This window comes from Zootoca vivipara, chromosome Z1, assembly GCF_965207765.1.
Source record: "Zootoca vivipara chromosome Z1, rZooViv2.hap1.1, whole genome shotgun sequence".
In the NCBI taxonomy this organism is placed as follows: Eukaryota; Metazoa; Chordata; class Lepidosauria; order Squamata; family Lacertidae; genus Zootoca; species Zootoca vivipara.
Genome location: NC_142583.1, coordinates 37,243,744 through 37,387,922, shown reverse-complemented (window position 1 = coordinate 37,387,922; position 144,179 = coordinate 37,243,744). Strand labels below are relative to the sequence as shown.

The 144,179-nt window shown below is 41.4% G+C and overlaps 1 protein-coding gene and 1 long non-coding RNA gene across 3 annotated transcripts in view; both read right to left on the bottom strand.

The window, feature by feature from the left end:
* The window catches only part of LOC148687341 (uncharacterized), a 10,833-nt gene extending 6,859 nt beyond the window's left edge, over nucleotides 1-3,974 (bottom strand). The window contains exon 1 of the long non-coding RNA XR_015947721.1: nucleotides 532-3,974. This is a non-coding gene — a long non-coding RNA (uncharacterized LOC148687341). The remainder of the gene's footprint in view (nucleotides 1-531) is intronic.
* Nucleotides 3,975-29,115: 25,141 nt separating this feature from the next.
* Nucleotides 29,116-143,191, bottom strand: IQCM (IQ motif containing M). Of its 2 annotated transcripts, XM_060278649.2 has the most exons (13): nucleotides 143,060-143,191; nucleotides 116,532-116,718; nucleotides 112,507-112,609; nucleotides 108,960-109,247; nucleotides 106,279-106,369; nucleotides 101,395-101,465; nucleotides 89,699-89,823; nucleotides 86,566-86,633; nucleotides 77,350-77,542; nucleotides 74,566-74,710; nucleotides 69,439-69,573; nucleotides 46,825-46,983; nucleotides 29,116-29,635 (listed from the first exon to the last, which is right to left on the bottom strand). In XM_060278649.2, the coding sequence occupies exons 4-13, from the start codon at nucleotides 109,240-109,242 to the stop codon at nucleotides 29,502-29,504; spliced, it is 1,404 nt and encodes a 467-aa protein (XP_060134632.1). In that variant the 5' UTR covers nucleotides 109,243-109,247; nucleotides 112,507-112,609; nucleotides 116,532-116,718; nucleotides 143,060-143,191; the 3' UTR covers nucleotides 29,116-29,501. The 2 variants fall into 2 exon arrangements, with proteins under 2 accessions (XP_060134632.1, XP_088517223.1); XM_088661097.1 differs by lacking the exon at nucleotides 116,532-116,718 and having other exon boundaries at nucleotides 143,060-143,175.
* Between the last annotated feature and the right edge of the window lie 988 nt (nucleotides 143,192-144,179).

The window sequence follows — 144,179 nt, the reverse complement described above, 5'->3', positions numbered from 1 at the left end:
ATCTAATAATATATCCTAATCCACATCCCTAACATTCTCACACTGGCAAGAATTTGCAGCACAAATTAAAAGCAGAATCTCCAGCACTTACCGTGTGCTCTTATGAATTTGGCAGCACAAGTACGTACAGTGCTTTCTTTCTTTTCCTGGGGCAACGCAGGGGTACGCATACCCCTAAACATTTTGTGAATCTAAGTTTGACCTCATTGAGGGGCAGCATTTCAATACATGTAGGAAAATGAGAGTACCCCTAGACATTTTTTTAGAAGAAAAGCATGGAGTACTTATATGTGTGGCATCGAAATTTTGAATGGCAACACTTGTGTACCAACACTTCACAGTTATCCCTATAGCTTACTAGCAGATGTTGATGGTATTGCTAAGAGAGAATGGAGGAAGGGTTGTGTTAGGGCTTCATAGTGCAGTTCCCACACTATGACACAGAGGAGTGACTACTGTGCCCAACATGGCTGGATCATTGAGCTACAGGTTCTGTTGCATCTGCAGCATGGAGCTCCAATCTGCCCCTACCTCCTCCACTGGTGGCCAGGAGCATCCACAGGAACTTCACCCATCCCCTTTTCACTCTTCAGTGCCAGCAGCCATGTTGTACATTCTTCTGCCTTCCTCACATGTACCACCAGAGGAGGGATGTCAGAGGAGGGTCAGCACTAGGACAAGTCAATGTGAATGATGCTGAAACAGAGGTGCTTATTCTTTTTCGTTTCAACACAATGCAATTCGTTTAAACCAGGTACATTGCTGAAAGCTTGCCCACTTTACTAAGATGAATGGCTGAACTGAAAAGGGCTTCTGGGGGAACAAAATGTTGCTGTTGTCAAAGCTGTTTAAATGATTGTTCCATTTTTGCTATAAAAAAAATTCAGTTAAACTTTCAACAAGTTTTCGTGTTATGATGTCGCTCCAGAAACAAACATTTCCCCCACCTAATTTCCTAACTGGCCAGCCAGCTGCTCCCAAAGGTGCTTCCAAAATGTGGTTGCAATGCACAGTGCAATTGGAACATGGTGTTAGAGGTGCCTATTTGACTGTGTGATTAAACGGCTAATGTAAGGGGGAAAGATTGCTACATTTGTTTTAGCTGAATTTGACATTGACATTAAGCAGTGGTACATTGAGTTAAGTGCATAGCACACAGTCAGAGTAATGATTATATTAATAGACAGCACAGACAAAAATCGGTTTCATCTGTAAACAAAGGTTTTCATCTCAACCTGTCCAACCTAAATATCATTTGGCAGTGGAGTGTAGGAGTGTATTTTTGTCATAGTTCTGGTTTTTCTGTACTCTTCACTTCCTGTGGTAATGTCTAGGGGTTCAACTAGCTAGCTGGGGTTGATGGGAGTTTTTACTAATCCATCAACATCTGAGGACCCAAGGCTGAAGAACATTGTACCAATGCAATGATGTTGTCCTCTCCCTTTACTACAAGCATAGCACCAGTAAGACTGCCTATTTGAGAGGCCAGGCCAGAGATCCAAACTGAAGGTTGGCCTGATTGTTCTTGTCCCATTGTATGAACCTGAATGAAGTCCACTTGAAACTCAAGTTATTACTATTCACACTGCAAAATAAGGAACATTAAAAGAACAAGCAGAAACTCCACTTGTAAAGAACCTACAAGAGTCTTTGGGGGGAAAGGGGTAATAAAAAATCTGAACTTAAAACACAAATATTAAATAGTGCATAGAACCTAAGGATCATTTGCTTTTTGTTTTTTTTAAACCCTTTGGAAATAAAAACAAAAGGTATTGAAGGAAGTATAAAAGTGTGAGCAAAGCATGCTGTTGCCTTGTGCTCCTTAATATGCATAGGCCTATTAATTGAAGCCCTACATAGCATAGTCAACACCATGTTCCCCCTAGCAGCGGCAGTTCTTCCCCACAGTGAACTCAATGAGTTCTACAGGGACTTACATATTGTTTTTGTGTTGAGAAAGCACACAGTTGATTCAGGAACCCAGTGGTTTTACTTCAAGGGTGTGCTGTTCTTATAGAGAAATTACACTTTCCCAAAAACCAAACACAATATTTTGTTCTGATTCTGCCCCCGCCCCCACCAATTAAGGGACCTATTTGATAGCTTGTGCACCATCTTTAAATACAAGTGCCAAGGACAACTGTTGCATACAGTACATGACATCATGTGATATAATTCCTCTTATTCCTCATTTCGTGGTTTTTGTGACTATATATGAACATGTACATGACATCATGTGATATAATTCCTCTTATTCCTCATTTCGTGGTTTTTGTGACTATATATGAACATGAAACACATAATACAAATAAATTGCCTTATCCAGTCTTAGGTAAGTCCTGTCTACCATTGTAAATCCCCCTTCTGCTGTAAAATTGCTCTAAAACACCTTAACGGAGAAATGTAGTGCATGTATAGATCACCTAATTTCAACTACCTATGTTTCAGACTACCCCAGCAAATCCCATTTCTATCAGCCCAAGGCTTTTTAGTTTCCGTGAGTCAAATATTTTGTTCTAGCTGTGCATTGCTTGCTCTATACTAGACAGGGATGGAGCGATCTTTTGTAAGGGAGATCTCAGAAAGCTGTTTCCCATTTCAAGTTGGTCCAGAGACCCATGAAAAACTGGATCAGGTCTTAAAGGGGGGGGGGGGCTTCCTTTCCATCCCGCATAATGGATGCAAGCATCAACAGGTACCAAGAAAAAGCACTCCAGTTTACAACTGATAAAAGATAGTACACTCAGTCCATACAACGTGCTGCTCTCAAACCTTATGATGTGTTGCAATTGCAGTGCAAATGTCTCTTTCAGTTTCCCTCTAAATATCTACTACAGTTCTGGTTGATGTTAGAAACTGCAACAAAGGTGAGCCCTGCTGGAGAGGACAAAACACCCATCAAGTCCAGCATCCTGTTCTCACAGTGATCAACCAGATGATTCTTGGAAGCCTAAGTGGAAGAGCGCTCTCCCCACTTGTGTTCACCAGCAACTGGTGTACAGAGGCTTACCGCCTCCAGTTAGTAGCCATTGACAATCTTACTCTTCACAAATTTGTCTAATCTTTTAAAGCTATCCAAGTTGGAGCCATTCACATTCCCACATTTTGTGGTAGAGAATTTCACAGTGTCATTCAGACAGATGTCCTCCCCAGTCCTGCCTGTGATGCTAAGGGCTGAACCTGATATATTTTCCATACAAAGCATTTTAAAAAAAAATGTTGTTGTCATTGCTGTTGTTATATTACTTTAAAAAGAATATGAACTCAAAGTGACTTACAAACACATATCCTGCCCTTAATCATAGGAGATCTCAGGGCATGTAAGAAAATTTAAGATACAATGAATCAGAAAATAAGATCCTATTAAAACAAATATAGTATAACTCTCCTCTGTTGTCATGCTGGCCATATGCTCTACCGCTGGGGGGGGGGAGTGTTTGAAGGTTGACCTAAACAAACCTATCAGACACATTTTTACTATACTGCTCCAATATAGAATATAACATTAAGTGGTTTAACTGAAATATAGACATTTCTGAGAGTGGTTAAGTTTGTTGTCTCTGGCTACAAACCCAGATTATAGAAACCTCAGTGGGCTTGTCACACATCCAGGGAATGAAAATCTTAAACTCCATTTGCTATTAAATCCAGATGTTAGTTAGCTGAAAGTGCATAAACTGATTATTCCTCTTTTCCTTGTGGTGCATAATATATTAAATCCTCAACATTGTTTTTTTTAATAAATGGGCATAGCTGCAATACAACAGCAAATGAAATACCATGAAAATAAAATGCTTTTGAAACATACATGCAATCATGCAAAACGGAATGACAAACCTGATCATGGTTGGATATAACAGTAAGAAATTCCTTAAATAACCCAGTGCTACATCTTTAGCTTGTCAAAAGAGATTGCCACATAGCAGAGGAAAGAAAGGTACTTATCTGTTCCAAAGGCCTGGTGGGAAAATGAGGCCGCTAGCCTCCAGCTAAGGATGCTGCAGTTATCTGTGAAAAGAGATAGGTAAAGGTAAAGGGCCCCCTGACCATCAGGTCCAGTTGTGTCCAACTCTGGGGTTGCGGCGCTCATCTCGCTCTATAGGCCGAGGGAGCCAGCATGACAAAGCTGCCTCTGGCAAACCAGAGCAGCGCACGGAAACGCCGTTTACCTTCCCGCTGGAGCGGTCCCTATTTATCTACTTGCACTTTTGATGTGCTTTCGAACTGCTAGGTGGGCAGGAGCTGGGACCGAGCAACGGGAGCTCACCCCATTGCAGGGATTCGATCAGCAAGCCCTAGACTCTGTGGTTTAACCCACAGCGCCACCTGGGTCCCTTGAAAAGAGATATTCATGGTAAAATAGGAGGTTTTGCTGGGTCAGGTTTCTTCTCTAGATCTTTCACCCACAACGTAGGATATGGGCTTTGGGATGAAGAAGCAACACATGGGACAAGCAGATGCAATATGGAATGTGTCTCTTGAAGGTGCATTTGTTTTGTGCTGTTTTTAGCTGCTGGGTGAGGGAATTTTTGCCCCAGTCCTCATTAAAATTTTCCCCTCCAAAGCTGCTGCTTGTCTCAGTAAGGAAGCGCCCATTGGTGGCAATGGAAGATGGCTCTCCTAGGGCTAATAGCAACTTTGGAAAGGTCATGGGCTTCATCAGGACCCTAGCAGGGAAGCAAAGGCTCATTCCCCTGTTCCCCACATGCTGTTGTCCTGATACAAGTCCCACCTCCTGCAGTGACTACTAACGGTGCCACACAAATGCAACTTCAAGTGACACATTTAGCATTATGTATGGTTTAGCACACATGTAATGTTCTCGTGAAGTCTAACTATAACTGAATTTGCTCCCATCCTTCCCTTGCTATCTTTGTTCTTCCCCTCTTTATGTCCTCTTGTTTTTCCCATCCCTCTCCTCCCTATGTTACTCCACTCTTCTGGCAAAATTTAGACCAGAAGTTCCTTGGGGGAAAGACATTGTTGTTCATGAAAAGACATTATACAGTATATAAGTAAGTAAACTGTTTGATATGTCTCAGCTATTAGGGGTGTTATCCGCTGTAATCCTGAGAGAAGACCCATCGATATGAATGGTATACTCTAATTTAGTTGAGTATCACCCTAGATGTCCTGGAAGATACAGCATGCTATGCATCTACTCAGACCAATACAAATATTTGATCTATGTATCCCCAGTCATATTAGCAATTACAATGCAATAAACATTATGGAACTGCCAGCACTTTCAAGTTCTTGCCAATCCTTACAGCTCTCTGAGATTCATTCAGTAGATTAGTTAAAACATTACAAAGAAGTTGGAGACGAGGGCAAAAGCTGATGACAACAACATTTGTCTCGCCCTCTTGAAATTATTTGAAAAACTGGAGGTCGTGTATGGTCTTGAAGCAAAAGTTTTCTTGCTTCTTAAGGAAACATTCACATCTCTAGTAGCAACCCAATTGTGTGTCACTAACTCAACTGACTGAGTCAGATTTGTGCATTGATTCTGTCCTCATCTGCAGACCCAGAGCAGATGATAGTTTGCGATCAGTGTTTTACATGAGAAAAAGGTAGGGCAGGTGGTGAGCCGGGAGCCAATGCAATTGAATACATGTCTATGTGCATTCAGGAAAGAGCTTTCAGGATGTCACAACTGCTGAAACTCTTTGGCTATGCAGTAGCGTTCTGGAACAGCTGGTTGCAACTTCCAGTAAAACCCTTGCCAAAAATAGGGAGGGTGCTGTGTACTCCTTTACAGATCAGCACTGGGGGGGGGGGGATACTTCTGTTTTCTTTCTGAGCCTAGCAGACTAGATTCTTATGCTGAGAACTTTCTTTTGAATTTGATACTGTTGTGATTTTCTGTGGTTATATATGCTTTTGAAATGTTTTCACCTTTGTTCATTAGGTATTGGTTTTGCCTTGGTTTTGTCAACCGCACTGGATCTCTTTAATGAGAGAAATGTGGGATACAAGTGTTTTATTAAACTAACAAAAACAACAAGCTTTTTCATCACTACCAGTTGCCTGGGAACTTGGGCATTCCTCAAAGGATGGTGGTGATTCACAAGGTAATCTGCCCTGCGTGCTATAGTCATAGCACAAAGCACTTGCCACAGAGAGTCTGTGATAAGTATAATGTGCACAAAGGCCTTTAGATTTCAGAATTTATTTATTTTTAGTGCTACTGCTAGTGAAATAAAAGGTCAAACAGCTTCTTCTGAATGATAATTTGCATTATTAACACAGATTCAAATGCAGTTGAAAGGCAAGGCACTTGGGGCAAATAAAAAGAAATCCATATGATCTACCGTAGCATTTCCTTTAAAGGCCTCTTAAGCCATTCAGACACATCAGGGTGGTTTCCATCAAGCCATAGTTCACTGGTGGTGAATGATGCACAAGCAGAGGTCAGTGCATGGGTTAACCGGTTAAGAACTCACCAAATATAATGCTGGACTGCATGGAAGTTATCTATGTGCACATAGTGTTTTATTTAAACTGGCTCTATTGCTCCTTGTTTTACTGTTTTCATGGTCTTTCCACTGAAAGTGGTAAACCAGCTGTGAGTAGAGCGAACACCAAATTTACTGGGGAAAGTGTATTTAAATTCTCAGCTGTCTGAATAAATAATATGAATAAAATCCAAATTGTAAGAACACTGCACTTTTAAAGCCAATTTTCAGAATATTAGATGAATGTTTTTGACAGAGATTTGGGCTTACGGTGGGTATAAGTGTTCAAATCAGTGCTCAGCTTTTGGTGACATAGCTTAAGAAAAAAATGGGTTGGAACTCAAATGTATTATTTACTTTGCAAAAATGGGAATTCTGAATTTTAAAAATGTGAGATGTAATATTTACTTACTTACTTACTTATCCATGAGATTTATATATCTGCCCTTTACTAGATGGTCCCAGGGTGTACATAGATTGTTAAAACGACATAGCATGATTGCTACAGCTTTTGGGTTGCCAAACATTGGAATATGTCTTCTCAATGTCTTCATATATAATAAAAATATAAGACTGAAACCATAATGAAGTTTGTTTGGACATCAATAGGCTGCTATGCCAACTCTAGGTGATGAATGCCAGATGGGCAGGTGAGTAAACAAGCAGCATGTCAGAAAACTGCTAAGGTTGGGTTGGGGTGAGCTGTGAGGGATTGATGAGAGGTAGATTAGGTGTAAAGAGCAGAATTATGTTTTATATACTACTAGTCTCATTCAGCCCGTTAAGAAAACGGGCGCTAGAGGTGCGCCGGGGCCGCGGCCTTCCCTCCCTTCCTGCGCTCGGCCACGGGGCGCGCCGGGAACGCAATTAAACAAAGCGCTCTCCCGTCTTGTCCCGTGGCCGAGCGCAGAGAGGGAGGGAAGGCCACAACCCCACCGCTCCTCCCATGGGCCAGGTAGGGTTGTCAGGAGGAGGAGGAGGTGGACCAAGATGGCGGCATTGGGCTCCGGGGCCTTTGGCTGTGGCGGTGGCAGGAGCCAGACCGGGCTCCCACCGCCGCGGCCCCGGAGCCCAATGCTGCCATCTTGGTCTGCCGCCGCAGGGGAGCAGGAGGCAGAGGGTTGAGGGGGGGAGAGAGCGCACGTTTGTGTACTCTTCGCCTCTTTGTCCAGCCCCTGTGTCCGTGGGGCACATGCGCATTAGCGCGGACACAGGGACTGGACGCAGAGACACAGGGACTTATATAGGATTCTCAGATGGAGATTCTTTGAATGTTTGAAAGTGTATAAATCCTGAAATGAATAAAAAATACCTCCTTTCTCAACTAACTTGAAGTCCCGTTGTTCATGAAGTCAAATTCCCTAGTCAGTCAATGAGTCCCTCAGATATAGCACACTTTCTTGTTTTGTATCACAGATGATCAATTTCATGCATGAAATGTATGCAAATGTATGTGTGTGATCGAATTAAGGCAAAATTTTGTTGAAAAAAATACAAGGTCGGCTAGATCAGTCCAATGGCCCATTTTAGCACCTTGTTCTCACAGTGGCCAACCAGATGCCTTAAGAAAGACCCAAAGCAGGACCTGATAGCAACACCACTCTCCCTACTTGTGACTCCCAGTAATAGACATTCAGAGGCATATTGCCTAGTAGCCATTGAGAGTCATATCCTCCATGAATTTGTTAAATCATCTTTTGAAGCCATCCCAGTTGGTGGCCTTCACTACCTCCTATGGGAGCAAATGGCATATTTTAACTACGTGAAAAAGTCCAATTATTGCCCAATGAATAAGATGAAACAGCAGATGCTCTAGTTTGTGCAATTCTTTTATGCTTAACTAGTTAGTTCAAACACAAAGCATAGGAACATAGGAAGCTGCCTTATACTACTGATCCATCTAGCTCAATGTTGTCCACACTGACTGGCCAAGGATTTTAGGCAGGGTTCTCTTCCAGCCCTATGTGGAGCTGCTGGGGATTGAACCATGGACCTTCTACATGCAAAGTAGATGTTCTACCACTAAACCACAGCCTTTTCCCAACTAAACTGCATCTGTTCCCCCAGGAGTCTGCAAGGACCACCACTGCCCTTTGTAATTTTATTCAGGGTATAGAAACCTCACTCATGAGATCATTTCTCCTATTAAATTAAGCATATAATTTTATGCTGATCACTTTGACTTTCAGTCATATGGCATCTGGATTGGATTTCTACAGTATCCCAGATAGTAAATCAACGACAGTGTTAGTAACAAGAGAAGACATCTGAGCCAGATTTGGAATCCAAGGTGCCCCCAGTGGCTTCCTTAACTCCTGCAAAATGAAAGGCATTTGCTGAACTCCTTTTGAAACAATGACATTTTCCTCCCAAACGTTTTACACGACAGGTGTGCATTTTGGGGTGTAAAGACTTGCAGAACAAGAGTTATTTTGCAGCATTGTAAATGGGTGGAAAATAGCTTGCTTTCCTTATGATGGGTATGTTCAGTGCTTTTTTTCTGGGGGGTAGGAAAATGAGAGTACCCCTAAACATTTTTTTTAGAAATGAGAATACCCCTAAACATTTGTTTTAGAAAAAAGCACTGGCTATGTTACATAGAAGCCTCCAGGGAACTATGATGACCAGAGAACTGTTTCCACCCAACTTCATGTCATGAGTTGGAGCCAAGAGAGATAATAAAATTCTTGGCTAGCTTCCTCACTGGTAACAGGCTTGGATTAAATGAGACAGCAGTCACATCACAGGACAGCAACACATTTAAATCAGAGTACAGGTGCTTCCTGTGAGACAATTCTCTTTTACGCTGAGAGTCCTAGAGAAAGTGAGAATCTAGATGCAGAAAATCCATATTTCAGTCTCGCCTTACTGTCTCACGGGAACCCCAAATCCCAGTTCTGCAACATCTCTATTTAAAATTGAAACTCAGATGCTGGTGAGGTAAAACCACCAACTTTGGACACTCTGCTGTAAAGTGACAATAGTTTCTTATTAGCTGTACAGGAAACCATGCCAGGCTCTCTCTGAAAATAGTGTAGTGAAATATGAACAGGAAATAATGCATTAATATGAACTACAAACATAAAAACATTTAGTGAAGATCAGCAAAGAATCTGCTTGCTCAAACATGGAATGGCTGTTCTATCAAACGAAGGACTTACAAGTATCACACTATGAAAACTATCAGAGCTAAGAGATGTCTTAAAGGAACTGCAAACTGCAATCTGTTCACAAAAGCCTTATGATGCTTCTTACAAGGCATAACATAATAACAGCTGCACAATATTTATCTAAGGTTTTTAATAATAAGGTACCATGTGTTTTCTACAAGCAAGATTTACTTAAATAAACTTGTTACAAACCCTGCAGGAACACTTAGACAACAAGTGGAACATCAAACAGAAGGGAAGGTGTTCTCTGATGGACATTCAAAAGATCAGAACCACAGAACTATGAAATTTCAGAGGTGTCTGAAATGTTAATTTTCTGCTTCATTTTCTGATTTCTCTATTACTAGAGTTTATGTAGCATCACTATCCATTTAAACACACCTTTAAATATGTAGGAATGTGTGAATATGCCTCTGAAAAACTGATTTTTTTAATTGGAAATTAAAGAGAGGAAGAAAATAAGAAAATGGGGTTAAGAGCTAAGAAAGAAAAACTAACACAGCAGCAGCATGTTCAATTTAATTCCCAGTTTGAACATGGAGACTATTTCACTTATTTTCATTTTCATTTTATTTTTTGTTTTGGGGTGTTTGGTATTTTGCCTTCATAGTAAGGTTACCAGACGTCCCCCATTCCCTAGGGACAGTCCCCGGATTTACAAATCAGTCCCCATACAAAATCCATTGAAGTTGAAAAGTGTCCCCGGATTCATTGAAAATAAAATCTGGTAATCTTACTTCATAGGGTACCCACACATTGGTTCCAAAATGTTTTATTCCTTGTTCTAGCATTGACAATATCCATTTGCCCACAGCCAGATGAGAGAGAAAATGATCCATCATATTAGAATCATTAGTCTAGATTACATGACAAGCATGGAGATCAATGTAGTTGATCTACTTGAAGTGGCTAGCAAACAATAACCCAACCAAGACTTAAATGTGCTTATCCCATTGAAGCCAATAGGTTTAACAGCCAATCTTATGAATGCCTACACAGAAGTAAACCCCATGACATTTAATGGGGCTTAGTCCAAGTATGTATAGGAGAGGAGCCTTAAGTGCAATTTGGGGTTTTTTACTGGGACTCTGCCCAATGTTCTCCTGTTTCAATTTTCATGTGAAACTCAAGTGCTTTAGGGAGGCAGAAATGTTCTTTCTAAAACTTCTTTAATTGTGGGGCATGTTCACATTTTTTAAATGAAAATCCTGATAACTGCCATTATTTTGTGTCTCTGTTTTTGCTTTGGCACAATTCCTCTTGTGTAATTATTTCATAGACTTCTTGTAGAGCAGGCATCCCCAAACTGCGGCCCAGTGTTGCTAGGTGCTCCGTCACCCGGGGCGGCAAACGCGGAGGCACCCCAGGGGCAGGGCACCGCTCCGCGGCGTTGTGACGTCACCACATATATGTCATGACATCATGGCGTGCGGGCACGACACCACCTCGCTGGCCCGCCCCTCAACTCCACCCAGGGAGAGCAGCGCTGCAGCAGGGAGAGCGCCAGTCGGCCAAGGGAGCAAGTGGCTTGCTCCCTCGGGCCAACGTGTGCTCTCCTTGGACAGAGTCAAGGGGTGGGCCAGCAAGGTGACACTTGACGCCCCTGGCTGGCCCGCCCCTCAACTCCGTCCAGGGAGAGCGTGCGTCGGCCGAGGGAGGGAGCAAGCTGAGCCCGGCCCGCCGCCCAGCCAAAACCTTGCTTGGTGTGCGGCAGCGGCTGGCTTGTGCTTGCTCTCTCGCTCTGCCACTGCCGGCTCGCGCTTTTCTTTTTTTCTTTTCTTTTTTCCGGCTGGGGTGGGGCCCTGGGCAGAGCCACGTGCGGAGGCGAGGGGCATGCCAGCGAGGTGTCACGCTTGAGGCTGGTGTGACGCCCCTCCTCGCTGGCCCGCCCCTCGCCTCCGAGTGCGGCTCCGGCCCCAGGGCCCGCCCAGTGGGGGAAAAAAGGAAAGCGCTAGCCGGCAGCAGCAGAGCGAGAGAGCAAGCACAAGCCAGACGCCGCAGCACGCCAAGCAAGGTTTTGGGATCGGCTGAGTCACCAATCGCGGTGAGGAGCCCCAGCGAGTATCTGTCACCCCCTCTAGGGCAGTGCCCGGGGCGGTCCACCCCCGCCCCCCTGTAGCGATGCCCCTGCCTCCAGATGTTTTGGCCTACAACTCCCATGATCCCTAGCTAACAGGACCAGTGGTCGGGGCAGATGGGAATTGTACAGTGGTACCTCTGGTTAAGAACTTAATTCGTTCCAGAGGTCCGTTCTTAACCTGAAACTGTTCCTAACCTGAAGCAACACTTTAGCTAATGGGGCCTCCTGCTGCCGCCGCGCCGCCAAAGCACGATTTCTGTTCTCATCCTGAAGCAAAGTTCTTAACCTGAAGTACTATTTCTGGGTTAGCGGAGTTTGTAACCGGAAGCATTTGTAACCTGAAGCATTTGTAACCCAAGGTACCACTGTAGTCCAAAACATCTGGAGAGCCGAAGTTTGGGGATGCCTGTTCTAGAGCAAGGACTTGCCCACACTTCAGGTTTTCCTGTGCCTCAAAACGCAGGTCCAAGCGGTTTCCCACTTGACCCACGTTTTCTAGACACAGATCCAAGCAGATTTGACACAAAACAGTGAATTGTTTTTTGCTCTGATTGATGGAAGCAGCAAGAGGATGCAGCAAGACAAGAGGAAGTGTGGATAAACCCTTAGTGATAGAGGTAATCCCAAATATTATGAGATGGTGTTTTTGGTATTCAGTAGTTTGGCACAATTAATGGGGCAGCTCTAGGCGAGTTCACACATGCAGGCACATCACACAAGGGCAGCAACATCAGGCAGTGACTGGCTGTGTACATACCTCCAAACAAAATGTGATACAGTAGACCGGGAGCCTTTAGACCAGAAATTTGTATATTAAAAACATTTAGCCTCGTCTCAGTTTGCAATAAACTTGCATACAAGTTCTCCTAAAAAATGCCAACTTTGATTTGCTAACAGAACGATCTCGTTCTCATTTGCTTGTCCTTAAGAGTCTCTGATGCAACTGAATACAAACATTAAGCTTTTGTAAAGAATACAGTGTGTGAATGGCGAAAATGTAGAATAGGTGGTTTTGCATATACAGTACTTCCATTGACAAACCAATCTGGAAACTGATCAGATATGAATGGACGGCTCAGAGCAAATCAGGTTTTCATGTCCTCAATTGAGTCTGGATTGGCTCCAGGAGCTAATCTGATGTCAATGAAAGGACTATACTGTATTCATTTGGAGATACTATTGCTGTAAAAGCTGCTTGTCTGGATTTTAATTAGGGAACTAAAAACAACTTGGGTGGATTATATTTTAATGCATCTATTGAAGCTTTATTAAAAGATTGTGTGGCTTTTTCCCCTAACGATCAAAGGTCAGAGGTTAAGCAGGATACTATTAAGAATATTTTGGTTTTTATTTATTTTTAAAGAAAAATTCACTTGTTTTCGTTTTGATTTTGGCATTTGCTTGTCTTTAAGATACCTTTCTATCAAACACGATTCAGCATTTATAAGGTTTTAAGTCACACTCAAAACTCAAAGAGATTTCCCATGGAAAAAGAAACATACCAAGATAAGCTATAAATCAGTACTTTGTACCCATAGTGCAGCAAAGGAGAGAATAAGAAAAATTACTGACTAGATGGAAGAAAAATAGGCCACAAATTTATTGTAACTTTCAACACATTGCGGGTTGGCAGTACAGCAGGGGCCTTGGACCACCTATTGGTGGCACCTAGGTGAAAGAGTAGTATATATTGAATGCCCATAGTTAGTAGGCACAGTTAGTGGGCACAATGGCATTTGGAATTACAGCCAGCTTCCCTCTCCTGCATTTGGTGAGCACATGAGAAGGGTGATTTGAACACCTCTTTACTCTCCTGCTGTTGCTTTAGCCTTCTTCACACCTTATAAGCCTGACTAGTGAAACTGGGTGGGAATCATGAGGCCAGTCAGGATTGCCCTACTCACCTGCCTACAACACAGCGAAAGGTATTCCAGTAGGCAAAGTTCCTGGTTGCATGAGGTGTATATTCATGTTCAAATGAAGACATATACAAGCTTCCTTCAGTATTTACTACTGAATGTGCTATGTGGGAGAGGAGGGGACTACGGCCCCACAAACTGGAAACCAAAGAGATGTGACCTTATTAGCACAGTGTTGGCATAACTTCTCTAACTCCTCCCCCCCCCCTAAGCCACAGAGGCCAGCCTTTTAACCATTGCTTATAATTTCTCAGTTCTTGTTAGTCTTATCTGCAGTCTTTTAAAAAATGGAACCCTGCACCAATAAATCTAGCTGCCATTATTTGGATTGCAAAAATGTAGCATACTGCAAAGGGATGCCTTTCATTGTACTGTACAATAATGCTACTTGCGAGTAGATGAATGATAAAGAGAACATTAACGTCTTTCTTTCAAAGACCCTTGTGCTCATGGATCTAGCAAGGGAAACCCACCCAGTCTAGAAGGGGATTGCTGAAGCCTTTTCACCATGGATTCCCCTTTCTGGATCAAGTTGCTCATACTGTAAATATCACCATTTCCAAGGAAGGAAATAATATTGTCATATGTCAAAGTGCAAGTAGATAAATAGGTACCGCTCCAAGCGGGAAGGTAAACGGCGTTTCCATGTGCTGCTCTGGTTCACCAGAAGCGGCTTTGTCATGCTGGCCACATAACCTGGAAGCTGTACGCCGGCTCCCTCGGCCAATAACGCGAGATGAGTGCCGCAACCCCAGAGTCGGTCAGGACTGGACCTAATGGTCAGGGGTCCTTTATGTACAGAGTAGTATTCCACTAGGTTTAACTCAGATTAGACCAATTAAAATAAAGAGGCCTAACTTAGTCATGTTTATTAATTTCTGTGGGTCTAATATGAGTAAAACTTACTTGATTACCACCCATAAAATTAAATTTTGTAAACTCTTATTGCATCAAGAAAATGTGCATTTAATTGACTCATTTTTAGCAATTTCCTTCTTCTGAATTTACATTTAACATGTTTATGTCCTTCAAAACTTTCAAAATAATCATAACTTTAAATAGCTTCTCTGGCTTGTGGACATATCCATGCTTCATTGTTATTGGAAACATATCATTAAATTAATCATGCTAGCATTATGGAAGCAAACACCATGTTGAGATTTCAATAATCTGGCATAGGGTAACCAACTGTGCAGAAAAAGTAAGCCAGAACTGCTGCTCTCATGTGGCAGCTTGGTACGCTTAAAATGCAGGAATTAGCAGGAGCAAACACATTTTGGGAACTTTGCAGAGAAAGAAATCACTTTGGAGTGGCAATATGAAAGAGGGAAATAGCAGGTGGGGAAGGGGCCAAGCAGCTTGACCCTACATCACTTCTCTGATCTGAATTTTCCACTGCTGGAGTTGCTTTTCATTAAAGACAGCCTTAGCCAGCTCAGATACCCATGCCCATGCATTTAGACCTAAAGCCTAAACTGAGTGTGTTTGCTGGCATTTATCGCTATGTTTGCCTGCTTTTTGGCTCCTTTTCATTTGCTATCACCCCCACTCTCCAATTTGAGACTCTTTGCTCCTTGGAGCAATAATTTGCCTTTCTTTGTTCATGCGCTCAGTAAAATTTAAAACTCTTATGTTGCTGGTGCTAAATGAGTAATAATTATTTGCCTGGTTTAATGTTGTCAGTATTTTTCCTTACAGTAAACAAGTTTCTCTGAAAGCAGAGCATTAAAAAGAAAGAAAGAAAACCTACCCTGGCCAACACATGTATCTATTTCAGCACTTAAATCTAAGCATAATTCTTTACAAGCACCTTTGTTACGCAGGGCTGGATTTTTATGGGAGCAGAAGAGAGTGAGGCCCTCTGGTGTTTGTGATCTGTGAATATTTATACTCCTGAAACTTTTTACCACCATCACCATGCCGTCTGTTTTCTAGTTTCAATCAATAACTGAGGGCTGCAATATAATACTTAATGGAAGTGTACTGGACATTTTTTTCATTAAAAAAAATCCTGTGCATATACATGCTGGAAATTTTCAGTATAGAACAATATCTGGCACTGTGTTTTTCTTAGTGTATGACCAAATCCCATATGGCCTGATTCCGAAACTTGCTGCACCAGTATATATACATATATAACCTGTCCCAATAGCTTGAACATTATGTAATATATACTTAATTTATTTGAAGAATCAAACTCCTTAAACTAGTGGTTATGAAACATTTTAATCGTGTAGCTTCCCCCTTAGCAAATGGTCTGATACGCATTGTGACAACACATGGACACAATAGATTAGGTCACTGGGCCACATTTATTTAAATATTTAAACCCCAAACAGATCTCTATTGTGGGTACAAGGTGTGGGATCTATATCTAACAACCAAACTTTGGGCGAGGCCGCCCTCCCTTAAGCCCCCCTCTTTCAGCTGAGTAGGCAGGCCTTCCTGCTACACCTCCTCTTTCTGGGGCCCCATAATTCTAAGCAGGTGTTTACTCCCTAACCATGTCACACAGCCCAACAGCCCTGGAAGCAGGTCTTGGGACTACATCCTTCCTCTTTAAAGGTGCTGGGAGGAGCACAGAGAAAAGAAATGCTATGGTGCATCTGCTTCACCACAAGTGGACGTCTTCATGTGCCCCAGCTGCAACAAAACATGTCTCTCCCTTATTAGTCTCAACAGTCACATCAGGCGCTGTAACCTTCTTGAATGTTGACTTTACCTCATAACTTCCCACACCTGTCTGCCACAGAAGCTTGGTCACCTTCTACATACACAGAAATAATAATTTCAAGGAGTCATATCATGCCTCTCTCCCTTCCTTCAAAAGGGCCCACAATCCAGTAAAGGTAAAGGGACCCCTGACCATTAGGTCCAGTCGTGGACGACTCTGGGTTGCAGTGCTCATCTCGCTTTATTGGCCAAGGGAGTCAACATACAGCTTCCAGGTCATGTGGGCAGCATGACTAAGCCGCTTCTGGAGAACCAGAGCAGCGCACGGAAACGCCGTTTACCTTCTCGCCCGAGCGGTACCTATTTATCTGCTAGGTTGGCAGGAGCTGGGACCGAGCAATGGGAGCTCACCCCGTCGCGGGGATTCGAACCGCCGACCTTCTGATCAGCAAGCCCTAGGCTCTGTGGTTTAAGCCACAGCGCCACCCGCGTCCAGCAGAAGGCAGGCATAAATACTACTCTCTGGTGGGGCAATTTCCAATTTCCCACCCATTGCTGCTGTCAGCACTAGCCTTCTGGCCATCACCACATTAGATGAGGGAAGAGCTGAAGTCTGTCCAAGGAGATGAAGGAGGAGAAGGAGGTTGAGCAGAATGGTGACCAGTCCATTTAAAGGGCCTGCCACTCTGCCACTCCACCACCATGCTGAGCCCCAACAAGATCCTATGGGAGTATCGTCCCCCTCCAACATGGCAGCCAACACTCACTTCAATCTACTTGTTAGGCCGTAAGTCACAAGCTATGTGAATAAACCATTGGAAAGGTATGTTGTAGACAATTCACCACTTTCACAAAACATAAAGCTCAGTAAAGTGAGGTGAATGTGGGGCAACTTTTCTAGGGACACCAGTGAGTGAGATTTCAGTCAGTAGTTCTTTTATGTCTAAGGAAAAAGTGGCTTCATACTTTGTCCTATTACTCACCTACAATCAGTACCATATATGTAGCCCACAACAATAGTTTCATAGATAACATGATGTTTTAGTTTTATAAGTCACACAGAACTCATAAATGCTCTTATGCTATTAACAACAGCAGAGTGTTGTACTTTATCTCTATGAAATAGATACACAGAAATATGTATTATTTAATAAACAGGTAGGTATTTTTAGTGGTGTACAATAGTACATCAACCCCCATTGTTAATAATTTTAATACCTTTCCTTAAAATCAAAGAAAAACAAGCCGTTTATGAAGAAGAGCCGGCTTGCATTTTATTAGGATGGTTACCTTTTCTTTGCTAATGATCTTAGGAGGACTTTTTTGGGAGGCTGTTGTGAGAGAAAGAGATGGGAAGAGATACATCCAGACATCAGCCCTCACAAACACACTTGAAACAATGTGCTTTCACAGTTGCTTAAAAGTCATGGAGCAGCTGCACTGAAACTGTAAAATCTGCAGTTTTGGTATGCCAACGATTTTCAGTTGGCCTTAATCAGAAAATAACACAATTTTCATTGAAGTTCTCTGCAAGCTAGAAAAACACATTAGCACTGATGAAAATCCAGCCCAGAAAAGCAACCATCCTGCTGAAACTTATCAAAGATCTATAAGTGATACATTTTTTAAAAAATGGCAGGGTGATGGTGCTCCAGGTTCAAAATTCCAGGCAGCTGCTTACATTCCCCCTCCCTCTTGGTTTTCTCTCTACTCCCCACATTTAGAGAGCATTCATTGGGTTATTTTTTTGGGTTCTCTTCCCTTAGGGTTCTCCCCCTCCTAAATCTTGGGAGGGGGGGATACATTGCCTATTCCTGATTTACACAATGACTTATTTTCAAGTTATCTCAGCACAATGTTTCCTTAAGTTAATAAATTTTATCCATAGATAGAAAAATAGCTGGCAGTGAAATTATTATAAATTCTTATTTTACTATATAATATATGCTGATGAAAACCCTTAGTGACTGGTATATAAGATTGCCACCAAAAGCAGAATTTTTGATCTAAAGTCTGCTTCTCTCTCTCTCTCTCTCTCTCTCTCTCTCACACACACACACACACACACACACACAATTGCTGCCACATGGAAGACACTTGAAATTGCAACCATGTGATGTAGCAATTGCCCACAAAGTGACACCATTTTATGACATCATAAAATATTCTTTGTTGGGTGGTCTGTGGGCAGCAGCATGAAGAAAACCATATGGTAATTAGCCCTCTTTTTGAAGTTAAGTGTAAATTGTGGCAAAATTTTAACATACATGCATGCAAAATCCTAAGGGAATGCTGATATTATTTAGTTGTGTGAGGGAACTGTATGACATTGGCTTTGGAACTGGCGCTATCACCCCTTCCATTCCAAATATAATGCTTCAGTGACAAAGCCAAGAGTAGTGGCTGTAAAGTTAATTGACTATTGAACTCACTTTGGCTGCAATCCTATGAATATTTTTTTGAGGGAGTAAGTTCTATTGAATTTTGTGGGGTTTACACCTGAGCAAATGCACAGGATTGGGTTGAATCCTCAGCTTGGGTCCAAACTTTTGTCAACTACAAATGAGCACTACAGGAGAATATTCTCCGAACTAATCCTAAATTCAGGTGATGAAAGTTGCAATGGCTAACCCTGTCGCTGACCTCCAGATGTTCAAGGGGCTTGCTTACATGGAGGCTGCACCTAAATGCATTGACTTCTCTATGCACAATCCCTGAAAAATGGAAGGCCTTAGATCATACATAGCACTCATGTACAAGAACCTATGCATACTTGAGTGTATGCAAAAACACTCAGTGCAAACAAGATCTTTGAATGCATGTAAGTTTTTGATGTGAATGACAAATCAGGTAGCAGGATTTTGTAGGAACCTGAGACTTGTGGCAACAAGAAGTAAGTACTTACTATACTATACTGACTGTTGCACTAGTCTTATGTTGCAAATGGTGGGTGAGATCCATTGGATCTTCACTGGAGGAAGGTGGGGGTTTTGCCAATTCCCCTTGCAGCCTGCAAAAAAATTATATAGTCTGTTGGAGGGATCCACTGAATTTAAAAAAAAAAAAAACAGAAAACTTTTATAGATGACACTAGAGTAGGGAGAGAGAATTAGCAAAAAAAGTTACCTCTTCTTTTATTCCTCTAAGATGAGCTTCTACTAGATTCTTTGCACGCATAACAAGGAGACCTTCCTTTCATGCAATTGGCAAGTCAGGATCCTTCCCTTTGACATTATGGGCATATTCATACAGGCAGGAGAAGTTGGTTTTGCATTATGAACAACATACCAGTTCCTGACACTGCTCATTCTATTCTAGTAAAGAAGAGACTGGGATATTCTGGGGCAAGTAGAGATGCATGGCAGTGGTTTGCCTGCTGACATACATGAAATGTCTCTCTGTGTGCTAGAAGTACATTTTCCTATTTGATGTATTACATTAATGTGAAGAACTAAAACACACAGAGACACAACAGTGGTTTCATGCAACAGCAGTTTCCAGCAATCTGTGCAGATGACGCAGCTCACCATGCGTGTTACAGAGGAGACCGTGGTAAAGTCAGCTGGACAAAATCAGCGCAGAAAGAAAAAACTAATAAATACACCGCAAATGGCTATGTACAAACAGAGCACAAGGTGCATCCATCAAAATACATTTTCATTTCAACAAATACAATACTGTATGGTAATTACTGTAGTTGCTGGCAAGCTGAGACAGTGTACAAGCTAATCACTTGTAAATACTGACTTTAGATTTTTTTAAGAAAATGAAAAAGTCTAATTAAACTTTGAAGATTTTTGTTGTTGTTTCTGTAGCGTGTACATAAAGGACACGATAAGGTTTAGTGTACTGTGTGCTTTGAGCAGAGTACTAGATGTTCTAAATATAGTACCTACTTGAAGACAAGATAGATGCTTGGAGGCACAGTGTCAAGGAATCAGTGGGAAAATCTCTTGATGCAATTTTTCTGACAACAGATTAGAACGTTAAGGGTACTGAGATAGGATTGTAAATAGAAACGTGTACCATTATTCATGCAGGTTCACCTTTTGTCTTAAAGAACCGAAACGATACAAATCTGCTCATTTTAAAATGAAGACTGCCCTGTGTATGTTTTCTATAAGAAGACACAGAGTTTACTATAGCATTTGCTATTGTTATCAAGATTGCTGCTGGTAAAAAGCTTGTATGCATGAAGAGTATAAAATGCGTCACTGGCACTATAACTAATATGCAATGATCTGCATAAAAGCACACTTTCCATTAGATGATATCCCTGTTCAGAGAATAGTGCACTGCAACATGGTATACTTGATTACTAACTTTTTGTAGTAAGTCTTCAGGTTTCAGAGGCAGCATGGAATTGATTTTTTATATATTAGTGGATCCATTACATTATATATTAATGTAACATTTTTACAGGTAACTCTGTGTTTTGTACTATTTTGTTTAAGTTGTCTGTTGCTACTTCAGTTTTATGTACACCGCTTAATATATATAAACTGTATATAATCTAATCTAATCTAATCTCAGTATCAACTGCTGGGAGCAACAATGAAAGAGAGAGATTGCCTTCCTGTTTTGATCTGAGCAGCAGTGGGGAACCTTCAGCCCACAGGTCTAACCAGACTTTGCATGGGCCTCAAGTGTGGAGAAGGTAAGAACAACTCTGAAGGTGAGCTTTCAGTTTTTCTTTTGCAAGTGAGGCTTTCTGACAACACCAATCAGCTGATTGGCACTAACAGGGAGAGCCACGGCAATCAGCTGCACTAGGGCATTCCCCGTTGAGAACTCTGAAGTGCAGCTGAGGGGACTCTCTTTTCAAGTGGTTTGCCGTGAAACCGCTAGCTGAAAGTTTCAATTTAGCAAGTGCCTTCAATGCAAACTGCTTCTTGTTAATGGCTGTTCCTCACAAACCACATCTACCTGCCCATGTGTCATATGCAAGCACCTTTGAAGGCAGGGTCCCAGCACTGATCAGTCGATTGGCAGTGGGAGTGCACCGACAGAGGGACTTGCTCCATTAGTGTGAAGTGGTTTGCATGGAAACGAAAGGCAAACACTTTCATGTATCCAATCTAGTTTCACCAACTATTCTTCAATCTTACCTGGATTAAGCTTCAGTTAATAGGCTCTCATCCATTACTGAGAGAATACATCAATATAGCACATCCATTGCTAGATGTAGAGCTGTGTGTCATCAGTGTACCGCTGGCAGGATCCTCCAAATCTCTGGGTGATCCCACTCAGTGGTTACATGTTAAACAACACTGGGGAAATCCATGTTGCATGAGAAATGGGGAGAGGGGGTAGGCCCAACGGTCAGTGGTCCAGGAGGTACTGTAAGTTAAGGAAACAGGTTCAGAGTTTTGTTAATAACTGTACCAAAGTCATAAAAAAGAAATGTAACTTTATATAATTTGCATAAACCACCAGTTTCAGTTCATGCAATAAATTCATTTTGTGAAGTCTTTTGCCTTACTCATAGTATGGATATTTATACCACTTGCAACATCCAATATTATGATACAGTTCTATTTCTCTCAGCTGCAGGGGCAAGTCTTGAACAGCTCCACTATAAAAACAAACCCAGGAGTTCTTCTGTTGGTATAGTTCATGGAATCTTAAGCTAAAAATAGCTTAAAGGGGTTCTTGTTTTGTTTTTAAGACTGTTTGAGTCCTTCACAGCAGAAAAATAACAGCTTTGCTGAGAAACTAAACAATGGGCAAGTGAAGAGAATATTGGGAGATGATATCTTGGGGAAAAAATAGAATTACATCTGCACAGAAAAGCAAACAGCTCAAGGAATATCTCAAAATAATGATACCATCTGCACATGGGAGTATAAATAGCTCAAGGGATATCTCAAAACAAGAACAGAATTCTGCAAGAGGCAGCATGGAAGAAAATATGTTTTATAGGTATTTTATAAAAAGGATATACTGCTGTGGAACATGAGTGTGTACAACTCGGTGAAATCACTGAAAGATTAAACTGGGTTTCTGCCCCACAGGCTGAAATAAACTAACAGCACTTGGTAAATTTATGTAACGAGGGTCTTATGGTGGTTTTTCATAAGCTGAGCTGCAATATTGTTGGAAACACAAACCAGAGGAAAATGTACAATACATGAAACATAATCTCTTCCAAAACTGTAATTCATGCTGAATCAGTAGCAAAAAGAACTAAAGAGTCTATGAAGAGATTGCAGCTGATTTCTCATGGACAAAGAGGTTTTCACATTGTGAATGTATCAAGGGGGACTGTTTTTCATAGTATATTTATTATTATTATTATTATTATTATTATTATTATTATCATTACAATTTATTACAATTTATTACTGGTGCACAACAATATTGTTTTTCCTAGCACAGCAATATTTTTATTATTATTACTATTACCATTATTATTGATTAAGTAATTAATTTGGATTCCACTTAATCCCCAAATAGGCGTCTAACCCCTTTATGAAGTATAAAAACCAATTCCACAAGCATTGAAATATAAACATCCTTAATTAAATCACAATATAATAATCCTATTATTGAGATTTGCAAGTATCCGTGCCAATAGAATGGAGCACAACCACCAGTCCAAGCTTTGTGCTTCATACATTCCTTGCAAATTGGGGGCCATTTTCAGCAATTCTATGGCAGAGCTTTGAAAGTACATGAAGTCCGGCCATTGCGCTGTGGGTAGAGGGAAGTGAATGCATTCCTGTGTTGACTAGGAAACTAGGGTGTGCTTCCTTCCTTCCTTTTAGAAGAGACAAAGAGTCACCCAACTGCTTATGGTGATATTAGGTGTGACGTAGGTACAATATATGACTGGGCCAATCTGATCAGAGTACCTGCAAAGCCCTGAGCATGGCACCCTGAGCGAGAGAGCTGTGAGCAGTGCCAGGAAGCCTTGATGGTCAGCTGATTGTCTGAGCTTCAAAGTGCCACAAACAAGGCTAAAATGGATCACCTGATATTATTGTGGTGTCCCAGCCACCTGCTGAACTTGGCCTGCAGGGGATGGGGGAGATAAGGACAAAGTCCATCAGACAACTCTGGTTCCTCACACCTGGTTTCTGCAACGTGAGGGACACTTCCGTTTCTTCCTGCATCTGTCTTGGGAGCCACCATATTGCAGCACAGCAAGATAGGAAGAGTCACCTGGTTGCCGAGGCGCTTGGGCAACTCACCCTCCCTTGTAGCCCTGGGCTACAGCCTATGGGCCACCGCAGCATCCCGTAATAGAGGAAGAGTTCTCTGGCTGTCTAAGCCATTGGAATATTCTCAGTTATGCCACGACTCACTTCTTCTGTGGCTGTAATGTTTGTAAACAGCACAGAAACAAATTAAAGGCACAGCTGGAGGTTTCAGGAGAAATGTGCCTCCCTGCTTTCCTCTGAAATATCACCTTAGCAAAAGCTCAGCTCCGTATTACGTGGCAGTGCATTAGGAGCGGAGCGAATCAAGTCTTTCAACAGCCAAGCAATACTTCTGAAGACAGATAACCATGGTTGTAATATTATTTCCTGGTTTTACTATTCCAATCCTGTTAACATGTTCTGTTACAATAGAATGAAGCTTTTCTTTGCTCTTTTTTATTATGTAGGTACTCATATTTCTGTCCTTGGTGTGTTAAAAGACAATTCATACTGATAACAGCATTGATGGCATTGGTTTCCAAATTCAACATATAATGTTTTCAATATATTTGCCTGGCTTTTGTGGTGGCGGTTAGTGGATTGTTATTTTTAAAATATAGCTTTGAAAACAAACTTCTGTCTTTGAAAAAAATGTGTCGCTTGCACACCTGTTCCTGCTCCTGTTTTTATTTATTTTTTAAATGTTAGCAGCACATACACACAAATCTCACATGTGGGGGGGGGGGGGGAAGAGAGAACAGTGGAGTGGATCCAGACTTTACCTTATACAGATGGAAAGTCTTTTTCTTTGCATGGATGGCTTTGGATACAGTGGGAAGATTCCCACCACAATGTGTGTGGGGGGTGGGGGTGTGATATTTGAAATTCTCCTTCCTTCCACAGCTACCAGCACCACCAGCCACACTGCTTTGGAGTGTCCACTTATGGGAAATCCACTCAGAGCATGATCCAGCTGGTGGAAGTGAACTTTGGATCCAACTCAATGAAGACAATAGTTACTAAAGGCAGCATCCAATTAAACAGACCTGCTAGTGCAAGGACTCTTGGCTGCACAAAGGAACTTCTCCTTCCTCTCTTTGGGTAGGCTACCCTATGCCTACCTAAATATGGTCTGGGGGTTCCTCGAGTCCTCTAGAATAGATTTTGGGGAAATGCAGGGAGTTCCATTGCATAAGTGGAAAATAATGAGTTAAGTTTAATTCCACCCTGTATCTGCTTAGCTGAGAGTAAGTTTCACTGAATTCAGTGCCACATTTTGGAGTAGACATGTACACTATTGTACTATAAATATACAAATAAAAAACTAGATGAATGGCACACATAGACACACTGCTTAATTCTGCCTCACATAACACACACAAACCTAACTTCAGAGATACTATAGCAGGGGTCCCCAAACTAAGGCCCAGGGCCCGGATGTGGCCCAATCACCTTCTAAATCCAGCCCGCGGACAGTCCGGGAATCAGCATGTTTTTACATGAGTAGAATGTGTCCTTTTATTTAATATGCATCTCTGGGTTATTTGTGGGGCATAGGAATTCGTTCATATATATTTTTTCAAAATATAGTCCGGCCCACTACAAGGTCTGAGCTGAAAAAGTTTGCTGACCCCTGTACTACAGACTTAAGCTTCTTGTTTTTGTTTTTTGTTTTAAAAAAAAAACTCCACACACTGGGGGGGTGGGGGGAGAAGAAACATTAAAGCACCTTATGAAAACTGAACGTATTTAACATCACATTTAACTTTTTTTAAAAGGAAATCATGCAAATATTCAAATAATAATAATTTATTATTTATACCCCGCCCATCTGGCTGGGCTTCCCCAGCCACTCTGGGCGGCTTCCAACAGAAAAATGAAATAAAATAATCTATTAAACATTAAAAGCCTCCCTAAACAGGGCTGCCTTCAGATGTCTTCTAAAAATCTGGTAGCTGTTTTTTTCTTTGACATCTGATAGGAGGGCATTCCACAGGGCGGGCGCCACCACCGAGAAGGCCCTCTTTAAATAATTATATAAAGTCACTTGGAATTATGAAATCTGAAAAGCAGGAAGAAAATAACAGAGAAGACATATTCTACCTAAAACAGGAAGAAGTAAAAGTATCTTGAACACCCCACACTCACCCTTTGGCCACTTTAACAGGTGGATAGTACATCCCACCTATGATGCCCGATATTTTATTATTTTAATTATTAAACTTATATACCACCCTTCATTTGAGGATCACAGGGTGGTTTACTATATAAAAACACAAAAATATGTAGCATAGTAACAAACAAAACAATTATACTCCCTACCCAGTTTAAAAGGGCTTGGATTGTTTAATTAGTCAAAGGCCTAAAGAGGCAACTAAGTATACATATGACCATGCAACAAAATTAACATTACAGATAAGACCAAAAGAATCAAACCGATACCATAAACCATAATTTTGATGTCAGTTTTCTTACTCAGTCCTCAGACCTCAGAAGGTCATTTTGTTATTGTTTGTTATTATGTCATGTATTTCTGTGTTTTTATATTGTAAACCACCCTATGATCTTTGGATGATGGACGGCATAGCAATTTAAATAATAATAATAATAATAAATGATGAAGCAACCATGCAGAAGAAAACCAAACTGTGCCTCTCTTCACACAACAGTTCAGTTTAAAAGGTAGCACAATTCTAATCATCTTCACTACAGTATGTTCTACTGTTTCCAAAAATACTCTGCAGCAGAATTCAATCACGAACTGTGGAGAGAATCTCTGTGGGCAGTCAGTATATCCCAGGAGTGTGTGCAGCAGGAGGGCAGCCTGGTGGGTGAAGGATGTGTGGAGAGGGGACTATAGCTCAGAAGTAAAGAAGATGCTTTGCACATAAATGTTCCGGGGTGGATTCTTCACACCTCCAGTCATGAGGATCTCAGCAGGGCTCTATTAGACCTCTGCAGAATCCCTGAAGAGTCAAAGCAAATAGTTCTGGGCTGAATGAACGAATAGTCTCTGATGCAGCTCCTGATCCAATTCCAGTTATTTTGGGGGGGTGGGGTGGCTTTTTTAAATGATTAGGTCAAATAATCCATTTAAAAATGCATGGGTTGACCCTGATAAGATTACTTTAAATGGACAGTAATTTAACTCTAGAATATGGATGGGGTTGAAATTTGATTCTGTTCACATCTGAAAGCAAGCTTATCAAATTTGCATTTTCCAAAACCATGTTGTTGTTGTTTAGTCGTTTAGTCGTGTCCGACTCTTTGTGACCCCATGGACCATAGCACGCCAGGCACTCCTGTCTTGCACTGCCTCCCGTAGTTTGGTCAAACTCATGTTCGTAGCTTCGAGAACACTGTCCAACCATCTTGTCCTCTGTCGTCCCCTTCTCCTAGTGCCCTCAATCTTTCCCAACATCAGGGTCTTTTCCAAGGATTCTTCTCTTCTCATGAGGTGGCCAAAGTATTGGAGCCTCAGCTTCACGATCTGTCCTTCCAGGGAGCACTCAGGGCTGATTTCCTTAAGAATGGATAGGTTTGATCTTCTAGCAGTCCATGGGACTCTCAAGAGTCTCCTCCAGCACCATAATTCAAAAGCATCAATTCTTCGGCGATCAGCCTTCTTTATAGTCCAGCTCTCACTTCCATACATCACTACTGGGAAAACCATAGCTTTAACTATACGGACCTTTGTCGGCAAGGTGATGTCTCTGCTTTTTAAGATGCTGTCTAGGTTTGTCATTGCTTTTCTCCCAAGAAGCAGGCGTCTTTTAATTTCGTGACTGCTGTCACCATCTGCAGTGATCAAGGAGCCCAAGAAAGTAAAATCTCTCACTGCCTCCATTTCTTCCCCTTCTATTTGCCAGGAGGTGATGGGACCAGTAGGTGATGGGACCAAAACCATACTGGAGCCAAAACACAGCCTTCCTTCAAAATCTGCACTTTGAGATGCAGTTCTTCAGCAAGTAATATATACAAAAATATGTATACTGGGATTGTTGTTGTTTAGTCGTTTAGTCGTGTCTGACTCTTCGTGACCCCATGGACCATAGCACGCCAGGCACTCCTGTCTTCCACTGCTTCCCGCAGTTTGGTCAAACTCATGTTCGTAGCTTCAAGAACACTGTCCAACCATCTCATCCTCTGTCGTCCCCTTCTCCTTGTGCCCTCAATCTTTCCCAACATCAGGGTCTTTTCCAGGGAATCTTCTCTTCTCATGTGCAAATAAATGTGTATATTAGTGAAGATTCAAAAATGCATTACGTTGGGGGAATTGCTTTGCAAGGCAACATAAAATAAAAATGTGTATAGTAGAAACACACAGCAAAAGATTGGTAAATTTTCATGAGGGCTTTTTAAAAAAATTAAGAAACAATGGAGAAATATGGAGAACAGAACTTAAGATTGGAAAAATGAGCAACTGGGAGAAATAAAATTGATATATTCACCCATCCCTGCTTTAGAATACATAGCTGGCTCTTCCCCCCCCCCCATTGAAGAGCATTCCATTCACATTTCTATGTTAATGGAATTTGATTCAGTATGATTTCATCCCCCCACCCAGTCAGAAGTATTTGTAGAAAAGTCAACTTGGAATTTTGAAAGGAGAAGCTCTTAAACTGGAAAATTATTTAAGTTGCCTACTATCCATGGCCTTTTTATGTTGATACAACCTCACATATATATATATATTTAGTATTGATCAGGAAAAATATTGGTGAACTGCAACTTTGGGTGCTTCCAGGCTGTTGCTATCTTTGGGCAGGATCCAATCACATACCATCAAATTCAGGTAGCACAGTTACAATTGATTGGGAGGTCTGGCACAACGAACTCGCTTCCCCCAGAGACCTGCTTTTTTGCGATAAGGAACGCAATGGGAACATGTGCTGGAAAGTGTGGGAGAACACTTGCTTGACATAACAGCATCTAACCTTCTCGCAAACAAGTCAGGACAAGTGCTCACTAAACAGCCAACATTGTCTAAACTCCCTGCAAACAAATCAAATGAATGCTCAATAAACATTGCCCTTTGAAACCTTGGACACAATGCTTTGTTTTGTTTTTTGTTTGGAGGGGCTGGTTCGTGATCTTACTATGCTTTAGGCTTTAAGGGAAAAGATCAGCGGGGAGCAATGTTTTTGAACTCAGTTGGGTCACTGGAACTTTCTCTGCACTCCATTCTAATTTGCAGTTTTGCTATAATAAAAGCCCCAGATATATTGCTACTGTCTAGACATTTTATCTGAAACAAGTGTCCTTCGTAATCCCAGAGGACTTTTCTATTTTATTTCCAGTAAATCAAAGTCTGTGAAGAGCTTTGGTTCTTATTAAGACATACCCTTCACAGTCCAGTGATTGCCAACAGTGGCAAACCATTGACAGTTCATTTACATATAAGTGATCACTTCCATCAGGTAGTTGGCTCAAAAAACTACAATGGACACTCAGAGAGCATATCCAATATTTCTTGCTCTTTGATGAGGATCAAGTGCCAATTTATTTATAGAAAAGTGACTATTGAAAGGTAAAGGCTTTCCTTTACTGACCTTACACCATCTTTTTGCAGATTTAGGGAATATATTGTTAAAGTGCTTGATGCAAGTTAGTTTGTTTTGAAAAACACACAGAACAGCTTTGAGATCAAAAAGCACCAGAAAGGCTGTAAAATTTCTTGGGCAAAAAACACTGACACATTTATTTGATGTTAGACCCTGCCATACAGAATGCAGAAATACAAAAACAAAAGAACAGTGCCTATTATAATCCAAACAAACAAGCAAGGGATTTTTTTAAATTCTATTTTTTTTACACATTAGGTTTCTAAATCCTACTGAAATTGTTTCTAACCGTATAGGAATCCAGTGTATAGTATGGGCTCAAGAGTGATGTTTCTGTTATCTTCTGTCAACATCTGATGATTTAAAAATGAAATGCTTTCCATTGTATACTGGGAATTTTCATCAGAGGAAACTGAAGTTTGTTTATAATCCAGTATCTTTATAATCAAATTGATGGTGCTATTTATTACAACTGGGCATGAATTGCATCCTATGTTAGACACTCTTCTCTGTTGCAGCAGCAGCTTGGTTTGCTTCCTGTTCCTTCATCTTCCTTTCTCGCATTGATGCAGCTACTAAAGCTCCAGCAACTCGAATATCAGCTGCCTTTAATACTGGATGTCCACCCACTGTAACACAAAATCAATAGATTTATTGGTAAATTAAGAGCATACATCCATCTCAATTGAGGACAATGCGGACAAAGGTTAGTACTGTGGTGTGTTGTTATGAGTTTGTGGGTGCCAAACTCGCATTTGATCCCTGGATCCAGCAAGCGTTAAAAGCTAGTCAAACCAGCCTAGCTTCCTGAAGCCCTGGGTCCGGTAAATGTTAAAATATAAGCAAAACTGGCTTCCTCTTGAGGTGATGGGCCATTGGGAGTACAAAGGGGTTTACAGATGTAGATACATTCTGTATAAACTGTATAAACTCATTCCAAATGTTGTCATATTTATCCAGTCTATGTCTGTAAGAAGTCCATTCAAAAGTTGTGAGTGTTGCCATATTGTTGATCCATTGATTATCTTTATTCTTCCAATTCATCAGTATCAGTCTCTTGGCCACTTTACCCTCTTGACAATCCTGTGAAGATAGGTTTACTCTCCCAACGTAATCCAGTGAGCTTGATGGCTGGGCAGGGATTAAAACCCTGGTCCTGAGCTGACCCTCAACCCACTATGCCACCACTGGCCCTGTGTGTTTGTGTGTGTGTGTGTGTGTGTGTGTGTGTGTGTGTGTGTGTGAGAGAGAGAGAGAGAGAGAGAGAGAGAGAGAGAGAGAATATATATAAACTTTAGTCCCCCTAGTCCAGGCATCCCCAAACTTCAGACCTCCAGATGTTTTGGACTACAATTCCCATCTTCCCCGACCACTGGTCCTGGGATCATGGGAGTTGTAGGCCAAAACATCTGGAGGGCCACAGTTTAGGGATGCCTGCCATAAGATGCATCTTAAAGCAACTTGTTATCCTTGATTTTTCCATGCGCTATTTTAAATATAACTTTTTAGGAAACTTGAGAAAGCAACTCAAAAAACACCACCACCAAAAGTATAAATATTACTGCAAAATTAACAGAGAACACCCTAATAATGCAATGACTATCATCAAACTATTTGATACAGAAAAAGAAAAAAAGAAATGAGGCAGCAGAAAAGCAGACAACTAAAGGGCAGGAGAGATTCTCCAGACATGGCAAACTAGTGAGCCCATGTTGTGACAGCAAACTCTAATTAAAATTGACCTGAGTCAAGCAGAGCAAAAACCATGCACAAGCACAGCTGGAGCAAAATGAGAGTTTGGTTGTCCTCTCTTCAAATGCTTCAGGAATACTTCTCCCATGCAGAGGTGAAGCAGGAGAGGAAGTCATAGAACCTTTCTACAACCATTTAAATGTGGTTATTCACCAGAAAAGGAAATATTCCAGCTAACTGCTAAAAGGCCAGACATCCTTTATCTTGGTGACGAAGTAATCATCTCAGCAGAAATGAAGATGTGGCAACATAAAATTGCAGCTTTCAGAAACTGAGTGTCCAAATATTGTGAGTGACTATGAATGCTCCCCCTGTACATTCTTGCTGACAATAAAGCAAATTTGAACTGTAGATATGTAAGTCTGCAGCCAATTTGTTCTTCACAAAAAAAAAATTGTGAAGTAAAATTGCAGATATGTCCAGTTGGTTGTGATTTACCAGTACAGTTGAACTGTCAATTTAAGGCCATCCCAGGAATGTGCACTGTGTTAAGGCACTGAACTGAAACTAATGTGGCTTGTGGGCCAGAGCAATCAGATTGGTCCTGCAGCAGTACAGAAGAACAAGCCTTGCTTAGGAAGACCTTCTTTGGAGGTCTTTAAGCAGAGGCTTGACAGCCATATGTCAAGAATGCTTTGATGGTGTTTCCTGCTTGGCAGGGGGTTGGACTGGATGGCCCTTGTGGTCTCTTCCAACTCTATGATTCTATGATTCTGTAAAGGTGGCTGTTTCCTCACTGTTTTAGAATTCTTCGATGTGTTATTAAGCATTTAGATTGGGCTAAGGAGATGACATTTGTATTCAAAGAAGCAGAAGTTTCCCCAATTATAATAAGTGGGATTGGTGCCATTTTACTTTATAAGGAAAGAAACTAGGAGGATGCACCATTTTAAAATATTTTTGATAAGAACGGCATGGGAAACGGAATAAGGAATATTCAGTGTTCAGTACTTCAAAACACTCTTCTCCTTCTTCTTTGGTGATCATTTGTAGCCTAGTAAGATTGTCTTCCATAAACACAGTTTTAACAATGAGTCTGTAAGTGACTGTGGAGGCCAATTCTGGAACCACACATCCTTCAAAACACTGCACCACAACCATCCAATGAGACTGATTAAACATACAAAATAGAAGCATTTCTTCATGCAATACATTAAGAATATGTGGTTGACACACACACACACACCAATTTGCTGTGATAGCCAGTAGGTTAGATGGGTTTAAAAAGGAATGACACATTTATGCAGGAGGGGTCTAATCAGTGCAGATTCATCACAATATCTAAAAAATGGAACCTTCACATTCTGGAGCAATCCACCCCTGTTTAGCAGATGCTGTTATTATATCTGATTTGCTAATTTCCAGGGACATTTGTTTGAAGAGTGTCATTGGGTAAAGTGCTGGACTATATGGGATCTTGGACCAAGCTAGCAGTTTTATTACACAAAAAAAGTATCTGTAAAAAGCACCCTAAGCCAAAGGGGGAAGCTAGAAACCAGAATGATGAAAGAATAAAGGAAAGGAAACAGATGGAAGACATAACTGGAAGAAGCCACAGACTGAAAAACCTCTTTTGGCAGTATGCGTGGAAAACCTAACAGAACTGCATAAAAGATTCTAGTTACAATTATGAAGTTATAATCTGTTACCACCTTCTATTCTCTCTTTTTTAGAGAGAGAGAGAGAGAGACTTGAGATATGTAAGAAGTAAAATTTACTTTGTGAAGAAATTAGTTAAAATTCTTACCAGGTATTTAGGGTTCAATTGAATAAATTGTTCATCAGCTTTTGATGCAAGAATACCAAAACGTTTCAATTTCTAAGTGGGATTCACATACTAAGCTGTTTTTCCAATGAAGTGGAAAACAGCTTGCTGTAAGTCCTGAATAGGATCTAAAGATCAATTTTCAACAACAACAAAAAGGGGGTCCAATCTTTTCCCCAAACTCTTCCCCTTAATATCAAGACAGAAAATGTGCTAGCAGCAGTAGGAGAAAGAGAGGATTTTCTCCCTTACACCAATATTCCTCCTACACCAGGGCAATCCAGTATGCATGCTGCCCTTCAGGCCCTTCCTGGTGGCCCTCAACAATATTTGATGCTCTTCCCAAAAATATTTGATGCCTTCTCAAAGCCGGGTAAGCAAAGCACTGGTCTTTGGGAAGGAGGCGTGAGGACTCTGGCAGGATCCTAAAGTCCACCCACCTCCTTCTCAAAGCCTAGGTAATGGGTGAGTGCTGGGTGAGGTGTCAAATTTTGGCCTTGCTTCCCACACACCATGCACAGAAGGCAGTGTGTGGCCCGCGGGTTCTCTGTCGAAGACTCCATTAACCAATTCCCCACTTTGTACTCTTGGATGCCGTTGGCGTATACATAGGCCCACTGCTTATAACAACCTCTACTCACAGAAGCTACAAAACTATTTCTGTACAGCTTTGGACCAAGATATCCGAAAGATTGTCTCTTCCCCTTATATACACAACAGGTCACTGTTCTCTGCGGGAACAATTTTCTAGCAGATATCATCTTATCACAATGTAGGATTCAGGCCTTCAGTGTTGTGGCACCTCCCCTTCGGAATTCCTTCCCTTTTAATATGAAACAGGAGCCATCTCTGTGGTCTTTTTGATGCCTACAGAAGACCTTCCTCTTTCCAGAAGCCTGTCAGGTGGAGACATTTCCAAATATGCATCTGGATTGCAACTGATTTTTAATTGTTTTATCAATTGTTATGTGTGACCCTGGGCTTCTTGGGGAAGAAAGACGGGATATAAAATAAATATATAAATATCCCTTTCCCAGATCCCAAGAAAGCCATCTACAGCAGCTATTTCCTCATCCCTGGTCTCCAGTGCAGAGGGCATCCATTGGCTGCTCCTCTCTCCCCAGCTCTCCTAGGCGAGCCTTACTTCCACAATGCACCATGGCAATTCCGCCTACATCATTTGTGGGTGTGTGGGGTGTACATTTATCTATAGTGTTATTATATGGTTTCGTCACTAGATGTCACTGGACTTAGTTTTATCTTGCTAGAGTCAGAAGTTACCTGTTGCTATTCTGTTCTTGCTTAAGAGAGGTGGACAGGAAATGTATATATTTCACCTGAAGATCAGAGGGTGGTTTACAACATAAAACATGCAGTTAATGTATATTCTTAGCCTTCTGTGACATGGAGTATGTAAGCCAACGAGATGGTTGAGATGCTTTTGGAACTTCTGCTGGGATTTACACACTCAGTTTTCAATGCCAGCCAATATCTGTCTTCTGGTTGGTTGGTTAGTTGGTTGGCTTGCTTACTTGCTTGCTTTATATACCACCCTTCATCAACAGATGTCAGGGTGGTTCACAGGATAAAACCACAAATAAAGAGAAACAACAAAGCAATAACCTACCCACCCACCTCTGGTACACAATGCCGGCACTACCAAACGCTTAGGGTTACTTGCATATGGCAGGTGTGATCAAACTTCCTTCTCATGTGTTAACAGTCACTTAAAAAACAAAGAAAGAGTCCAGACACAAGTCTCTATTATTGTCTCCTCCACTGTGGTGAGATATATTGCAGTATTATTTAAACCACATCCACTTTTGTGACAATCCATAACTAGCCACCCCATTTAGGAAGAGTGAGTTGATCCTTAAGCTAAAAAAGTAGCTGTTTTATATAGCTGAAAAGGTAATCCTTTTGTAAATGTAAAGTACTACACTTGGGGAGGTAAAAATGAAAGGCACAAATACAGGGTGGGTGACACCTGGCTTGAGAGCAGTACATGTGAAAAGGATCTAGGAGTCTTGGTAGACCACAAACCTGACATGAGTCAACAGTGTGATGCAGCAGCTAAAAAAGCCAATGCAATTCTGGGCTGCATCAACAGGAGTATAGCATCTAGATCAAGGGAAGTAATAGTACCACTGTATTCTGCTCTGGTCAGACCTCACCTGGAGTACTGTGTCCAGTTCTGGGCACCACAGTTCAAGAAGGATACTGACAAGCTGGAACGTGTCCAGAGGAGGGCAACCAAAATGGTCAAAGGCCTGGAAACAATGCCTTATGAGGAACAGCTTAGGGAGCTGGGTATGTTTAGCCTGGAGAAGAGAAGGTTAAGGGGTGATATGATAGTCATGTTCAGTGTCGTATAGAGGAAGGAGAAAGGTTGTTTTCTGCTGCTCCAGAGAAGCGGACACGGAGCAATGGATTCAAGCTACAAGAAAGAAGATTCCACCTAAACATTAGGAAGAACTTCCTGACAGTAAGAGCTGTTCGACAGTGGAATTTGCTACCAAGGAGTGTGGTGGAATTTCCTTCTTTGGAGGTCTTTGGTGTATCCTGCTTGGCAGGGGGTTGGACTGGATGGCCCTTGTGGTCTCTACCAACTCTATGATTCTAATCCACTTGAAAATGTATTAATGAAAAGTGCTAAAATTCTATTAATATTAATAGGATATCTACAAGAAAATTCAATGCTTAGTAGGGACACAACACAGCATTTAGAATGTACAGTGGTACCTCGTGTTAAGAACTTAATTTGTTCTGGGGGTCCGTTCTTAACCTGAAACTGTTCTTAACCTGAGGTACCACTTTAGCTAATGGGGCCTCTTGCTGCCGCCGCGCCGCCAGAGCACAATTTCTGTTCTCATCCTGAAGCAAAGTTCTTAACCCGAGGTACTATTTCTGGGTTAGCGGAGTCTGTAACCTGAAGCGTCTGTAACCTGAAGTGTCTGTAACCTGATGTACCACTGTATTAGCAAGAGGAGAAAAAAGTAAAGACTTGTTATTCTTTAAGCAACTCAAATGCAAGATAAGATCTCTATTTATCAAGAAATAAGGTGATAGGTTGTGTAGCACTAATTAGCAAATAATTTGGAACAGAATAGCAAGGTACCTACTGTACCAGAAGAACTTTGACTCCAGTGCAGTTCTTATGCCTAAGTACTTTGTATATACCGTGTTTCTCATATTATAAGACATGTCTTATATTTATTTTTTCCTCAAAAAAACACACTGTGGCTTATTTTCAAGGGATGTCTTATTTTTTTCCTCCTCCTGCCGCGGCCGGCATTGCTGCTGCGCCTATCACTATGTCTTATTTTCGGGGTATGGCTTATATTCCTTGAATGCTTAAAAATCCTGCTATGGCTTATTTTATGGGTATGTCTTAAAATATGAGAAACAGGGTGTTATTACTTGTTCTAGTACAAAGTGAACAAAAAATTCAGGCCGGCTCAGGCATGCATATGTACATACAGTAAATACACTAATTTTTGTATGCCTCTTCTTTCTATATTTTCCCATTGAGAAACTTTGCCATTGAGTAGATCCTTCCAGCAGCACCTTAAAGACCAACTAAGTTTTTATTTTGGTATGAGCTTTCGTGTGCATGCACACTTCTTCAGATACACACGGACGCTCATACCCCCCCCCCAAAAAACCCTTAGTTGGTCTTTAAGGTGCTGCTGGAAGGAATTATTTTATTTTGTTTCAACTACGTCAGACCAACACAGCTACCTACCTGTAACCATATGTTGGGTGTTGCATCTCCCATTTTCCTCTGTTTCCCCAATGATAAACTTTAGCACTGAGTAGATCATAAATTCTATGTCAGCCTTTTTTTAAAAAAATGCAAATGATATTTCTGGATCGATCTCTGAATATGAGTTTGAAGCTGTGATGTTGGTGGTCAGTCTTTAACCACCTTCACATTCTGAGATTTTCAAACTTATTACTATATAGTTTTGGGTGCTAAAATTCTGATGCAATCCAATAGGAAGTACAGCAAATTAAAGAACATGGCTAATCTCTACGGACAAGTTACAGGTAGGTAGCCGCGTTGGTCTGAGTCAAAACAAAATAAAAAAATTCCTTCAGTAGCACCTTAAAGACCAACTAAGTTTTTATTTTGGTATGAGTTTTCGTGTGCATGCACACCTTGTCAGATACACTGAAACAGAATCCACCAGACCCTTATGTATATTCAGAGGGTGGGGGTGATGGGAATGGGTTATGGGCTGATAGGTGATGGGCTCTACGGACAAGTTTGCACATAATTCTGAAGTACTGAGGCCTTCTGTCCATCCTGCAAAGCTGTCCTAGTTCCAGTAGTTTGTACTGCCTTGACATCTGCCAAGCAGCTAACCAATAATTTCTTTCCAGCCCTATTCTCCTGGCCATTCTGTGGCTCAGGCTGATCCCAAGCTGGTACCCAGGAACAAAGGAGATTCAGAAGGGTGGTGAGCATCATAACCTACTGTACCAGAAGAACATGCAAAGACTACTTGCCGACCCAAACCATTTATTAACAGGCGTTATCCAAGCCTATATAAAGCATGTTTCAAAGACAACTTTCAATTGCCAAAAAAGAGAGCATGCAATTAGTATTTGAAATAATTGTGATTACATTTTGTGCTAATATTAGCATTGGGGGGGAAAGAACAACAATCTCAAATGGCATTATTATCAAGGCGCTCAGCTGGTGACACAAAGCAGGGGAGGGCTGATCTTGATTGTTTCTTACATTATGATGCTCTGCACAAACAGACACCCTTATATAAATGTAAAGTGCATCAGAATTAGTATTTATATGGTGGCATTGATAAGAATTTCATGCTTCCTTTGGGGTGTCTTGTCGTAACAGAAACAAACTACTGCAATATTTGCAGTGAGCATCCATTAACACAAACTTTCTAATGAGTCTCTCTGGTTGTATGCACTGACAAAAGGGAGATTACTTTCTCCTTTCAGTGATTATAAATCTTCCGGTAAAGTTTTAGACTGCAATGTTCTTAATGAAGAAAATGTGTCTATTTTGATCCAAGGAATTCAAAATGACAATCAGCCCATTCACAATGTTGTCATTTAGACTTTGTCAACACTGGAATTAAAGTCTCCAAAGCCTTTTGTGTGAATTTGTGGCCTTGGTATGATAAAAGTGTTACGACTGAAAGTTATGGCTTTTAAAATTTCAGTTATAGCATGTTTATCATACCAAGTGCATGAATCCACATATAAAGCACTAGAAGCCTTGTACACGGAGTTGCTTGGGAATTCCAAGAAACAACAACAACAAAAATCAGTGCAATTTTGAACTCAGTGGTTAAAATCAGTGCTTTGAAAGGGTCAGCTTGTAATCTTGTTTCAAAATGTAGATGGAGACTTTAATTCCCTGAGCTCCCCACAGCTTCTGTATGCAAATCACACAACCCACAGATTGATTCATACCTGGAATCTGGGGTCACATCCTAGAAAATTGTTTAACAGAAATAAGTCAAACTATTTGCCCCCACAACCACCCTCCGGATGTTTTGAACTGCTATCATCCCCAACCATTGATCACACTGTTTGCAGCTAATTGGAGTTCTGGTCCAAAACATCTGGAGAAGGCTGAGCTAATACTATCTACTCTGACTGGCAGCATCTCTCTAAGGCTCAGGCAGACATCTCTCCTAGGAATACTGTACAAGTGACTGAATCTAAGACCTTTTGCACAAACCATGTGCTGTACTAATGAACTACAGGTGCTTCCATATACAGTACTAGGACCCCATCTCTCCCCAAGAAAGCTTGGCGGGGAAACTCACCCATCATTAATACTTACTGGATATATTCTTTCCTAAGCCTCCTAGTAATTTGGTAGTGCTGTTAGGGCTGAATGGGAGCTAACAAATGTCTGCTGTAACACTGGAATCTGATACATTTTTTAAAGGGGAAAAATGAAACAAAACAAGCTGTTTCCTGTGCAAAATCTGTGGCACCAGCAAGAGAATCAACAGTGTTAATTACCTATATAAAAATTAAATTTCCTTAGGCAAACACAATTGCTAAGGAACAGTGGCAACAGCAAGATCATGGGACTATTTTTATAAGATGGCTATATGATTAACAGGCCATTTCCCAGCCCAAGGAACTGGAAATTTAGCAAGAGGCTGCTTTGTTCGGACACAGCATTGTTCAAGCTTTAAAACAGAGCTGGAAGCAGCTCCCCTTCTTTTGGACTAAACTCCACCATTTTTAAGAGACCAAGGATCAACTTGCCTTAGTCCAGTTGGGGAATGAAAATAAAAATGATAAAGTCATTCATGAGCTTGCAATACAGCTCCTCTGAGCTATCCTCTTTTTCACTCTGAAAAACTTTCTTGTAAATGTAATTCATTCTATTTGCTTAGCAACAGCTGCAGTTTTTATTACTGTAACAGAAAAATATCAGATGTAGCCTTGAAAAGCAGTGACAGGGACTCTGGCATATATTCTGCCACACATACATATTAATGTAAATGGTCTGCCATAGCTATGGTATTTTTTTGTAACTCACCTTTTAAAACACTGTATAGTTCAGCTTGTAATGACAGAACATTTCCCATTCAACCCATGCAGGAACAAATACCACACCGTACCACACCACAGATTTTATCATTAGGAATTTCAACATTTAAAAAGAAGTTAGTGCAAATTTATTTAGTAAGGCCTCCATTACTGATTAGAAGCCCTGTTTTGTTGTTTAGTCATTTAGTCGTGCCCGATTCTTCGTGACCCCATGGACCAGAGCACGCCAGGCACTCCTGTCTTCCACTGCCTCCCGCAATAATTGGGATGTGGGTGGCGCTGTGGGTTAAACCACAGAGCCTAGGGCTTGCCGATCAGAAGGTTGGCAGTTCGAATCCCTGCGACAGGGTGAGCTCCCGTTGCTTGGTCCCAGCTCCTGCCAACCTAGCAGTTTGAAAGCACATCAAAGTGCAAGTAGATAAATAGGTACCGCTCCGGTGGGAAGGTAAACTGCGTTTCCGTGTGCTGCTCTGGTTCGCCAGAAGTGGCTTTGTCATGCTGGCCACATGACCTGGAAGCTGTACGCTGGCTCCCTCGGCCAATAAAGCGAGATGAGCGCCGCAACCCAAGAGTGGACCTAATGGTCAGGGGTCCCTTTACCTTTACCAAGGCAAAATTCTCTCTTGGATGGTAAACCTGTCCCTGAGTCATATTAATTCAGGCGGCAGGTAAAGTGTCACGTGACAGATGTTCCTTCTAGTGCTCAACAGAAGTATTCTGCAAAGAAGTTTTGATGGGGCTGCAAATCACCACCCCAACCCCAAGATTTGATTAACCTCCAGCAGTTCAGCAAATTCTCAAAATTTGGAGGAAATGGTCCTGCTTCTAAAGACGAGGAGGCCAAGGGCTTTTTCTTTTCCTTATTTAATGCAAAAGAGAGAGGGGAAGGAAAACCCCTCAACCACTTCATTTTTAAAGGTAAGACCACCCTCCTGCAGGATGACCCTCTCACTTTTCATGGAGGGTGAATGATTCTGAAAGTAAGTGGGGGACGTTGTAGTTCAGCTGTAGCTCCTCCATATGACACAATCCTTCGAGAAATAACAGTGGTGGACTGAGCCTTTCAAAACTCCTAATTTGAACAGCTGACTTTGAATCTGAGGCTGCTAGTAACCAGTATGTTCAACAGAGAGGGGGAATCTGCGACATAATTTTTGTTGCTCCTCTCTTAAATGGGAGGAATGTGGCTGAAATATTATGAATTCTCTGAAATAATATAGCCAGAAAGTTGGTCAGTATGATCAAGTGTAGTGCTAGGTTTGACCAAAAAAACTGATTCAGAACATCAGCTCTTTACCTGAAGGCAACTTGTAATTTTTCAGTGTCCAATCGTCTTCTCTTTCAAAAAAGTCTTAATATTAGCAATCTACCTTATTATTTCTTAATAAGAAAGTATGACATTTAATAGTGCTGTGTTTAAAACTGCTGCATTTATGCTTAACAAAGCCAACAGTGGAGCAAAGTCAAAATACAGCATTCTAATCTTGGAATCACACAAGTGCTCCAATATCCTTTTTCTAAGATACCAAACAGCAAAATGCAAAAGCCACAAACTTCACATATACACTAATAAGGACTGAACTGGCCATTTTACAAATATATGGGGCAACTGTGCTTGAAATATACTGTGTATAGAAAGCTCTAGTCACTGAATTCCCCCCCCCCCCAAAAAAAAACCTACTACTGAGGACTACCTGTTTCCTCATTGTATGAACCTTCAAAATCTGCAGGACAGGTAAGGTGATCTTTATTGTTTATTACTCCTACCTTTGGAATGTATCTATCTATACACAATTCAAGATAGGTAAATGCACAGTAGACAAACTTGCATGTTATTGATTTAAAAAACAAACAAAATGGAATGCACTAATACACTGAAAAGTATATGATTTTGTGATCATGATAATGTTGAAATTAATCTCTGGCAAAGCTGTAAGATCCTTAGGAAAGAACAAGGCAGAGATAACAACTGAAAATGTGAGGCATTGGTATTCTCCATGGTACCACAAATGTAACATTCATTTCACTTTGAGGAATATACAAGGTTATTTGCATGCTTCTGTCTCAGAAAGAGTGAAGAGGCAAGGATGTCATAGTATTATATTTATAGATGTGTTTATCAGGTGCAAGGAACCCAGCAACTTTTTCTCTTCAGATATATAGGCTATCATTATATAGCCCTGCAGTAAATACTAAATATATTTCCAAGCTCAAATTAAATGGCAGTTCCGTCAAATGAATAGCAGAGTGGTGGAAATCAATCTTATCAGTTGTTTTTCTGTTCCAAAGACTACAAGAATGAATCACAGATTTGACATTCCTAAATTTTATTGAATTGACTGCAATTTTGATGCTGTTCTTCTGTCTGATTAGTCATGAAACAGTTGTCTCAGAAGGGGGAGAGGCATACTACCCTTATTTCACCAGAATCATAATGGCATACTTTCTTAAATGAATATGTTTTTCTCAGTGCTTGAAAAAAATTAGAAAATACTAAAAAAAAAGTCTCAGGATTGCTGGTAGTTCTGAAATTTGATTTAGTGGTTGTTCAGCTGAGGGGAGGCAGTGCCGCCATTTTGCCACCCCCGTCAAGGTAACACCCAGGCTGGGCCGCAACCCCCCCAGACCCCCCCTTTCTACACCCCTGGTGTTCAGGGTAGGTGGCTCTGGGTGGGGTATTATCAACGTTTTCAACCTTGCCCAGGAGCCCACTCAAATCACATCTGGTTCAGAACCAATCTGAAACAAGCAGCTTCCCATTCTAGGCAGCACACACCACATTAGCTCCTCAAAGAACAACGGCACTTCTAGCATGCCTGTTTTAGGCATCTCCAGAAAAAAGCCTCTCAGGGCTCTGTCTCTGCCCAAATTCAAACTGCAAAACTGCCTTCTTCTTTTTGCTGATTAGTAATTCTAATATTAAGGGTATTTCCCCTATCTTGTTGTTGTTGTTTAGTCGTTTAGTCGTGTACGACTCTTCGTGACCCCATGGACCATAGCACACCAGGCACTCCTGTCTTCCACTGCCTCCTGCAGTTTGGTCAAACTCATGTTCGTAGCTTCGAGAACACTGTCCAACCATCTCGTCCTCTGTCATCCCCTTCTCCTAGTGCCCTCAATCTTTCCCAACATCAGGGTCTTTTCCAAGGATTCTTCTCTTCTCATGAGGTGGCCAAAGTATTGGAGCCTCAGCTTCACGATCTGTCCTTCCAGGGAGCACTCAGGGCTGATTTCCTTCACAATGGATAGGTTTGATCTTCTTGCAGTCCATGGGACTCTCAAGAGTCTCCTCCAGCACCATAATTCAAAAGCATCAATTCTTCGGCGATCAGCCTTCTTTATGGTCCAGCTCTCACTTCCATACATCACTACTGGGAAAACCATAGCTTTAACTATACGGACCTTTGTCGGCAAGGTGATGTCTCTGCTTTTTAAGATGCTGTCTAGGTTTGTCATTGCTTTTCTCCCAAGAAGCAGGCGTCTTTTAATTTCATGACTGCTGTCACCATCTGCAGTGATCAAGGAGCCCAAGAAAGTAAAATCTCTCACTGCCTCCATTTCTTCCCCTTCTATTTGCCAGGAGGTGATGGGACCGGTGGCCATGATCTTGGTTTTTTTGATGTTGAGCTTCAGACCATATTTTGCGCTCTCCTCTTTCACCCTCATTAAAAGGTTCTTTAATTCCTCCACACTTTCTGTCATCAAGGTTGTGTCATCTGCATATCTGAGGTTGTTGATATTTCTACCGGCAATCTTAATTCCGGCTTGGGATTCATCTAGTCCAGCCTTTCGCATGATGAATTCTGCATATAAGTTAAATAAGCAGGGAGGCAATATACAACCTTGTCTAGATCACCTATATCTTGAGGGAAGGTGGGTTTAGGCTGTTAGCGCCTAGCACCCATTTTTAGTATTCATAAAAGTGACCTCTAACACATTCTTAGCAACTGCCTTCCCTCCTTTCCAGCAATCCACTGGAAATAGGATAACAAAGGAAAGTAATGAATTATTCTGTTTAGGTAATCCCCTTCTTAAAGTTGTATTAATTTTAATAAAAGTATAATGTTGAATCTGGGATGTCGAACATCGTTGCATTTGCTAAGATGTTATAAAAGCTAAATTTGATTTAGAGGAAAGCTCTACAATGCTTAGTTTATGATGTTTAATTCATTTCTAGAAAAATAGCTCAATTATTTTTCTAATCTTATTATAACTTTACTTCTCTCTCCCAGCAAGATAATCAATATTTGTCTTCACAAGTCATTCTCAACAAAGAAAGCCAGGAACTAAAGGAATTTATATTCTTCCCAGAAAACTACCTCTGAGATTGGCATTGCAGGATTCCACTTTGAGTTTGCCTCAAAGACTGATTACCAGAGCAAATCTGATAAATGTATGGCTGCAACATGGTTTTTATGGTTTATAGCAAAAATCATTAACAGCCAAATGCCATGTGTAATTGACAAGGAAATCCACATACAGTATTACAAATAAATAAATTTAGACAGAAGTGCCACCGTATACAGCAGAGTAAATATAAAAGCAGTATCTTCACACGATAGAAACAAGACATAATTCTGAGTGTATGCAACTGGCAAACACACTGAAATCAGAATTGGGCTTTATAAGCAGCAGCTCCAAGTTTGCTCCTCATCCTTCCCCTCATAATCCCTGTCAAATTGCTCCTCCACTCTCCCCACAAGTGGCAATCAATGGATAGTAACCAGGCAAAAATCTCACACGGTTATATTCAGAGTTTCTGTAAGAGAAACTCCACTCAGGGGATACTGCTGACAGAAGAAGAGTAGGAGGCCTTTTTTTTTTTACTGAGGCCATTTTCCCCTCACCCTCCAGGTGCCTGAGCCTTCCCAAAGTCTGATCTGGAGAGTGGTGGAACCTTGCAGAACAGTGTGGTAGGTACAGTGGTACCTCGGTTTATGAACACAATTGGTTCTGGAAGTTTGTTCATAAACTGAAGCGTTCATAAACTGAAGCGAAGTTTCCCATTGAAAGTAATGGAAAGTGGATTAATCCGTTCCAGACGGGTCCGCGGTGTACTCAACCTGAAGCGTACTTAACCCGAAGCATGGGTGTAATTGGTTCCGGAAGTCTGTTCATAAACTGAAGCGTTCATAAACTGAAGCGAACTTTCCCATTGAAAGTAATGGAAAGTGAATTAATCTGTTCCAGATGGGTCCGCGGCGTTCGTAAACCGAAAATTCGTAAACCAAGGTGTTCGTAAACCGAGGTTCCACTGTATAGGCAAGCTTCAAGAGGAAAAAGGAGACCAGGAAAAAAAATCCCCTCCCCTCTCCTTCATCCAGTAGGAATGTCCACAGGAGCTCAGTTCCTTCTGTGAAAGGGAGGAGGAGCCCTTTCATATGGACAAAGGCAATTCTGGATTCCACCCACAGTGTACTTGATAATGCAACACTAGTTTTGTAATACTGGATATTACAGAGAAAGAGGAAACACAGTTCTTGCAATGTCTAATCCCTGTCTGAGAGTTGCATTTCAAGTCATCAGACCAAATGTTCTCTCTGTAAGTACAAAATAGAAATCTGTAAATAAAATCCAATTGTTTGTTGTACACACAACTGATGAAAGTTTACTGAAGTCATCAGAGCAGATTCAAGAAACACAAAAGGAAAGTCTGGAACTTGTGCTAGTGTTTTTTTAAGTATCAAGAGTGGCTCATATAACAAATGTCCAGTGCTATCATTCCAAAAATGTTTAGAGGGAGAGCAGTTGCTGTGCTACAGAAAGACTTTCTTTAATAGACTAATCTCTTTTCAAGGCAACTCCTGCAGTTCTCTTGTCAACTAGTTTAATAACCACTGTAACTCAAAAAGATACACTATCCAGTCATCTAGGGTGGAATTATCTATAACTACTTTCTGAAGAAAACCTTGCTGTCCACAAACAGTGTTAGTAAAAGCCCACCAGGCCAAGTTTAAGGGTGAGAGAGAAAGGAGTGACAGTTCATGACTCCTGTTTTGAGAGACAAAAGACTATAAGAAGAGGCCTGTCAGATCAGGCAGTTGTCCATGTAGTCCACAATCCTGTTCTCACAATGGCCAACTTGATGCCTGTGGGAAGGAAGGAAGGAAGGATTCTCCCCTCCACTTCCACTAACGCAGCTTCCCCCAATCTGTTATTCTAAAGATTTAGACAACTCTGATAAACTCAACCAGCATAGTCAACGTTCAGGAAAGGAGGGGGTTCCAGTTAGCAACATCTGGAGGGCACCAAGTTGGGGAAGGCTAATGTTTCTAATGTTTGTAACATTGCTACAACAAGGGGTCTCAAGGAGTCTGGGATCTGTTGTTTTCCCAAAATGCCTGCCATCCATAATAAGACTTACAATGGAAGCCAGAGAACCATTGGGAGGAATTTGCTGTCATTTCAGAATCTGTATTCCAAGGTGGGAAATTATGCCGTTCAGAAGCATCCCTAGTGAGGAATTTGCTTCAAATGAAGCTCATTTTATAATTTTAATTGTGGGGGCAGCATTCTTTGTTTAAATTATGTAAAGAAAATGCAGCAAAACACTTCCAGCAAATTAGTTGCACCCGAGGTACTATAATACCTACCTCTTCCCAGTATTAACCCATATCGCACAACAAACTTGTAACTGCTATATCATCACTCTTATGTGAAAAGAAATACAAACATTAAATTAATGGAATGAGGTGGAAGAAAACATACAGTGCAGTCCTAGTTTAGAATGCCTTTAACATGAAACGAAATTGTAAGGCTGTAACTGATGCTCCTCCATAAGAGAGGAGCCGCTACTGAGAAAGGCCTGTCACAGGTCAGCACCAGCCATGCAGCTCTTAATGCGGGCTGCCTGAGTTTATTATGATACTGCTATTCTCTGTCATCTTCTCTGAACTGTAGGCCCTCACCAACAGCCTAGCAGTTTCCAAGCATTCTTCAAAATGCAGTGCAATCAAGGACACCTTGCAAAAGCCCAGCATGGATCGTCATGTTAGCAAAGAATGTGTGATAAAGGGCAGATCTCCACACAAGGGTGTATACTTACTGAAAACTTGTTTTAACAAAATAAAAAAAAATCCTTCCAGTAGTACTTTAGAGACCAACTACGTTTGTTATTGGTATGAGCTTCCATGTGCATGCTGCACGCTTCTTCAGATACCAATTTCATTGTTTTCATTATTGTTGTTTTACATTGCTTTCTTGTGGGATGCTTTGTGGGTTTGGAAAGTGGCACAGAAATGCTTGCATAAATCAATAGGTAACTCACCTGTTCCATGTTTTAGACCAGCAAAGCATATTGCAAAGGAATTTGGATTCTGCTGCACTACAAAGTATGACCTGTACACAGGTGACTAGCCACCACAGTGATATGCTCTTTTTGTGCCCTGGCCGCCTTCTAAAATCCAGCTTTAGGCATCATACATGGAAGGTATGGAGATCTTCAGAAAAAATGCTCTCCTGCACGATTCCCTCTTACGGTGAAAATTAAAAAGTTTGCCCCAACTCCTCTGCTAACTGAAATTCAAATATTTATAAAGATATACTATTCTTTAAACAAATTTGAAAAAATGCTTGACACTTTCTGTCTCCAGGAAGTGATTTTGCTGAAAAGCATGTAAAATACTAACTGCATCTAAACAGACTACATCAATTTCTAATCAAAACAGAGGTATGGATACAGGTGTACATACAACACTGCTAGAAAAACCTTTGAATATTCAGAGCCTGATTTTATATATAAAATCTTACCTAAATATTTGTAACCATCTTCCCCATCGACTATTGGTTTCAGCCAGGTTGACCTGGGAGCAGCTGCAGTTGTAAGCTTGAGACCACGAGGTGGATACAACATGAAGGTCATTTCAATTGCTTGAGCCTTACTGATGCTCTTTATTTTGGAATCAGCACCTGGAAAGAGTAAAGGGCTGCTTTGTGAAAGCAGTATTTTCAGAGTGTTCAAAGCATAATTAATTTATAAAACTCACTGACACAAGAGATGGCATCAGCTAATAGCTACACGGGTTTGAAAAGGGGAGTAGCATAAAAAGAGATTAGGCATGTTCGTGGAGAATAGGTCAAGCAACTCTTAATCCCGACTGGCTACAAGGATATTCCAGATTTAAAGCTATAAGGCCGTATCTAACATAGCACTATGTGAACATTCCATCAATACAAGGATTTCCTCTTCTCAGTGGCATTTTTTGCCCCCTCTCCTCCTCTTGCACATTTCCTAAATCTGTTCTATGACCATTCCCCCAATGCTCTGGAGAATATTGAGGGTAAAATGCAGAGCATGCAGTGGAGGAGGAGAGGGGGGAAAGTCCTGTTAAAACAAGCAAAACCCCTTGCACTGATGCCAGTTGGATACCACCCTTCGAATTAAAGCTCTAAATACTAGCTGCTATGGAGAAATAGACAGAAGGGGGCTATTGCCATTGTGTTTATTTGCAAAACTAAATGTACGATTCTCATTCTATGTGCTTGGCATGCAATTCAGGATCTAGTTGGGATGATGGCGCTAGAGCCATCGCTGACACCCAAGATCACATCCTCAAATTCCAGCATTGATGGCACTAAACTTGCATCTCAGGCAGAGGAGATTTTGTTTATACCACTTTTTGCAGTTCAAAAGCTGCTCAGAGTAGACACAGCTAGTCCTAAACAGCAACTAACAACAATTACATGCAACAGTTATTTTTAAAACAAAAAACAAAACAAAAAACAATAATATTGCAATAATAAGAGAGGATGAAGGGCAACAAAATTTGTATTGTCCTATGGAAGCAAGAAAATAATTAGCCTGGGCCTTATAAAAAGCGAAATATAAATTTTATAGATAAATAAATAAATTTAGCTTATTTAAAAGAGCAGAAGATGTTTTAAGGGTCAGAGCTGGGATAAAGTCTGTGATTTAAAGTTTGTAGCTGATGTGTGAGTTGAACAGACAGGCTCTGGTGCTTGCTGAAATGTTTAGTCAGCTTCACATGTGCAGAGTACGGTTTTCTGAGGTTCATGTTCACTGGTTAGTATGTTTGCCACTAATGGTCAGTAGCAGTTTTGTTCTTCTGGGTGTCTCCTCGGTTGCATGGGGCTTCAGACAAAGTGTGTGTTCACAGTGGAGATAATGGCTTGTAAGATGTAAAAGTGCTGAGGTTTTGAGTAAAATCTTGACCATCTGTTAATGAACATTGCATGTGTTTCCATAGTTTGACAGCATGTATAACAATTTATTTTCCTGATTTGCATTTTTAGATTTCTTCAATGCACTTTTCTTTACACGTTATATGGTTTTGTGGTTTCAAGAGGCGATAACAATGTTGTCCAATTATTGTTATTCTTATCTTTGTTTATAGTTCCTGGTGAAGGAGTTTCAACTAATTCTGCGATGTGTGAGCCATTATATTAAGCACCAGAACCTGTCTGCTCTCTAGTCTACTGACCCTGGTGCTTTTCCCATCTTCCTGCTCGCCTCCATCCCCATCTATGAGCCAGAAATCGTGGCTAAGTGTCAGCAGCAGATAGCAAGGTAAACCGAGGCAGGACATTCTATAACTGTGATATCTACTCCTCGTGTTATGCCAGAAACCATTTTTAATGGAATAGGATGTTCCCGACCCTCACAGAACATTTGCATCATAGACAATTTTCAGAGGAGGGGAAGGTGTCATTGCACGTGAACTATTGGGATGCAATGACAAAGTTGAGAAGATGTGTCACCACCCTTACTATTGCGCAGATTACAGGGGATTATAATATACGCCAGTAATACCCCATTGCTGCTTTGTACATCCAGCGCTCACTGTACCATAAGACAGAGAAGCAGACAGCAGTGAGGTGCTGAAGGACAGTGTTACATGAACTATGTGACCTGCCCTGTGCCCCCTATGCTGTCCTTAGGCAGATGTCTCATCATGACTGATGGAGTAAGATTTAACCACTACTCCAGTCTGTCTGTGGAATGGGGTGCCATTTTGTCCCCTGCTTCAAGCATCAAAATACCTTGGGGCAACCCTAAATATGTCAAGTAGTAAAAGGATTTTTGGCCATTCCATATTACTAATCAGGATTGCCTTAGGAATAATTTCCAGAGACAATTTGGGCAGATCCAAACCATACATTTAAAGTACATACAACCCACATTTAAAACACATGACTTTCCCCAAAGAAGCTAGGGGAACACATAGCTACAGTTCCCAGCACCATTACTAAAAGACAGTTCCCAGGATTCTCTGGTGAAAGTCATGTGCATTAAATGTGGGTTGGATGTGTTTTAAATGTATGGTGTGGATCTGCCCTAAATGTGCCATGTCATGCAATCAGCTCTGTTCATAAATATGAACTTCTGACTTATCCTTTCCTTCTCAGATTCCTTCTCTGTTTTAACAAAAACTAAGCTGTTTTTGAATTTATGACCAAAAGTTTTGGTCTCAATTGGTAGTCAAACTAGTTTTAAGAACTCCCAAATATAAACTTTGAAAATTTGTTATCACTATCACATAGCGTTCATTTACTTCGACATGAAAAAAGTGAATGTCATGCATTTTTGTCATGTCATTTTTATCGAACACTTCTGTTCATTAGTAATAAAAATTATAAACAGAGCAATTCATTCATCAAAGTGAAAAATTTTCTGCTCGTATACCAAGAAAAGGGGAGCCAAAATAGACTGTCCTAATTCCGAAATTAATGGAGCATCTGTTGCTTGGTTACAATGTTTTCTACTTAAGCAGGAATATAATAACTGCAAGTGTATTAATGAAGACTCAGAAGGTCAGCATTAACAGCTGAAAGGTGAACATGCTAGCAAAAAAAAAAAATTCAAATGCAGGTCAGCAAGGGGTTGTGATTTAAGAAAATAAATAAAAAGTTAGAACTTCCAATTTGGAAATGCCATTCATGAAGCCCTATTCTTCTGTCACAATATAATCCCCTTTATGATCCTGTAACAGAAGGGAAGGGATGATATAGCAATATGTGAGCATGTTATGCAATAGCTGCTCCTCCCAAACTCTGTGAAGTGTCAGCGAAGCTGCTGTAACTTCATAGCATTGCAATTTGGGTTGCACTGGATAACTGAAAGGCTCCTCTAGCACCTGAGGAACCTCTAGCTCACAGGCCTAATTAGGTGGCAGGAGGTGTCCTTTTTCGGACCATGAGTACATTTTCTGCAACCCACACTCATCAGCCCCACACCAGTCATCATATATAGGAGACTTATAATGTGCTCTCGTTTTTTTTCTTGGCAAGTGGGGATTATATTTGGTGTCTTTTAAATCTGGCATTAATTGCAAGATTTGCAACTGCTGGGATTGGTTCCTACGCAGGAGGGCTTGATGACCATGTGCCAAGTGTCATGAGTCTCGTGGAGAGGTCGTTGGGTGGGGGGTAGTTAGATCCTGAGGAGGAACTGTAGGAGATTAGGGAGTTACAGCCGGACCACCTTGGGAAGGGTCCTAGCAGGGTACAAGAAGTGAACTCAGGACCTCAAGAAACATCTGAGCCTGGAGAAGGAGCCAACAGTCCAGAGGGCAGAGGGCTCGACCCAAGGGAGGGACCAAGAGGGTTGGCAGAGGAGTGACCATCTAAATGACATTAAGCCTGACTGCTATGGAGCCACCTTAGGTACCATACTTCCTTCTTTCAATGAGGAGCTTCCACCTTCTGCGATGCAGAGGCGAACCAGGAGAGAATGCGGTGGCTGGAGGGCAGTATATGGAATAACTCCCTGTAAGTCTTGGATGGAAGTAAGTGGGCCACCTCTGTAATGTTAAAAACGGTTGCCTCCCCTCTGCAGAACAACAAGCACAAAATATATTTTCCCAATTCCCATACAGTACTAGTGCAAGGAAGGTGTTATCTATCCCATAGGATCATCCTTTTTATTTTCTAAGTAATGGGATAAGATAGATGTGGGTAAGCGATATTGGAAAATCAATTTTTAAAAAATTATTTTTAAAAATGGGCATTGTTATAATGAGGCTGTTATTGGAACGATATTGGAAAATCAATAAAAAAATTTTTTTAGTAAAGACAGCTGTAGGTGACCTACATGTGGAGAGTTTTAAACTCTGTTGAAATTAATAGAAGTACTGTAATGGTACATTACTATTTCGGCCCATGTTCCCAATCACCTTTTTTTGTGCATGCGTTCCTATTGCAGCTAATCAATGCAATAATCGATCCAGTCCAGTGATCAATTTTCAATTCTCTCTCCAAACCACATGGATTTCTTTTAAGTTTTAAGTAAAAACTGAATTACCTTGCCAAGAAAATAGACAAAATCCAGGGGGAATTAAATTCCAGGTTCTAATATCTAGGAGCAGCAGTACTACCAAAATCACTAGCTAAAATTCTGAAACTACTAAAGTACAGCTAAGAGTCCTGGAGCTGGGGGTGGGTGGGAAGATAAATAATATAACCTATCTGAAATAAGTCCAAAACAGAATGAAAATGCACAAACTGCCTGATCTATTACACTATAAAGCAGTATATGGGAATCATGATAAAAGATAGTTGACACATGAACTAAAGCTTACCAGAGGGAAAAAATGCTTTTCTAAAGGCCCACTCTAACAACTCTGTCTCCACATGGCAGCCAGGAATTTATCCTCATGTTAATCTAAGAAGTCTTTTGAAAGAAATTGTAGTGATTCCTCTTACAAAAAAGGAGCCCCAATCCAAAGCACCATTAGCTAAGACGACACACTCACAGATTTCTGCAAAGCTAAAATCCCACCTATTAGCTCATTCTAGTTACACAATCCATAATAACATATTGTCTCCCCCAAAATAATGAGAGCTGAGGGCAAATGGCCTCTCATAATTCTTCATGTCATTTGTGGATGGAGAAATGGGAAGCACAATTGAAGACTTTCCATATTTTAAAAATGCAAAGAAGCAGAAAGCACTTGGAGAATATGCACCTAAACATTTTGTTATAGCAAACGTAAGAGCAAATCAAGAAAATCTCCCACAAATGCACCATCTATAACACATGAACAAATAAACACTAAGTTAAGCTATCAGGGAACCATCATAGAAATAACCAACCAGCCAAGGGTGGAGCTCACCATTACCTGTGGCAGTAGTACTGTACATGCTCTGTCAATTTGGCTAAGGTATGTTGTCTTGTTGTTTGCAGCTGCTGCAAGCAACAGCAGCAGGTTTGTTGGCACAATGGTCACCAATTTGCAACCTGAACATTTCCCCAAGATCTAGCATTGTTACAGGGCGCTCCAGGATAGTGGGTTGGGGAGAATGACAGCTGCCTCAACAAAATGGCAGGCAGCATTTAGAGAACATTCTGAAAAATGACTTCCTTGGGTGGGTGAGGAAAAAAACAAAAATGTGAGGGGGAAATCGCCTTCTAGGAAATTTCAACCCAGCTATAGTTTTCTCTAAAAACTTCTCAATGGTTCTCCCTTCACCCTTGTCTCATGGGATGTATAACCAAATATGTTCAAAGTCATTACTGTCAAGGCTCCTGGCTGACTGCTGGTTAATAGCACTGAATAGTCAGCTGACCGGAGCTACTTAGTTAGGAAACAGAAGTTGGTCCAAGTGACAGGGCTGCAGCTGAGGAAGGAGCAGGTATAAATGTGTGCATTTATGCAGAGAGGGAGTGCTGTGAGTTGGCTGAAGACACCTCAGGAGTGCAGAGCCTCTATGTATGTTCTAATTGTACATGTTCAAATAAACCGAATATTAAAGAACATGCCAGTTCTGTCCCTATTTCCCTTACTTTAGAATGACATTGATCGTTTGTTATACACAGAAGCTACACATGTTTGATGACTGCAAACTTGGCAATAAATCAAATGACCAAAGTATTCCCCTCCCTTCAGTTGTTTGGACTGCAGCAAAAGATGGATGAAATGAGAGTGATTTTCTCATTCCTCTGAAAGCTGTTGCCTAGGACATCTGTTAATCTTCCAATTATGCAAAAGATCATGAGTCTTATGGGGGAGGGGAGAGAGAGCAAAACGTAGGGAGGGTAAAAGCACAAGAAGAGAATCCATGAATGAATTACCGGTACTCGAATCCGTGAATGAACGAAGAAGCGGCTATTGCTTCAATTAGAGATAAATGTCAAATAGATGCTGCAGTTCTGCATAAAGATCACAAAACTTCGTGCATCTCATTCTTTGACTTAGGACCTTTCCAGGAGCAGCAACTATAGTGCTATAGTTGCTCTTTCCTGTGAAGCAAAATTGTGGCAGACTAGCCACACAACCAATCGCAAGATACTGTTTTTTGTAGGCTGTCTGTGCTTTCTTCCATCCATGCCAATGATGAGATGTATTCAAACTTAAAAATGCTCTGTGCCTTTACTCACAATCCTTCCATTCCTACATCCCACCCACCAGTAAAAGCTGGAATTATGAGTATGTGTACAGGTCACTGACTGCCCCTTTGGGAGGAAAAGGAGGCAGGCTATATAACATCTGGTATTCTGGAAAGTGGACCCTGAGGGAGATTAGGAAAATAGATAGCAGGAACATTCATTCATTCATTCATTCATTCATTCATTTTACCGTCCTTCATCCAAATATCACAGGGTGGTTCACAACCTAAAAATACAAAATGAGAACACAAAATGCATAATAAAACGAAAATGAAAATAAACCAATAACCCTCACACACACACACACACAAACAGATTTAAAAGGCTATAGAATGTTAATCAGCCAAAGGCCTGGTTATAGAGAAATCTTTTCGCTTTGTGCCTAAAGAACTACTGTACTTGAGGTAACTGTGTTGGTCTGAACCATCTGTCATGTTAGAGACCGCAGTGACAGACGTCCTGTCAAAAAAGACAACATAATGGCTCAAAGTGGATGTCACTCAGCATATGCACCACTCGCTCTACCTGCCACACATAAAAGCACTAAATTGTGCAAAACAACGAACATGTTGCTGAACCAGTCCATATATTTCACAACTGTCAGAATTTCTGTGACAGAAAAAAGCACTTTGAAATTATGAATGTGAAAACGACGCCATGTGGAAGAATCTAGAAAAATCCAGGGGGAACTACAGCAACTACAGTACTACCAAAGGTATGTATGGAAGGGCCAACGACCTCCCTATAATAAAGGAATATATTTAAACCACTGGGAGCCTCTGGGGCTTCCTCTGCCCCAATGACATCCTCTTCAGGCTCTGTATAGCTACTACGTATGGGACTGCACACAGATAGAGCTGAGAGAGAGAGAGAGAGAGAGAGAGAGAGAGAGAGAGAGAGAGAGAGAGAGAGAGAGAGAGAGAGAGACTCCCAGCTGAAGTTCTTTAAAGATTTTTGTTTTTTAAAAGTTGCTAGCAGTACTGTAGGTAAGTGGGGAACAGCAGCAGAAAGTAAAGCTGATAAAAAGAAAAGGATCTGCTAATGAAAGGGAGCTCATTACCATGCAAATGTTTAACATAGTATACCTTTGATGACTGATTTACTTTCATTTCCTCTGATTGGCAGAAGCAGTAGGTTTCTATGTCTTATGGAAATCAAATATATGCCTAACTACCAGACAGCTGGTCATTTATTTATTTAAACTATTTTACCATCCATTTATGGAAAATATGAGTATTTTCAGAATCCAAGATTACCATGGGAACGAAATTTTTTGAATTCCTAAGGGTTGAAAAAAATGGTTATGAAATATGGATGGCTAAGTAACCAAGTCTACAATAGCTCTAGTTTTATGAAAGTGTTGAAAATCATCTTTTCAATACAGTGTATATTTGTCACCATGTGTTGTGGTCATGCTAAGCTACAAAAAAACCTAAAACAAACTCCACAGAATAACCTGTGAATCATCAGTTCCTTTACTACTACTTCTATAATGCTTATCGAGAAGGAGGACTACTTTCATTTAAGATTCCATGAAAGAAAAGGAGAATGCATTGGAGCTACATGAACACTGAAGGTGTCGCTTGAGGAAAGACTGAAGAAGCTTTCCGAAGCAAATTGTTGGAAAACAGAAATGCGGCATGGGAATTGTTCCCTAAACAATTTGGTAGGCCCTACTGGGATTCCAAAGAATTTATAAGCTTGGATTTCTCCCCACTAATAAAAGCAGTGCTTTTTTTTCCTATGTAAAAAAAGTTTAGGGGTACTCTCATTTTCCTAATATTGAAATACTGCTCCTCAATGAGGCCAAACTTAGATTCACAAAATGTTTAGGGGTATGCGTAACCCCAGAAAAAAGCAATGAATAAAAGCGTTTGAGTTCTTAAAAAAGCATAGAAGAAAATTACCAGGAAGCTGAGACTTTAAGACTGCGAACCTCTACTTACCTGGGAGTAAGCTCCATTAAATAGGATTTATATGTCTACATATTATGCGTTCTGTGATATAATAAACATGATACTAGCATTATGCTGACATCCAATATCGTCAGAAACTGAATTACATAAATATTTCCTTTTGCTGATGGGTTTTGTCTACAGCACACAAAATTTGTGTGCCACAATTTTTGTAATGATTCTGTAGGAACTGTTAACATTCCATTTTGAAACAGTATTTTTGTATTGTTATATTGCAACAAGGAGAAGACCGTGATGGGATGGTCCATAAAACAAAGAAATCTTTTAAACAAGAACATAGATTGTTCTGGGTTACTTCTGCTTCATTTTCGTAGCCCACGCCTCCACCCACCTAATGCAATATAAGGAGGCCACTGATGGAAAGCTCAATCATCTTAACAGTTGGATTCACCATGGCTGTGATCTGATCTGATCTGTTTTTTCTGCAGCTTAACTTGAGTCGAAAATGTCCCACAGAACTGTAATTTCCTTCACTTTGACTGTGTGGGGAATCCGGGAAGTAGGATGTTGCACCAATGCACTGCAATTCCTTATTTCATTACATAATAAAATACTTCAAAAGCAGCACTTTTGGAGCTGTTAGGCATTTATTTACCATGGTGGGTTAATCTTGTTCAGGGAGGTATAGAAGCTCAATAATGAGCGCTACAGTATATAAGCTAATTGCAAGGATAAAACCAAATGAATAATTACTTAACTCCGGAATGGGGCCTGAGGGAGTTCTTCTTTAATAAAGGTTTAACTCACCAGTGATAATGAATGCAATCTCACATACTACTGAATAACACTATTAGCATAATGGCTGAGATACAAGGACTATAATTAGAACTTAACAGAAATGTTAATTACCCACCAGTAGGGTACTGAATGGAAAGGGAATTTTTTTATCCCTACCCATAAAATGGACTTGTAGGAGACTAGTTTAATTATTCATGCCATCATCAACCTATTCGCCAAACCAGAAGATTAGCAGGTAAAATAACTTCTAGGTTATTTTTCCAAATAGAAAAACCAATAAAAACTTCATTTTAAAATATAAAGTTGAATTTTTGGTTTTGGGTACTGTTGCGGCCTTAACTGCTTAAGGCCAATAATAGGGGTCTAAATTAGTGGGTACCAAATTTCATTTTTTTAATGTATCCAAAATTACCCAAGATTGCAAGTCAACCATTCAAATTTACTAATTTATCTATTGTTTCAGGAACAAAAGAATGGAAGTATTGTATTGTCTGCTGTGACTGAGGTTGTTTGCCCATAGAATTAAAGTTATAGAAAATAAGTAGATGCCTAGAAGCTCACAAAAATATTGGTGAATCAACACTTGAGGGCACATGCCAAGAGGGATCTCGCTAAATTTGAATTAATGTTGTAGAATGAGGTTGCCTCAGGAAAGGGATTCGTTTCTGCTGCATTCGTATAGGGAATTACTGAATTTATCAACCAGATACCTCACAGGTCTTAAAACTCTGGAAAACAGATTTCAGTATTACCATACTGGACAGTAAATGTAGTATTCTAAGCCATATAAATCTGTGTTTGGATGTATAACAGAATATTCACAGGTGGCATCACATATTGACACAGCTGCCCCATGTAATATCTAAGGCAGCACCATTATGATTCCATATGAACTGACCTGGACCTGCCGTCATCATTTGGTGCCCTTTTTTGGAGGTCTCCTCCATGAGATGTATGGAGGGCAGCAACACAAGAAGTTCTCTCCCCAGGGAGAGCATATCTTTAGGAGCCAGGGAAAACCATTCCTCTTCTCCCAGACCTTTAGCTAAGTAAACAATCTATGACCCTTAAAGTATGTGTTGTTTATATATATATTGTTTTCGTTTGTTACTATGGTATGTATTTTTGTGTTTTGCATTGTAAACTGCCCTCGGATGAAGGGCAGTCTAGAAATTTAAGGTCTTGAAGACTTCTGTGCCGATGACACTGCAACGCTCAACCCTGAATCTATGGTAGAAACATACTCAACAACTTAATTCCAAAAAAAACTTATCACATGGCGATTGGCAGCAGCTAGGATGACTACAGCACAACCATGGAAGATTCTTCAAGGCCTACAAGTATATTTATGGTGTAAAAAGCTATGTGGTATGGTGGGATTTCATTTCTCATGCTGGTACTATTCATCTCATAGATTCTTTGTCACCACTAATATGGGACATATGGCTGTCTTAAAAGCTTTTATTTGCAGGTGTTTCCTCATGCTTTCTCACCTCATGGATAGCAAAGAAAGTGATGTAAGGCCCTTTATTCACATTTTTACTAATTTTTGTCTTGTTGCTTGTATTTTGTGCACAATTGCAATAAAACTCTTTTTACAAACCCCGATAACTGTTTCTACTGACAAGCAGACTTCCTAGATATAAAATCATGTTGCAAGTTATCACAGCTAGAATAACTTGCAAATACGTCTTGTTATCTAGTTTAGAAACAGGCTTTCACTCTTGACCATAATTAGTTGATCTTCTGCATAAAAAAAGAAACAAGATGTGTCTCCTTAACGTCAGAAGTGGTGGGAAGGATACAGTTAAGTTTGTCTTAAGTCTTTGGAACTCTGGTTCCCAATTCCTTCTCCTCCTCATTATTTTTTTTACTACTAATACTGCTGTTTATTTATATACCTCTTTTCAGCCTTCTACTTGTCAGTGAACAAGGCATGGCCTTCCATTTCAAGGAAAAGGAATTATATGAGCAAAGGCATCTGTGGACCCCACTGTACTTTAGTGAGGCATGTCCATATCCTTGACATGTTTTTCTATCTCCATCGCCTTCCAGCTGGCCTCCCCTAACTGTCCTTGAGTGACATTATTATTTTCAGGTGCCCTTGGCTACAGAGGAGTACAGGGATCTCTGAGGAGTTAAGTGTCAGATAACACTCATTATCTCTACCAATGTTTAACTGTAAACACTTCCTTGAAATAGAATGCAATCTTTAATGTGGCTTTAGAAGGAATAGCATGCATTACGCCATACAAACTCAACAGTGGGTTGACCTTTTTTTCTTTCCGAGCATGAAAGAAACTAAATGTATATATTTGTACAGAAGATGCCACAGGGCAGTTTCAGTATTTTGCAGCCTGTTATTTCCTCCCCCGTCCAGTAGACTTCCTACCCGTACAAAATCACAGTGGAAAATAAGATTCAAGCTGCCTCAATCTTTGCCTCCTGCCATCCATTCAGCAATCCAGCTGTTTTAGCTCTTAACCCTCTTTCAAATAATTTCTGACTCATTGCTTTGGCTATACTGTAACAGAAGTGCTCCAACTGTCGAGGATTTGAATATCTTTTAAAGACTTTCAAGCTTGCTTTTACTTTGGGGTTTTCTGAGTAACCATGAATAAAATGACCTATTTGATTAGCTTGCAAGTTCATGTAAATATAACATAGCCCTTGGGAGTTTTGAAATCATTTTTCAACTAAGCATGTACATGTAATTGTCTTTCAGAATGAATACACTTTTTTAACCTCACAAAAAAAAACCCAACTCACTAAACAATGAGCGATATCCAACCAAGTCATAGTACACCCATTGATTTAGATATTGCTAATTATGCTATATGGCTGAAAGAACGTGTTAAATTAACAGCCCACTTATTCAGAATTAAGCCCTGGTATATTCAATAGGGCTTATTCCCCAAGAACTAAGCTTAAATGTTCAACTGGAGCCATTGTATCCAAACTGTTATTTGTATAAAATTAACAGATAATATTGTAAACTATTAGCAGGGATGAAAGAGTGAATACATTAAAAAAATACCTTTAGACTTTCACCACTTCTTTCATTTTCACAGATTCCTTAGTCATGAACCACTATGCATGAGTGTTCACAAATGCATGTTCAACTTGTACGCCATACACTAGAATTAGCAGCAGTGATTTATAAAGAATTGAAAAAAATAGTTAAATACTCTTTCAAGAAAGAACCAGAAATATTTCTATCAGGAATGTTAGGCGAAGAAATTAAGGCTAGAGATAGATGCTTGATGATGTATGCAACGGTAGCTGGTAGACTCCTTATCACGAAAAATTGGAAGAGCGACAAAGTACCTAGTAAAGAGGATTGGCTAGTCAAATTGATAACATATCAAAATTTAGCAATGAAAGCCGGAGAAATAAAAGGACTAAATGAGGAGAGAACGGAAAAAGATTGGGAAATGTTAAAACAATATTTAATGAAATAGGTAGAAAGAGTCAATCTCATAGCAGATGTGCGAAGGGCCCAAAAAATACCTAAAGGAAAGGAAAATTTAGTAAAGAGTATGCATTGTAACAAAGATATATACAGTAAACCGAAATAGAGGGGAAGACTGGAAGTCACATGGGATGGAGGGGGTAGTGGGGGTGGGGTGGAGGTGTTACTTTTGCATGTGTGTCTCCTTTTTTTCTGTTCATTTTTCTTTTTTCAAACGTGATTATTTTGTATTTGGAGGAAATTCTATTTGTTCCTTTTTGTTGCTTTTGATTTCTGTTGGACTTTTGTTTATGTCAGAAAATATGTTTTGAGTTGTTTGGTTAGTTCATCAAAGAATGCTTTGATGGTGTTTCCTGCTTGGCAGGGGGTTGGACTGGATGGCCCTTGTGGTCTCTTCCAACTCTATGATTCTATGATTCTATGATTCTGTTTGATTTGTAATAATTTTTAATTTTTAATTTCAATAAAATATAATAATTATTAAAATTTAAAAAAAATTAAAAATAAAGAATTTTTAAAAAGGAAAAAAAAGAATTAGCAGCAGTGGCTGGTGTGGTGGAGCAGAGCCACAGAGCTGCCCTCCTGACACTGGGGAGTAACCTTCAGTCTACCTGGATGAGGATGGGGCTGAGCACAACTGTGGTGAGGTCAGGGCTACACAGAGCCAACCTGGTGCACCCACTAGTACATCCGTACAGCCCTAATCTCACTGCTGCCCTGTCCCATCTAGGTGAGATGCTGCCATACTGGTGTCAGGAGTGTGACCCTGAGGCTCTGCCCATCTGCATCAGCTATAACTGAGCATTAGTGTAAACTGCCCAATAGTCTTGAACAGTGTTTGGGACTTGCACAGGAGGGCAGTGTGGAGCTGCAGCAGATTAGATTATCTCCTATTCTTACGGCCATTGGTATAGTCTCAAAAAGGCAGCACCTTCCATTTAGACCAGACCTTTGTGGCTAAGCAGGCCAGGTCCCCACCCCATCTGTCCCCACCCCTTTGGGCCAATTTTAACAGGTGGACAGGACAACCCACCTGCCAATCTCCTGGCAGATGATTGACTGGTGGGTTGTCCCAACCCCATGTCAAAGTCCCTCGTGCAGCACCTTCTAATTCCAGCAGGCTGACAGGTGCTTGGGAAATACAGCACCAGGAGCATTGCAACATCCCTAGCACAGGGCTAGCAAATCTGCTCTGTAGCAATTGGCTGCACCATCAACAATTATTAGGAACTGGTCCGCTGTTGCTATTTTTGCTATATTTATTGAATTGTAATGGATTGCATTTATTGCATTGTTATTTTTTCTGTTGTAAGACACCCTGGAATGATTTTATGAAGGTCAGAATAAAAAAATGTTTTAAATAAATAAATACATAAATACAAGATCTGCTGTTGAAGACGCTGTGCACCTTTATACCCTTGTTTGAGCGTGATCAGATTTTGATAATGCACATAATGAAGATAATTTTGTATTTTTGAACTGCTTTTCTCACTGCAAGTGCAACAGCTGGTGTGTGTTATTTCTCTTGCAGTGACTTGCATCCATACAAGTGTATGCATAGCTCTCTTACAGTACAGAGCACATATTTATAGACTAGTCAAATCTACAGTAAAAACTGAAAGAAACAGCAATATTTAAGATCCAGCTGATTATCATTTGGTTGCAGGTGACTAATAGCTTACTTCAGTAATCCTCCACCACACACACACAACACACACACACACACACACACACACACACACATGCTACTGAAGGTCCCTTCGTGAAAATAATCCTTATTTCTTTTCCAAGTTCACAGCTGTGTACACCACAGGCAGTAACTAATGAAACACTTAAAATGTCTGTCTCTTCATACTCCAAAAGCTTATGAAGCTATGAGGCACATGGAAGGTCCAATTCTGCCTTTCTTGCTGGAGATAAAAAAAATTGTTCCCTTCTCCTCCACTCTCAGGATTTGGAAACAACCATACTACAGTGTCTTTTGCATTCTCCCTTTCCAAAGATAACTTAGAATTGATTGTGGCAGCTACCTTGCTTTTCTTGTAGGTCCCCACTTTATGTTGCTCCGGATGCAATCCATTACCTTTTCACTACCATCCACGTAGTACATGACTCGCTCATGCTACACTAAGATGAAGCAGCGTTTCATAAGGGCACTCTAGGCTATCTCTTTCCATTTGGGGAAACAGAAGGAATCACCACTGATGGGCTGTTCATTGCCCATTTAATGCCATCCCGCAGGCAATGCTTGTAACTACATTGTAAATGGATTTTTTCTTGTCTAATAAAATTGGATTTAACAGAAAACAACGACCAGCAGATATGAGCCTTAACAGCAATCAGCAAGGGCACTCCCAGACACCAATCTCTTGCCTGCCTGCCTGCCTGCCTGCTTCAAGCAGAAGTGGCAGATCATAAGCTATGCAAAGGCAGTACCATGGCACACTCTTTATTGTGCATGTTTTTCTAGTCACTGCCTCCTGCAGCTCCTGATTTATCCTAGAGCATGGGTGTCAAACACAAGGCCCGGGGGCCAAATCTGGCCCGCCAGACCTTGTCATGTGGCCCGCCGAGCGCCCCAGCCAGCAGGACCCAGCAGCGGGACCTCTTTCCTTCCTCTCTCCCTCCTGCTCCCTCTTTTCTTTCTTCCTTCCTTCCGTCCTTCCCATCTTTCTTCCTCTCCCTCATTCTTATTCTTTCTTTCCCTCTACTTCCTTCCTTCTTTCTCCCTTTCCGTCTTCTCTCCCTCTTTCTTTTTCTTTACTTCTTTATTCCCTTCCTTATTTCGATTCTTCTTTCTCTCCCCTCTTTCCTTCCTTCCTCTCTCCCTCCCACTCCCTCTTTTCTTCCTTCCTTCCTTCCTCCCTCCCCTCCCCCCTCCCCTCCCCTCCCTCTCCCTCTCCTCAGAAACATAGGATGCTGCTTTATACTTCTGGCCCTTAAACCCTGGAACCAGGAGAGCAGCTCCAGTGAGTCAACCTCAGCCAGTCCCTTTGGTGAAGGGTGGTGGCTCACTGGCAGAACATCTGTCCTGCATGCAGAAGGACCCCAGCATCTCCAGGTACTAGCAGCTCTGCAAAGGTCCTGCATGAAACCCTAGCGAGCCTCCACCACCCAGTGCAGTTACCAAAAATCATTTTTCAATAAATTGTACAATAATTGTACATTTGAATATCTACTTGCCATTATTCTGACTATGTTTCTGCTTTCAGAGCTAGTTATTACTTACATTATTACAAAAACAGTAATAATTGAATGCAGTGACAATAATTTATGATAATAAAGAGTGGACACATAGTCCTACAGATACAACCGGCCCTTTGAGGGTGACCAAACTGCTGATGCGGCCCCCTATGAATTTGAGTTTGACACCCCTGTCCTAGAGCATGGAACAAAGAATTGCAGAAAGCACTCATGTCCCCAGTTGTGCCAACACAGAGATTTCCCATCAGGGATGGTGGAACAGCTCAGCCCAGCTATTTAAGGGACCCTACCGGCTCCTCAAATCACTTGATTTCCCAAGGGCAGAAAGATACACTATAACCCCTAACACCTGCAAAGATCCAGCCTTTGCTTACAGAGTAATATACTGTAGTGGTAGCAGCAGTAAGGTGCCTGGATGCTGACACTGGAGTTCCCGTTTCAAGATCACCAGTTCCTCGCCTGTAAGGAAAAGTTTAATTCAAAAAAAAATCCTTTATTCTACCCTCTAAGTTAAACATATTTCCCTCTGTCATAAGCAGAGTAAGTGCTAAGTAGACGTGGGAGGCTCAGGTTACAGAGAATTTCCTCGCTGGCAATAATATGACAGGAGATGGCAAAGGTCAATCTTTATCCGAGTGATGTTACATGTTCAGTCTGCACACAGGGCCCCAGCTGTCAGAACACAGAATGGTAGACTAGAGGTGCTTAGAAGCACTTAGCCAAATTTCATTCCTTTAGAGAACTCTCATTTGTGTGTAATACAGGAACACACATGCACGCACGTACACACACACATATATTATTGTAAACCTGAGAAGAAGGACAGTTGCTTTTTAGTGCCGTGTAAGTCACTCAGAGTGTTTTAAAGGACAAGCCACACAGTGTATACTGTCTGTGTATGTTGAGCATGTTGCAATCAGGCAAAACTCTTTTTCTTTACTAAGCAGTCTAGAAAAACTAATAATTTATTTCTGAATAACTTTTGAATAGCTTTTTGAGAAGTTTTGCTTTTTCCACAAAGCAAAATTCTGTTTGAAGACTACTAAGCTACTAAGTTATATATTGTACTAATCCCTTTGTTACATCTAATGGAACAAGCAAACCATTGAGCTGCTGGCACTCCTATGCACTATAAACTGGTATAAAGCATTTGCTATGTGTTTATGCCAATCCGGCAATGGAAAATTTATGTTGTGCCCCCCCCCTCCCTTGATTCCCTAAACCATACCCTCCAACATTTCTCCAATGAAAATAGGAACATTCTAAGGAAAAGTGAAGGTCCGTATAGTTAAAGATATGGTTTTCCCAGTAGTGATGTATGGAAGTGAGAGCTGGACCATAAAGAAGGCTGATCACTGAAGAATTGATGCTTTTGGATTCTAGTGCTAGAGGAGACTCTTGAGAGTCCCATGGGCTGCAAGAAGATCAAACCTATCCATTCTGAAGGAAATCAGCCCTGAGTGCTCACTGGAAGGACAGATCCTGAAGCTGAGGCCATAGCTGCCATTTCTCCCATTTTCCGCAGGAAACCCCCTTATTTTAAACCATTTCCCGCTGGCAGCCCGGATTGGGAAAAATCCCGTAAATCCCCTGGATTTCCTACCTGCCAGGGAGGCTCCATTTTGGGTCCTGGCGCCGTCTGATTTCCGGTGCCCAGGCATGGGTAGCACGGCACCGGAAGTCGCTTCTACGCATGACATGTGTAGAAGTGACTTCCGGTGCCGCTCCACCAATGCCTGGGCACCGAAAATCGGGTAGAGCGGCACCGGAAGTTGCTTCTACGCATGTCCGGAGATGCATAGAAGTGACTTCCAGTGCCGGTGCCGCCCGATTTCCAGTGCCCATACATCGGTAGCGTGGCACCAGAAGTCGCTTCTACGCATGTTGGACAGTGTTCTCAAAGCTACTAACAGGAGTCTGACCAAACTGCGGGAGGCAGTGGAAGACAGGAGTGCCTGGCGTGCTCTGGTCCATGGGGTCATGAAGAGTCGGACATGACTAAATGACTAAACAACAACAAAGGAAAAGTGGGACATTCCGGGATCATCAGAAACTGTGATGGCTTCTCTAAATCAGGGACATCCCTGGGAAATAGGGACACTTAGAGGTTTTGCCTAAGCACGAGTTTATTTTGTTTAATGGTTAATCCAGCCCTGTTGCTCTCCCAAAGCAACTTGCTGGGGGGGGGGATGTTACATGAGATAAGGTACCTGGACTGGAATTGGGCTACAGCCTTTAATGTTATGCTTCCTCCATTAGGTTTCTCAGCACCACTCTTGATATCTCAACATGTTATAATTCAAAAGGATAGGGTTGCTAACTTTTTTCTTTTGACAGTGCTTTTGACAGTGATCCAGCGCATTGCCCTTAATAGCAGTTTGGCATATTGAGAAATTTCCTCATCAGTCTAGCTCCATGCCTTCAAAGGTTTCCCCCGCTAAATTTCTACAGGTCAGACAACTGTGAAAGGTTTTGGAGTTGTGCCAAAAGAGGAAGATGACTCAAGCTGTGGCTGTTGCCCAGCAAGAGGAGCTGGCATCCATTTTTCTCACATAAATTACCTCCCTAATATAGTTTGCTTAAGGGAGCCATTCACTTAGAACGAATTTTGAGTACAAAGTTCTATATAGTAGTTATGAAGATCTACATTTTGGCTTGTCTCTTGGAAAGATAAAGTAAGAGCATGTTTATCTGGCTGTTTAATTCTTTTCACCGAGGAGCTCCAAGCACGTCCTCTCCACCATAAGTATAATACATATTCCACTCTGTAGACTATAATACAAACTCTGTAGAGAGGTCCATGCTGCATAATTATCCCCTTACAAGAAGAGAGAGAATAAACATGTATACTGGGCTTCCATACATACAGCCTTCTGTGTGCATGAGAATCATACATTTGAATGTATAAGCAGCATCTGTGTGCAATAGGGATCCACATTCAAACTAACATTTCAAAGAAAGCAATGAAAATAGGTATCATCCACACTCAGATGTACATTGGATGCATATTTTGATATTTATCTAATTTATGCTTGATGCACATAGATGCTTGATTAAGCACACAGGTCTCCTTAGAAGGATCAGGCATTTATTTTGTTTTTTCAGAACTAAGTTGCTGTAGCTTCAGTTGAAAAGGAAAGACTCACTGCTATTGCCTCAGAAAAAGTACACATTCTCTAACATACAATGCTGAAATCAGTCCTAAACTTACCTTACTAGCATTGTGTCAAGGGCAGGAATGAGTGAATAACTTGGGTGGCTATTGATTTTAGGTATAGATGGAAAGTTATCCGACAGCACTTTTGTACTTTTTTTGGAGAACCATGAGACAATCCTGCCTAACCACAGGATTTGCTTAAATGATTTTAAAAAAAATCAAGTGAAATACAAGTGGGATTTTAAAAAGCCACATTTACCCCTTCAGTTATAATAAAAGATGCAATGTTTCCCAGTAGAACCTGCGGAATAATTAAACTAATTTTCCAAAATTATTCTAGTGTATTCAATTACATATTTTAATTACTTTAGAAAAAACAACTCGCAATGTTAATGAAGGAGACAGTAGTAGGAATCATGGTAGAGGACAGGTTTCCTGTTCATGCATTCCAAAAGCCTTATTAGAAAATGTAAATCAAATATTTGATGAATACTAAGAGCCTTTGGGATGCTACAATTAACATTACCATTGTGACACCAGGAATCAGGTTGAAATATAACTGAAGTCAGTTAAGGTAAGTGGATTTCAGTGCCAAAGGGAACATTAGCTCTTTTAAAGAGGCCCCCCAGAGATTTGCCTGGCATTAAAAAAAAATATTTTAACTACACAGAAATTGCGATGTAAACCAACCAAGGCTGCTAGAAATTCAAGTTAAAGCTCATCTATGGCCTTTGAAGCTATTGCTGGAAACAATAAAGCATAACTGTGTTAAAACATTCCCAAAGAAGCAGAATAACACAACACTTGATTTGAGTTCCCTTTGTCCAAATAATAATTTACCCAACCTTTTAAAAAAAGAAAACAAGCATGGCTTTGTGTTGGTATCATTTGATATCAACGGTACAGGTAAAATTTTATACTTTGAGGACTGCAGTCCTATGAACCCTTGGATAACTTATCTGTGAATAAACATGAACAGGATTGGGCTACATGGCTCATGAATTTCAACCAAAGACTTAAGTGTATGTGGCTAAGGTAACTATGTTGGAACTATGCATTTTTATATTAATATTTTAAGCCACTTGCCTATCAAAAGATGAAGATGGAGATCAGAAATCCAACTGAAAAACAATATTCATATAAAGAGTAAACAAGAGCAACCAGCAAAAAAAGAAACACAGCAACAAAAATTTAAGCAGGAAACCAGGGGAACAAACAAACGAAAACATCCTGATCTATAAACCTTACAAATCAAAATGGTTCCCAAGGAGCATTTAAAATGCTTGTCATTTGGGGGCCATTTGAAATTCTATGGAGAGAAAGTTGCATAGCCTAAGTGCTACCAGTCTTATGCCCAAAACCACTATGGAGAGCTCCGGAATCTACAACAACCAGCCACAGAAATACACCACCTTCTCTGCCTCCCCCACTCTGCTGTTTTTTGTTTTCTTTTAATTTATGGAGAGCTTGGAGATGCTGGCCTGAAAAAGTGAAAAACAAAAACACACTCTCAGAGCTCCAAGGCACTTCCAGAACTTTGGGACATGGGGCAGTCTATGTTGTGGATCACTATGAATATTACTTTCAATGTGGCCCAGTGAAGCAGTACTATTTACCTTAAATTTGTGCCTTGTCTAAAGCTTTTGCACTGCCTCAGTAGCTATCATCCCTCCATGCCCTTTTGAGCAGAAGCTTTTTCAACACAGCAAATGGTGATGAATATTTAAAGATGATTTTTTTTTAAAGAAAACTTTGGAAAATGTTTTGATATTTATATCCTACCCTTCAACACATTATCAGGACAGGTTACATAGTCAAGGAATTGAAAAGAAAGAAAAAACAATACACAGAACACATTCACAAATCAAATTTCCAAAAATTTGGGGAGAAATTAGGATGTGGAGTATTTTGGATGCATTCCTAAAGGGTCTTGCGTGTCCTCTCTGCCCCAGTCAGATATTTATTACAGGCAACTGACCAGTAATACAGAATCCAAACAGAAGAAGCCCGTCACACCTTTTTTCTTGATCAGAGCTTGTCAAGAAGTTTGTGGGTTCTCCTGTCTGTTGCTATGCAGCCTGCTTCCCTCAAAAGCTGCAGGGCATATCATTCATGATTGCTATGGGAGAGCAATTTTCACATAGCTTTGTGTGTGAAGGAGGTTACTGTCAATCTTCTTCAAGTTCTTCTTCTTCAACTTTTCCTGAGTTACTTTTTCCAATGCAGTCTTACTGTCTTTTGTGAATATTTGCTTATTTACACATTTATGGGCTCAGAAGGGACACATGAAAAACAACTGGCTGAATAGGTAGCTTGTTTGTTTCCAAACACAATTCAATCTATTGGTTATGACATTGAAAGACCTATAGGATTTGGGACTAGGATATCTAATAGGCCACCTTTTGCCACACAAACCTGCCCACCGAAGAGGTTGTCAGCACCGATCACACTCTAGACTCAAGATGGTGTGTTCAGGCAGCTTATAGCAAACCATGAGCTCCATCAGCCAGGGTAGCATTATTAGTAGGGTTGCCAGACTCAATAGAGGACAGGACTTCTGTGCCTTTAATTGCCCTGCTCTCTTTTGAGTCTGGAAACCTTAAAGAGAAACCAGCAGACCCTTTGTTTAATTTCCAAGCAAACGGTCTACTTGTTTCTCTTTAAGGTTTCCAGACTCAAAAGAGAGCAGGGCAATTAAAGGCACAGAAGTCCTGTCCACTATTGAGTCTGGCAACCATAATTATTAGAGATGGGGAGTGGGGAACAGAATATGGTATTTCCACTTCATCTACCTTCATCCATCACTGCTCTTAAGGTAAAGCCACAACAATAAGATCAAAAGGCTAGAATGCCTGGAGGATTAAGTTGGCTTGTCCTCTGAGGATTTTTACTAACATATATGGTTTTATAGAGCGCACAAAGCACTACACTTAACAATGCATGTGAAAATGTTGCACAGCCACACAATACTCACGACATAGAACACAACAAATTGCCCACAAAACTACAGTGTGTGGGGGGATGATAAATCAATCAATCAAATGCTCTCTTTGCTCATAAACCTCTACACTTAACTCTCTGAAATATAGCAGGCGTCATCCCCTGAGAATTGCCTGCAGTTTCCTTCGGGGGGGGGGCATTTATTGATGTTCTCATTCTAGTCAATAAAGAAGCCATCCAAGTCTTCAGTAAATGAGGTCCCCTCAGTTCCAAGATGAAGCACAATGTCTGCCCAAGCCTCTGAGAGCAAGGTGACCCGGCTGTCCAAGTGAGTCAGGTTCCAAACCAATTTTCGTTTTTTATACAGCCCTAACCACCACTGGCTCATTTGAATTAGTCAGCTGCATAATGTAGGTTCCAAACATTACTTAAATAAACAAAGTTCACATTCCTCCAACAACTTAAACTCCCCTTTGCCCAAGAATAGCATTCTCTACTGCCTCTGAACAAAAACATCCAGAAAATCCCTTACCTTCTAATACCATTTTCATTGTATTGTTCACCTCAGCCAGGGTTGGGAAAAGGCCACAATCTCTGAAGAATTTAGGTAGCTCATTTCTATCCATCTCTTTCAAGCAGTCTCTCTTGCTAAACATCATTTCGTAAACTAGAAAGTAAAATAATGTATATGTACATTTTTATTAGGTGAGAACTTTAACAACTCTTGAATTTTCCGTATCATTTTAAATCAGATTTTTAAAAATAAAAAACACACCAAAAAACCCAGTATTTATGAGCAGTATTTTTCAAAATACTAAAGTTAACAGCATAGTTGCATTACCTTCTCAAATGCAAAACAAATTATACAAAGCAAAGAATGATGGTGATAAGGTGTCATCCACACATAGTATACAGTGGTACCTCGGTTTAAGATTGTACTTAACCTGAAGCGAACTTTCCCATTGAAAATAATGGAAAGTGGATTAATCTGTTCAAGACAGGTCCGCGGAGTACTTAAACTGAAAATACTCAAACAGAGGCGTACTTAAACTGAGGTATGACTGTACTGGGTGGAGTATACTGTGGGAAATGGTCTTTCAGGAGCTCTTGCAATTGCAGGTCTTAATCCTCCCATATACTATAACTCATTGGATAAATGGGAGCATGGAGGGAAGGGAACACTGGAGAGAGGGGAAATTCTCCTTTCTCATCTTTCATTGATTCCACTGCTGCTCCTATTCCCTACCAATGCACAAGAGAAGGAACACAGAAGTGCCTTGGAGGGCTGGGGTAGGGGTGGCTTTGGGGGGCCAGTAGGGTTGCCAGACTCAATAGTAGACAGGACTTCTGTGCCTTTAATTGCCCTGCTCTCTTTTGAGTCTGGAAACCTTAAAGAGAAACCAGCAGGCTGTTTGTTTAATTTCCAAGCAAAGGGTCTGCTGGTTTCTCTTTAAGGTTTCCAGACTCAAAAGAGAGCAGGGCAATTAAAGGCACAGAAGTCCTGTCCTCTATTGAGTCTGGCAACCCTAGGGGCCAGGGAAGTAGAAGAAGCAAGAAGGCGGGTGTAGGAGTTCTTCTCTATTGTTTAGAAGTGTTTGTTCCCTCAGGTTTTTATTATCTAACTCTGGAGCAGGGGAATTTGAGGTGGGGTTTTGGAACCCTGAAATGTCATATCCATGTCGGGCTCAGGTGAACTCCCACAATATCCCTAATTAAAAGGAATAGGAAAGCCTGCTTCTTCAGGACACTCCATGTGTTTGTCAGTGATGAACACAGATTCAAGAACAGGACGCATTTTTTATTTTATTTTATGGATCAGCTTTAGCTACCCAAAAAGATTTTCTAAAGCCGAGTGGTTCTTATTCAACAGCCGTAAGTGCTCAGAGCAAAATAAAATAAATGCATTCTGTTGTTATACAGGATTATATCCAGATGAGATATAGGCTCAATTATAGTGTTTATGAGAAGACGTTGGAAACTTAGGTCTGACGCCGTCTCCATACGTGAAATCAAACAATGTGATATCAAACTCTATTTCCACTCAGGCCAACAAGGTTGAATGTTAAGCTCATCAAAACTGAATGTATAAAATATGTACAATTTTTATTTCATCTCATCTCCAAACTCTGGTGCCTGGTAGACACCTTTGTGGAGTTTCAAAGCTTTCAGGACTTTTGAAATGGGACTAGAACTCATTTAATAAAACATATGGGACACCATGCATGAAAGTGTTGCATAGGAATGATATGACTACTGGGGGTGGAAGTGAATTGAGTCACCAAGGTCTGTTTCTGAGTGTCCATTTATTCTCACCATCAAGCAATAGAAGAACGAGCTGAAGGGGAAGAGCCAAAGTGCTCTTTTCTTGTGACTAGGGCACACAGCCGGTGGCCACCAAGATCTGCAGGTCCAATAAGAATATAACGAATTATATAACGGGACCTCTTGTTAATGCTGTTGATTATGAAGCCTGAGACAGTGTAATAAAAAAGTGTGTGCCTTGGTAAAGGAACAGTCTTTCTGGATATATTTTACATTTTTTTATCAGTGATGTGCTTGTTTTATATAAGTTTTAACAGTGGGTTTGTGATATTGCATCAAAAGGGGGGGATGCAGTACTTTTAAACTATTTGTGTTTTATAATGGGTAATACCAAACACTCAGGGAGTCCTGGACTTATCTCTCTGTGTCTAAATCTCAAGAGAGCAGAATTGAGTCTTCCCCCCTTGTTTCTCCAACAATCCCCTTTGAGTTTTAACGTTCCTGTTAGTAATCATTTTGCAGTATTTGATTCAGGTGCTACAGGGTTGGCAGTAGCTTCCGACCAAGCTGCCACACTTTCACCCGAGGCATTTAAAGCTGCTCCTGACTCGGATCATGTTGTCGTATATCCATACCTGAGGCAGCTAAATCTGCTACATCTAACCTAATTTCTAATAGTGAGGATGGGAACATTTTGGCTAAACTGTGTTACAGACTACAACCCTCTGGCCAGGTAGAGTGCCAGTCCACCTGCTCCTCATAATGTCACAACGCTGTCAGGCGTGGAATGTCCAGAGTGAGAAATCAACTCGTCATTGTCAAAAGTACACTTACAAGTCAGGGGGAGGCATGTCCATCAGTCCTAGATCTCTCAGATACTCCTAGGGGTACACCTGGTGAGGCAGTTGCCGCAACAGAGAGGCTCTGCTCCCAACCTTGGCTTGTTTATCATCCCTATCTGGGCTGCACACGAGGAGGTGAAAACTCTGCCTCTGTGTAACCTTCTGCTCCTCCCGCTTTAATCGCCTTATGGTCCAGGGAGACAGTGGAGCAGGAGAGGTGGGGGCAGCAGCCCTTGACTCTCCACCAGCCTGACCTATCTTTGCCTCCTTCACTCTCCAATCCAGCATCTTCTCCTGCCTCTGTCTTTTGTCTTCTGGCTGTTACAGGTTCCCCGCATTCACTGATCCCTTCCAAGTCAATCTCCAACCCTGCCTCTCCTAGTACCCACCCCTCAGTATCCATCCGGTCCCTGACAAATAATATTTCATGCCTTGTCAAACTATATATTTCTTGCTAAGGCAGAGGGTCTTCTCAGTGGTGGTGCCTACCCTGTGGAATGCCCTCCCACCAGATGTCAAGGAAATAAACTATCTGACTTTTAGAAGACATCTGAAGGCAGCCCTGTTTAGGGAAGTTTTTAATGTTTGGAGTTTTATTCTGTTTAATATTCTTGTGGGAGCCGCCCAGAGTGGCTGGGGAAACCCAGCCAGATGGAAGGGGTATGTAGGTAGGTATGTATGTATGTATGTATGTATGAATGAATGAATGAATGAAATTATTATTATTATTATTATTATTATTATTATTATTATTATTATTACACCCACCCACATCAAGGACTAACCCAATCATTGGAACACACACACACACACACACACACACACACACACACACAATTCAGAAAATAGTATGAAAATTGCTGGGGTGCAGATTTCAGCCTAGCACTAGATCTCCTCGCTGTCACTAGATATATTCACTGTCAACATAGAATGGTATGATCGATGCTACTTCAGCTACTTTACTAGTTCTGCTGCTTAACTTCAAAGTAATACTTTATATTTATCTATTACCCCCTTTTTAACATTTAGCATCGCTAGTGTGATAGATGCTGCTATATCAAGCATAGACTGTTGCTTTGCCACATTGGCCATATGTTCACTCCATATTCTGTGCCGGAAAATGCCTGCCAAGCGCCTCGTTTTCCTTTGTAGACGGACCTGCCTGTTTCTCAAGCTATCTCACAGCGAATACTCAGATTGAGTGACTTGCCAATTTGCTCCATCGCTTTCCTATCGCTTGCCAGTTTGCTCCATCATTTCCTATCTTAGGGTCAATGTAAACATTACAGCCTCCTCGTGGAGACTGCCAAGAAGACCTTGGCAGCACTCCACACAGCGCACATCAGGTTTCAGCATTTGCTAATACATGTGTCTCCTCTGTCACATGTAGTTCCTGTGTGCCAGTGCCATTCCTGCCAAGGATATGCCACCCTGATACGCAAACGTGGCATGCCCTTGGCACTCAGTAAGTTGCTTTTACGTGCTGTGACCATCACCTTTCATGTGGAAAGACTTTACGGGCAGCTTCCATATGGGAGATATAACATTCAAATTGGAGCTGAGCTAGCACAGGACTACAGAAGACTGTAGTGAACCTAGGAATGCTACCAAACAGCAGTGCATAGTAATTTCCAGTGAAGAAGCTGAGGGCAAAGTGGATGCTGAATATTCCCTCTACCTGTCACTCCCTATCCCCTCCCTGAGTCCCTTTCCTGAAACTTCCCTCCAGCTGGACTCATTTCCCATTTTGGATACCAGACTGGAGTGGGACAAGCATATGGAGAAAGGAGGTGGGGAGGGGGGCAATAAAACAATGGACAGCATTTTCAGCAAAGCTCTTCCACCCTCTAATGGTAATCACTAAATCCACCCCGCCCTCTGTGCTTTATTGCTGTTTGGTGGTGAACTGCATTGGAAGATATAGGACTCCCACCATCCCATGCAGTTCTAACCAATGAACCCGACAGAACAACACACAGTTGTGCATCTCAGTGCTCAGTTAACCAGGAAGCTCCCGATTTGTCCATCTAGGCCAGTGCTGCCTAAATCAGGGGTAGCCAACATGGTGTCCTACAGAAGTTGTTGGGACTCTCATCAACCCCAGCCAACATAGCCAGTGGTTGGGGATGGTGGGAGTTGTAGTCCAGCAACATTTGGAGGGTACCAGGTTGACTACACCAGTCTAAACTGGCCAGCAGGTGCTTCCCAGGGTCTCAGACTGGGCTTTCCCCCATCATCTGCTATCTTACCCTTTTAACAGGAAACTTGGGACAGTGTACCTGTGCTCTACCAGTGACCTATGGTACGGTACCTCCCCATAAGAGTCTCATAATGTTAATGCATAAGCCTGTATTTCATCTAGGGTGGAAAAATCTTTGAGACAATTCTGTAAGCTTTGGAAAGCACAAGAGATGGTTGCATATTCTGGAAATCTGAAATATTGAAATATAGGCAGCATTTTAAAAAGCAAGAGGTACTGCAATTTCAATAATGAAATATAACATTACATAACGTAACATGATATAATATAATAATATAGTATAACCAATACATACATCTTTTGTGGTCAAGATAGTCTTCTAGTTGATCAAATATTAGTGGTGTAGTTGGATCCAAGATTCCACATCGGCGTTTAATGCGAAACATCACTTTGCGATATTCCTTTACGACAGCTAGTAAATTTGGTCCATGGCTCCTAGCCTACAATTACACAAATATTTTGTTTTCATTTATTTATAAAGAAAAGGATTATAAATTATTAGTGTGCAAAGTAAGAAACTCTTAGAGGTGGTGAACAGAGACAAATCCCTTGCAAGTATGTACAGTGGTACCTCTGGTTACAAACTTAATTTGTTCCAGAGGTCCATTCTTAACCTGAAACCATTCTTAACCTGAGGTAGCACTTTAGCTAATAGGGCCTCCCACTGCCACTGCGCTGCCAGCGCGTGATTTCCGTTCTCATCCTGGGGCAAAGTTCTTAACCCGAGGTATTACTTCCAGGTTAGCCGAGTCTGTAACCTGAATTGTTTGAAACCCAAAGCATTTGTAACCTGAGGTACCACTGTACATCCACAATCATGGCACACACACATAATAAATGAATGTGATGAGGCAAGTATCAAAGTTTGTTCAAACTGTTGTAGAAGTTCTACAAAGCAAAAGTGAAAAAATAAAATGAGAAGCAACAGGTGTTAGTGTTTTGGTAGAAAAAATATTACCAATGTGCAAGAGCAGACACTGAGATACAGGAGAACACAAGGGAATATTATATGTATTTTATTTAGTTATAAAAGTATTTATATACTGCCCTCTCATAAAACTTCAAGACAATGTAAAGCAACATTAGAAAACTCTTCAAAAGGAATGCAGGTGGATTAAAAATTACCATTAACTGCAACCAGATGTGGGGTACTATACATTGACCCAGTTCTCATGTGATAGTAAGCCAAGCTACAATTAAGCATGAATGAGTAAGAATGGGGACACACAAATTGAAAAATCTTATCTGTCTTGCCTCTCCCCCAGCCTTGCTGCCATCACACTACCCAGAAGTCATGGTTTCGCTTAGAGTTATGTATGAACCTGGGTTTGTGACTTGTCTTCCCCAAACAAACAAGCCAAGAACACATAGTTTGTTTAGAGTGAGAGAAACTACGACCTTCGGTTCACACATACCATTGCTTATGTCTGGATAGCCTGGCAGCAGCAGGACTGGGGAAGAAGGAAGCATACGTGGTTTTCATTTTCTATAACTGCACACGTGATCATTCCACTAAGCCATACATATCATTATATGCAAACCATTATATACCTGTAAAGGTAAAGGGAACCCTGACTATTAGTTCCAGTCGCGGACGACTCTGGAGTTGTGGCGCTCATCTCGCTTTACTGGCCGAGGGAGCCAGCGTACAGCTTCCAGGTCATGTGGCCAGAATGACTAAGCCGCCTCTGGTGAAACCAGAGCAGCACACGGAAACGCCAATTACCTTCCTGCTGGAAGCACTTGATGTGCTTTCAAACTGCTAGGTTGGCCGGAGCAGGGACCGAGCAACGAGAGCTCACCCCATCGCGGGGATTCAAACTGCCGACCTTCTGATTGGCAAGCCCTAGGCTCTGTGGTTTAGACCTCAGCACTATCCACATCCCTATATACCTGTACCAATTACAGGTAGGTAGCCGTGTTGGTCTGAGTCGAAGCAAAATAAAAAAATTCCTTCAGTAGCACCTTAAAGACCAACTAAGTTTTTATTTGGGTATACCAAAACTTGATACCAAAATAAAAACTTAGTTGGTCTTTAAGGTGCTACTGAAGGAAAAAAATTTATTTACCTGTACCAATGTTTAAATAAAGGGCAAAGCCTGTGAGCCTTCAGTATATTTAACTGAGATTGTGGCTCCAGGCAGTACAGTACAGTGGTACCTCGGTTTAGGAACATAATTGGTTCCGGAAGTCTGTTCATAAACTGAAGCGTTCATAAACTGAAGCGAACTTTCCCATTGAAAGTAATGGAAAGTGGATTAATCTGTTCCAGACGGTCCACAGAGTACTTAAACTGAAGCGTTCATAAACTGAAGCGAACTTTCCCATTGAAAGTAATGGAAAGTGGATTGATCCGTTCCAGATGGGTCCGCGGAGTACTCAACCTGAAGCGTACTTAACCCGAAGCATGGGTGTAATTGGTTCCGGAAGTCTGTTCATAAACTGAAGCGTTCATAAACTGAAGTGAACTTTCCCATTGAAAGTAACGGAAAGTGAATTAATCCGTTCCAGATGGGTCCGTGGCGTTCACAAACTGAAAATTCGTAAACCAAGGTGTTCATAAACTGAGGTTCCACTGTATACATTAAGCTACATAGAAAGCTGCCTTATACTACATCAAGAGAGAGATCTACCACTCAACAAATCAGATTCCTGCCTATCAAATTGCTGGAATGATATAAGGGCCCCAGTCCAGGACATTTTGCCCCTAGTGGCAAAACAAAAATGTTGCCTCCTGCCACCTCCACCCCTGCTGTGCACCAGCCACACCACATCTGCCCAGGTGCCCACTGCCACCCACCACTTCTGGGGGGTGGGCATTTAGGCACAGGCAGCACTTGGAAGAGAAGGCCAAGAAGCACAGGGCACAGTCCACAGATCCAGAGCCTCCCACACCAAGGCAACTGCCTTGCCTTGCCTTGCCTTTTGCCTTGTCTCGTGGCAGTCCCAGCTCCAGATAGTATTAATGCATAAAAATCATCATGGTCAGCTGATCTACCTAATGCAAAGGGTTCATAGTTAAGCCTAACCATAGCAATCCTAGCCATGGCATGTTACCTAGCTTCCGAGATTACAATACCTTCAGCTTTAATCTGTGCATTTTGCAACGAACAAGCCATCCTCTGATTGTTTTCTGAATAATAATGGCAGATGAAATATATTTATCCTTGTTTTGTCTTCTTCGGAGGTGTTTGAAAGCTTCAAAGATATCCAAGTGTGGCCCAATCCTTTTGACTTTCTCGTGAACTATACTGAGCGTACGCCTTCTCCTACTAAATATTTTGTTAAAAAACAGAGAAAAAAGTTTAACATGTATGGAAACAAGGATGAATTTAAATGTTAACAAAATATACATTTCCACTGAAATATAGAAAACCACCAGTAAGCCTTGCAAAGCTGCAATTTATACCCATTTCCTCTGAATCAATCTTTTTAAAGTTGAGACTCTGAAACAGCCCCAACATTCACCAAATTTATGTGACTAATTTGAATAAAAGGATCATCCTTAAATCTATTTTATTTTTCATGCCTTGCTTCACACAAACCCTTTTAGTGACTGCATCATACATACATACATACATACATACATACATACATACATACATACATACATACACATGTGTTGAAAGTAGTAAACTGAATATTCAGGAGATCAACAGGGTAATAGTTTTTTAAATCAGTTTTACACCACTCTTCAACCAAAATAGGTTCCCAGAGCAACTTATAGTGATCATAAATGTCAGCCCACAGACTTCCTCTGTACAACTCAGTTAGTGCTCAGTCATTGTTGTTTTTAATAACTTTTTATTAGGTATTTTAATAAGCATACTGTAATGCAAAGACTGGTCCTGCCTCACACCTCAAGTGTTTCTCCCAGGATAGAATGTGTCCTTATACTCTGATAATGCCTCTTGCCTGGAAGGAGGATGGGGAAGGGTGAGGACAGAAACCAGCTTCCTGTTCAAATGCACATTTGTTGTTCTGCCAACTTTTGCCTCTGGCCCTCCCCACCATCGGCATGTGGCCCTCAAATGGTGGCCCTTGCCCTTACTATACAGTAGTCCTTCAACTGGCAGATCTTCACTACTGGATTGTGCCTTAATGAAGAAAAGCCGAAACAAATTAGAATTCTAAATTCATCAGGTTTAAATGAAGCCCATTGTGATTTTTTAAGGCATAATATTTGAAATGACTTTTTTTTATTTTAAAAAATAAACTACTTTCATCTACATTGATATATATATTACTTAAATTATACATTTTGGTTCAGCTATTGCCACTAATTAGTTTTGGCTGATAGTGAAGTATTTTGTATGCCCCATTTATAAAAGCTGTTTACCCATCTGTTAATAGGTTGGAAGTGATTAAGGGACATTTATTTTGGCTGTTGTAAAGGCCAAATAGATTTTGAGCTGAAAATATGTGACTAAACCAGCTGGAGGGGTTGCCAAGTTCAAAATCAGATGTCTGCCTCCTCCCTCTCCAATCACCTACCAACCCACATTCTCTCAAAGCAAATATTCTGCCTCCTTTAACAGGCCCAGCCTTCCTGTTTTGTCCAAATGTAATTTCTAGTGTAATTGCAATTTGCTTTGAGTTGGCTGGTGTCCTGTTAAACTGAGCCAAGAGGCTGCCACTTGCTGCACAGTGACCTTGAAGCAGAACTTCTGCTACATTCACTGAAATTGTGAGGACCTTCCGTCACATATGGGTTGTAGGCCTACTGGGTACAGTTGCATTGATTTATTTTTTTGAAGATGGCATTCATCTTTTGGTGGTCTTTTCTTCTAAAATGGAATAGTTAGAGGGTTATACAAAGAATGCAAGGTTTAAAAACAAACCAAAGCATAAAGAACATACCTAAAAGCGATATGAAGAGAAAAGTTTGAACATAATGTTATAGAGAAAGAACACAGCAAGGACTCTGCTGCTGCATCAGGCCAGATGTCTATCTAGTTCAACATTCTGTTCTCACAGTGGTCATCAAGACAGCACACTCCCCACCTACAAATTCCAGCAACAGGCCTACTGCCTCCTAACAGCTCATAGATTCATAGAACTGTACAGTTGGAAGGGACCACAAAGGTTATCTAGTCTAACCCCCTACAATGCAGGAATCTTTCACCCAACATGGGGCTCGAACACATGACCCTGAGATTAAGAGTCCCATGTTCTGCCGATTGAGTTGCCATCTACTGTACTTTTAGACAAAACAGACAGATTTGGCTTAGACATGCTCATTTTTAGCTGTGAATTGATTGTTTCATATTACTACACACATATTACTTTCATTAAATGATTGGTTTGTTTAAAATATTTATAACCTGTTATTCTTGTTCAAAATGGTATCCCACAGAAGTTCACAACATAAATGCTTAAACCAGAAACATCATATAGCAGGATAGAATTGCCTCCTATATTCTGAACATAAGAGAGGAAGCTCAAAAGGAAAAACAAGAAATTGTCACTTTTCCTCAAATGATTTGTTGTTATCATCATCGTTTACATGTTTAAACCCTTTTATCCCAAGGGATTGTAAGCAATATACAAATATTCCAATCAAATGCAAGATACCAGAACATAAATGTTAAAACCATAAAACCAATAATCATCGCAAGTTTGTTCAGTAGAACACAGTGGGATTTACTTTTGAGTTTACATGCACAGGATTGAACTGCACATTTCTTCCCGTCCCACAGATACATGCACTCTCAATAGCCGCATTGCTTTGCAACAGGTGTGGGAAACCTTTGACCCTCCAGATGTTGCTGATCTACGATTTCCATCAGTCCCAGTAAGCAGTGTTCATGGCCGGAGATGATGGAAGCTGCAGTTCAGTATCACTGGGTTCTCCACAGGTTCTCCACAGCTGCTTTACAATTAACTCTTCTTCTTTTTTCAATTTAAGCATGGAAAAATGATAGCATAAAGGGAGGTTGATTGGCTGTTTTTTCTTATTTCTATACTACATCTCCCTCTTTTTTCTACACCCTACTACACCATTCTCTCTCTTCCAACTAATCCACTCACTCTTTTGGAGCGGGACTAAACAGATAAGAAGAATGGAAGGGGAGAAAAAGTGGTTATGCGGGACTCCAAGAATATACAAAACACTGCCAGCCAACAGAGTATGACATCATACACATTCATTATATAGTTCCAAAACCTTTCTTAAGTATTTAAGTGGTAGATTGAATTTATGCCACATAAGACAATTTGGATGTATTAAATCACTGGCGGCCTACCTTTCGTGCCAAGTGTGTGTCACAAGTCAGGTTCAAAGTATGAGTTAGTGCCACTGCAATATGTGTGGAGTACCTGTGCAGCTTCCCTGCCTCATCCCAAGGTTATAGTGTCCCTTGTGTGACGTTGTCTTACCCAGTAACCTGGAGAAATAGGCAGCAGTGGAGAGCAGGCAGGCTGCACAGGCCTAGCTCTCCTATCATAAGGCTTGCGACTCTTTCTGTCGCTGTCCAGTAGCCATGTTTTCACATCGCAATAAGCCAGGATTCCTGGATTTCTTGGACTTAGTGTGAATGAGCATCTTCCTTTCATGTGCACAGGTAAACCCAAATGAGGCTAGCTCATTGTGGCATGAAAAGCCAAGATCTTGTCCCAGTTGCTCTCAAGCAAGTCAGAATTCATAAGCCAACTTCAAATCCTGATTTGCACTCCTGGTTTGCTTAAGAGTAGCAAACTTAGATCTCAAGCTAAGCTAACTATATAACTGGTTTGTTTTGCAAAAAAGGGGTGAGTGAATGGATTGTATGTGCCAGCATATTGTTCATCCACAATAAACCAGTAATTTCAATTTACTGCGAAGCGTGGACATGGATCTGGCCAATAGGCAATCTAGTCCAGCATCCTGTTCTCATAGTAGCCAACCAGATGTATGTGAAAAGCTCACAACAGCAGAACCTAACTGAGCACAACCACACTTTCCCACTTTTGAATCCCAGCAACCTGCAGTCAGAGCTTCTTGTGCAATTTTCTGGACCCTATACAAAGCATTAACCATCCATACATTTCCCGCTCTTTATTCAGCAACATCTCTTAGTGTAAGATCTTATAGAGCAGGTTGCCCAGATGTGAAGCTATGAGGAGGCAGACAAATGGCAAATAATATTTTGCGCTGAGATTTCAAGTGTTCTATCGGTGCTGAAAGACGGTTCGTGAATGCCCGATATTTTTATGTCACCTACAATTTTAACCTTAAAAATTAAAAGAAACCCATCAAAGGTTCGTCACTTTCTTGGTACCATTTTACTGGAAGTTCTGTCAGCCTACTAACTTTAGTGATTCAGCATCTTTGAACTTCAGCAGATGAAAGGATTATCGCTGAAAGCATATTAATCTTCTGAGGATTAGCAGCAAACTGTTGGAGGACTTGAACACAGAATAAATGGTTTATTTATAAACTGCAATAGGGTAGCAAAAAAATTCATACAATTTGTGCCGAACAAGAATGCAACATTTGGAGCACCAAAGCTGAAAGAGACAGAAACCAACATATGAACAATGTGTGTGAGCTATACCATATATATTTATGCCGGACCCACGCAGCCCAGCCCTTTTATGAGAGGATGATATGGCTTTCCAGACTGTCGTGGGGCCCAACTTTAAGGCTTCTACCTCCCTTTGTCTCACTCTCTCCTGCTTCCTGCAATTGTGAAAGTGGGGCTCTTTTATTTATCTGCTTTGAATAGTAGCTTCACAATTTCATTAAGAACAGGGATTCAAGAAGTAACTGTTGAAATAAAGAATCGATCCAAATGTGGTTTAGGGGAAGGAACTGAGTACAAAAGGTACGTAGCTCTCTTGGGGCTAGCAGCTAAAAATACAGAAACCAAGATGATGCCACACAAATGAAAATATCAAGGATCCACTCCAGGGTGGAATCTACACTCATATTTTTAAAATGCTGTGAAAATGCTTTAAAAAAAAGTTTTGAAAAATACATTGAATTTGGCATAGCTCACTGTCACCATCTAGTGTCACACTTCTATATTGCACTTTACAACACATTTAAAAAGTTTTATTTGCAGCTGTATAGCTGAGTCCCAGATCTTTCAGGAAACTTGCAATTTTGTGATAGAAAAGGGGGTTACATAATTCCAGTAAAGCTAAAGGGTAAAGGATGTCTGGACGGTTAAGTCCAGTCAAAGGCGACTATGGGGTTACGGTGCTGATCTCGCTTTCAGGCCAAGGGAACTGGCATTTGTCCACAGACAGCTTTCTGGGTCATGTGGCCAGCATGACTAAACCACTTCTGGCACAACGGAACCCGTGAAGGAAACCAGAACATACGGAAATGCTGTTTACCTTCCCGCCACAGTAGTACCTTATTTATCTATCTTGCACTGGCATGCTGAATAATGATGATGTTGTGTAGAAGCATACCCAAAAAAATTGATGGGGTGGGCAATAACTAAACCACAATAGATGGTAAGTTCAAAAAGCCCCCTTACCACATTAATGTTGAGGGACGTTATGTAATAATAGTATATTCCAATACAGTAATCTGTTTTCCTCTTGTGCCATGTGTTTTTTTGGCTGGAGAGTGGAATAAAAATTCTTCAAACAGATAAATGACAGAATGAACTAAGAGATGGCTTTTGTTTAGCCAGAGTTCCCTGTGAAGATGCATTAATATCAGACTCCATATCTTATGGGATTGAATGATCACATTAACCATTCTTTTCAAAGGTTAAATCATTGTGACACTTGAGTAAAACTAAGCTCAGGAGATTTTTAATCTTAGTTTAAGAACTTTTTGGAGAGGAATTTATTATCATAGACATTCCATTACTTAGCTTTAAGGGTTACAAATACAGACACACATAACAATACAAAAAGATCACTAACAGAATAAAGAATAGTTACAGGTAGGTAGCCTGTAATTTTAAAGAAAATAACAGAACCCTACTAGTCATCACATACAGCCCCCAAGTTAAAACAGTACAACACATCATCAGAGATCTACAGCCTCTCCTGGACAATGACAGCTCCTTTTCTCAAGCTCTGGGAGGAAGACCTTTCATTGCCTACAGACAGCCACCCAATCTTAAACAACTCCTCACCCACAATAATACAACCACCAGACTTAACATGGACACTGGTACCAGAGCCTGCAATAATCCCAGATGCCAACTTTGCTGCCACATACACCTGGACAACATCATTACTGGCCCCAACAACATCCAACATACCATCTCAGGACTATTTAATTGCTCATCTTCTAACATTGTGTATGACATCAAATGCCAACAGTGCCCTTCAGCTCTCTATATTGGACAAACAGGCCAAACCCTACGCCAAAGGATAAATGGACATAAATCTGACATCAGGAACCAGAAGACAGAGAAACCAGTAGGAGAACACTTCAATCTCCCAGGACATTCTATACATATACAAGATCTCAAAGCAGCTGTTTTATTACAGAGAAATTTCAAGAACAGACTGGAAAGAGAAGTTGCTGAATTGGAACTCATTACTAAGCTTAAAACCATGGAGCCACCTGGGATGAATAAAGACATCGGATTCTTATCTCATTATGCATGATCAAGCTTTCTTTAGCGCCTCAGCCCTTGCTTTTTTCCCCCAGGACTAATTGCAGTCAGCAGTCGTTAACAGCCATCAGCCCATCAGCCATTCCCACCCACCCCCACCACCCTCTGTATATATATAAGGGTCTGACACTTCTGTTTCAAGTGTATCTGAAGAAGTGTGCATGCACACGATAGCTCATACCAAAATAAAAACTTAGTTGGTCTTTAAGGTGCTACTGAAAGAATTTTTTTAGAATAAAGAATCTAACTTATTACGGTTTCTACTATGTCATGCTTGTGGGACAACTAAGTCACTAGTTATTATATCAGATGTAAATTATGTATCACATATATATCATAATCAGAAAAAATACAGTACTTTTTTGGAATTAGATCAGATATTTTAAGGGCCTCCGCACAAGAAATGAACAGAAACCATGGTGCAATATACTGTATTTGCACAATGATAGATCTGACCATATAAACCAGGGGTGGGAAGCTTGTATCCCTTCACATTTCTTTGGACTTCAACTCACATGAGCCCCAGACAACATGGTCAGGGATGGTGGGAGGTACAGAGCACCCACATCTGTAGAGGCAAGATTTCCCTGTCTTTGATACAAATAAATATTTCAGTAAATGGGGTTTCAAGACAAACTAATTAAGGAAGGCATATACCCGGTAATTGAAAATGCAAAGCTTGAAGCTTATGTATGTCAAACTGATATAAAATAGGCTTAGGCACATTAGGGGGAAATGCATTTTCTTCTGGTTTCATTTGTTACATTTTGTAGTGCGCTCCTGAACAGCAGCTGAATTTAAGAATACTAAACAGGAACATTAAAGGATCATTCCCACTTTTCTGATAAACCTTGTGTCAGAAGGTTGGGTGAAAAACATGACATTTAGATTCTTTTAACACAACCAGCTTGCAAAATGTTAATGGCATGACACAGCAGAGGATAGTACCAACCACTAATAATGTCTGTCTCTGTTTTAGTTACAGGTAGGTAGCTGTGTTGGTCTGCCGTAGTCACACACACACACAAAAAATTCCTTCCAGTAGCACCTTGGAGACCAACTAAGTTTGTTATAGGGACGCGGGTGGTGCTGTGGGTTAAACCACAGAGCCTAGGGCTTGCTGATCAGAAGGTTGGCGGTTCGAATCCCTGCAACGGGGTGAGCTCCCGTTGCTCGGTCCCTGCTCCTGCCAACTTAGCAGTTCGAAACCACGTCAAGTGCAAGTAGATAAATAAGTACCGCTCCAGCGGGAAGGTAAACAGCATTTCCATGCGCTGCTCTGGCTCGCCAGAAGCAGCTTAGTCATGCTGGCCACATGACCCGGAAGCTGTACGCCAGCTCCCTCAGCCAATAAAGTGAGATGAGCGCCACAACCCCAGAGTCGTCCACGACTGGACCTAATGGTCAGGGGTCCCTTTAACCTTTACATTTAAGTTTGTTATTGGTATGAGCTTTCGTGTGCATGCACACTTTGAAGTGTTTGTGCACACGAAAGTTCACACCAATAACAAACTTAGTTGGTCTCTAAGGTGCTACTGGAAGGAATTTTTTTATTTTGTTTTGTCTCTGTTTTAGTGCAAAGTAATGGCATAGCCCAATCCAGCCCAATCCTTGTCCACTAATGAGCTACTGCCCAGCTCCCCATATGGTATGCATGCCCTTCACAGACAATTGGGAAGGGGGGAATAATCTCATTCCAGAGTGGAGTTCTGCACACCATCCCAGTGGTCCCATGAATTTATTGGATTTGTTTTTTTATTTGGTTTTACCCTTTAGATAGATTGACTCTATAGGAGCCTTCTGGTCACAGGAACCAGGAGGCATCTGTATAAATTCCTTCCTTTATTCTCCCAAACCCAGTTGGGAACCGTAATTCATCAAGGTTGCTATTCCCCTCACAGAACTACAATGCCCAGAGTGGATTAACAATCAATTTCTCTTCCAAGGGAACTCTGGGAATTCTGAGGGGAATAGGTTTCTCCTAACAACTCTCAGGACCCCTAAGAAACTACAGTCCCCAGGATTCTCTGGGGGAAGCCATGATGGTTTAAAGTGGTGTGATACTGATTTAAAAGTATAGTGCAGATGAGCCCTCAGTTTAAAGAGGTATTAGAGCGGCGGCAGCTCCCAGGCACTCTCCCGGTGGTTCACTCCGAGAAAGGAGTTCCCCTTTGCCATTTCTCAGTGTAAAGGGCTTAGGGTAGGAGGGGAGTCATAGAGGCTGCCACTATGGCAAAATAAACGTAAAGAGGGGTAGAAAGAAAAAGGAGGCATGGAGTCATAGAAGGAATAGGACGTGGGGGAGGGGGGAGGGGCAGAATCTCTTGCCCCAGCCCTTGATGCAATTCTCACCATTTCACGTTATGACTCATTTGGTCTTCAAGCACTCCACATATTCAGAGGCTTGGGTAGCAAGCCTTTCTGCTAGGAAGTGCAGAGGGGCATGTAGCCTGGTCCTCCAGCACAGCTTCTGTTTGCATGTTTGATGCTGCCAATACTTAGCAGCACTGTGTAACAACCCTAGGATCCACTTACCAGTGCAGAACCTCTATATCCTGCAGAGTGGAGTTGAAGTGTGCCTTAAATCATTACCAAAAATAATTTGAACCTATTCCTTTCTTTTGCTTTTGGAAATTTAAGATACCTGACATTTAAAACACACACACGGCAAACAATCCAATCGCAAACTAGGTTGTGTCCTGTTTCAGAAAAATAATTGAAAGCACCTGTAAGATTTCTTTGAAGTCTTCCGCTCTTCGCAGCATATTTTCACTTTAGTTTCTCGATGGCGCCGCTATGAAGAAAAGGACCGATTAACAGAATAGTTCAGGAGACATGCATGATTATTCACTGTGACAGATCTTTCATGGAACAAAATGGTCACAAAGGAAGGGGTACCCTTCAAATGTATGTGAGGCAGCTACCTAACCACACATAAATAAATATTATTTTAAAGCATGGCTAATGCTGGGTGAAGGGAATGGTGTCAGAATGAGATCAACATGACAAGGATGTAGTAGCAATTGCAGTACTCACTTCCCTGTTCATGCAGGAAGAGGAAGTTCTATAAGAATGGAAGAAAGATGTCATGTAGAAGAGGAAGCAGATGGCAAGAACTGGTGAATGGGGCAATTGCCCCATTCACCAATTGCCTGGCTTTTAATTATATTTGTTTGTCAGGTCTAGGGATGCAATCTGATTCTTGGTACCAGTTCTGATTACAATTATACAGACTCATCACCTGTACTGTTCGGTCCTTCAGTTGTTGTTGTTGTTGTTGTTGTTGTTAAAAAAATCATTATTGTTTACATTTTTAATGATGATTTCTGGGTTGGCTCAAACTCAGTGAGCTGGTAATTGCCCACTGAAGTATGCACATTGCCTCAGGAGTACCGTGTGTTCAACATAGCTGCCAAGTTCTCCCTTTTTTTAAGGGAAATTCCATTATGCTGAATAAGCTTCCTCGCGAGAAAAGGGAAAACTTGGCAGCTATGGTGTTCAAGTGATGAGGAGGAGGTCCCTCTCTCTCTCTCTCTCTCTCTCTCTCTCTCTCTCACACACACACACACACACACACACACGTTACTGTTTTTTTGACATTTTTTATTGTCAGCTAGCTAGCATATTAACAACATACTGCCAAGCAAATGAGTGACCCGTTTCAATGTTTGTAGGTTTGGATTTTGCAAAGGGAAAAATCCCACCCACATCACACACCACCCTCCCACTGCAAAGAGATTGACTCCTCCTTGAGAAAGACACCTGATGTATTCTGAGCTGAGCCTAGGTCACATTAGTTCTAATCACATTTGTGTATTTTCACACATTCATTCATCATCAATATTTTAGAATACAGGCGTTTTTCCTCTTGCTAATATAACATGCTCAATCATAATGGAACTTCTTATAAACATTGCAATAAACAATGTAATTAATCTAATTAGAAAATATATGCATCAAACTCACATTTTAACACTCACAACAAGCAAGTAAAGTCCATTTTTGCTACATTAATAAATATGATAGATTTGCATTAAGGTGCATATCAGTGGCTGTGCTTTCTGTGTCCATTCGGCTAAGAGGGGTGGGTGGTATGTGAGAAAGGTTAACAATAAAATTAAGAGACTTGAAGCGCCTGATTAGGCCCACAAGCCAGGGGTTTTCCACCACTGTTGTACAGCATTGAATTTGCAATGAAATATCTTTGGGATGGCCAGGTTGAGGGCATAAAAAGACTACCGTGAAGAAGAAGAAAACTGTTTATCATTGTAAGAAAAATAGGACAAACTGAAAGCAATATTTATTCAGGCCCCACCCTTCTAATAATTGCTAGTTTAGAGAATGATCCCAGTGTATTCCCCTTTACAATAAATCCCTTTAAATGAAGGGATCCCTTCTGTAAATGAAGCTATATACGATGCTTCAGTAAATAAACCTCAGTGAATAGCCTTTCACAGCTGAATGATTAGGTTCTATTTCCACAAATTCAGCTACAGAGATAACAGCCTCAGAGAGATAACATGTTAAATGCTCAGTAGCAAAGTTCAATAAATGAATTGGCTTTGTTTCTATGTGAGATATGCTGTTATCTCTTAAAGTGTGTTTGTTTAAATAATTACTTAAGGACTCAGAAGTTAACTACTCTAAATGAGGTGCTTCTCTCAAATTAAACAGCACAGTGCTAGCAATTTGCTTCTCTAATTATTATTATTCCTTTAATTGAAGGAATATAGTACTGTATTCTGATTTTCCTCCAGTGGAGTGGTGTGCCCCTTAACTAGTGTTATCATTGATATAACTGCTCTGATATTCTGAAGATATCATCTCATTCATTGTGGAACTGGTAAATTCAGCATCACATAAGATAGGGAACTTAAGTATATTGTACCTAACGCAGGGCATCTTGAAGAACAAGGTTCATATTCAGTGACCAAAAACCTGCCAGTTTAAAGACCAAAGCTAAGGCTCTCGTGTTGGCTCAAGCTCTACAAGCCAGGTGAATGCCTTAATAGACATGTCCCGTAATTAGGAACGATGCTGTGCAAATGTCACAAACTGTACTTACAATTTACACTCCACACATCCACTTCCCCTTAGTCTTTCAGGCCCAAATACAGACTGGGAGGAAGATGTGCCTGGGAACACCAAAGATGTCTCACACTGTGGTCCTTATGAAGCAGCTGGCCCTTACTGTACTGCAAGAGAATTCTTCCCTTATATGAGTTGGCTTATGCTTGTTTGTTGGATCGGGGTTAGTGTGACACAGTGTGTGCAAGGGGGCTTTCAGCACAGGGTGGAGTGTGTAGAGGTGTTCAGTGAGGGACTGTATATATAGGAGAGGGTTGGTGCATGAGGGGAGATTGTGTTTATAAGTAAAATTGTAGTGAAGGCTTCAGTGTAGAGTTGGATGTTTGATTGTGAAGTTTCATGGCGTAGCAGGAGTGGGGGGGGGGGTTGCACCACAGGGAGGAAGAGGGCAGCTATCCAGAACAGAACTGTGGCATAGGGTGAGGGAGTTAAATCTCCACCCCACATAATTTTCTCTGTGAAAATCTCCACCTTTGCTCTGTTTTTTATTTCCCCCTTTAGGAAAAATATACATGCGCGCACACTATGCACATCAAGTATGGCCTGAGGTTTGAAAACATACAGCTAAAGCTCAAGAGGTTCACACATATGAACTCCTCTGTTCTTTAATATGAACTCTGAAGACTGAAGATTGCTCTCCACAAGCATACACAGATCAAGACCACTCAATAAACTTCTGTTCTTTATAATCCTGCTCCATAGTGTTATAGCATACTTCCTAAATTCCATGGGATGCTTCAGAAGCTGGGGGGTAATCCAACTATGACTTACCTTCTTTTGCCTTTGCCTTTTCGTTATTGCAATCAATCTTTCTTGATGCTCCTTATTGGTGAGCGTTGAGTATGGAGGCATAGTATCTGATAATATTACCCCTCTCCAGTCTTGGTATGTTCTTCCTATTGGGAAGATCACTGAAATTTACATCAATGCCATAATAATCAAGACAACACAACTTAGTAGCAAGACGTGTGGGCAAAACCACCGCCAAATGATGCAAACTGAGTAAAAGCATAACTAGTCTTTTATTTTTAAAATATGTCCAGTCTTTCTGTCTGATGCTATAAGGTGGAGAATCTGTGGAAGATGAGCCACATGCCTCTGCCAGAGCTCTGAAAGAGGTCAATTTTCAGCAGGTGCCATTTTTCCCATTATAGTTTTCATCGCAACACACCTGTGGATATTCTGTGACCTTCAGAGCTTCTAAAACAGACAGTTGATCCTTTGGAATACATTTCTTCTGCCAGTGTGACACAACCCCCCACGCCCACCCCACAAAAAAGCACGTCCATATTTCCATCTTTATGCACCTCATCTGTTCTTTCCTGGGTGCTGAAGGCAAAATTGTTAAACCAACCCTAGGAATCCAACATCTATAAAACTGGCAAGTAAAAGGCAGTAGAGGCAGCATAAGTTATGGCTATACCTTCAGAAATGCTGAGCCCAGAAGCGTGAGAATGGCCAGTCAGCTGACCCAGGTTTCAATAGAATTAAGCACCAATTAGAACCATTACTGGGAAAGACATCAGGTCCTATTCAAATGTTTTGTTATCCTAACATGACCTGACCATGCCACCACATAGCCTCCAAGTGTCCCGATTTCCCAGAGATAGTCCCGGAATTATGAAAATCGTTCCAGCATATGATCTGATCCTGGAATGTCCCTATTCCCCCCCATCAGTGCTGCCACCATCAAGCTCAGGGGGAAAGATGATGTAAGGGGGAGGGCTTGTAAGTGGGAGGGCTTATAGAACCCCCCCCTTTCATCCGAAGCAGCCCATCTCCAAGCAGTCATGAAAGCGAAGGGATGGATGAGGAAAGTCAGGAGACGGAAAGGGAGTGCCAGACCTCTGGCAACATTCAGGAGCCCCTGCTCCACAGGCAGGAAGAGAGGGAGAGGGAAAGAGAGGAGAGGACACAGGCAGAACACAGACCCTCCCCACCCCCACCCCCCACCCCCACCCCGACTGCGGAATTGAGGAGGAGGAGAAAGGGGAGGAGATTCACTGTCCCGAGGCTTTTGCATAGCTGCCAAGTTTTCCCTTTTATCGTGAGGAAGCCTATTCAGCATAAGGGAATTTCCCTTTAAAAAAGGGAGAACTTGGCAGCTATGGGCTTTTATGTTGGTCCAAATCGCGGAAGGGGGCAGTGCCGGATTCTTATTCGGAATGAGGAGACATGAAACCTACCGCTCACTACACTGTAAATAATGTGCACTAATAAAGACTTTTGAAAGACAAGCATGTGGAAGGTCGTTACTCAGGAGTAGTCACAATAATCCCTGACAGATGAGCTAACGCTTATCCCAAGCAGTGGTGCTGGTGACAGACTTGGCGGCAGCTGCAAGGGAGAATCCTGTTGCCTCTCCATGGCCTTTCCTTTTGCGGAGCAAACAGAGTCTTGATTTAAAAAAGAAAAAAATGCTATGTGTGTCTATGTCTAATAATGCCCCTTTCTACAATGCTGTGTGTTTTTCTTTTTGTAAATCTACCAAAGAATAAAATAAAACCGGGATTGAGGGGTTTTCACAGGGTGGTGGAGGGTGCGTGTGCTGTGTCCCGTTGGTGTAGTGGTGGTGGACCCAGGAGCCAAAGATGGCCAACTCTCTCTGTGTAGCTTTTAGGGCTCTCATCAACTATGCTCACCAGACCTGCTTTGGCCCCCTCTTTGAGTGTCTTTGAGTGTGTCCTTGAACTCTGGTAGTACTTCTTGCTTGCCCAGGTGGAGAAAACAGAAAGCTGTTTATGTGTAAACTGTTGTAAAATTAGGATTTGCTGCTATACCCATCTTTGCCTCTGGCTTCACCTGCCCTTGGCACAAGGCTCCCAAAAGCTTGCCCAGAAGGGAAGGTATACACTGATCTGAAAATGGCTCCCCCACACCTGCTTTACCAAAATCAGAAATTATAGGGTTGTAGCAGGCTGGACCATAAAGAAGGCTGATCGTCGAAGAATTGATGCTTTTGAATTATGGTGCTGGAGGAGACTCTTGAGAGTCCCATGGACTGCTAGAAGATCAAACCTATCCATTCTTAAGGAAATCAGCCCTGAGTGCTCCCTGGAAGGACAGATCGTGAAGCTGAGGCTCCAATACTTTGGCCACCTCATGAGAAGAGAAGAATCCTTGGAAAAGACCCTGATGTTGGGAAAGATTGAGGGCACTAGGAGAAGGGGACGACAGAGGACAAGATGGTTGGACAGTGTTCTCGAAGCTACGAACATGAGTTTGACCAAACTGCGGGAGGCAGTGCAAGACAGGAGTGCCTGGCGTGCTATGGTCCATGGGGTCACGAAGAGTCGGACACGACTAAACGACTAAACAACAAAATATGCTTTAGTATGTCAAAGCAACAACACAAGTGTCATTTTCTTGTGATGTTGTTAAAAGGGTAAATACTAGATCCTTATCTTGTCACTGCCGGTCAAAAGCTCAACTGCAATCATTCCATACTTGTCTAATTCCCTTCCCCTAGTTAAACGCTTGCATGGTTATAGCAGTAATCTAATCCTTCAGAGTGTTACATCCGGCAAAGCAATAAAGAACTGGGAAGAAGCAGCCGATTTCAGCAGCACTATTCCTCGGTGACCATTTAATTCAAAATTTGTGTTATCTTTCCATAAACTCTCACAATAGTTTAATACCTTTTTAATTGGACATTTAGCTTTAATCTTTAGGCACTTACAAACAATTAAGTGCTGGAAGATAGAATTAGCAGCTACCAGTTTATCTGTATAATTAGAAAAATGAGGAGGGAGGATCTTATGTCAGTTCAAATCCTAATTACTTGAATAGCGGTGTCATGAAGGGTTGATTTGGACAGTTTAGATTTTACCTAATCGAGTTGTCCAAAACGAAAGAATATAATTGAATAGATCGAAATACTGTATTTCTAAATAACTTGTATACAGGGCTGAACTTGTGTTCATTTTCTTTTGAACTGTAAATAAAGGAAAATAACTCCATATTTGCACAAACATGGCTATGATGTCAGATCACTAAGCCAACTTTAAAAACCCCAATATGGTTCACGTATAAGTTCTTGCAAAATGGAGATCATCTATAACGAAGAAAACTTGATAAGCACTGGGTCTAAGAAGCTACTAAATTAATATAACAGACTGTGAAAGTGATCAGAATTCCAAAAAGCATTGCAACTGATAATATAAGATGCAATATGGCTATCAATATGGGGCATGGGTGGCGCTGTGGGCTTGCCGATCAGAAGGTTGGTGGTTCGAATCCCTGCAACGGGGTGAGCTCCTGTTGCTCAGTCCCTTCTCCTGCCAACCTAGCAGTTCGATTTGCCGGAAGCTCCCAGCTTGAGCCTGTGGACTCGCATGCAGGAGGACTTGGAAGAGTTGAAGGCAGCTCTTCCTGGACTCAGAATTTTTTGGTTGCAGCTATTGCAGCGACGTGCATGGCGAGGAAGCTGATGCCCACTTGCCACCAAGAGGGCCAGGAGGCACATCCAGAGCGCAGTGGCCAAGAAGGTTCTGGCCTTGGGCGGGCCAGTGATCCATCACCCAGGCATTCCCTTCCATTGGGAATGATTTATGGCTGACCGCCATGTCAGCAGGGTTAAGGGATTGATTACAGGTGTGAGTGGTTGGCGGTGAGCGCGAGTGCACGTGTGGCGGATAGGCTCTGGTTCAGGTGATAGGGATGGGAGAACACTCTCACCCATAGGTGCCAACTCCCAGATTGAAAAATCTGGGATCGGCGCGGCGGAGCACTGGAAGTCGCGCTGCGGCCATTTTGGACCTGGGCAGAGCAGCACCGGAAGTCGCTTCTACGCATGCTCTGCCCATTTCCAAAATGGCCGCAGCACCAGAAATCGCTTCTGTGCATGTCCAGAGACTCCAGACATGCGCACAAGGAGCCTCCCCCGGCCGGTAAGAATCCAGGGGATTTACGGGTTTTTTTAAAATCCGGGCTGCCAGTGGGAAACGGCTGGGAAAATGGGGGTTTCCCGGGGAATACAGGAGACTTGGCAGCTATGCTCTCGCCATCCCTATGTTAAGGATATTCCATTAAAGGAATCCAAGGACTCAATGGTTTGTTCAACCCTGTGAGGGGGTTAAGCCCGTGTCAGAGTCCAGAGGGACATCTGGGTTGTGGACATAGCCTGTTTCCAGCTTTCCGCCTATTCATAGGCTGACTTATACTGGTGCCCTGGGTCAGTGCTACCTGCAACGGTGCAGGGAGCTAGTCGAACCAGAGCCTATTCAACCACTGACTTTCTGTAATCATTAAAGTTGTGGCCTAAATTCTGCCAAAAACCAAACCAAAATTTGAGTCAAGTGTGAATTTATTTAGGGGGGGGGGCTGTCTCTGGGTCTGAACATGCAAGTCCAGTATCACAGTCTGCATTCACAGTTATATTTCACTTAATGTATGCCTAGAGGATTCCTTTCCTTGTACCAGGCAGACAATCACATGACTGCATATCTGTTTTCTTTTGGCAGAGTACTCTGAATATCCTCAGAGTCTGCCTGTTCTGCCAGCACGCATGGCCAACTACTGCCTGCAGGGTCTATTTCATTGCAAGGCATTGTGATATGGTTTGCTCAGTGTCTCCCAGTCCTTGCACAAGGCATACAGGAAACATCACACAGATTGACTTATTGAATGAGGAGTGCCAAGCAAAAGGGGGGAAGCATTTTCTTGGATTCTATATGATCTACTTTAGTGTCACTATCTCAAAAGAAGCATTCTGTTTGTGTAAGAAAAAAGTAAGAAAGTTTTTTCAAAGAAGGCACCTGCCAGTCATGAATTTGTGGAGTACTTGCATGAACAATTATTGTATTTATTTCTTATAAAATTATTTATTTATAAATTTATTTCTTATAAATTGAGGCATTCTTACAAACAAATGTTTTGAAATTAATCACAACCAGTTTAATTACAACAAATAAGTTAATTGCAACCTAATTGACTATATAGATATAGATATCTTGCTCCCCGAATAATTGGGGAAGCTTTTTAATCAATCAAAAGGTTTTAATTGCTTAGTCAACTAAATGTTGCAGCTGATAAACATACAGATGAGCATATTTCTTTCTCTTCATTCACACACACACACACACAGAGAGAGAGAGAGAGACAGACAGACAGACAGACAGACAGACAGACAGACAGACAGACAGACAGACAGAGAACACCTGGCCCACAAAGTTAAGAATTTTCAGAATTGTTTCTTCTTAAAACCAGCCAATCTGTGCAAGACTCACAGTGGCAGTGAGTTATGGTACTAAAAAGAATCAACAGTTTTCCAAGTACAACTCAATTTATCAAGCTAATATCCAGTTACCATCAGCCTCAGAATTATTTATGCAATCCAGTGCACCACAAGCAGAGAAAAGGAATAATCAAGTTATACCACCCTAAAGTGCATACAGACCGACCATTCAAAATTGCAGGAAGTGGAGCCAAGACCTATTTTAGGGACAAATTATGTGCCAATCGAAGCAGTCAATCCAGTGCCATGATAAATTCTACCCTACTCGTAGGATGGATATATCTGTAGCCATTGAGCATGAAAAGAAAACCCACTCTGATCTGTCCAAGGAAATGTCAACAAGTGAAGTCAATTATACTAAAAGGAATGGGTCTCTACTGAGGCAGGACAGGTACCTTCCATCAGTTCATTTCAACAGAAGATTTCACTCCATTTCCATTTTGTTCTCTTAATTAGGCTGATACCATAACATCTGAGATACCTGCCAGAACAAGGACAAGTGCCAGCCTGCAATACCTCTAATGGCAAGTGCTTCTTAACATTATAATTACTGAATGATTCACATTTTGGGGGCCTTAGTGACTAAGTGACCACATTATGATAAACATGGCACTGCTGATATTAATGGTTACTTTTAATAGCTCAAAAACATATACCAATATTTGCTCATTTCTTTACCTATAGCAGGCACGTCCAACAGGTAGATCGTGATCTACCGGTAGATCACTGGACATCTGTGGTAGATCACTGGGGGCCCCCAAGAAGCTCAACAAGTTTGGCTCCCCCAAAAAAGCTCAACATTTTTGCCCTGGACCCCTAAAAACGTGGCTTTCCCCTCCCTCCCTATAAAAAGTTCAACAATTTCAACCTGAACCCCCCAAAAATGGGCCTTCCTGCTTCCTAAAAAAAGCAAAAAAGCTCATCAACTTTAACCTGAACCCCAAAAACGGGGGTAGATCACTGCCAGTTTTTAACTCTGTAAGTAGATCGCTATCTCTTGGAAGTTGGGCACCCCAGACCTATAGGATTTATATCCTGCCCTTCATCAGAGGTAATCTTGAGGTGGGTAACAGCAATTTAAAATATGGTGGGGGAGCACTGGCATTATGCACTGAATGAACATTGTCGTGATGTGGGGACACCTCTTCAGGTAATCAGGTCACAAGCCATTCAGAGTTTTTTTTTTATGTCAAGGTGAATGCTTTGAATTAGGTACATTTAACAGCCAGGGCAAGTGTTCAAGAACTAATGTTACGGGGGAGTGGCAATGCCATCAGAACCACCTGCCATTTCCAAGCCATCTTCAAGAATAGCCACATGTGCAGTGAGTTACACTGAATAATCCAATAGCTGCAGTGGCACATAAAAACAATTTCAAAATAAGCCTCAAGGAAATATAGATAATAAGTCTGGAGGAGATATAAATAGCATTAGAAGCAATCAGTGGCATCTGATTATAAAGCTGGCTTCTGCTCATCAAAAAACAAATATTAACCCTTACCACACAACATAGGCCCAGAACACCCTTCTGCCTTAGCCCACTGTCATGTTACTTACCTGTGTGTACATTGAATATTAGCTGCTGGGAAAACAACAGCAGGGAAAGGGCTACTGTCCAATAGGCATCTGGTGGAGCTCACTATGGAAAACAGGATGCAGGACTAGATAGGCTTTGGGGCTGATCTTATGATCTTAGAGAACTATCACCTCCATGCCCTGCATTTGGGATGCTCAGAGGCATCCAGCTGGCTACTGTAAGGAGGAAGAGGCTGAACCAGGTGGCCCTTTCCTCTGATCTAGCAGTACTTCTTACTTCTTACTCCTTCTTTCTTTTTTCATTATTGGCCACCTATTACAGCAGAGAAACCAAATGAAGAATGGACTTTCCCCCTAACTCAGTAACCTGACTCAGAGTATAGCATATTGAAGATAAATGATGACATCAATCTTAGAATATTAATTTCATCAAATTAATTTTAAAGCATTTGATTAATTTAGAATGGGTGCATCATTTTTATTCGCAGAGATGAAATATCCTTAAATGCACCAGTCAGTCAGCCTTATATTTTTAGCGAGTGGTGCTGTATCAAAGGTAAATCTTGTTTGTTTATTCTCTTCAAAATGTACCAGACAGACAGAACAGAGAAAAATAAAGCTTCTGAAAGATCACTCACAAAGGTTTGCTTTTCAGGGGTTGATATTACAAGCAATTAGCGTGACATTTAATAAATGACATTTCTAAGAACTGCTAGAGCTGACTTAACAGGCAAACAGAACAACCTTGTTTTATTTCAAAAGGCAGTTGCATTGTAGCACATTTTATGCAAAACGTCTGTGCCAACTCATGTTTAAAACATTTATGTGGATGAAATATTTGGAATAAACAGCCTTTGTATACATCCAAATTACGGTGCTCTCTACTTAGTGAAAGTGTTGAAGAGATGACTTGCCATAAAACAGGGAATGTATTTCCATATCCAAATTAATTTGTATGCATTTACTGCAAATAACTGGGCTCATCGAGCAATAACAAATTGATCCTTGCTTAAATTAATGCAATTTTTTCAAAGCATAAGTCAAGTAATGACAAGAGACACAATTTCCTTATATAAAGATGTAAATATGTAATTAATAAAGATAGATTATTTAGTTACACTGTGGGAAGTGTGATGAGAAATGTTGCCTTCACACCAAAAATATGAAGAGCATTGTATCATTTGGGATACAGTAATGTGGAATTGCTGATACTGTTAACTTGTGGGTTTCCAACTGTTGAGGATCTGACAACTAGATTATATCACACATGCCAAGATGATGGCTGTCACTCCTCCTGTTTAGCACCAAGAATGACCAAGCTCAGAACTATCTCCAGACTTCTAAGAGGAATATGTGTATTTTGTGACACAAATGCTTCAGTGGGAACCATCTAGAGCAGGGGTTGTCAACCTGGTCCCTACAGCCTACTAGTGGGTGTTTCAGGATTCTAGGTGGGCAGTAGGGGGTTCTATGGCACAAGCTAAATCCTCCTTCCATCGAGCACTGGTGGGCGGTAAGGAAATTTTACCGCCAAGAACAATGCATTAGTGGGCGGTAGGTATAAAAAGGTTGACTACCCCTGATCTAGAGGAAAGGGCTTTCCAATTACAGAATGCATGTGGTCAGACATAGTCTTGCATACAAATCAAGTGGTGGCAGGTTCACACTGGGACCATTAGGAGAGAAGGTCCAAGCATTAGGTGGAGCCAGAGCCAATGACAGGAAGAGCCAACTGATTCTAGTTTTGTCACCATCCTCCTCCCTGCTAGGTTCTGCAAGCACATCCCAGAGACTGAGGAGGAGGAATCTCACAGGCAGGGACACCCCTGGATAGAGTATAAAGAAGGAAGCCAGGTGGGGGGCTGGCTAAGGGCATACCAGTTAGTGGGTCCATTTGCCTCCACTGCATACAAAATCAACATGAAGCTGCATAAACAGGATAAAACCATTACCTAGCTCTGCCACACGAATGCTAGCATGGCTCGTACATTTTGATTGCACTGAAAAAACATTGCGAAGGAGTGGCATGAGAGAGTAGCCTCCACTGTATGGACCCAGCCTTCCGTGGGAGCACCAGATTACACAGAGACCTGATTTGCATTATTCTTTCCTTCCCAGAAAAGATGAATAAGGGCTCCCTTGCAATTGGGTGCACATTCAAGCTTGGGTCACACTGGAGGCTACTGGATATGAGGCTACTGGATATGTGGTCCATACTATTTCAGCTCCGCCTCCAACTGAACGATGACAATCATGCTCTGCACATCAACAGCAAAACAAAAATGTTGCTCATCCTCTTGCCAGTTTTTCCAGTCCTAACTTTTCACCAGCTACACAAACTAGGACAGAAACTGTGGCAAACTTGAGAGATCTGGCCACTGGTGTGCATAGAAACAAAGACAAGATAATATATGTTCTATGTTAGTGTTCTATGGGATCAATTCCAATCTGCTACCTCCGAGGATGTGGACAGGCTGCTTGGACATGAAACCGACCACCTGTCTCCTTGACCCTTGCCCATCCTGGCTAATAAAAGCGAGCTGGGAAGGGCTGGGCGATGGGCTCTGCGGGGTGGTGAATGCTTCCCTCTGTGAAGGAGTCTTCCCAGACCCGCTGAAAGAGGCGGTCATTAAACCGCTTCTTAAAAAGACATCTTTAGACCCTGAAAATATGGCTAATTATCGCCCAGTCTCAAATTTACCATTCTTGGGCAAGGTGAATGAGCGAGTGGTGGCTGAACAACTCCAGGCACGCCTGGAAGAAGCGGACCATTTGGATCCCTTCCAGTTGGGATTCAGGCCTCATCATGGGACTGAAACTGCCTTGGTCGCACTGGTTAATGATCTCCGGTGGGCTAGGGACAAAGGTGAGAGCTGTTTCCTAGTTCTGCTGGATCTCTCCACGGCTTTTGACACCATCGACCATAACATCCTTCTGGACCGTCTAGAGGGCTTGGGAGCTGGGGGCACTGTCATACAGTGGTTCCGCTCCTTCCTCCTGGGCCGTGTTCAGAAAGTGGTGGTGGGGGATGAGTGTTCAGACACCTGGGCTCTCACTTGTGGGGTGCCTCAGGGTTCTGTCCTCTCCCCCATGCTTTTTAACATCTACATGTGGCCGCTGGGAAAGATCATCAGGGGGGTTGGGCTGGGTGTTCATCAGTATGCAGATAGATACCCAGCTCTACCTCTCTTTCAAATCAGAACCAGTGAAGGCGGTGAAGGTCCTGTGTGAATGCCTGAAGGCGGTTGGAGGATGGATGGCGGCTAACAGATTGAGATTAAATCCTGACAAGACAGAAGTACTGTCTGTGGGGGACAGGAGGCGGGCAGGAGTAGAGGACTCCCTGGTCCTAAACGGGGTAACTGTGCCCCTGAAAGACCAGGTGCTCAGCCTAGGAGTAATTTTGGACTCACAGCTGTCCATGGAGGTGCAGGTTAATTCTGTGTCCAGGGCAGCTGTCTATCAGCTCCATTTGGTGTGCAGGCTGAGACCCTGTCTGCGGACTGCCTCGCCAGAGTGGTGCATGCTCTGGTTATCTCCCACTTGGATTACCGCAATGCGCTCTATGTGGAGCTACCTTTGAACGTGACCCGGAAACTACAACTAATCCAGAATGCGGCAGCTAGGCTGGTGACTGGGAGTGGCTGCCGAGACCACATAACACCAGTCTTGAAAGACCTACATTGGCTCCCAGTACGTTTCCGAGCACAATTCAAAGTGTTGGTGCTGACCTTTAAAGCCCTAAATGGCCTCAGTCCAGTATACCTGAAGGAGCGTCTCCACCCCCATCGTTCAGCCCGGACACTGAGATCCAGCGCCAAGGGCCTTCTGGCGGTTCCCTCACTGCAAGAAGCAAAGCTACAGGGAACCAGGCAGAGGGCCTTCTCGGTAGTGGCACCCACCCTGTGGAACGCCCTCCCATCAGAGGTCAGAGAGATAAACAACTACCTGACATTTAGAAAATACCTAAAGGCAGCCCTGTTTAGGGAAGTTTTTATTCTGTGATATTTGATGTATTTTAATGTTTGTTGGAAGCCACCCAGAGTGGCAGGGGAAGCTCAGCCAGATGGGCGGGGTATAAATAATAAATTATTATTATTATTATTATTATTATTATTATTATTATTAGGAAGACATGCCCATGAGCATTTTCAAATCTGGGAAGAAGTATATAAGAGTAAAGCAAGCAGCTGAGGATTGATGAAGGAAGATCTGGTATAATCTATAAGACAGCAGCTACTGTTTGGTCATCAATGGGCAGAAGTAAAGTTAAAATACTTCCCTTTTTTTCAGGAAAAATCATAGTTCAGATAACAAACCTCAATAAAGTAGGGGAAATAGCCAACTAAATCATACTCAGAGTAAGTTCATTGAAATGGACCTGAGTCCATTTATTTCAACAGGTCAGCTCTGAATATGGCTAACATTAGGTGTCACTCTGTGTTCAGAAATATTGCTGTGTGTGTGTGTGTGTTTATATATACACACAAACATGAAACTTTCAAAATGTATTTCAACAAAAAACTCTTTCCCTAAAAGATTATTATCCATAACAAGACTCATTCCTTCAAAAATATGTCACCTCCACACCTAGGTAGAAATTTGTCTTAAATGTACAAATGCAATATAACACTTATACGGTAACTGGCAATTATTTAAAACAAAATGAAACTGCTAAATAATAATAAAGATTTACCCATCTGAAGTTTTGGAATCCAGGCAGTCTCATTTTGTTCATTTGAGGATAATCCAAGCAAATTGCCACGGCTGTATAAATACAAAAACAAACATGCACAAAACAAACAGCCATTATTTCTTTTCTTTTCTTATCTTTCTACTTAAATAACTTATGTACATTTTTTTAAAGGAACAGAGCAATGTTTTTTTGCAGAAACAGTGGTACAAGTACATGCCTTTCATATAATCTCAAAAATCGAAACATTTCATGAACAGTGAGGAATTGCTTGAAAAAGCATGTGCCCTGCAACCACTTTCAGCGCTCTAATGGAATTGAAAGGCAAGCAATACATTTTAGAAATAAAATAAAAATAAATAAAACTTGGTATTGATTTTTCGCAAACATGCTGTGTTCCAAGTCTGAACTGTGGTTTATGCTCGGAAATAAAGTTTAATAGCATCTGTCCATTCTCTAGCTATCTGTAATGCAGATAACTCTACAAGAAGGAAAGCCGTCTGAGCCGTCGTTGACATTCCCTTCTGTACAAGTGGGTGGAATTGGGCTAAGCCCCATAACCAGCACAATGCCAATCTGCTTTGTGATCTGTTCCAGAAACAGCACATCAACACTTTCCCATTTGCTTAGGATTGAAGGCAAAAGCCACCGTTGAAACATGGCAGCAACTTCACATGAAAATACTGACTGGGTGGGGAGGGGAAAAGCTAAATGTCAAACTAAAGCACTTATGTTTTCATGAAATATTAATTTTTCATTCAGATTTTCTTGACACTGAAGTGTGTGAGGTGCCATACAGGGTATAATGAGAAAGGAAGGAAGGAAGGAAAGAAGGAAAGTTTTCAGAGACTATCTTCTCTGGAATCAGTTCTAATGTGCTAGTTTATTTTATTATAATATTCTTATACGTACTGAGCAGAACCCACCCAAAGTTAAATACTACCAATTTGAGTTAAAGAAATAATAATTATTATTACTTTAATGTATATAACACCCTTTGTCAAAAGATCCCAGGGCAGTGTACAACCTTAAAAACACATTAAAGAATATCAATGATAAAAACGTAAAAACAAAAACAAAGTAAAAAGCATACAGAGAGACGGCCTGATAATAAAACAATCATTGTAATAACATTCCTGTTCCCAACACTTTTACAGACCACTTTTGTCTCAAAAGTCATTTATAACCATGCAAAAATGTAAATGGATAAAATCCAACAGTAAAACCAGCTGAAACAATTAAAATATCCAGTTCCATCCTAGGAACCTAAAAGCCTGAGCTTGGGAGTGCTGCTTGCTGCTTATTGCATTAATTTAGCTCCATCAGCAATTAAGCCTTTAGCTCTAAAGAATAAAATCCAATAACCTAGATTGGCCCCCCAAGAGCCATGATGAAAAAGTGGATCTTTAAAATGGACCTTAAAGTTAGCAAGGTAAGCCTGATCTCACTTTGAATCAAATCCTTTAATTGGGGGGGGGGGGGCTGCTACTGAAAAGGCCTTGTTCTGGGTGCCCACCAACCTGATTGTTTTTACAGGCAGGCATTTCAACAGGGCCTTCAAATTATATATTATGATATGGCCAGACTGACAGTGCAGACAGTCCTTAAGATAACCAGGTCTCAAACCATTTAGGGCTTTAAAGGTCATAACTTGGCCAGAAAATCAAGGGACCTATATATGCCAATGCACGTGACCCTGAGCTTTCTCTCTTGGTCAGAGCATCGGAACACCCGCCCACCTTTCCCTTTTATTTAGGGCTTGCATGCTTGACCTTGCTATGCTGTCGTGTGTCATCTGCAAGAATTTCCCCCACTTGGCTGATTGGCTGGTGCCATTTGGGTTTCGCCTGCCGTGTAGCAAATCGTCACAACTTGTAAGGTTACAGATAGGCTCTGGTTCAGGTGATAGGGATGGGGGAACGCTCTCGCCATCCCTATGTGAAGGGGTATTCCGTTAAAGGAATCCAGGGACTCAATGGTTTGGTCAACCCTGCAAGGGGTTGTGCCCATGCCTGAGTCCAGGGAGACATCTGGGTGGTGGACATAGCATAGTGGTCAAAGAGAAAAATAACTACCAGACTTTTAGAGGACATCTGAAGGCAGCCCTGTTTAGGGAAGCTTTTAATGTTTAATAAATTATTTTATTAAAATAAAATAGAACGTGAAGCTGAGGCTCCAATACTTTGGCCACCTCATGAGAAGAGAAGACTCCCTGGAAAAGACCCTGATGTTGGGAAAGATTGAGGGCAATAGGAGAAGGGGATGACAGAGGACAAGATGGTTGGACAGTGTTCTCGAAGCTACGAACATGAGTCTGACCAAACTGCGGGAGGCAGTGGAAGACAGGAGTGTCTGTTGTGCTCTGGTCCATGGGGTCACGAAGAGTCGGACACGACTAAACAACTAAACAACAACAACATATTATTTTATTTTAATATTTCTGTTGGAAGCCACCCAGCCAGATGGGCGGGGTATAAATAATAATATATTATTATTATTATTATTATTATTATTATTATTATTATTATTATGTCCCCAGCTTTCTACCATTCCAGGTGTTCACCCTAGGCTGACCTATGATGGAGCTCTGGGTCAGAGCCTATGCAACCACTCACTTGCTGTAATCAATAAAGTTGTGGCCTAAATTCTGCCAAAAACCAAACCAAAATTTGAGTCTTGTCTGAATTTATTTAAGAGGGAGGTTTAAAGGTCTTCACGCGCAATAACTCCCTATTGCATAGAATTAGGCTGTAAGAAAATCATCAAAGCTCACAAATTCAAACAGACATTCTTACGGATGGAAAAGATGTTTTTATCAGTTAATTTTAAACTGGATGTGTGAATTGGCTTTATACGAATTACACCAACTTGAGCAAAAAGAATCAATGCAAGCATACAGAAGAGAATTTGTATACAAGTTATAATTTTGTTATCCTTTGAGTATGTATGTGAAACTGCCAAAAGCCTACACTGTTCACTGTGATCATTCATTTGCACAGTAGTCTTTTCAAGAGAATATAATTATCCCACAAAACAGAAGTGAAGAATGCAAAAATGCATTCATCTCTCCATATTCCAACATTTATTTTTCAAAAGATACTTTTAAAATTTCTAGAATACACCATTTTATTGTCAGTCAGTATTAGATATTAATAAAGAGATACATTAGAAGCAACATGGTTCAACTGGGATATTTTTTTAAAAAATGATCATCATGACAGAACGTTTAGAGTTCATTAAACTGTTGAAAGATTAACAGCTCAAAACACCCTCCCAAACTGTGCAAAAGTAGAAATAGATTACAGTACCTCTATGACATTTCAAATTATGGAACAAAGGTTCTGAGATGACCCCCATGTGTGAGATGTCAAGCAGAAACAGCATCCTTAAAGCAAATCGCCAGTTGCCTATGGCACTATAACTTCATTGGATGAAACTCTGCAATGGCTTGTTATACCATAGGGCGGCACTGCTGATTGACAGCAGCAGCATTAGAACTGTCTTAGCATCATCATAAGTAGTGGTTACGAGCATTAGCTATGTGTCACAGCTGAAATATTTACACAGCTATAAATTTACTGAGTACCCTCAGTAAAGACTATACAATTTCCCTCCCCACCCCCGAAATATGGGGTTGCAAAACTTAAATGGCTAGGCAATAACCATTTGCAAATAATATTTGCCTATCTTAAATCATTGTGACAATGAGGCAATGGACGCCGAACATTTAGGAATTGAATTATTTTCATACCAAGGCTATGATTCTACATTTACTCTACTGGGAGTAGGTCCAATTGCGCTCAATGGGCCTTATTTCTGACTAGACTTCCAAGTTTGCACTGCATGTGTTATTGCCGTCATAAATATTACTGGGCCAATAATGTCAGGAGGAAAACTGGAAAGCATTTGCTCAACTGGGATACAACATCCACATTTAGATGTAGCGCACTAACAACACAATGTTTTGAACACGTTTTTCCTAAAATGTGTCCCTGTCCTGCCCTGCCTTGCCCCTGCATCCCTGGACCCCTCACCAAATGGCCACCTGGCCAATGTTGGAGGGGATCTGCCAGGCAGGCACCGCAACGCATCCTTATGAATCCTCTGGGCTGGGGCAGTGAAGGCTGGGCTGGGGCAGCAGTTTTGTTCACTCTTCATGCCCCACCTCTGGTCCCACCCAGCTCATGTGCTTGTACGCCCCGGGCACCAGCAAAGGATGCAACGCCACTGACTGTGTCTCTCTCCTCCTGCATGCTGAGTAACTGCCTATGTGCAGCTCTGTGTTGCAAGCTCTCTCATGTACATCTAAGCAAGTAGTCAAATTACAGCTTTTCTGTTGAGTCTAATACTTGTGATCTAGTCACAAAGCTTAGTTACAAGATAGCCTACCATACCCAGTGAAAATTTACTTGCTATATGCCTAAAGCTTATTATACAATACAATGCAATTAAATACAGCATTTATGTACAATTAAACTTGTATATTTTGTAGATTCGACAGACCCACTGACTTCAAGGGGACTCCTGATATATAGAATTGTGCTGTTAAATAATTAAATAAACACATTCACCATCAGAATAGTTTCATTTAAATTATGGATACATGGCAAGTGAGGCTTCCTTTTCTAAAGTGTAGTAGAAGTCTATTGTCAGAAAAATTGAAAAGTTGCATTGGTTATATAAAATTGTAATTTTTAATGTATTTTTAATCTTTTGTTGGAAGCTGCCCAGAGTGGCTGGGGAGACCCAGCCAGATGGGCAGGGTATAAATAAATATATTTATACTTAAAGCACAATAATAGCTCAAGATTATTCTCTGTACCCTTTCAAAATGAACTGCAGTAGAGATAAATATGAATTGCTATTCCAACCATTTCAATACATTACCCAATTGATAGTTTTTGTTTATCTTTCTCACGTTCCATTGCTCTACTCAGTGATCCAACCTCGGTAAATACATCACTTATCCACATTTTCTCTATCAAAAAGTAGAAAGGGGGAATGTTTTTAAAATAATTAACAATAATAGGAGAGTTGCACCAAAAGCAATAGTTGATATTGTTATTCCAAGTTGGAAAGAGTTTAATACATTTCAGAAAGAAGCTACCAACATAAGAACAGACTGCCAACTCAGGCAATTCACATATGTAGATGTACAATTAATTATGGATTCAGATCACTAGTCAAGTAGGTCACACACACACACACACACACACACACACACACACAATTTCTTTATTATATATTTGTGAAGCAAACCATTTTTAAATGTAAACAGCTTCAGAAGCTGGGCTTACAAGGGATGTATGCACAAAATTCTTGTTTTTAAATATGCAAGACTGTGGGGAAAAATTCTGGAGACTTCAACAACATGCATACGTGAAAAGAACTCCTTCTGTTCTCTTCCCACACAGAGAGGAAAGAATTCTGGATGGAAAATTACACCAAAACTACCATGAACTTCTGTTTCATTATATTTATGGCATTCACTGAAAATGAAGTTACCATATATCCAAGCCACATCAAAAATGTGTATTATTTGAATACTCTGTGAAAGGGGCATTGCAGTTCAACATTGCCCATGTTGACTCAGAAGTAAGCCCCACTTAGTTCAACGGGGTTAGTTGCCCAGTAATTGTGTAGTGTGTACCTTATCCTGACAAAAACACTCCTGTTTTTGTCAAAGACTCCATACAAAAATTATACAGGAGAGCCTGCTTGTACTTGAAAGGGAAGCTAATTGCTTCTATAAATACATATTACAAACCATTACCATAAAGGGCAGAATGCCACAGATGCCACTCCTATGTCCATTATGGGCTGCAATCATAATCCCTGCCTGTCGTTGCGTTTTGTTTAAGTCTCAGCTGCCTTGCAAAAGCAAAGCTGAAATTTCTGAGGTGAAGGAATGGCAGAAAAGTGGAGGCAATGCTGGCCAGAAGGACAGATGAGAGAGAGAGGCAAATGAAGTTGAGTTGGCCACAGTCATGAATTAAGAAGAGCTATCCAGCTACGAGCTGAGTATTACACTTGATGAAGTAGACACTATTCCATGAAAGCTTGTACTATAATCAATTTGTTGGTCTTTAAGGTGCACAAGACTCTTTCTTGTTTTCAATTCTGCAATTAGGGGACTGCTGCTGAAAAGGTTCTACACAGCATATTGCATATGCAGACATCAGTAACATGGAAATTAACTTTTTGGACTAATTTGCATCAACCAAAGATACAGATTAACGAATGAAAGGTGTCTGTAGAAATCTAACTATAATGTATATGTCCCAGTTAAAATACTTTGATATAAACACTCCATTTGTAAATACATCAGTTTACAATTAAAATCCTCTGGTCACTTCACAAACTCTAAAACAAGATTTTTAACAGGTGCATAGATTCAATAAAAGTATAACAATCTTTGAGCATTAAAAAACCCGAGAATTTCTCAGAGCTCAACTTTTATACACACACACACACACACACACACACACACACACACATTTATATAAACACACATAAATAAATAAAAGGATTTTATTTTTTGAAATATAAAGACAGCATGGAGAGAAGTAAGAGCAGAAAGGCCTCTGTGGAATATGGTTGTGTCAACTTTTCTTCTCAGGTCTGTATTTGAGTTTCAAGAATTATGCATACTCTACGAAAAAATGTCTGTACAAACACACATACCCTTTCTCAACTATTCATAGCCAGCCTTGTTCATTTTGTCATATAGATTTCCTGTTTCCACACCTGTGACTTGCTGGGGTAGACATCAATTGAATTGCTCACATGTAGAGCAAGAAGATAAAAAATGTCTCTCTTTGACCTAAAGCTCTAGTATATTTTTAATACACCATGAAGCGAAAAAGGCTTTATTTTCTCTTTAAACTCCACCCAGTCCTGACAAGTATTTTTCACGTACCTTTCTCCATGCCATTTGGATTGGGGGTGGGCTGCACCAACTTTCCTCTTTTATTAATCAGGTACACTAGTTTGGCCCTTTGTCCTATTGAGGTCAGGGAATTACTCCTGAGTGAAAACATTTAAGAGTGTGCTTCCAAGCCATAAACTATGGAAAATAATGTCTCCTAATATATCAGGGAATCCCTCCAAATAAATTCTGAGCTCCTGGAAGGAACCATGAAGTCACTTGCTATGAATAGGAGTCTGCCTAAAGGCAGGGCCAGCTTTGAGGCAATGTGAGGTGGTCACCACATGATTTTGGTTGTCATGAAAAAGCAACAAGTTATTAATGATTTAATTTATTATTCTTGCATTTTTACTTCCAGGAAATTGTGCTTGTGGGATTTTCTTCATCAGCAGAGCTTGACCAGCCTCAGGTTCATTTTTAAATAAATCGAAATTAACAAAAGTTTGCAGTGAGATCCCCTTCCAAAGAAAGTTAAGCCTGAGGTAGTGCTGTCTGGGGTGTCATGTGCACCAACAACACATACAAACCTATAGATATAGAATTGTTAAATAGGGTAGAAAGAACCCTGCCCTTGGCAGAACAAGTGGTATGTCATTCTATATGAAACCATATTAAGTATATTCACAAATATATATCTCACCTTTTCCCCATCCATACTCCATCTTCGTAGGACAGGATTTTATACTGCTCAGAGACCTCCATGTTTCAGAGTGTGGTCTTAATGGCAACATGTCTAATACTTCTTCCAGAGAGGTCTTGTTAAGAGTTTTTGCTGACCGGCTAGGTTTAGTGCCCACATTAGATGATAATTTAGGTGGTGCACTAATAGCTCTTTCCCCAAGGATTTTGCTATGAAAACTCTTGACACTCATATTTTCTGTGGGGTCCTCGAAGATATCGCTAAGAACTGGGTGCATCGCCATGTTTTCTGTTGACAAAACAAATGAATAACACCCATCACCAATTTTAGTCTGAAATCATCCCTCTTGCTCTGTGCTACTTTCAAAGCCATTACTCTTCAAAAGTTTAAGTAAGGAACAGTCTTATTTGTTTAGCTATAATCCAGAAAAAAGGGGGGAAAGACATTCAGAGTTGAGCCACACATTTGGCTCCCAATTTCCTGGTAGACAATGAAAACAGAGAACCATACAAGGTAACATAGTTTTCCTTGTCCAACAGTAAGAAGCATACAAGCACGTTTGATGTAACAACAACAACAAAAATTTCAACTGTTGCAAAACTACATGGTGATTTGGATTACCTCCTACATCCTTTGAAAGAGAAGAGCGCAAGCATCTTCTCCCTTAACTTTCATCCAATTTTGTAGGGTATTTGAGAGCTCATGCGCTAAACCGTGTCCCCGGAGACCTCCCCCCCCCCCGAAATGAGACATGACAACAATATATGGGTTTAAATTGGGCCACAACTTTATTGAAATTCAGGTGTAGGAACCTTGGCATAGGCCTTGGAAGGTATCCCTCTCAATGTTCAATGGAAATGTTCCAGACAAATCTCAGTCACATCCATTGAGGACACATATTATCTTATAGACTACCGTTACATGATTTGCAATAACCTTGGATTGCTTAATCAGCTCTGTGTATACTTTTTGGAATCTATATGTGTAAGAAGCAAGGGTCATTAATCTTCATTAAGAATAATGCTAGTGTCCGTAGGCTATAAATACCTATGTGATGTATTAGGTTTCCTTTTGCATGCTTATTTTACATCTTTATTCATCTGTCCTAGTTTAATAATTATATGTTAAAAATAAATTATAACTTTACACAGATACAGAAAGGGAAAAAATTGAATAAGTATTCATCATTTCCCTTTCCAAGTTCTTTCTTTCAAATATATTAATTACATTGGTTATGTACAGATCTAGCAAGTCTTTATAATTGTTGGAGACACACAAAATACATTAAAATACCCCACTACAAGAGTAGCCATAGTTTCTCCTGAATTTAGCACTTCAGAAGATTGGGAGGAACCCTAAGGATGCAATCTGAAATCTTATGTTGAGAAGACTGAACATTATTTGCCTACAGTATGAAAGAGCATTTTATTGTTTCCACTGGTGTTTCTTCACCACAAAAACCTGCTTTTACACCACTGACTTTCCATGTTGTCATCTTTTAATCATGGGTACTCATATCATATCTCTGAGCTTATAGTAAGAAATAGAGTTTAAACCAGAGATGGGAAACTGTGGTTCTCCAGATGTTTTTGGACTACAATTCCCATCATTTCTGGCCATTGAACATGCCTATCCTGGTTTTAGCAGTGCCCTGCTCAAATTTGAAATGTTGGCAGAGTACCCATGATTAAGAGATGACAACATGGAAAGTTGTTGGATAGGGACCTGTGGTCCATCCGGCCACAGCTGATCAGCCACTAGCATGTTCAATGCTACTAGCATGTTCATCAGCCACTAGCATGTTCAATGGCCAGAAATGAGGGGAGTTGTAGTCCAACAACATCTGGAGAACCACAGTTTCCCATCTGTGGTTTAAACTCTATTCCTTACTATAAGCTCAGAGATATGACATATGAGTTGGATCTAGACTTATTCTTGCTTAAACTGGACCTGCCAAAATAAATGGCAATTAAGTTATGGTTAAGGCTGTACTCTTAACCACACTCACCTGCAATTAATTCAATAGGACTTACTTCTGAGTAGAAATCGTGAAGATTATGCAGCAAGTAAATCATACTTTGAGCCCCATTAATTTAACTAGGGCTGAATCTACACAGATATTTTAAAATGCTATGAAAATGCTATAAAATATATATATGCCATTTGCCATTGAGCACTACAGCACCGTCTGATGTCACATTTTTATAACACACTTATAATGTTATAATTGCAGCTGTGTAGCTGAGTCCCTAATCTTAGCATGATTAAGTCTGTAACCAACCCTATATTTTTATTTCATAGGCAGGCGGGTTTGTAGCAGTCATATTTCATTTTTCCTTAATGTTATATTAGTCATCTTTCACTGTTCCTTAATTTTATTTTCCACAGGAAAAGAAAGAACTGGACAATATTCAGAATAAAATCCTGCTCAGAGGTAAGTCCCATTACGTTTTCCCAGGTCATTGTGATTTGTATTACAGTCTGAGAGTGCATTCCTATGCCCGCTTACCTGGGAATAAACTTCACTGAAATCAAAAGGACTTACTTCTGAGCAGACATACATAAGATTGCACTGTAAGTAATTAAACTGAAGTAGCCCAGCAAGAGCAATCAGTTGCAATTACATTATTGATTTTTTTTTTCACTCTAAAAACACCACAGCTATGAGTCAATAGTTGACAAATTGGAATTTTGAGTATTTCTTGTCTCCATTATTTTTCTTGTAATACTACAGCTGACAGTGCTGTCTTTGTTCATATTAAAACAGGTGTGTTTTAAATGGCTAACACCATAGCTTAGACCAGGCATCCCCAAACTCGGCCCTCCAGATGTTTTGGGACTACAATTCCCATCATCCCTAGCCAACAGGACCAGTGGTCAGGGATGATGGGAATTGAAGTCCCAAAACAGCTGGAAGGCCAAGTTTGGGGGTGCCTGGCTTAGACTGATAAATAGAATATGTATGTTTATCCACTTTTTGACACATTTTCCTTCTGTGTATCAGTGGTGGGAACCTGTGGCTCTCCATGTGGCTCTCCAGTTATTTTTTGACTCCAGCTCCCATCAGCCCAGCCAGTATAACTACAGGAATGATGGAAGTTGTAGTCAAGCAACATCTGGAGGGCTGCAGGTTGCCTCCCCAGCTTAATATCTTTTGACAAATGAACCTCTACAGTAAAGATTATTGTCTGAAATACAGGCAACCTATAGAAAATATCCGATTAGATTTTAACTCTCCTGTGTGATCTTTTGTATTTCCATTTTGGCAACAGAATTTGCATGGCCTAATTTGAAAGATTCAAAAGCAAAGGTGCCTGGCATAAGTCTTTATCATCTTGGCAGAGCTCTCCTAGTTTCTTGAAACAGGAGCTGTTTGCGGCACAGCTACTGTTGTTTGTCGCAAGTCAGATTTGATTCTGTTTTCTTTTGATTTCACCAAATAAGAAACATATGCTTCACAAACTTGATTGCTTTCACAATTCTTGTTCTAATAACTTGTAAAGTAGCAATAGGTTTAATTCAGCTGTATAGTTACACTTTTCCTTACCTGTTCATCCCTTCCCTGACCAATACCTAAAATAATTACTTCTTCCAAGTTCACCTTAAGTGGAGTATGGCATACCGGAACATGGTGATGCTTGTATTGTAATCTGAAAATGAAGGAGAATAGATTAGAATAATTCCTTTTTATGCTCATCAGAACACAGATCTTTCAGATTTAATGACAATTCTGCATTTGTAATGTCAAGGTTAACTGAGGAAAATAGTCTTAAGCAGAATTACCTTTGTTCTCTAGGCTAGAAAGTAGGTCAGTTTTCGTCAGCTGATAATAGATGAAACTGTGTTTTTTTAGAGCAGGGGGTGTTCCCCAGTAATTGCAAGTTATGGTATAAAACAGCCCAGTGGTTTGACACTCTCAATCAGTTTTGGTTCACCTGCATATTCAATAGCTGTCATAAATTTTCATTACCAATCCCTTTCTGTAGGAAATACCTTACTAACATTTGCATGCATTTGTTCTGGTGTGATATTAACAAAAATGCTTTCAGGCAAATATTTTGAAGCTTGAACAGGAAGCACATGGGAAAGAGCCGTGATCCTGCCCTACCTCAACTGTAGCCAGAGAGAGAGAGAGAGAAGTACTCTGATAGCTGAGGTACATACTAGAAAGCCCAGATCTGACCAGCTATCTCTCCCCACATTTTTAATGGGGAACAGCTAAAGTACCATGTCAATTTGCTTCTCAAATTTCTCCTGTTAAGGCAGCTTTGCCTTTCATTTTATTTTTTTTAAGAAGGTGGAGGGAGCTGTCCAAGGGAGCAGGCATTTGACCAACATTTTAAAAATAGATGAAGCAACTTATTAAAGCCTTTGCTGCTGTATTAGTGGTGCTCCAATTGTAAACACTGGAACCAACATTCAATCAGTTGGACTGATAAATTTGATTCTGGTATATGGAAGGTTTGGGGTCCTTTAAAAAAGAATAGGTCTTGATTATTAAGTTATCTTTCACTTCCTTCTTGAAAAGGCACATATTGAGGGCCTTTTCGGCAATATGTGGGTGTATTTAAGTTTAATTTGGTGAAAGATAGATGATCAATCAATTAAACATTATTTGTTTTATGTGGATATTGCAGAAGACTCTCGTTCATGGAAAGAGAACACAATTCCATTTCCCCCCTGAATAAATCAGCATTCTCACTACTGTAGCTTCAACACCCAGTGTTATTGGCCCATAGGATGATTTTCTACCAGATCAAAGGAACACACTGCTCAACTGAAGTAGTGTAGTAAAGTTCCTGTCATCATGAATAAAGGTGCTTTTTAAGAGATTGATTGTCACTAATAACTTTGCTTTGAGAGAATCCGCATCCTAAGTGTCACTAAGGGAAATAATGATGGGCTTTTGGGGAACTGGGGATATCGTGTGTTTTTAGAGCAGGGATTCAGAAAATGAATACTTAGAATAACTTCTGCTCTTGTTGACACATTTTCACAGATCATAGCAATGAGGAAAGAAGAGTTTGTTTCCTTCAGACATACCCAAATCCCAGTGCAATCAAGTCATGTTGAATGATATCACAGCCTATTGCTGGAAATTCAGTTCCTATTATTGAATTATAATCCCCCTTAGAGGCCTCAATCAAAACTGGGGATTTTTTTGTATTAAGTACATGACATATCTGACACGCAAAGTATAAATGGCATCCACTTACCAAACACCCCTTCTTCTCAAGGGGCCGACATTATGTTATGTTATCACAAATCCACAAATCATGCAAGAGACCACTTATTTAAGAAGAGAGAGTTCAGAATCCTACAGAGCTGAGAACATAGCATGAATACACTTTTTATAGGATATTTTAGATCAAAACAGCATTTTTGGAAATATAAAATATATTACGAATTAACTGCAGTTGCCTCTTCACTGTATCAGTAGATCAAATGTAGGGACATTTTAGAAAAGTAAAGATGAAATATACTTGGAGTTGAGAGTGAATTTCATGCTCTTTATTCAGCTTGTAGTAGCAAAGGAGAAGAGGAGAAGAATGGCTCTTTTCCCAAAACGTCTGCTTATATGTAACAGGTAGGTAGCCGTGTTGGTCTGCCGTAGTCGAAACAAAAAACAAACAAAATCATTTCATTAGCACCTTAGCAACTAAGTTTGTCATAGGTATGAGCTTTCGTGCGCATGCACACTTCTTCAGATACACTGAAACCGAAGTCACCAGACCCTTATGTATAGTGAGAGGGTGGGGAGGGGTATTACTAGGAAGGGTGGTGGGAATGGGTGATTGGCTGATAGGAGTGGTAAACCTGTTGACAACTGTTAACGACTGTTAACGACTGTTTACCACTCCTATCAGCCAATCACCTATGACAAACTTAGTTGGTCTCTAAGGTGCTAATGAAAGGAATTTTTTATTTTTTGTTTCGTCTGCTTATATACATTATTTACACAATGGGCCTTGCGTTATTGGCTACTTCAGGGCTGCACCTGTAGGCCAATCAGGTTGCAGATTCACTTCCACCTGGAGCTGGATCGGGTGGCTCCTGCGAACCAATCAGAGTGCTGAATTTTGGATCCTATTGTTCTAGGATTCAGCTCAGTATATAACAAAAGATGAAAGTAAAATTCTTATTATTAGGTTGCAGGCAGGTTGCTTTTTTGTTTTTAAGACTGATTATAACTAATTAGAACAGGGTTACAATAGCAGCTCTGGGTGGCTGCCCTTAAGATTTTGGAACGGTTCATACTTGCATGTAAAATACTTGATTTCTCATCACTTGATTGCTCAGTTCTTAAGTTCATTCTTTCTCTCCATGTAGACATGTGGCAGGAGAGCAGGATCATGCACACTGGTTCTCCCTGCCTCAACCTTTACATGTTCAGCAGATTTGTAAGAATAACTCAATGCATGTAGACTTGTCAACAAGCCAACAGTAAATCACACTGTGTAAGTTGGAGTTAACTCTTTATCAGCAAAAACAAGATCTGCATAGAAGTGTCAGGCCTAATGAGCACAGCAACTCACATCCAGTAGGTCTTGGCCCCATGAAGCAGTTGCTGAGTCTGAAGGTCCCCAACTCTCCATAGCTGCCTAAGTCCCCTCCTCTCCAGGGTTTTTCCCCAAGCAATCAGCGACAGTGTCTGGGTGTTACTAATCTCTCCTGTGCCCTTTTCATGCCTCTTCTGGCTCTTGGAGACAAGGGGGGGGGAGCTTGTTGCAGCAGGAGGGGGAGACACCCCCGACTCTTCACCAGCCTAACTCGTCTCTGGCTCTTGGCCTCCCTTCTCTCCTGCTTCAGTTTCTGCCTCTGATTCTGGACTTCTTTCTGCCACACACTCTCCCAGCTCACCAAGCCCCGTTACCTCTTCAGCTTCCAACACCTCATCTTCCCAGTCTTCTCCCTTTTCTCCCTGCAACCACTCATCATGTCCCTGGGCTCTGAGCCTTCTTCCCTTGGGGGTTCCCCAGCTGGTTCCTCCCACCATTCCTCTGTGTCCAACCAGTCCACGACAAGATCCCCATGCTGTCTGGAACTGTTCACATTCAGAGTTTCTAAACATATGACAGAACCTTTTCATGCATATGTTGAATGTGCAGAGGTCAGAACCCTAGCCATGTGTTCTGTGTACACCTGAAGGGAACGAGTGAGCAGGCCTTTAGGCTGTAACGCTAAGCAAATTTTTTGGGACATACATCTCACTGATTTCAAGTAAGCACACTTATGATCTCATGGCACATAACTCACCCGCAGAATGCATGAACTTATTGCAAAAGCATTGCTTCAGAGATAAAATGAAAGTTCTAACTAAGTCATTTGTTTTGTACTGAAATTGGAGTGGCTGTGATGCTAAGCCAATTACCTGGCAATACATTTAGTCAAACGTAGCTCCAAGCTAATGTTTTTAAGGTGGGGCTTTCACTCAGAAGCCAAAGGCTCATATAAGAAATGGGAGGAGGGCTGGTCTTCCAGCTCTTTAAAATAACATATATAAAAATAGAGTCCAAGAAAAGCCGTTAAAAATACATGGAAAATACCAGAAATAGATTGAAACATACTCACATGTTGGTACTCTGCTAACCCATCCTAGCGTTCTACTAGAAAGCTTCTGTGCTCTGTGACATCACCAGAAAAGCAGGGGAAAACAGAACTTTCTTCCTCCGATACTGATGGAATGTGGGCATTGATTCTTTGCATAGAATCAATGAGAAGAACAGAGCTATTCAAGAAAAGGATTTCTGGCCATGACCTGGTCATTAAAAAAAATACAATTATATTCACTCTTGACTGCTTTTTGAAGTGCTTTAACTTTGGGAAATTGGAACTAAATGAGAGGTCATGTTATGCTAATTGAATCCTATTATGTCAACGTAGGCTGTCGAGAATACATGATCTAAAGCATATGATTCATACTTCACTTCACTACGTGTCACAGAGAGTCTGCCAGACTTTGGGCAAGTTGGGAGATTTCCCAGTGTGCAGTTTTATCTGTGAACCAGAGAGGATATTCATCCTTTCCACACACCAGATACTGAAAAGACATCAGACAGATATGTATGCAAGCTATTTAAATTGTTAAACCATTTAAATTTCTTCATTACCAGAGTATTTCTAAGACTCGCTTCTTATGAAGCTGAGGGTGGAGAACAGGCAGCAAAAGCAGAATCTGCTATTGTTCAGAGCAGCAAGGAAATCCAGAAGCCTCTAGAAGGGCAGAGGGGCAACAGTTGATCTAGTCTGACTTATAAGGGATTATTGTGCTGCTGTACAATAAACAGTACAAAGAGGTTGAATCTTTCCCTGGTGTGCTTTAGGATGCCAGTTCAAAGCCCACTATGGCTTGGTTCTAATTCAGATTTGAGGATTCTACATAATCAATACTTAATAAAAATAAAAACACTATTAACATGGCTATCCCTTATTTTCCAGGATGATGAGCTGCATTTTCAGCAAACCATTGTTTGTGAAGTATTCCTATTTTATTGTATTGTCTATGACCATTCATAGGTCAGGGGGGAAGAGATTGGTTGTGTTCTATATTATTATAATCAACAATAAAATCATACCATACCAAAATAAATTGGTCCTTACTTTTTAACCTCTAGAGAACCTCAGTTTATATGCCTTTTTTTCTAGCAGAGCTGATTCCCACACCTTTGTGTACCAGTATGAAATATCGGCTCTGGCTAGATCCCTCCAAAATTGGGTTATTGTGGCTCTGATCAAAGCTGGCATATGGAGAATCAACTCCATACAGCTTAGTTCTTGATCATTATCATCAATAATTGTTTAGAAGAGCCATAAGATATATGCCATACATTGCATGGTTTTAGATCCCATAATAAATAGACCTTGTGTATCCTTCCATCTCATACATTTTGAGTGAAGGTTTCAGCCATTGCAATAAGTTTTTATTTTCCTAACTGAACAATAGATTATTTGCCAAACTCGGTAGTGGCACCCGCCCTGTGGAACACCCTCCCATCAGATGTCAAAGAGATTTTTAGAAGACATCTGAAGGCAGCCGTGTTTAGGGAGGCTTTTAATGTTTAATAGATTATTGTATTGTATTTTTCTGTTGGAAGCCACCCAGAGTGGCTGGGGAAACCCAGTCAGAGGGGGGGGGGTATAAATAATAAATTATTATTATTATTATTATTATTATTATTATTATTATTATTATTTGTGCCAGCCACAGCACTCTTAATGGCACTAGGCATAAACTTCTCACTGTAAGCTGCTACTGTTGGAAGAGAGTGCATCTCTTCAGCAAGAAAGATACAGGAAATGCTTCTCATGCCTTCCTTCTCATTGCTTAACAACAGGATTACCAAGCTTAAAACCATGGAGAGACCTGGATTCTTATCTCATTATACATGATAAAGCTTTCTTTAGCACCTCAGCCCTTGCTTTTTCCTGCAAGACCAATGACAGTTGTTAACAGTCATCAACAGGTTTACCACTCCTATCAGCCAATCACCCATTCCCACCACCCTTCTGAGTAATACCCCTCCCCACCCTCTGACTATACATAGGGTATGGTGACTTCTGTTTCAGTGTATCTGAAGAAGTGTGCATGCACACGAAAGCTCATACCTATGACAAACTTAGTTGGTCTCTAAGGTGCTACTGGAAGGATTTTATTTTATTTTTTACAACGTCAGACCAACCTACCTGTAACTAGGCATTCTTAGAAACAGCAATGCCGCCATATCTGGCTAATAAGCATTAAAATGCCTCCTGCTGGGGTGGGGGTGGGTGGCAAGGGAATGAATGAATATGAAGATCAGAAATTATTCAGAGTTGTGCTCCAAATGAACTTAATTCACCTTTAGTTCACCTGGTAATATGGGAACTACTTTCAGGGGTAGTTCAGAGATTTTTGAACTATTTTAGTGAACTTTGTTCAACTCAACTAGTTCATTCCAAGCACTGAATTTTACTGAGGAGATATCAGAATATGTTGTTGTTGTTTAGTCGTTTAGTCGTGTCCAACTCTTCGTGACCCCATGGACCATAGCACCCCAGGCACTCCTGTCTTCCACTGCCTCCCGCAGTTTGGTCAAACTCATGTTCATAGCTTCGAGAACACTGTCCAACCATCTCATCCTCTGTCGTCCCCTTCTCCTTGTGCCCTCAATCTTTCCCAACATCAGGGTCCTTTCCAGGGAGTCTTCTCTTCTCATGAGGTGGCCAAAGTATTGGAGCCTCAGCTTCATGATCTGTCCTTCCAGTGAGCACTCAGGGCTGATTTCCTTCAGAATGGATAGGTTTGATCTCCTTGCAGTCCATGGGACTCTCAAGAGCCTCCTCCAGCACCAAAATTCAAAAGCATCTGTGAGGGACAAGGGATACAGGGAAGTCCCTCCCATCTTAAGTTCCAGCCCATCCCCAAGCGCTGGAGAGAGTAAGGAGAGCTCTGCCTCCAGCGGAGAGTTAGGAAGTGGTGTCCGAGGCTCAGGCAAGGTTGTGGAGCCCATGCGCCAGGTGGGACAGGAAGTTGGACGCACGGGGGGGGAGGCCAATCCCCCCAACTCCCGAATTGCGACGCAAACGTAGGGGGAAGAGGTTGGGTCTGCCAAAGCTTTGGTGCTGGAAGAAAACGCGCCAATCGCCATTCGGAGGTTCTGACACCTCACCTTAAGGATGCATTTTTACCGCTCTGAACACTGTAAATAATCAGCACTTAATAAAAGCCTTAAAAGACCATGCTGGAGTCGTTACTCTAGAGTAGCCATATCAGGCCCTCTGACAGCAACCTCCGAATCTTTTTTTGGCTACTTTGGAGTGCAGCGATGAGCGCTCAAGAGGCTGAGCATTGGAGGCTGGAGACCGAAGCAGCGAAGCAGGAGCTACGGAACCTCACAGCGCAGGCACAGCAGCAATTGCATGCCGCTCAGGAGGAAGCGCGAGGGGCGCAGGAGGAGCTGAACAAGCTGGTGGACCAGGTGAGGACAAAAGAGGAGACTGAGAAACAGCTAAGGGTGATGGTATTGGACCTGCAGAAAAAGTTGGAAGAGGAAAAAGCCGCTAGAGGTGGGGGGCGCCCCAGCCGCAGCTAATCCAAGTGAGAAGGGGACAGAGCCTAGTCACCAAGTTTAGCGGCGACCCTAGGGAGTACCTAGGATTCGAGACAGAAATAAATTATGCGCTGGAATTGCATGCAGCAGAATTCCCAGATGACGCGCACAGAATCTCCTTTATCATAGAGCATTTGACGGGGGCCGCCCGAGAATGGGTAAGACCGCTCATCGCGCAAAAAAATCCTTGCATGAAGAACGCAAAATTATTTCTAGAAGCTTTAAAAATAATGTACGCTAGTGACAGTGAAATGGAGGCCACTAAAGAGGAGCTTCATAACTTAACACAAGGAAAATCGACAGTTAGGGACTACTGGGCGAGATTCACCATGCTGGTGCACAAACTGGGGTGGGATCTGCAAAGTGAGCCAGTGAAATCAGCCTTCTACCTGGGTTTGCATGCAGACGTTAAGGATGAGCTGGCAAGAGGTCCTAAACCGCGAACTATGGATGAGTTAAGCAAAGCGGCGCTAGCGGTGGGGGTGAGACAGGAATCCAGATGGAATGACAAACAAGCGACGCGCGCAGCAAAACCTTGGTTCCCACGCTCCCAGGACAGACCACATCACCAAACCCCACCCCAGGGCCCGCCCCCAGACCCGCCCAGACCAAGCCCAGAGCCGGAACCGATGGAGATCGGTGGAGCGCGCACGCGGGCTTTTCAAACCCCGGCGGCGCCAAGACGCAAGGAGGGAAGAGGCGGGAATTGCTTTCTCTGCAACTCCCCCCGGCATCGCGTCAGAGACTGCCCTCATCGCAGAGAGTGGCAAGGAAAGGCGGGAACGGTTGTACCTTCCCCCACTGAAGCAGCACTACAGCAGGGAAACGAGACAGCCTGGCTGCAGGAGACAAGGGGCAGCAGCCAGGCACAGTCAGCAGACAACAGCCCCAGCCCGCCCACCCGCACAGAGAGGAGCAGAGCCAGCCAACCCCTCCCAGAGCAGGAGTGGTTCTAGAAGTCACGCTAACGCTCCCAAATGGCTATCCCCTGACGGTCCTCGCCTTAATTGACAGTGGTGCCTCAGCCAACTTCTTCTCGAGAAACTTTGCAGAAGAGCACCAGATCCAGCTTCTGCAGCTGGATTTTCCCCTGCACGTAGCCACCATTGACGGCAGAGAGTTGCTGGGAGGGGCCATCACTCATCAAACCCCCCCCCCATGAGAATGACGGTGGGAAGGCACTCAGAGACACTGGCTTTCAACGTCACAACCATCTCAGACCCCCCCCCCATCGTTTTGGGAATGAGCTGGTTGGCGCGCCACGACCCCTCCATAAGTTGGCACCAGAGATGCATCACGTTTGGGTCGGACTTTTGTCTGGAACATTGCATGCAGCACCAACCAGGGGAGGGGCCTCCAATAGCCACGGTGGCCACCATGCATGTCAAAGGGGGTGAGGCGATACCCAAGCAATACTGGGACCTGCAGGAGGTCTTCAGCGAAGCGGAGTCCGACCACCTACCCCCACACAGGTCTTTCGACTGCCAGATCAACCTGGTGCCAGGGGCAACGATACCCCCAGCCAAGCTGTACGCCATGTCAGATCAGGAACTGGAGGATTTGCGTGCGTTCATAGACAAGAACCTCAAACGGGGGTTCATCAGAGAAAGCAAGGCAGCAGGGGGCAGCCCGGTCTTCTGGGTGGACAAGAAAGACACGCAACAGCGCCGTCTTGTGGTGGATTTCAGACGGCTCAATTCAGTGACAGAGCCAGTGGCTTTCCCCATGCCCAGAGTGGACGATCTCCTGACAGCGGCACGCAGGGGCAAGATTTTCACCAAGCTAGACCTGAGGGGGGCGTACAACTTGATCAGGATCCGGGAAGGCGATGAGTGGAAAACCACGATGTTCACGCCTCTGGGCTCTTTTGAATATCTGGTGATGCCCTTCGGGTTGCAAGGGGGCTCAGCATGCTTCCAGGCCTTCATGCACCACGTCCTGGGGTCCCTTCTCTTCAAGAACTGCTTGGTCTTCCTGGATGACATCCTTATCTATTCCGCTGACCCAGTGCAACATGTGAAGGATGTCAGGGAGGTGTTGCAACGCCTGAAGGAGAACCACCTGTATGTGAAGCTGGAGAAGTGCAAGTTTCACACCAGGGAAGTGGACTTCCTGGGCTACAAACTGTCAGACAAGGGACTGGCGATGGACAAGGACAAGGTGCAGGCCATCCTGGACTGGCACAGCCCCAGGACGCGCAAAGATGCCCAACGCCTCCTAGGATTCGCCAATTTCTACAGGAAATTCATCAAGAACTTCTCGCGGGTTACGGCTCCCATCACGGACTGCCTGAGAGGCAAGCAGAAGTTCAGGTGGACGCCAGAGGCGCAAGCAGCGTTCGAAAGCCTCAAGAGGGTGTTCGCGTCCGACCAGAACCTGTTCCACGTGGTGCAGGATGCGCCCCTACGCGTGGAGACAGACGCTTCAGACCGGGTGTTGGGAGCGATCCTGTTGCAACTGGACGCCAACAGAGAGTGGAGACCTTGAGCCTTCTTCTCCAGGAAGCTGACACAGCCTGAACGCAACTACACAGTGTTTGATAAGGAACTTCTTGCGATCCACGCTGCTTTCCAGCACTGGCGACACTTCCTGGTGGGCGCCAAGCACCCCATCCAGGTGTGCACAGACCACAAGAACCTGGAGTTCTGGAGAACGGCCAGGGTGCTCAACCAGCGACAGATACGGTGGGCAGAGTTCTTCTCGAACTTCAACTTCTCCATCCACTACATCCCGGGGGAGCAGAATGTCAGGGCGGATGCCCTCTCCCGCAAACCAGAGTACATGGAGCAGGAGTCGCCACCAGCGCCCAGGCACATTTTCCCCCCATCAGCATGGTCCTGCGGAGCAGCAGTGGTGAGCGAGGCAGAACTCACAGCACTGACGGCAGCAGATGAGTTTGCCTCCCGCATCTTCAGAGAGCTGCGAGGGGGGAGGGAGCAGGCTAAAGACTTTGAGGAAAGGAGGGGTTTGCTTTTTTACAGGGGAGCCCTGTACCTGCCCACCAAACAGCTGAGAGGTAAGGTCCTCAAGCAGATGCACGACAACCCAACGGCGGGTCATTTCGGAAGGGACAAAACCACTCACCTAGTCATGAGACACTTCTGGTGGCCAGGGGTGCGGGAGGATGTTCGGGATTATGTAAGGGGATGTGACACCTGCCAGCGAGCAAAGGTGGTCAGAGCGCCACCAGCAGGTTTGCTGGAGCCATTAGGCACACCGCACAGGCCGTGGGAAGTAGTGTCCATGGACTTCATCACAGACCTGCCGTCGTCCAGGGGCAAGACCGCAGTGCTGGTGGTGGTGGACCTCATGTCCAAAATGTGCCACTTTATACCGTGTGCCAGGGCGGTCTCGGCAGAAGAGACGGCCAAACTGTTTGTTGACCACGTATTCAGACTGCATGGATTGCCTTTAAGAGTTATTTCGGATCGTGGCCGCCAATTTGTTTCCAGGTTCTGGCGGCGGCTAATGAACCTCCTGCAGGTGGAGGTCAGTTTGTCTACGGCTCGGCACCCGCAGACCAATGGACAGGCGGAGCGGGTCAACGCCATTCTGCAGCAGTACCTGAGATGTTACGTCAGCCAGAGGCAAACGGACTGGGTGGATCGCCTGCCACTGGCAGAATTTGCCTACAACAATGCGGTGCACGTCTCCACAGGGGTGTCGCCCTTTAAGGCCAACTACGGGCGCGACCTCAGATCTTTCCCGGAGAGGGAGGGGGAGGAGGAGGAAGAGGGCCCACAGGCAGAGGATTGGGCAGAGGACCTGGAGACGGTGCACCAGCAGCTCAGAGAACACTTGGAGAGGGCCAAGGAAGCGTACAAGAAGGGGGCAGATCGCCACAGGCGACCGGGAGAGGTCATCAGGGTGGGGGACAAGGTTTGGTTATCCTCGGAAGGTCTTCCCACCAGGGGGCGATGCAAGAAGTTAGCACCCAGGAGGCTGGGCCCCTTCACGGTCACGCAACAGGTCAACCCGGTAGCCTTCAGGCTAGCACTGCCTGAGGACATGAGAGTGCACCCAGTGTTTCATAGATCACTGCTGTCGCTGTACAGAGAAAGTACCAGGTTCAGGGACAGCGATCAGCCTCCAGAGGGAGGGGGGGAGACGGGAGACGCCCGACAGCTCAATGAGGCAACTGAGATTTTAGACTCAAGGAGAGGGGTGAGAGGGCTGGAGTACCTGATAGCATGGGAGGACACTCCGCCGTCCCACAATGAGTGGATACCGGCCACGGAAGTACCTGAGGAATTTTTAGTGGAAGAGTTCCACGCCCTGTTCCCCCACAGGCCCAAGCCCTGGCACATGGAAAGGGAGGGAGAGGGGGAGGGGCGGGAGGAAGAGATCGCAGGCAGCAGCTCTCCATGGAGATGGGAAGCGGAATTTGAGGATACGGAAGAAGAGGTGTGGGTTTCACCGAGGTCGACTACGTCAGAGGCAGGAGAGGACTGGCGGAACATTTTTACTCCCACCAGCTCTGACGCCACTGACTTCTTGGGATTCCCGTCTTCTCAGGGGGAAGGGGAAAGATCGCAGGATTGGGAGGAAATTTTTACACCCACAGGCTCGGATGCCACAGACTTCTTGGGGTTTCACTCGTCCCCAGCAAGCAGAGAGCCCCTAGGGAGGGGGGGAGAGGAGCCTGGGAGGGGGGTGGATGTGAGGGACAAGGGATACAGGGAAGTCCCTCCCATCTTAAGTTCCAGCCCATCCCCAAGCGCTGGAGAGAGTAAGGAGAGCTCTGCCTCCAGCGGAGAGTCAGGAAGTGGTGTCCGAGGCTCAGGCAAGGTTGTGGAGCCCATGCCCCAGGTGGGACAGGAAGTTGGACGCACGGGGGGGAGGCCAATCCCCCCAACTCCCGAATTGCGACGCAAACGTAGGGGGAAGAGGTTGGGTCTGCCAAAGCTTTGGTGCTGGAAGAAAACCCGCCAATCGCCATTCGGAGGTTCTGACACCTCACCTTAAGGATGCATTTTTACCGCTCTGAACACTGTAAATAATCAGCACTTAATAAAAGCCTTAAAAGACCATGCTGGAGTCGTTACTCTAGAGTAGCCATATCAGGCCCTCTGACAGCATCAATTCTTCGGCGATCAGCCTTCTTTATGGTCCAGCTCTCACTTCCATACATCACTACTGGGAAAACCATAGCGTTAACTATACGGACCTTTGTAGGCAAGGTGATGTCTCTGCTTTTTAAGATGCTGTCTAGGTTTGTCATTGCTTTTATCCCAAGAAGCAGGCATCTTTTAATTTCGTGACTGCTGTCACCATCTGCAGTGATCAAGGAGCCCAAGAAAGTAAAATCTCTCACTGCCTCCATTTCTTCCCCTTCTATTTGCCAGGAGGTGATGGGACCAGTGGCCATGATCTTGGTTTTTTTTTTTATGTTGAGCTTCAGACCATATTTTGCGCTCTTCTCTTTCACCCTCATTAAAAGGTTTTTTAATTCCTCCTCACTTTCTGCCATCAAGGTTGTGTCATCAGCATATCTGAGGTTGTTGATATTTCTACCGGCAATCTTAATTCCCGTTTGGGATTCATCTAGTCCAGCCTTTCGTTGTTGTTTTTTGTTGTTGTTGTTGTTTTTTAAGAAAACCTTTATTACTTATTAAAAATTACAAAATTACAAAATTACAAAGAAAATACATATATAAAAAAAGAAAATACATATAATCCAATTACAAAACCAGAAAATACATATAACAAATAAACAGCCTTTTTCCAATCATAGCATTCTGAAATCGGCCATGAAATCCCACTAATCCAAAACTTGGTCTTTACAGTCTCGGATCTGGGGGCCTAGAATATAGGAAACCAGACAAGCCGGACAAAAGAAAGAATAAGAATAAAGGAAGAGTGAACAAAGGAAGAGCGAACAGAGAAAAGGACCCAGGTAGGTCAATGGTAAGGGGAGGTGGGACGGGGGAGGTAGAGTAGGGAAGGGAGGGAGGGAAGGGGAGGGGAAGATGAACAGAGGATGAAGATAGATAGAGTGAAGATAAGAAAAGTGTAAAATAGGATAGAGTTTTGACTTCCCAAAACTTATCATCGGTTCCCTCACATAATTAAATTTTACTAAGCTTCTCCTTTTATTTTAGATTGATTACCTTTCTCTTTTCCCATCACCTTATTTCCTATCCTCTTGTATCTCTTAATCTAAACATATCACTAATTTTGTGCTTATTTTTTGTTTGTAAAAGTATTCATCTACATATTTCCACTCATCTTTGATTGTTTGTTTTGGTATCCCTCTGATCGTTGCGGTTAACTTTGCTAGTGTCATGTATTCAATCAATTTTATATGCCAGTCTTGAATAGTTGGAACCTTATCTCCTTTCCAATTTTGGGCGATCAGCATTCTAGCGGCCGCACACGCATAAAGAAGTATATTCTTCCTGTCCTTTGGTATATCCTCCGGGATCATGCTCAGCAGCAAGATCTCAGGTTTTTTCTCGAATGTGAATCTAAGCATTTTTTTCATTTCCTCGTAAATATTTGACCAATATGAGCTAATCCTGTCGCAACTCCACCAGCAATGAAAAAAGTCGCCCAATTTCTCTTTATATTTCCAACATTTATCTTGGTTGTTTCTATAAATTTTAGCTAATTTTGCTGGTGTAAGATGATACCTGTAAACCATTTTCCATATATTTTCCCTTATTGTCATACATGCTGTGAAATTTATGTCTTTACTCCATAATTTCTCCCACTGTTTAACATAAATTACCCTCCCTATATCTTTTGCCCATTTTATCATTACATCTTTTACCATCTCATCTTTCATTTCCCACTCTAATAAGAATTTGTAAATTTTCGCCAATGGTCTCCCCTGATTTTCTAATAATAGTTCTTGTAATTTTGATCTCTCGTCTTCAAATCCAATTACTTTGTGTTCTTTGAAGATCGATTGTAGTTGAAGGTAGTGTAGCCAACTTTGACAATATTGCTCAATTTGGTTATATGGTTTTAGCTCATATTGGTCATCTATTTTCTCGATCAATTCTTTATATGTCGGCCAATTATTTCCTTTGGGTTCCTTGCTTGTTGCTGACATTTCTACGGGTGAAGCCCACCATGGTATTTTAGGTTCTAATAAACATCTAAATTCTTCCCAAATATCGAATAGGGGTTTTTTAAATATATGATTTTTGAAGGATGTATATTCACCTTTCTTTTCTTTTAATAGGTATGCGTGCCAACCTCCAATATTTCTAAAGCCTTCCAGTTTCAATAACTCCAAATCATCCAACAGGAACCATTCCTTCGTCCAACACAAGCAGGATGCAGCATAATACAGTCTCAGATTCGGGACTCCCAAACCTCCTCTTTCTTTTGCGTCTGTTAACAACCTATATTGTATTCTTGCCTTTTTTCCTTGCCAAATAAAATTATTTAGATCTCTTTTCCATGTTTCGAATGTTTCTTTTTTTAATTTTATCGGCAACATTTGAAATAAAAAAATCAATTTAGGTAAGACCATCATTTTAATTGCGGCAATCCTGCCTGTGAATGCTAGATTCAGTCCCTTCCAATTCTCTAAATCCTCTTTTATTTTCTTCCAGATTTTATCATAATTATTGTCAAATAGATCTGCTTTATTATTGGAAATAGTAATTCCCAAATATTTAATTTTCCTCACTATTTCCCACCCACTAATCCTTTGTATTTCCCTTTCTTCCTCCTTTCTTATATTTTTAATCATCAATTTCGTTTTTTGATTATTCACTTTTAATCCCGCTACCTTGCCATAATCTAATAATTTACCTTTCAATTTGGGTAGGGTCTCCACGGGATCTTCCAACATTATTATCAAATCGTCGGCAAAAGCTCGCAATTTGAACTCACTTCTCCCAACCGATATACCCTTGAGGTTCCTATCCATTTGGATATCTTTTATTAGGAATTCCAATGCCCATATGAATAATAGTGGGGACAATGGGCATCCCTGCCGCGTTCCCTTAGAAATTTCAAATTCTTTTGTTATGTCCCCATTAATGATCAACCTCGCCAGCTGTTTACTATATATGGCCTTTATTCCCTCCATAAATCTTCCTTTAATTCCTAATTTCTTCAACGCCCCTATCATAAATTCCCATGCCAAATTATCAAATGCCTTTTTGGCGTCCAAGAATATGAAAGCTGTCTTCTTGCTAGGATTCCATTCCACATATTCAAACATATCTAGCAGGATTCTGATATTACTAGACATCTTCCTTTGGGGTAGAAAGCCTTGTTGTTCTTTGCCTATTACTTTATTTAATACACATTTTATCCTATTGGCTAAAATTCCAGCAAATACTTTATAATCAATATTTAATAGTGAAATTGGCCTGTAATTCCCTATTTCTTCTCTTCTCTCAATATCCTTAGGTATCAGGGTAATGTATGTATCTTGCCACGATTTCGGAAACTCTCTTCCCTCTAGAATTCCGTCTACCATTACCTTGTACACTTCTTTTAATTCGTTTTGTAACACTTTATAATGTTTTCCTGTTAGGCCATCCGTGCCTGGTGATTTCCCCAATTTGAGTTTATTTATCTCGTCTGTTATTTCTTGATATGAAATTGGTTTATTTAAATTCTCCAATTCTTCTAAACTGATGCCAAATCCAGTGAATTTATCTAAATATTCTTCTAATTTCTTATTATTAATGTTTTCCCCTTTATACAATTTACTATAATATTTCACAAAGCCATCTTGTATTTCATCTGGGTTGGTCTTAAGCTTTCCCCCATCCTTTATTGCAATAATTTGTTGCTGACTCCGTCTCTTCCTTAATTGCCAGGCCAATAATTTACCGGATCTACTTCCCAATTCAAAGGTTCTTTGTTTTGCCCATATAATTCTATTCTCTATTTCTTCATCCATTAATTGTTTTAAATTGTTCTGTAACACTTTCATTTGTGTCTTCATATTAACATTTTTTGGGTTTTTCCCCAATTCTTTTTCTTTTAATTCTATCTCAGATTTCAATTTTTCTATCTTTTCCTGCTTGTCTCTCCTATATCTACTTTTCTGTTGTATGTACAACCCTCGGATAAAGGCCTTACTAGCATCCCATACAGATGTTAAATTTACCTCTGGCGATACATTAAGCTGAAAGAATTCCCTCACCAACTCCCTCAGTTTCCCAACAAAGACCTCGTCTTCCAATAGTCTGTCGTCCATTCTCCACCTTTTAATACTTTTTCTCTCTTCCCTAATCTTTACCATTATCGGGTTATGGTCGGTTACCGATTTAGCCATAATCTCACACTTTTTAATCAATGTTGCTAGACCTGTGGAGACCCATATTATGTCTATCCTGGAAGCTGACTGTTTTGCCTCGGAAAAAAACGTATATTTCCTTTCCATTGGATGTTGGAGTCTCCACATATCTTTTAACTCATAATTTTCAATTATTTGAAAGAAAGCTTTCGGCAACTTGCCTCCTTTCTTGGTATCACTTGATCTATCTAAGCTTGGTAATACAACACCATTAAAGTCGCCCGCGAATATTATCTCATCCCCATCAATAACCTCACTTAATATTTGTTCAATTTTGTGGAAGAATCCAGATTTGCATCCATTAGGTGCGTATATATTTATCACTATTACTTTCCCTTTGGGTGTATAGATTCTTACCCCTACCACCCTCCCTTCATCATCCTGAAATACCTTTTCTGATTTTAAATTCCCTTTTACATATGTTACTACTCCTCTTTTTTTCTTCTTCTTGTCGGCCGATACATGCTCTCTCCCCAATCGTTCATTCTTTAAGACCCTTTCATGTTTTCTTACCACATGTGTTTCCTGTAAACAAATCACATTCCAATCTCCTTTTTTTAATACATGTTCCACCCTATTCCTTTTCCTCTTGCAATTCAATCCATTTATGTTCCATGACACAATATTTAGTTCCATAATTATTTTGATGTTATTAATATTATTGTTGTTATATATATCTATATGTATATCTGTCTATGTATGCGTTAAAATATTTCTCTAATAACTTACTTCTCTTTCTTCAAAATAGTTAACTTTATTATTTCAATAAGAGGAGTAAAGAAGACTTACTACATAAATTTCTAGCACTCAATATTGTAATCCCCTCATCCCCACCCTCTTAATAGAACTTACTCTCTATTACAAATTATGAATTTTTCCTTGCAACTTGTTTCAATTTCAACTCTCTTCCTCCTCCTCCTCTCCCCTTTCCACCAGTTCCCTCCCTGATCTCTCCAAAAAGGATTCTGCGTCTTCAACACTCTTTATCGTTTTTCTTCTTTCTTTAAATGTGAAAGTGAGACCTTCAGGAAATTCCCACACATACCAGATCCCCTTTCTTGTTAGGGCGTCTGTCAGTCTTTTATATTTTTGTCTCTTAAGTCTGAACCGTTTCGGGATCTCCTTGAAGACGGCAATACTCTTGCCTTCGATCACCAGGGGTTCCTGTTTCTTTCTTTGTAAAATTTTATCTTTTAGCAAACCAGAGTTTAGAAATATCAAACAGTCCCCGGGTCCTTTAAATTTCTTGGATCTGTCCCCTCTGACTCGGTATATTTTGTCCACGTCTAACGTCAGCTCATCCTCTTTGACACCAAGCCATACCGCCAGTTCTTTACATATCTTCTCGTCGATCCTCTCACCTTGTCTTTCGGGGACGCCTCTCAAACGAAGAATTAATTCTTTCTGCCTCATTTCTACTAAGGCCAGTTGGTCCGCCAGCTCCTCTTGTGCCTTTAGTAGTTCTCTCCTCTCTTTATCATTCCTTTCTTGCATTCTTTTCAGGTCTTTGCTCTCTGCTGTCAGTTTACCAATGTTGTCCTCTTGATTGTTGACCTTGGTGTTTAGCTCTTTCACCGCTTTTTCCATTTCCTTATTTTTGCCAAAGAGTTCCTTGATTTGGCCAGTCAGTTCTGAGATCACTTTGGAATTGTTCTCTAATTTGGCCTCAACAGAATCCAATTTGTCGTTTAGAGTTTTATTTATTTCCGTAATTAAAGTTTTGTTCATCTCGGTGATCAAATCCTTGACGTCACCTAGAGGATCATTCTCTCCCGTAAGAGATTGGCGTTTTGAAGCCACCGTAGCTGCTCTGGTTTTTGATCCCATCGTCTTGCACTTCTTCCTAGCTCTTCTTTTATCCAAGACAGGTATCCACTGGTTCTCCAGGTTCACCTTAATCACCTATTATGCGCCCCGCACCTTCTTATGTGGGAATCTCCTTTCAAGGGCTCTAACAAATCATTATATCAAAAATTGGAATTGGGGACTTAAACATAGAATTAAAAATGTAAGAAATTCCAAATATTCAAGTTTCAGTCTCTAAGTGGGGGGTTCCAAATACAATTGTGTTCACCGGAGAGAGTTGGAAGTCATAGAATCACCAGCTCTATAGGGGGTGGGGTGGGGTGTCATTAAGGCAGTCAACCGCTAGGTGTCGCTCCTATCTGTCCATCAAAATTCGCCCACTTCCTTAGAGAGTGTTTGTTTTAACAGTTTAGCAGAAGTGAGCAATCGCCATTTTCTTTCAGTAATTTCAAGCCCCTCTTCCCTCTTTCCTTTCTTCCTCTCTTTCTCTTTGCCTCGTCCCCCTCTCTACAAAGATGTTATTTAGTCCTTTCTCTTTCGCTCTTCCTCCCCCTTCTTCTTAAAGACAGTCTCAAGCCGCAAATCACAGTCGGACCGGGTCGTATAACAATTATGCAGTCTCTCAGTCTCCGTTTTAAAACATACTTTGGTACACAGCAGTCAAAACCTTCTTGTAGCTTAAATTGTGATACTTTCTTCCAAATAACTCTTATACACAAGCAGTTGTTACAGCTATTCTTTTGCCGGTGATACAGTGTTTCTCCGACTTTGTTCTCTCCCCCCCCCCCCCCGGCGCCTCTCCCGCTGATCTCTTAGGCAGCGCTTTTAATTGCTGCGAGGTTTCTCTTTTTAATAATTATCTTTTTGTCATTAATCCTCCGTTCTTCACGGGGGGGGGGCCCTCTCTTAATAATCTTTAAGTCGGTGAGTTTCAGGCGCTTACCGGGCAAGTCTTCCGCGTCGCAATAATGGCGTCTGTAGTTAGAAAGCTGGACTCCTCTCCGCCGCCTCCACAAATAGTGCCGGTAGCGGAGTTCTGTCCCTTTTGCCACTTTTCTTATTCTTCCGACGAAAACCCCGTGCTTTCGTCGTTTGGAGGGGGCTTTGACGCTAAGCACCCCCCCCTTTAAACACCACTATCCTCTTGGTTAAACTCTGCAAACGCGGAGCTCCAAGTTTTCGTGACTCGCTCTCAGGGCGCCTTCACCGGAAGTCCAGCCTTTCGCATGATGAATTCTGCATATAAGTTAAATAAGCAGGGAGACAATATACAACCTTGTCGTACTCCTTTCCCAATTTTGAACCAATCAGTTGTTCCATATCCAGTTCTAACTGTAGCTTCTTGTCCCACATAAAGATTTCTCAGGAGACAGATGAGGTGATCAGGCACTCCCATTTCTTTAAGAGCTTGCCATAGTTTGCTGTGGTCGACACAGTCAAAGGCTTTTGCATAGTCAATGAAGCAGAAGTAGATGTTTTCCTGGAATTCTCTAGCTTTCTCCATAATCCAGCGCATGTTTGCTATTTGGTCTCTGGTTCCTCTGCCCCTTCGAAATCCAGCTTGCACTTCTGGGAGTTCTCGATCCACATACTGCCTAAGCCTGCCTTGTAGAATTTTAAGCATAACCTTGCTAGCGTGTGAAATGAGCTCAATTGTGCGGTAGTTGGAGCATTCTTTGGCACTGCCCTTCTTTGGAATTGGGATGTAGACTGATCTTCTCCAATCCTCTGGCCACTGCTGAGTTTTCCAAACTTGCTGGCATATTGGGTGTAGCACCTTAACAGCATTATCTTTTAAAATTTTAAATAGTTCAGCTGGAATATCATCACTTCCACTGGCCTTGTTATTAGCAGTGCTTTCTAAGGCCCATTTGACTTCACTCTCCAGGATGTCTGGCTCAAGGTCATCAACCACACTACCTGGGGTGTACAAGACCTCCAGATCTTTCTGGTATAATTCCTCTGTGTATTCTTGCCACCTCTTCTTGATGTCTTCTGCTTCTGTTAGGTCCTTACCACTTTTGTCCTTTATTATGGTAATCTTTGTACGAAATGTTCCTTTCATATCTCCAATTTTCTTGAACAGATCTCTGGTTTTCCCCATTCTATTGTTTCCCTCTATTTCTTTGCATTGCTCATTTTAGAAGGCCCTCTTGTCTCTCCTTGCTGTTTTTTTGGAAATCTGCATTCAGTTTCCTGTATCTTTCACTATCTCCCTCGCATTTTGCTTGCCTCCTCTCCCCCGCTATTTGTAAGGCCTCGTTGGACAGCCATTTTGCTTTCTTGCATTTCCTTTTCCTTGGGATGGTTTTCGTTGCTGCCTCCTGTATAATGTTACGAGCCTCCATCCATAGTTCTTCAGGCACTCTTTTCACCAAATCTAAATCCTTAAACCTGTTCCTCACTTCCACTGTGTATTCATAAGGGATTTGATTTAGATTGTATCTTACTGGCCCAGTGGTTTTTCCTACTTTCTTCAGTTTAAGCTGGAATTTTGCTATAAGAAGCTGATGATCTGAGCCACAGTCAACTCCAGGTCTTGTTTTTGCTGAATATATCAGAATATAAGTAACATTTATTCACCTTCTTGAATTAATTGCACCACTCCATCTCAACTAATCTAAGAGAAAACTGCAACAATTTATGCAAGTTGTAACGTATCCTGGAAAGACATACTGTAATAGAATCAGTATTGTTTTACACCCAGTTGTATAATTGGACTGAAAGAAGATTAAGATTACTATGAATAAATGTCTACTATTCTGAGAAGTATGTATTCAACATCACTTAAAGTTAAGAATATGTACATTTTAGAGTATGTAGAATATATAATTTGATATAACTTCAATAAGTAGAAGCTTCCGAGTGTGTTATTTGCCAAGAAAATAATGCTAAAAGGATCATCCACATATGGAAACAGAATGCTAATGTCCCTATGAATCTCCCTTTCAACCAAGTCTAGTCCACTCTACATTGACTGACAGCAGCAATCCAATATGGCAAGCAGAGAGGTGTTCCCTAGCCCTACAATCTTGATATCCTTTTAATCCTGGCTACGAGGGATCAAACCAAATATCATTTGCTTGCAGCACAAGTGATCTACTACTGACCTATGGCTGTTCCAATATTGCACAGTGATTGTACTCCTGAATATGGTGTCATGGAAACACAGAGGTGTGGATATAATGTTCCTGAAGCAAATGCACTCTATTAAAAAATATGCTAGTATTGTCAACCATATTGGCACTAGTCACCTGATGAAGCAGAATATTGCAACAAGTAATGAGGCAAGAATTGTTCTATCATACCCAGTCAACTGTTCAGCTTAAGATATTTGTGCACACTGCTTACAGACTTGGCCGGATTTAGGTTTGATGAGGACCTAAGCTACTGAAAGTAATGGGGCCCTTTATATGTCCAGCTGTCCTTTGTCAACAACAAATTGTTGCTGTTTATTGTGTTGAATATATGGCAGTTTATGGACCTAATAGGTGTCTAAAGCCATTTGTACATAACAAATAGGAGCCTACACAACACAGAACACTGTTGCTGTATGTAGGTTTTATTTTGTTTTTTTATCTTATATTTGGGGAATGTACATCCAGGGGTTTTTTTTCCTTTACATTTTTTGGGGGGGGAGCAAGAGAGTGGGGCTATAGCTTGTTTAACTCATACATAAATCCGGCACTACTTATGGAGCTAATGTATTTCTTTATGGAGATTTGCTTAGACATGCTATACCATGGGTAGCGAAACTAAGGCCCAGGGGCCAGATCTAGACCAATCGCCTTCTAAATCCGGCCCGTGGATGGTCCGGGAATCAGCGTGTTTAACATGAGTAGAATGTGTCCTTCTATTTAAAATGCATCTCTGGGTTATTTGTGGGGCATAGGGATTTGTTCATATTTTTTCCCCAAAATATAGTCCGTCCCCCCCCCCCCACAAGGTCTGAGGGACAGTGGACCGGCCCCCTGCTGAAAAAGTTTGCTGACCCCTGTGCTAAACTTACAAAGTGAATTTGATAATATTTGACCTGGTAACCTCTAGGTTTGATTACTGCAACATGTTATATGTGGGGCTGCCTCTGAAGACAGTTCAGAATCTTCAGCTGCTGCTGAATTCTTCATGAGAGGTCCAGAGAACAAGCAACATAAGAATGGGCCTTTTCTGTGGTGGCTCCCTGCTTGCGGAATGCTCTCCTCAGCATTGCCTGGTGCCTTAGTTACATATCTTTAGGCACCAGGCAAAACATTCCTCTTTTAAATCTGGATTGTATTTTAATCTGCATTTTAATCAATTGTTTTTCTTTCTTTTACGTTTTGTTGTGATCTTGTTGATGTCAGCCGCCCTGAGCCCGGGTATAAATTATTATTATTATTATTATTATTATTATTATTATTATTATTATTATTATTCTCCCAGGCCCCTTTGGCTAATTAAACAATCTATGACTTTTTAAACTGTAGGGGGTAATTGGTATACATTGGGGAATAATTGGTATATATACACACTATGTTATGTATTGCTGTGTTTTTTTAAACCACCCTGTGATCCTCGGATGAATAGTGGTATAGAAATTTAATTGACAACAACAACAACAATATCTAGTACTAGTGGGACTGATTGCATTGTAAGAGGTCAGTGAATCAATCCCATATGTAAAGACAAAATTACTTTTCATTGAAGTTTCAAGGGAAAGCGAAATTCTAGAGCTTTGATACAGATGTGGCCAATAGGTCTGTAAATTATTCATTTTATAACTCTGCTGGTCATACAGTGGAACCTCGGTTTATGAACACCTCGGTTTATGAATTTTCGGTTTATGAACGCCGCGGACCCATCTGGAATGGATTAATTCTCTTTCCATTACTTTTAATGGGAAAGTTCGCTTCAGTTTATGAACGCTTCAGTTTATGAACAGACTTCCGGAACCAATTACACCCATGTTTCAGTTTATGAACGCTTCAGTTTAAGTACTCCGCGGACCCGTCTGGAACGGATTAATCCACTTTCCATTACTTTCAATGGGAAAGTTCGCTTCAGTTTATGAACAGTTACTTCGCGGACCGTCTGGAACGGATTAATCCACTTTCCATTACTTTCAATGGGAAAGTTCGCTTCAGTTTATGAACGCTTCAGTTTATGAACAGACTTCCGGAACCAATTGTGTTCATAAACCGAGGTACCACTGTAATTAATTATGATAAAATACTGCATACTAGATACTGGCATGCAGAATCCTAAAAAGAAAATTGGTTTCAACAATTTATAGCTGTCTCTGACTTCTTTATAATATCCACAAAGCCATAAGTAAACACATCTACCAGAGAGTCCTTCTTAATGATTTTGTAGCTGGAATAACTGAAGCCAGAGCAGATGAATTGACCTTGCCAAGTTTACAGACTGTGCCAGTAACAGAGCTGGGATTAGAAAACCAGATGATTAAAATTTTGCTCACTAGGATAAAACACTTAAAATGAATCATCTCAATTTCCAAAGTGTCCTCAGGTTGCTTTAGGCATAATAAATTGCAATCACATAACAGCAAACAATTATTTTAAAAATCAGGACTTAAAACGTTACATCTGACACTGAAGCAGTGCAATCTCCACTAGAGAAATCTACTTACACTGCCGATGAAATGTATAATATTTGGACAAGATGTTAACATTATTGTTCTGTTTGAAAACATGTCTAATTTTTTTTAGGGGAAATGGGCTACAGTTACACATAGGACATTAATGTCACTTTTTCTACTACGCCAAACTAGATGAAATGCTGTCAGTGGTGGACTTTGGGCTTTTGAATTTCAACAGTGCCCTGTGCAATGCCAAAATTCCTCCCCTGCCCCCCACTGCCACCTCTCACCTTTCCTTCCAAGTCATTGTTGTGGTGCCCTCTCAACTCAGCACCCAGTGTGGGCAAATTGGTTGCACTCCCCTAAATTCACCTCTGGTGCCATTCTCACAATTAGCAATGGCACAAATGGTTTTTTAAGAAGTAAATAGCATGTGTGGGGAATGTATTCTGGGACAAGATCCTGGCTCTGGAGAGGTGGGCGGGTGTTGGGTTGTAAGGCCTTTGCCCCCTGCTGCAGTCCTACTCCACATTTCTTTTTTTTGGGGGGGGGAGGTTCTATTTGTGCCAATGAAAGTTTTTCCACCAGTACTAATAGCAGGTAAATCTCCAATACTAATAGGTAAGATTGGGAAATCAATACTGGAGCTACGATTTGTTTAAAAATCTGTATGTCACAAAATTCTGGATTTCCATGACAAGGAGAAAGGGAGCATTACGGGGGAGGGGGGATACCCAACATGACCACAAAAGAGTGCCGAGTACATTCTAGGAAGCACATTCTCAGGCTGATGTGCCCCAGACATCACACTGCACAGAGTTCCTACCAACTGAGGACCAAATTTGATGTGACAGTAAGCATGACTTGAAATCATGTGCGCTTAAGAAATAAAAATAGCAGGCATGTGGGGGATTTTCATAGCACACAGGGAAGGAGGTTTAACCCTTTCCTCTTCTACCCTGGTCTTGACCAACCACCTGCTACTGGTCCTGAGAGGGAGGTCTCAATGGAGTAGTATCAATGGAGGTTGCCTTCCTGGAACTAATAGCAGGCCATCTGCATACTTACCGTATTGGCCCAAATATAAGCCACACATGAATATAAGCCACACCTTTAAAATTCGGGGGGGGGGACACAATATAAGCCACTCCCATAATAATAATAATAATAATAATAATAATAATAATAATAATAATAATAATAATTAATAATAATAATATTTATATTTATACCCCGCCCTCCCCAATCAAAACTGGGCTCAGGGCGGCTAACACCAATAAAATTACAATAAGACATAAAATAAAATAAAACAATTAATTAAAATACAATATTAAAATTTAAAATTTAAAATGCAGTCTCATTTTAAGTAGTCCATCAATCAAAACCATGAGGGAGGCACTTCCGGTCTGCCGCCGGCAAAGAAGACGCAGGGACTGCGAGCGCCGCAGTCCCCGGCATCGCGGAGGGGGGGGAATTCCGCGGGGCGCGCGGATTCCCCGTAAGAACCTCGGGAAGGGCGTCCCGAGGGCTCAAGGTCCGGCAGGCTCCGTTGGGCGATTCCTCTGCTGCCCGGAGACCCAGTAGAGTCTCCGAGAGCCAGCGGAGTGGAGTCGCGGGAGCCATTTTGGACGTCATCGTTACCTCCGGCATAGCGAAGCCCCGAGTCTTCTACTGGGCAGCGGCAGATTCTTCCAAGAAAATAAAAGACAAAGTAAGTGAAATCTCCACTTGGACTTCTGGATTTTAAAATTAACTATTTGGAAAATCAGGAGAGATTCAAAAACGGGAGTCGATCTCTTCCTAATGGTCAATTAAGAGGCGCATTAAACATTCCAAAGCCGAAAAAGATACTTTGGTTTTAGTACCCGAAAGAAACAAAGACTTTTCACTCCTTTACAAACCCCGGTGCCGATACCTCCCGAGGAACAGTAAGTGCACAAAGGGGGAAAAATTTTTTTGACAGCTGTCAAAGCTGTCAAAACTGGTAAAAGATAAGGAAAATTCATAAAAATTTGCTGAAAGTTTAAGCGGCTGCAAGATTATATTAAAAGAGAAGTATCTGGAATTAAGAGATGTTCTATTGTTGAAAAATTAAAGACAATGGAAGGAACAGCCAAGATGGAGGAAAGAGTGAGTGAATGGAAATTTCCAGTGTGCTCTGCCTCCTAATCTCCTGCCTGTGTGTGGTTAGAAGGAATGAAAACAATGTATTCACCAAGCTTCCAAGAGACAGTTCTGAACTATCTAGAGATTCTGAAGGACATCCATAGGACATTGCAACACTCCAGTCCAACATGTTTAGAGACTTTGGTTCAAGATCAGGACTTAGAAGATAATGTGGAAAGCTTACCTGAGAGTAAAGGACAAGAAGTGGATTTTGCAAAAACTGAGGTGGATTATAAAAAATGCGACTTGGAGGAAGAACAACAAGGATTTGAAAAGGAAAAAGACAGTTGTCAAGAACAACAAAATGAATTAATGACTCAAGAAAAGAAGGCTCCTGGAGGGACTAAAAATTGGGCATGGGTAACAGAGGGAAAGGAAAGGCAGAATGAGGGGGGGACAGAGGCCTGGATTTGGAAGTGGGAAAGAACGGGTGTGGGGTGAAAAAATTTAGTTAAAAAGTATTTTGGTGAGTGAATAACGGTTTCTGAATTTTTGGCTTGTTAAAGGACTGCTGATCCAAGGGGGGGGGGAGACATCGGGAGGAGAAAGGAGAGTTAACAGATATAAAAATTTAGATTTCTGGAGGGAGGTAGAAGAATGGCTTGGGAAACAATTTGTATTAACATTTTTGTGTTCAGATAAGTGTCTGGATGGAGGGCCGCCTTCCCTCCTCTCTTTGCCCAGAAGCACCTGGTGGCAGAAGGTGTGCTGGGGGGGAGGAGGGGGGAGGGAAGCCCAGACGCAAAAATGGAACCTTTGAAGTGCTGCGCCTCGCTGGTTCCTCTTGTGGCAGGAGGGGACTTGTGGGGGGGCAGTATGAAGAAGGAGGAGGAATAAGTGAATATTATAAGGATAAGATTCGGAATTAGAATAGAAAATCCGCCACAATCAATTAGAGAAGTTAGGAAAACCAGGAAGAAGAGATCTGAGGAAGTCACAATTATAATGTGAAGAAAATAAGAATGGGGAATTTTTAAATTTTTATTTGTCTTTTTATATATATATATGTATTGTGTGTATGTTTTGTTTAAGGCTTGGGTTAAAGGAGCAGCTGAGGGGAAACCAATCCACAGAGCCCCTCCATCCCTGTCCTCTCAGTGGCAGGGAGGGGATGAGGGGGGGAGGGGGAGGTCAAACCCACCCCTATACTGGACCCCTTTGATTCTCAACACCTGCGGGTACTACTGGTGGCAGAAGTGGACTCACGGATGGAGGGTAATTGAAGGGACAGATTATATACGTTTTGTTTGTCTTGTTTGTACAAAAATCCAATAAAAATTATTTTTTAAAAAAATCATGAGGGAGGAAAACACAGGGGTCAGACTGAATCCAACCCAAAGGCCAGGCGGAACAGCTCCGTCTTGCAAGCCCTGCGGAAAAATGACAAATCCCGCAGGGCCCTGGTCTCCTGTGAAAGAGCGTTCCACCAAGTCAGGGCCAGTACTGAAAAGGCCCTGGCCCTAGTCGAGACCAATCCAACCACCTTATGGCTCGGAATCTCCAGAATGTTGTTATTTGTGGACCTTAAGCTCCTCCGCGGGGCATACCAGGGAAGGCGGTCTCGTAGGTACGAGGGTCCTAAGCCGCAAGCACTCACATCCGTTCAGTTTTACTGTATGTCTGTTTCAGCAGCGATATCGTAAAAGTCCATTTTTGTAAGGTCGTGAATTTAAGCCGCACTTTAACTTTTCACAGTCAGAATTTGGGGAGGGGGGGAGTGCAGCTTATATTCAGGCCAATACGGTATGTCCTGGAACAAAGGTGAATGGGGCTCCAGCCTCACCCACCCATCCCACATGTGCCCCAATTAGAGATGGGGTAGAAATTTGGTTCCATTTACATGTAAAAGTGATTTTTATGAAATTCGCATTTCCCCAAAACATTATGTGAATTGAAACATAGCTGTCCTTCAAAATCTGCACTTATCCAACCTTTGCAATGCAGCTGTCCAGTCAAGTAATGGGTGCATATAGTAGAGTAAAGTGGGCATATAAAACACATATAATGGTGAAAATATCATACAAAAATGCATTATATCAGGGCAAATTGCCTTGCAAAAATGTGTATATGAGGCAAAATTGCATATAAAAATATATATTGAAGGGGGGAAATCATGCAAATTCTAATGAGAACTTCACCCCCTCCCTTGCAAACTGATGTAGAAATGTGGAGAACTGGTTAAGGCTGGAAAAAGAAGAAACCAAGAGAAACTGAAAATGGCCTATTTGCCCATCCCTACCCTAGTACACATTTCATCATTCCACAGAGTGAAACCAAACACACCATTTAGATGTACCTGCTTTCCCTGGTATGCTCAAGCAATTGGGTTATGCACAGTTTGTTCTTAACATTTGACTTTAGTTTCTTTGATGAACAATGTAGATTTTTGGCATAGATTCTGCCTAACTCAGGAACTACAGGAGAACTGTCATTATACGAACCATTGGTTATTGATATTAAATGTGTCCTACTTGTGTTCTTTCAGCTCACAGCTTCCCTATTCATCCAAACACATTCATTACACAAATGTTTTGGATGCCCTTTGGAACGTCTGATAAGTGAAGCTCTAGCATTATAAACTGCTGAATACTTTCTTAACAAGTGTGTGCCCAGCATCCATCACGAAGGAGAAAACTGACTAACCAAAGATTGAAGTGATGTACAGTAGATGCCAAGAAAAACTATCTTCTCCTGCCAAAAGTTATCCCCAAGGGGTGAATATCATTTTCCATAAGTCTGTAGAAATAACTGAATTAGTTTGTTAATGAAATACCCCTAGCTAATTTCTATGTATGATTCAACATGTCGGTGCTCTTCATAATAGTTTGGCTCCACTAATTGCATAAGAGGAAACCCATATTTATTCTTCAATAAGATTAACACAAACTAAAATGCAATATTAAAATTACTTGAGGTAACTTTGATTCACTAGAGAATAACTGTAATGGTTAAAACAACAGATTTGTATATCTTAACCTACTTTCGATGTTGAAAGTCTATTTATAATTCACTGTAATTCTACAGAATTTGAATTACATATAAAGTACACTGGGCATGTTCTGTATTAGGATGCAGTAATTATACAATGACTGTCTCGTCATCACAAATAAAGCTAACACAAAGGTCTATAAATGAACAATTTAGCTTGAAAATATATACAGCAACTATGATTTGATTTAAGCGCAGAATTTATTAGTGGCCTCTTTTCCAGAGACAACTAATCTAAATGGGTGACATTTAATCGTATTCTATCAGACTATTCTCCCACATGGAAGGTCTCCTAGGAACCACATGTACTCTACCTTGACAGAAAGGTGGGAAAGAGAAGTAAGAATATAAAGAAAGTAAAATTGTGTCTCAGATGTGTCCATCTGTTAAGATCTATGGGCTGAACTCAAGGGTTGAGTGACTGGGAAACCACCCATACAAGTCATCCTTTTCTTCCTCTCTGCTCCACTGAAGCTCCCTGTGTCCCTCAAAAGCCTTTCAAGTGGATTTGGTGCCCTCTTGAACAGCGTGGGCTGTGCTGCTGAGAAGCTCCAGTTTGGCAGAGGGGATTTGTACAAGTGGAAATTGATTGCACAAAGAGCTTTTGGAAGTCACATTCAACCATACATTTAAATTACATTTAATGCACGTGGTTTCCCCCCCCCCCCCAAAAAAAAAGAATCATGGAAATTGTAGTGTTAAGGGTGCTGGGGAATGTCGTTCTGTGACTTGCAAACTACAGTTCCCAGAGTTCTTTGTGGGTAAACAATATATGCATAAAATGTGCTTTAAAGGTATAGTGTGGATGGATTGGCATGTAGCCTTTGGATCCAATCCCTGTGTAAAGTTCATAAAAAGCAAAATAACTTGACCCTTTTTGTTCAAAAATAATATTTGCTGGCCATTATTACTATTCGGGATACAACTTGAATAGAATAAGAAGCTGTGATAATACAAGCTGTATTTTTCATTTCTAGGAAGAATCAAAGAACAGAATTCCCCATGAGCCAATGCGCTACAAAACTAAAGAGGAAAACAAATATGTAGCTTCCTATTGTTCTCTATGATGTATCACTTTTACTTTACAAGATTCATATATAGCCTAACGAAGAAAAGTGGGCAGCCCTCTATGATTTTTCATGCCTGCTTTGAAATGGGGAGGAGGGTGGTGGAATGTTTGCCTATATTCAATAAGTATTACCTTCCCTCTGAATGGACTTAGTCTGATCTCAGTGAAGTCCGTACATAGTCAAATTTGATTTCCTCTGTAGCCTTAGAGCATCCACATTTCACTACATGATTCCTGATGGATTGCCTCAGAAGAGTCCTAGAAAAAAATGATTCCAAATCAGCAGCAAATAAGAGAAACAATCAAACAAATGTCAACAAACAAGACTGAAAAGAACTGACCATTTTCACAATAAGAGGATGGTTTTCAACATATGCTCCCTCTAATATTTTCAACCCCAAAATCAAAATGGGGGACCAAAAGGTAAAGCCATTATTTCATGGTGTAGTCTAAATGGAATCACTCTGAATTATGAGTTCAGATGTCCTCCTAGAATTGTGCCCATTTTTAAAAAAGAGGGTAGTATCCCGAATAGAAATATCAAGAGAATTAATGTACAGGTTTGCCTCTCCATATGATATATGAAACATGCTAAGTAACTTGCAGCAATACCTCAAATTTATGTGCTGAAAGCTATTCAAATATAAAATAAGCACTAACAAACGGGCAACCTTGTCAGTTGCAAAGTTAATAAATCAAATTCACCAAGGTAAGCTGCGTTTTTACTTCAAGTGGATCTATCATCAGAGGCCACTGATAATGATACAGCTACAAGTAAAATAAATGTGTTTTCCCTGACCTTGACTATAATTCAGTAACAGCTTGCCTTACAATTTTGCACTGAACACATCACCAGGTGCCACCTGAAAATTTGAGAGACTAAGCAAATTAATCTCTTTTACAACTATTGCATTTACTAGATTAGTTGATTTCTATAGAGAAAAAAATGTTGGATTGATCCAGTAAGATTACTTCATGTGCCTTAAAATAGCCTCAGGTTGGAACGCATTCTTAGGTGTGTTACTACCTTAGCAAAGTCTAAAAGCATCTCAAGATAGAAAGAAAAAGGTTTGCGATATTTGCTATAAATGAGAGTTATCATCCAGTGTATATAAAAAATGTGGAGCACAAACTGGCATCTCCAGGCTCCTTGAAGGTAGAACGATTTAGCTCTGAGCTGAATGTGCCTTGCTCCTTATTCCCAACCTGAATATGCTGGACTACAACTCCCATCAGCCCTAGCCAGCATGAT

Excerpts from the sequence above, each read along its gene's own strand:
- IQCM (XM_060278649.2), bottom strand. The coding sequence starts at position 109,242 with ATGGCGATGCACCCAGTTCTTAGCGATATCTTCGAGGACCCCACAGAA. Across the intron at positions 77,543-86,565 it reads ACTTCAAAGAAATCTTACAG|TAGGAGAAGGCGTACGCTCA; the intron begins GTGCTTTCAATT and ends CAAAATATTTAG. Across the intron at positions 74,711-77,349 it reads TGCACAGATTAAAGCTGAAG|GCTAGGAGCCATGGACCAAA; the intron begins GTATTGTAATCT and ends GTGTAATTGTAG.